The following is a 122,036-nucleotide window of genomic DNA, read 5'->3' as shown; positions in this document are numbered from 1 at the left end:
AAACTCTGAGGTATCCGTATGTGACAAGGGTTAGGATATGAGGATAACATCCAATTATATTCCGATGAAGTATGGGTATTCTTTTATTAAGGATAATTTAGTTCATGTAATAAAACAAGATGGATAAATCGCAGAAAAGTGTTCTCGCTTTTTTTTCGTAAAAAGATTACGTCGTCGGCTACGGCAAGTGCAGAGGACGATGCACAGATCCTCGGACATGTTTCATCTGGAATTGAGTCTAGCGGAGCGATAACTTCTACAACTGACTAACAACATAACTGACAACTAAACCACTATATCCTGATATCGTTTCCTGTGACATGAAAGACGACGTGGAAAAAAAACTAATCTGTAATAGAGTGTGATCATTCCTAGGCTTATCAGTAATACCAGTTTCTATCTAGGTCCACATATTAATTTTATTTTCAATAAAAGAACAAAGTTCCTATGTCCCCTGTATTGCACATATTTTATGTAACCAAGGAACAAGGGCAATAACAAATAAAAAATAATGTTTTTCCTTTTCCTTTTATTTTTAATGGAGAAATAAAAGCTTTAGAGAAAATGCAATAATATTTCCGTTATAATTTATATTTCAAAAGGTCAAAGCTTAGGACTTATTTTCGAAATTGTCATTGCTGATGATATAAAAATCTGGCAAGAATTGTACACATGAGAGTGCAAACAAGACCGGATGGACGGACACCAGGAATGTTGATGATGTCCCCTGCGACGCGTTAATGGAATCACTTCAGTTTCTGTATTCCGAAGTGCCGCTGTGATGGGGCCGTTTTTGGAGAAATACTAGGAAAGGGGATCACTTCAATTCCTTTATACAGAAGTGCCGCTGTGATGGGGCCGTTTATGAGATGTCAAAAATAAGATTGGTGGGAAACCTTTACATCAAATAAATAAATTATGAATTGCATTCAATTTCGAGAATTTCGAGAAAACATTAAAATTTTGTTTGAAAATAATTATATGAATTGGTGGGTATTTTGAAATTAAACAAAAATCTAACCAGTGTCGGATTCTAGGGGAGTACATGTGCTTATAGGAACAATGTCTGAAAAAAAAATCTGCATAAAATAGTCTAAATAAAAATTCGCCTCGCTCCGCTCGCCGAAGGCATCCACATCATTTCAACCCTGGCTACGCCACTGATAAATACTGCTTAATCTTTTGAAAAGTGCAAATTTATAAGACTAATAGGGAAAAATCATTGGTATTACACCTATACTTCACTCCTTCTGGTCAAATGTAGATTTTGGAATTAGTTGGAACTATATAAAGCAAACATACAAACCCTGAAAGTGACACATTATAATTCATTTCAATAATATTTTGACTTTTTACATTTTTAATGTTTAGACCCAACAACACAAATGGATGTTATATGTAATATTTAAATCCTTATACCTTGATAAAGCTATAGAAACGTGCATCTGGCGTAAATAAAAAAAATCAATCCTGGTATCGATGATGAGTTTATTGATTATAAACAATAAGGATTTAGTAAGCAAATTGAAAAGAACCTTTTGCTTGAGTGGTCATTTTTGAACATTATTTCAATAGTGTTATATTTATTTTACTATGCAATTCATTTTGAAATCAGCTGATAATTATTTTTTTCATTTTCTTTAGAAATTATCGTTTTATATGTACTAATAATCTTTTTTAATTGGTGCAGAAATGCATAATAAAATAAAATTGTTAATATCTTAGATTTGTATTATTACTGGCATAATAGATGTATTTAAAAAAAAAGGAAGATTGAAAAAAAGCTACAATCCCCTTCCTGTTTCATGAATGTAACCTACCGAATTAGACTATTTACCGAATTCGTAATAACATGAACAACACAACTGGTGCCACATGTGGAGGAGGATCTGCTTACCTTTCCCGAGATCACCCCCAGTTTTTTGGTGGGGTTCGTGTTGCTCAGTCTTAAGTTTTCTATGTTGTTTATGGTGTACTATTATTTGTTTTTCTGTCTTTTTCATTTTTAGCAATAATATTGATTTATGAGTTTGACTGTTCCTCTAGTATCTTTCGCTCTGCTTTTAATGATTGATTTATTGGTGCCCAGGTCCTCTTTCTGCACTAAAGTGCTATTTTGGTTTTAATTGGTTGAGGAAGCAAGAGTGCCCACAGAGAACCATTAACATGTGGTAGGAAAACTAAAAATCCTAATCAATTAAGATTGGAGTCTAGTGCACCCATTTCATGCAGGATTTGAACTCACAACCTCAGTGTTGACAGCTAGTGATACAGTAGTTTGACTACTTAGACCACTCAGTCACTGAGGCCCCAGTAAAAGCTAAACAAAAGTATACTAAAATGGTAACTTTTAGTGTACAAACATGATTCACACTCTTCATATATAATACAATACTTTATGCTTTGAAAACCAAAATAATCTAAGGTACAGAGAATGACATGCAAAAAAGATATACAAATGATACATAGTATGATACAGGTAAAGTGATATTTTACTTATGGTTTTAAATATATTGGTTGGTTGTACCACATTGTATATACTAAGTCACCTTAACCCATTATTCATTCTCTAAACAAAAAGAGAAATTACTCACAGGAAGAGATTTTAAAATACATATATGTATGATGGTCGGGATTAGGATCCATCATTTCTGTATTCTTTAATATTATTAATCGTATTATTTTAGCAATTTGTGATTCGTTAAGACTTGATCACATGTTCATTTGTATTTACTCAGGCTGCACGCTAATTATGCTATATTTAGCGTTTCGTAGGTCAGAAACAGCATATTGCACAGAGCATACAGCATGTTACTAAAAATACATTTAAAAAAAACCCAATTATCGTCACATGTTCTTCTCGGCCAATCAAAACGACTTCCTGTCTAGACTGTTGCAGTAGTTGCAGACGATCGTGGCGGAACAGATGGCTGAAGGTAGATTCGCGTCCCTGGGACAAGACGATAGGGATATTATAATGGAAAATATTGAAACAAAAAACACAAAAAGGCAGAACACCACAGCAGTTAAACTATTCAGGGAATATTTGACCGAGAAAAGTAAGCCGATAGAATTCGAACAGTACACTATAGAGCAAATGGACGATTCATTGGCATCGTTTTATTTGGAAATGAGAAACAAAGAGGGTAAACATTATAAAAAAACAACAATGCAAGCCTATAGACAAGGTCTAAACAGACACTTACAGAAATGTAGGGACATAGACATTTGCAATGAAGAAATATTCAAAAAGTCCTGTAAATCCTTCAAGGGTATGACAAAGGAACTCAAGCGCCTTGGGCTAGCTGCTATAGAACATCACCCTTCCATAGAAGAGAGTGATATTGAGAAGATGTACTCATATTTTTGTAAAAATCTGGAGGATGCACAGCTTTTGCAGTATAAGGTAATTTTTATACCACATACATGTAAAATTAATAAAATTGAGAATGGGAATGTGTCAAAGAGACAACAACCCGACCAAATAAAAAACAACAGCAGAAGGTCACCAACAGGTCTTCAATGTATGACACATTTTTTTAATTCCATGCATAAAGCCTTATCAGTGTAAAAATAAACATATTGTGAATTTTAAAGGATGACTTCGCTACAAAGGAGGTTGTATACAAAAAAAAATCATACTATATATAGGTGTTCCATGCGTATATATGGACCTATCCATGTACATTTGTACATGCTTAATATTGCGCATGCATATTAATATTATAGACGAAAATTTTCACAATCATCTATAACAATCTATAATAAGAACAGCACGTCAATGTGACAATTAGATGTATAACAAAATTAAATACAACTATTATTCAATGTCAGTAAAATATTTATCTTCTGTTCATAGTGAAAATGGCTAATTATTTGCATATAATATTGAAAATTCTGTTTGTTTTTAGTATCTATCTAATTGTGTGCATACTGTCCACTTCAATTAAAATTTCTTCTGTTTTAGGTATTTGTTGACATCATGCTGCACTTTGGTCGTAGAGGGAGGGAAAACCTGTCAAGTCTTACAAGAAAGCATTTTGCAGTTAAGCGTGGTGCAGATGACAAATTGTATGTCTACAAAGTAATTGATGAGCAAACAAAAAACCACCAGTCAGACAGTGAATTATCCTCAGATGGACGAATGTATGAAATTACAGGTAACTGTTATCTATATATACATGTACATATTGACCTACCAAGTAACTACCCTTTAATTTTTTTTTGCATTGATTTAATATATACTTATAAGAAGTTATGTTATGCATATTAAAGATGCAATCTACATAAAACTATTGCATTTTTAAAAATTAAAATAAAACAAATGGACTGACCTACCTTTTTTATTAAGTTATCAGAACCACACTATTTATTGACCTGATTAAAACTCATACAAATATAAATCATTCATGTCATAATTAATAACCATTTATAGTGAGTAAAAAAATATCAACCAATATAGCTACATATCCCATATTTTTTTTTTATCAAGTGTTTTGAACCACAGTGGCAGACATTTTTATAATATTATTTTGCCATTTTTTCATATTACAATCAAACATTAATAGGAAAATGTGATATTTATAGTTGGTAAATACGTTGTACAATGTATATGTCAAATATCAATGAATATATGCATGGGATAATATACGAAAAACAAAATAGAAATTATTGTATAAACTCTATGATCATATAAAGAAAAAAACTTATTTGACTGCAGAAGACTTTTATCTGGAGTATTTTTATTTAAAAATGTTTAACATGCTTTTTCAGATGGTGAAAGATGTCCAGTGAAGTCTTTTGTGAAGTATATCAGGAGGTTGAATCCTAAATGTGTAAAATTATTTCAACAAGCAAGATCATACCCTAAAGAAGGAGTGTATTATGACAATATACCTCTAGGTCATAATAGACTTGGCCAATTCATGAATGAAATTAGCAAAATGGCAAATCTTTCTCACATATATACCAATCATTCCTGCCGAGCAACAACTGTTCATCTTCTTGACGAAGCGGATATTCCAAGCAGACATATAATGACAGTTACGGGACACAAGTCAGAAACATCTCTAAAAACTTACTCTGGAAAAACTTGTGAAAAAAAGAAACGGCATATGTCGGAAATTTTAAGCTCAAAAACATGTGGAAAGAAATCATGTATATCTAATATAGATTTTCTTTGCTTGTCTCAAAGTACAATTACAGTTGAAGCCAATGAAGGGGTGGAAAATATTCCTGTTGAATTGAGTGATGCAAATTTTGATTTAGAGCTTTTATCAAACTCACAGAATGAAACTGTAATGAATGACATTTTGCCTAATAACCAATTGGATGAAATTCTTACAGAAATTGGTAATGGTCCCTCAAATACAAATATAATGAAACCCAAGACATTGAAGACAAATCAAAATTTTTTAAACCTACCACAACCAGATATGAGAATGCCATTTCTTAATAACTGTAACAATGTAACTGTTAATATAAATTACAATGTTCACCCATATGTGAACAACCCTGCAAAGGTATAGCTTCATATACAAAATGTTTTTGTTGTAAATTTCTTGTTACTTTATCTGTTAATTGTTATATATTGTTTCAATTAAACAAGCAAACATCTATATATTGATTGTTGTGATTCTGTTATAACGTATGAACATTTGAAAATTTTACAGTAATAATGGTTTTGAAGACATGCAAAACAATATATTATTCATGCAATAGTTCTTGATTAATAATATAACAATTGTAGCCTTTGTTTGAGGTCGATACGAGGTTATATCGACCAAGAGAAGCATATCGACCTCGGACTTCGTCCTCAGTCGATATGCTTCTCTTGGGTCGATATAACCTCGTATCGACCTCATACAAAGGCTATAATTGTATAATATTTCAGGTCATTTTTCTGTATATGTATATTGTGCTCATTATTCTTGATTCTTTATATTTTGGGGCTAATTTTCTCTATTCATTATAATTTTTACCCTTCACTCTGCACTTTTTACCCATCCTTCTCTATGCTGTAAACCCGGTTGAAACCCTCATTTATCAGACTAAATTAAAATCAATGATTTAAAGCAGTTATGTTGTACCTTTTCCACAATTTAAACAGTGTTCCATTTTGTGTGTACGAGTCACAATGACATTGAGACAGCAAACTTCACGCTTGATTGTTAACCCTGCATCTCGCATTTTGTTACTTTCGTTGTAGCCGAGACAAAAATAGTTCGAAAGACATATAACAGTCAACATACAATATTCAAATATTTGACAGATGACTGTGACAAAATATGAGAGAAAGAGAGAGAGAGATGTAATACCTTTAAAATGTATGGAAGGAACTATCATAAAAACACTATTAAGTCTCTGCAAAATAATTTTTATAACTAGAATGTGGAAGTGCTAGATAGTTGCCTTTGAAAAAAAAAGGCCCCGGAAAACTTTCCACAGAAAACTAAAGACTGAGCAACAAGAACCTCACAAATTCAGGGATGAATTCGTGTGCTCTGAAAGTGTCTTGCTTTACTATTGTGGTAGTCATTGTACTGTTCATAACAAGTTACAGGTATGGTGGTCAGTCACATTTATTGATCTCCAAATCAAGAAAAAGAGTAACAAATGAAGGTCAACAGTAGTCATCTGTGACAGATACTCCATAACGGTCAATCAAATTCTGATAGAGTCTAATTCTTTCGAAAATGAATTCAATGTTACCATTAAAATACCTGGCTAATTGTAAGCAGCAATACTATTATGATAGTAATATTTATATAGTATCTCGTCTCTATGAGCTCAAACTTGAAAGTTTGGTAACCATTTTCTTTGGCATAAAAGGAGTAGGTTCAGTAAGACCCCTTTTTTGCCCCAAAATATAACAGTTTTACAAAATTGTTAAAATGTAAACTTTTTGTTATTTATTGGACAGTAGAATGCTTCTGCTACATAAATATGGGCTGTTTTGACAATACAATGCATACATATCCGGTACTAGCACCATTAAATCGTGCTAAATTACTGAAATCTTCACAATTCTAGCATTTTAGTTAAATTTTAGACGGTTTTCGTGTAAAACGAAAGTGGCCGCATTCGTGTTCATCCTTAATATTAAAATGTAAGTTGTATTTGATGATAATACATAACATATATAAAGGTTGAGGATGAACACGGATGCGGCCACTTCCATTTTTTCCAAAAACCATCTGAAAAGTGACATTTTTCGGCATATTTGGTAGATTTTTCATATTTGAGCTTGAATCGGATCGTTTTTAATGACTAAATCAGTTAAAATCTTTCCCATCAACTAATTAATTCAAATAAAATAGACACTTAAGTATTTAAAAAATGGTCAAAATATTTCGTCAGATGAACCTGAAATTTGAGGCCAAAATCGGTCCTTACCGGACCTACTCCTTTTACAGATTCACCCTTTTTTCAAAAAAATATTTGATATGGAATTTGAAGATTTAAAATAAATTATAACAAGAGGAAATCATTCTTAAATCTTAATAAATTGTATATGTACGTTATGTTCATCTAGTAGGTTAAGTTCTTTTAAGGTTAACGTGTATATATGTGTTTGTGTTTGCTTTAACATCGACATACAAATGTATATCAGAGCGCATGCTGAATGGATTTTAATGAACTTATTTTTGCTGTCCTTCTAGAAACATTTTTATTCAACTGATTGAGATTTTAAAAAAAAATAACCTAGGAAGATTTGGAAGGGGAATTTCTTCTTTATTTCTGTATTCTTTAATTTTTTTCATGCTTTTTTTCTCTGTTCGATTTTTCCTCGCTCTATTTTTCACTATTCTTTATATGTTTGCAGTTGTTTTTCTCTATTCGTCTATTTCTACCCTTTCTTTAAAATTTTCTCATTATTTTGCATATTATTTTCTTTTCTATCAACCCCATCATTACTTCATTGAGGACTAAAAGGCTATTTGTACACAGTCTATTTATCACTGTAGGTAAATAAACTCATCAAAGATACCAGGATTGAAATTATGTATTTACGCCAGACAAAAGACAAAAGACTCATCAGTGACGCTCGAATATAAAAAAAATAAATGACCAAATAAAGAACTAAGTTGAAGAGCATAGGACAAACAATTCCTAAAAATTGTGCTACTTGCAGCTGCGGTAATCTAAAACTAATTATTCTCCTCGGCCATTATATTTAGTTTGGAAGTAATACATGTTATTTATATCAAACACTTCCAGGAAACACAAATAATTTGGTTTTTAACACAAAAATAAAGTTATAGTAAAATTTAAATTAATTAATTGACAGCCACTTTGAATACTGTATTCTTTTCTGTATTCAAACAAATTTGTAAAACGAGGTCTTCTTTGTAAAATGCTAGTCTTGTATGATTTTTAATTTTAGTTTCTTGTGTATATTTCGGAGTTTAGTGTGACGTCCATTACCACTGAACTTGTATACATTTTTGATTAGGGGCCAGCTGAAGGACGCCTCCGGGTGCAGAAGTTTCTCGCTGCATTGAAGACCCATTTGTGGCCTTCGGCTGTTGTCTGCTCTTTGGTCGGGTTGTTGTCTCTTTGGCACACTGATTCCCCGTTGCCATTGGACTTCGGCTGTTGTCTGCTATTTGGTCGGGTTGTGTCTCTTTGGCACATTCCCCATTGCCATTCTCAATTTTATATTTGCTACAGGAACCATAAAATTGAGAATGGAAATAAGTAATGTGTCAAAGAGACAACAACCCAACCAAATAGTAGACAACAGCAGAAGGCCACCAACGGGCCTTCATTACAGTGAGTAAATCTCGCACCCGGAGAGATCAAGATGTATACGTAGTTAAGGCACTTTTCATCTACAGACCTACGAGTTATTTAATTGTTCGAACCATCAAATAAAATTACATCGACTCATCATGCCATTGGCCATTGTTGTGTGTTTTAAGTTTTAACCAATCATAACTTTTAGGTGTACGTTTTTGAAAATATTACCCAGAATGTTTCAGATTCTGAAATGGCAAATTGTAATTTTGTCTTTAATGTTTGCATATTTGAAGTACACAGTTTTGTGACACAGGCTCACAAAATAAGCAAAACACATTATCATATAAGACATTATATATCTACTTTTAATATTTACTGCTCAAATTGGTATTCCATATATATTTCACATGCAAATGAAGGTGTTCCATATAATTACCATATACCGATTTCATTTTGATTGGTAGAACAGAAGAGTGAACTTTTCTCAACAACTTAACCGGGTAAACACAAATTTCAGATACAAAAGTTTGTGAATTTAGGAGTTCAGGTATGTTTTAATCATTCTTATTAACCATGCTTGCTAGGGAAAACTTGGAGTTGTCACAAAAGTTCAAGATACGGAAAAAATCATTTACATTTAGAGTACTGAACTGTTGCCCTTTATTCTCTATTATGGAAACCCTATTCATACCCTCACATAAAAATGGTCAACTACTATCTGAAACTTCTTTTTATGTATACAATAAATAGAATATGTATTACGTGTTCTTAATATTTGCGATTTCGAAAACATAAGCATTTGCACGAAAAACACGAACAATGTGTATGAATGGTGTTTTGATTTTTATTGATATTTGCTCTTTTGGAAGATATTTGAACATTTTTTAAGTATATACACGTGCTAAAGAGGTGCATAGCGTTTCCGGCTTACTCCTCCTGACTCATAGACCTATGTGCTCATGCTACAATGCTCAACTTTGTGTATTATACTTTGTATATGCGGGGCCAACTCAGACACTATAATATCCCAAAGAAAGTCCTACATTGACTTTGTTATAATACAAGCACTTCAGAGTGGAGTGTGGGGGCATCAATTTGCCTAGTTTATCTTGTGCAGCTAGCATTTAGATACACTTTACATGTTCTAGGGGTTTAGATTTTTAAAATTTAACCATTTTTTTGGTAAACATTTACAGGAGCTTGTTCTTAATCATGAAATACGGCATGTACACTGCCGACACTCGGCTAACCGCGTAATCTATATTGAGTATGCGGCTATATCGGCGGTTGGTCTGTTAATCGGGTTAGCTAAAGTCTGTTAATCATGTGTTATCGAGAAAATCATTGCAAGTTCAGTATGTTTCATTGTATAAATTTTTTAAAATATTTTTATCATAAAAAATATTCATGTCTGACAAAACAATTCAATGTACTGAATCCAGTGGTGTAATAATTTTTTTTCTAGCTTCGATAAACGTTCTATAAAATGAAAAGGCGGGTTACTCATCAATAAATTTATACACATTTTACACACACAAAATGTACACAAAATGGCTCATTGTTCGAATTTACTTGCATGCAATATTTAGAACATCGAAAAAAGACAGGCATTATGTTTGTTAACCATAATAATATCATTGTGTGAAAAATATTCACGAAAATCTGTATTTTGGTGACATTAATCAATTTTTATTGAAAACCTGGTCTGTTAATGGGTCGGATGTATAAAACTCGGTCTGTTAATTGGTCTGTTAAGAGTTATGAATGGCAATAAAAGTATAATTTTATTGCTACTATATGAGGTGTTGTCGGATCATGGATATGCTCAAGACGAGAGGCTAAAATATACGGAAACAACGCATGAACAATGAAACATAAAATATACAGAAACAACACATGAACAATGAAACATAAAATATACGGAAACAACACATGAACAATGAATAATTTAGACAATAGAAATTGAAAATTGATTAAAATGGTTTCAAAAAGTGTAATATTAATAAAAGTAATATTAATTTCATCAAAGAATGGTCGCATTTATCTTGTGGATTCTGTTCAAAAGTTATCTACATTGGTAACAAGTATATAAATCAGAGATAAACGTCGTAATGTAACTAAACATCAGTAAGTAAAATATATTGGGATGCTAGAATATAAAGAAAAGAGAAAGAATAATGAGTAAGATAAAAAAATGTAGAGAAAAGTGGCATAACGATTTAAAGAATACAGAAATAAACAACACCCCCACGAGAGATGTATGAAGACGCAGAATATATAAATATAGATAAGGACAGTAGAGAGTGGTGCATTGCTACAAAAGAGAGAAATAATAATAATTATTAAGAATACAGACATGAAACACCCCTGGGTGTTGGAACAGTAACGGATTGCGATGTACTCAAATTGGAGACAAATGCCTCTGCACTTATGTAGAAAGGAACTAAACGGAATAAAATGAATTAAATAAAGGCAACAGTAGTATACCGCTGTTCAAAACTCATAAATCTATGGACAATGGACAAAAAACAAACGGGGTAACAAACTAAAACTGAGGGAAACGCATTAGATATTAGAGGAGAACAACGACACAACATTAAAATGTAATACACACAGCAGCGGACTAAGCATAAAACAAAATCCGATGAGAATAACCAATATAACATCAAAACCAAATACAAGAATTTGGGATAGAAAAGTACCGTGACACGTGTTATAGTAATGTGAATTCACACTCAAATATAGGAGAAAACAAACGACACAACGGAAACACAACGTAAAAATGCTACACACACAGAAACGAACTATGATATAACAATGACCCTTTTCCTGACTTGGTACAGGACATTTTTAAAGAAAAAAATGGTGGGTTGAACTTGGTTTTGTGGCATGCCGAACCTCGCACTTTGATGGCATTGTTAAATATAACATTAAAATGGCAACATAATAATACAGGACTACAATACAAATAAATTAGGCAAAGAAACACATGAATAATAGATAACAAAAGGCATCAGGTTTAAAATTCATTACGTCAAAAACGCGCCTCGTCCAAACAAGAATTAGCAGTGATGCCAAGATATAAAGGTTGGAAAGTCAAAAAAAAGGGTGGGGTACAAAGTTGTACAGCTCTGAGGATCAAAAGTTGAAAAAGGTTGTGCCAAATACGGCTAGGGTTTTCTGCTTGTGATAAGAACATCCTTATTATATAGAACAATTTATGCTATTGCAAACAGTAAATTTTATCAAATGAATATAAACGATTTACATGATAAAACTGACGTCTTAACTAATTACAGAAAACAAAACACGAATACATAATACATTGAAGACCAACATAGAAAATAGACATTGAAGACCAACACAGAAAATAGACACTGAAGACCAACACAGAAAATAGACAAACTTAAGATAACCAAATGTAGCTACATTCGCTTCTTTCCATTTACTTCTTTAGAATGATTTGTAAACAACATATGATCAAGTAATAGAAGAAAAGATACAATTGGATGATGCTGACGAATTAGGGTTTAACGTTCAGTGACAAATATCATTTGCATATGAGAACGACAACACGTTATATGTATATATTGAACAATTGCTCCAACTTATTGTGTACTTTACATATATTCGTATATTGTATTGTTATACCACTGTCCCAGGTTAGGGGGAGGGTTGGGATCCCGCTAACATGTTTAACCTCAAACACATTATTTATGTATGTGCCTGTCCCAAGTCAGGAGCCGGTAATTCAGTGGTTGTCGTTTGTTTATGTGTTACATATTTGTTTTTCGTTCAGTTTTTTTTTATATAAATAAGGCCGTTAGTTTTCTCGTTTGAATTGTTTTACATTGTCATATCGGGACCTTTTATAGCTGACTATGCGGTATGGGGTTTGCTCATTGTTGAAGGCCGTACGGTGACCTATAGTTGTTAATGTCTGTGTCATTTTGGTCTCTTGTGGACAATTGTCTCATGGGCAATCATACCACATATTTTTTATATGTATATCTATTTTTCTTTTTTCTTTTTCGGTTGCTTGTTTGTTACCTATTTCAACCACAATTGCATTAAAATGCATTTATATTTAGTATTTTAAAAAAAAAATCACATATTATAGATTTTTTATCTACATATTCTTTAAAAACTTAAATAGTTCTTATTAATCTTTTTTTTTTTATCATTATTTGTATTGTATTGTGAAAATTATTGATGTTGTAATGTTTATGCCCTTTGGAGCCCATAACAGGAAATAAAAAAATATCTTCTGTACCCAGTGCTGTATCAGAAAGACACCTTCAGTCGGATTTTAGAACGTGCTACTTTAATTTGAACAGACACAAGTATTAAGGCTGATTGAAAACGTTAATAATAAATGCATGCATATTCTAGCGGCCAATCTATATCACGCTATACTGAAGTGACAAACCCTTCAATAAAATGCAAAAAAAGTCAAAATAAAAATGCTCTTACTAGAAGGATACTGTTGCACCGTATTGTCATTTTATTGACTCAAGAACATCTCATTCTTAACCTTTTCAATGGGAAAATATAAAGGTAGCAAAACTATTGCCGTGGCTAAATATCTCTTAACTGACACAATTTTAATTGTCCAACCCATTAACAGACTTTATTCCCATAATTTTCACTAAAATGTGGTATTATTCACGTTATATTACATTTATGAAATATTTACTAATTTCAATCTATTTTTTAGAACCTAAGTACTTGTTTGTGTCTTTTAAATGATATCTAAAATTGTTTGTTTCGCCTTTTATTAAAAAAATTGCTGTGTGTATAAGCATAAATACTGCATACCCGCGCGACGCCTTTTAGTTTTGCTGAAAACTGCGCAGACTTTGAATTGTTTTTACAGGTGGAAAATGTTCTATGATAGATATCATTTTGTCAGACACTTTTCTTTTTTTCATTTGGTTCTTATAATATGCCAAAAATCTGTATATTTAACAGAGTTTGACATTAAATTGTGCGTTTTACTCTTAACAGACGTATAACCAACCCGATTAACAGACCAACCGCCCATATAGCCGCATACTCAATATAGATTAACCGACCAATCTCTCGGTTAGCCGAGTGTCGGCCGTGATGTAATAGTCAAAGTTATGACTGAGTGCGGAAATATGAAGATAGATAAATAAAATAACTACTAGTATTTCCCCCATTTTAAGTATTTTATTCATTTTCACCTGTTTTTAGGGAGGTCAACAATACATTGTAACACTGTCAGCAGCAGTCCCATGCGAGACACAGGGTTCCGAAGAACACTTGATGACAGTTTTTGTCGAGCCTGCGACATTTTTGTCGCGCATGAGAGACATATAACGATACTTGATTCCGTCGCCGGCGTCAGCGGCGTCAACATTTAGATTAAGTCAGTGCTTTGAGTTTTTGTCGAGCCTACGACTTCTGTCGCAGAAAGCTCGACATAGGGGTGATCCGGCGGTGGTGTCAGACCGAAAAAGCAAAATTATCGAACAAAAAGCAAAACGGACAAAAAGCAAAATTATCGGAAAAAAAGCAAAAGCGGACAAAAAGCACCGTATTATGCGTTTAAAAGTTTTGTATTTTAGAAGGGTGAAGACCTGGATGCATCATACTATTATATAGATGCATCATGTTATTAAGTTTTCGTCTGTCATATGTCCATTTTCCATTACCTCATTTTCATGGTCGGTGACTACTCTCTTATCATGAGTAATTGGATAACTATTTATTATGTGTGTATCTTGCAAAGTCCTCGTGCCTGTCAGACAGTTTTCTTCTGACCTCGACCTCATTTCGTGAATCTGTGAACAAGGTTAGATTTTCGTGGTCAAGTCCATATATCAGATAATATAAGGTCTACTATTTTTGGTGCATGGAATGATTGTAAGTTGTACATATCCAACTGGCAGGTGTCATATGACATCATTTTCATGGTTCAGTAGTTATAGTTATTTTTTGTGTTTTTGGTTTGTTTTTCTTAAACTATAAACAATAAATTATTTTATTTGGTGTATGGAAATAATTGTAAGGTTTTCATGTCCAAATGGCAAGGCGTCATCTGACCTCGACCTCATTTTCATGATCCAGTGGTAAAAGATACGTTTTTATCGTGCCTGCGACTTTTGTCGCAGAAAGCTCAACATATGGATAGTGATCCGGCGGCGGCGGTTATGGCGGCGGCAGCGTTAGCTAACTTCTTAAAAGCTTTATATTTTAGGAGGTGGAAAACCTGGACACTTCATACTTTGTATATGGATGCCTCATGTTTCGAAGTTTCCATCAGTCACATGTCCAATGTCCTTGATCTCATTTTCATGGTTCAGTGAATACTTGAAAACAAGTTACGATTCTTTGTAATGTTAAATTCTCTCTTAATATAAGTAAATGCTACGAAGTTTTCGTCGGTCACATGACAAATGCCTTGATCCCATTTTCATGGTTGAGTGAAAAAAGGCCAACTATAATTGTTGTATGGAAGTATTGTACGCTGAACATATCTGCTTGGCATGTTTCAACTGACCTTGACCCAATTTTCATGGTGCATTGGTCAATGTTTAGTTTTTGTCGAGCCTACGACTTTTGTCGCAGAAAGCTCGACATAGGGATAGTGATCCGGCGGCTATGGCGGCGGCGTTAGCTAACTTCTTAAAAGCTTTATATTTTAGAAGGTGGAAGACCTGGATGCTTCATATTTTGTATATGGATGCCTCATGTTACGAAGTTTTTCAGTCAAATGTCCAATGTCCTTGACCTCATTTTCATAGTTCAGTTAATACTTAAGATTCTTTGTAATGTTAAATTCTCTCTTATTATAAGTACTAGGATAACTATATTTGATGTGTGCGTACCTTGCAAGGTCCTCATGCCCATCAGACAGTTTTCACTTGACCTCGACCTCATTTCATGGATAAGTGAACAAGGTTTAGTTTTGGTGGTCAAGTCCATATCTCAGATACTATAAGCAATAAGTCTACTATATTTGGTGTATGGAATGATTGTAAGGTGTACATGTCTAGCTGACAGTTGTCATCTGACCTTGACCTCATTTTCATGGTTCAGTGGTTATAGTTAAGTTTTTGTGTTTTGGCCTATTTTTTTATACTGCACGCCATAGGTCTACAATATTTGGTGTATTGAATGATTGTAAGGTGTGCATGTTTGCCTGGCATGGTTTATCTGATCTTGACATCTTTTCATGGTTGATTGGTCAATGTTTTGTTTTCTTAGAAACTATAACCAATAGTATCTTTAGTGTATTGAATAAGGTAAGGTGTAAATGTATTTCTCGTTTGATTTATATGACCTTGACCTCATTTTCTTGGATCATGTTAAGTGTATGTGATAGTTGTCGTAAAGCTTTATATTTAGGACTATCAATACAATACCAATGGTTAGTAAAGAAGGCGAGACATTTAAACTATAAGCAGTAGGTCAACTTATATTTGGTGTATTGAATGATTGTAGGTTGGATATGTCTATCTGTCATATATCATCTGACCTTGACCTGATTTTCATGGTTTATTGGTCAATGTTAAATTTTCATGGTATTTTCATCTGTATGGAATGGTTGTAAGGTGTACATGCATTTCCGGTTTGGTTTATCTGACCTGTGCATCATTTTCTTGGATCATGTTAAGTTAATGTGATATTTGTAGTAAAGCTTTATATTTTGGACTATTAACATAAAATCAATGGTCAGTGAAGCAGGCGAGACATTGCAGCGTGTGCACTCCTGTTTTAGACAGCAATAACGTCGCCAAACCTTCATGGAATTTTACCAAATTAAGACAGAAGCTTGTTTCTGACCAAATTACAGTATCCAGAGCAACATTTTTCTAAGTATGTTTTTTTCTTCTTCAATTTTTCGTATTTTAATGAAAAATTAATTGATAAAAATAAGAAGATGTTGTATAATTGTCAATGAGATAACTATGTAGACAGCTCTCTCACAAGCAAAAAATCATAACTGTAAACTATACAGTCACATGGAAAAAAGTATTGCAACACCTTGATTTTTTAAAACTTGAAAAATCAGCCTCTTTTTTTGGATGAAATATAATAAGATATGTGTATAATATTATTGAAACATAGTTTATGGTAACATTGGCATTGAAACGAACAAAATATGTTTGAAAAAAAAATGATTTATATAACCACAATTTTAATTACAAAATGAAGTGTTTTTTGTACAAAAAAATGCATTTTACAACTTTTACTGTAGTCGAACTTTACAATGTCAGACATTTCAAAATTAATCTTCAGATGACTGTTCACATCATGGTTGATCGTTATACGCCAAAGAATTAGTACTTTGTGCGTAGCCTCCATTCAAACGGATAACCGCAACTAAACGTCTTCTGATTCCTGCCATAAATCGACTAATTTGTTGCTAAGGTAGCAGTAACCATTTCTGATGAAGGGCATTGTTTATTTCATGATGTGTTTGAACTTGGGTGTCCTTTCGCGCACTTTCCGCCCAATAGTGTCCCAAATATGCTCGATATGGTTCAAATCCGGGCTACGATCGGGCCAAGGAAGATAAACCGAATTCCATTTGAACATTGGATCTTCCTCCACGATGCTAATTTCAAACTTTGGCGAGCTCTGCACTACATTGGATACGGAAAATTGTGTGTCTGTTCGTTAGCAAAGGTCTCCGAAATGGTCTTATCGCACGATAACCAGTAGCGATGAGTTGATCTCTAACAGTTTTTGTTATAAGGCTCCTCCTGTATGGCCACCACTCTCTTTTTAGGACTGTCTTGTATGTAATGGGTTTCCTTCTGACCAACCTTCATTATGCTTGATTTTCCCTAGCAAATGGTATAGGGGGTCTATATTATCTCGGAAGGTCTTTAACAGCGTTTATTGCTTGATTTTTATTCTCAAAACGACTTATAGTGGAATGGTGATGACCAACAATACGTGCAGTTGTTACAGCGACACCCCTGCTTCTCTTATGCTGATAATCTGCCATCTTGCTGCAGTTAAGAGTTGTCAAGGACCCATTACAAGGTGTCAATCACATAACTTTAAAAACTTGGTTATTTAAAGTGTTGAAAACAATGAGGATAAAAACATCTGTTTTGCTGTTTACGGGTACAGTAGCTGCATGTGCAGATAAAAACTTATCGAGTCGATATTTATTGATTAAACTCAGGTGATAGTTAAATAATGTTTAACTAGTTCTATTTTACCAAACTATATCACAAAAAAATAAAGAGTGTTTTTTTAATTTCAATTTCAATTTGGTGTTGCAATACTTTTTTTCATGTGTATATAAGGACATACCTACATTATAGGCACAGGGACACATTGTACTGTATCATCACAGCCATACAGATGGGTTGTTTTCTAGAAGTTGGTAACATATGAGGCAATGAAAGATTATTATTATATGAATTGAACACCTACTGTTAACACTGATATATGAAGCTATACAGATTCTTTTGGAGTTAAAACTTAGATACAGTTTTCGACATCCATTACTTTGATAAACCATCATTGAATTTTACGAGACGAAATGTCGACATTTCTTTTGCAGCTAGCATTTAAATACATTCTACATATTTTAGGTATAAAGTTTTTTTCAACGTCAGTAAACGTTTACAGAAGCTTATTCTTAGTCATGGACATTACCATCATGTAGAGTATCTAGTGTCCCGAATTGAATTTTGAAAAAAAAGGACATATTTTTCGTTTTTTTTTAGTGGGTGTCAACCATACACCGTTACACTGACAGCAGCAGTCGCATGCGAGATACAGGCTCCGAAGAATCTTTGCGACTATTTTTATCGAGCCTGTGGCATTTAAGTCGAGAAAGCGAAATATAACTTTCCTAGATTCCGTCGTCGTCGACGGAGGCGTCATCATTTAGGTTTTGTCTGTGGTTAAATTTAAAAAAAAACAACATAAATAACTTTGTCAAACCTTCATAACATTTTATCAACTTTGACAGAAGCTTTCTTATGATTAAGAGATATTGTCTGAAGCAAACTTTGAAAATATATTTTTCTGATAGATGATTTTTGTGTGTGTAGTAAACATATACAGTCTGAAATTGAAACGTTTGATTCCGTCATACGTTACCAACATATATGAAAATAACCCATCTGTAATTTTAATATTTTTCTGATAGATGAACTTTTACTTTTTTAGTAAACATAAACAGTCTGTGATTCGAACTTTTTTTGACATGACAAATTTGCAAACCTTCATTGCTTGCTATGAAAGTTGAACGGAGGCTAATCTTCAAGTGCACGAAATGGCATTTACAGTTTTTTAATTTTTTTTTTGTATTTTACTGATAAATGGACTCGCTCTTTAAGTAAAAATTTTGCCTTTACATTGACAGCAGCAATCGCAGGCGAGACACAGAAAGTTTGTTGTACAAATCATTATTGCTAAAATAAGGTTTTTATCATTTTTTTATCTGCTTTTATAAAACGTATTTGGTAATTTTGTGTTGCTACCGGCTATCCCAGTTGTCCTAGCAGTATACCCCGCCTCACCGGTTGGACCTATTATAACTTATTTGTATTGGATGTTTTCTATATAAAAATGAATATCAGGAGTTGTTTTTTACGTGTATTTTGATACAATTATAATTATTATTTTATTATTGTTTATAGAATGAATTCGCCTTGTTGTGATGGATGTTTTCGAATTGATAAAAACGCAATTTCTATTAGATTTTGTATGGACTGCGAAGAATCTCTCTGCCATGAGTGTGTTACTGCGCATAAAACTATAAAAGTTTTGACATCACATCAGTTGGTTAGTTTAAATGAATTATCGACAGGGAAGGTGAAATACTTGGCAGCTAAACAGTATTGTAATACACATTCCGAATATACCCTTGATTTCTTCTGCTCTTACCATGATGCAATGTGTTGCCATAGTTGCATTCCAGTCAACCATCGTGCTTGTGATAAGATCCTTCCTCTAAAGGAAGCCTCAAAAGATGTGAAAATGTCTGCACTGATAGCGGATATATTCGAGGGTTTAAAACATGTTAGTAAAACAGCTATTGACACAATACAAAATAGAGAAGAAAATATCCAGAGCATTAACGACCAAGCCAGTTCAATAACTGGATCAATTTCCGTATTTAAGGAGACCATCCTAAATAAAGTAAACGAAATGGAAAAATCGGCGATAAATAGCTTATCTAATCTTAAAAACAAAACTATTTCAAAGATGTCGGATGAAAAAGATAAGGCAACAATAATTAAGTCGGCAATTGATGAATACAACAACCAATTACAATTTATGATAAAGAATGGTTCGGATAATCAGACTTTTGTTTTCGTTCAAGAGTTGAGGTTCAAGCTATTGAATCAGGATCAAACTTTGGACGAAGTCATATCCAAACTGGATGAATCAAGTCTACACTTTACAGAAACAAAAATCCTTGGTGAAAAAGAACTTGGTTCATTCAAAGTGTCGTCTGGTCCTTGTAATGTTAAACATACACAAATAAAACAATTTGGAGCACAAATAAAGTCACCGATTACAAGGACCCCAAAAAAGTTTACACGTAAAAGGAAATTAGAAATTGAAAAGAACGAATCTCGCAAGGATGGAATAATGATTACGGGTGTTGTAGCAGATGAAAACGAATTATATGCTTGTTTCCATAATAGCAAAAAGATCTGTAGATTTAGCTCTGCTGATAAATGTACGGGTAGTGTTGATTTAGGAGAGAAACCATGGGATATTGCAATCCATTCCAAATCAGGTAAAATAGTCGCAACACTTCGCAGTGGCTCATTACAAATACTGGAAAACATGGAAGCGACAACAAAGTTTGATATACTCAGTGATAAACTTTACGGTGTTGCGTGGATTAATGATGATTTAGTCGTCGGAGGAAAAGCTGAGATATATTTCCTTGATTCAAATATGGAACACGTTAAAACCTTACAAATAGGCGCAAATGTAATATACTACATACACGCAAAAGATGAAAAAGTTTATCTCTCAGATTATGAATCAGATAAGGTGTACTGTATTGATAAAGAAGGTAATAGTATCTTCACGTACAGTTCACCGACATTAAACAAGCCTGATGGAATTGCAACGGACGGGAACGGAAATGTATACGTTGTGGGGCGCAAGTCAAACAATGTGCATCGCTTGTCACCTCAAGGAACTGAATGCGAAATAGTTTTATCAGCCGAAGATGGTATTAAAGATCCTATAGCTATATGTTTTAGTCCGGATTACAAGAGTCTGTATTTATCCAACGAATCTGGAAAGTCAATTTGGATCTTTGACTGTGACTATTAAACATTACAAGAACTTATAAAAGGCTATCTTGCCATGTGCAATTGCTATAAAAAAAATCAATTATGTATAGCCCAATTGCTTTCCATGTTACATTCCTAAATCTTCTAAATAAAGTTGCATTCATGTAAAAATTAAACATGTGCATTATATTGGTTTGTTAAAAAAAAAAATAACATACCTTTAATCATATTACAGCACACTGCATGGTTCTCGGAATTTAGTATAACAAAACAGGTACTTTGATCTGAGCAACAAGCAACTTATGCCCTATTTCAATTTTTTATATTTTTGTTACTATTAAATCGTTAAGCATTCATTTGATATTACAATTATCCACATATGTTACTTGCTTACAAAGTTACAGCTAAGTGGGTAACGACGAATGATCCGCGATATTATCTTGAACATTAAATAAAGGCAACAGTAGTATACCGCTGTTCAAAAGTCATAAATCGATTTAGGGACAAACAAATCCGGGTTACAAGCCGTAAAACCGAGGAAACATCAACTATAAGAGGAAAAGAACGAAATAACAGAACACAGAAGTGCAACAAAAAACAAACAACAATGCAACATACATAGGAACGAACTATAAGATAACAACTGCCATATTCCTGACTTGGTACAGAATATTTTAAGAGAAAAGGGTGGGTAAGACCTGGTTTTGTGGCTAGCCAAACCTCCGCGCTTTATAGCAATGTAAAATATACCTCTAAAATGACAACATTACATGACTGTAATATAGTACAAATACATGCAAAAAGAAAAAGACTGATGCAAAAAGAAAAAGACTGATAAATACATACATCAATAAATATTTGACTTTGCGTAAAAATCTGTCCTATACAGAGGCAGTTGCCGTTTACGACCACAACAGCTATTTAATTATCCTGCATTATTAATACGATTCACCGAATAACAAATAAAATTCAATTGATCAAGAGGAATTCCGTTCATATATTCCAAAGAATTTCGGTAAGAATTAGAACAGAGCACTCGTTTACTTCATTAAATTACATTCTCCTCGATGATAGTTATGATACAAATGTATAATTGAGTATTTTTTTTTGTCAAGTACAGTGTAGTGTTCTAATTAGGTATTAGTACTATAAAAAGTAAAAAAAAAAAAAAGATACCAAACTTCGAAGGAAATTCAAAACGGAATAAAATAGGGAAAATCAAAAACTCAAACGCATCAAACGAACGGATAGCAACCATCATAGTCCTGACTTCTTACTGTCATTTCATTGTGTAGAAAAAGGTGGATTAAACTAGGTTTTATAGCTAGCGTACTGATGCTCACTGTTGTGACAAAAAATGTGCAAGAAAAATATTTACAGATGCAAGTTAAAAAAAGCATGATAGTGCTATAAAGGGATATTATGCTGCACTAAATTCCATCTTCTTGAAAGCATCTAATGAGATATTATATATATATATTGAAAGAAGGAATGCCCGTATGTTGATGTTCTGGCTAATGATACAATAAGTCCTGGTATGTGTTCTCCAGCTACCATTGATATATTATGCAGTTCTAGCGTTGCCGGGTATATTACTACAAGCAATGTTAAAACTCTGTACATCATCTCATCTTTACAGCTTGTCCTCCTCTCGGTTAGTGGCTGTCACTGTAGAGTTACACTGGTGGTTTGTTGGAAGTCGTTCATTACAAACTAGGTTGAATTTCTTTGCATTTTCTAGTTTTACGTATTTTAAAGTTGTTAAACGGGTCCCAAAGCATGCAAACTCAATAATGGTCTAACAAGATTTTGTAGCATACAGTTTTTGTTTCTTGAGGACAGTCGTGCAGGCTCCTTTGAATGACACTCTAGTTTAATTTGACATTTTAGCTATTAGTATGCTTTCTATTTGTGTGCAAAAGTTTATGGATAGTAAGACCTAGATATTTTGCTGAATCCACCAATTAGTCAAATTATGTCCATGACTATAATAGCTTGTGAGATGTTGTTTACGTTTTTTGATTACGCATAGAAGTTGACTTTTGCTAGGAACAAGGTATTAAATAAAACTGGAAATCAACATCAATTCTAGAAAACCTCCATTTCTTCGTACCTCTTAATTTCATTGTGTTAGTTCAATTATTTTTTAATTTGATGTAATTACCTTTTTTTTCTGTTTAGTTGGTTTTTTTCATATTCAACCTATTAATTATGTTTTACATACATATTGTGCATTATAACTTACCTTAGGAAATAAATTGCAAAACTTGATAGTATGGCTAAACCTTTTCATGATTTGTAAACATGAAAACTTAGAAACTAAGCTTACTCCATGCATGCATGGACGAAGGTAACTAACGTTAACTTAGTCCATGCATGCATGGACTAAAACGACTTAGTCCATGCATGCATGCACTAAGGCAACTAACCCTAACTTAGTCCATGCTTGCATGGACTAACACAACAGACTTAGTCCATGCATGCATGGACGAAGGCAACCAAGGCTAACTTAGTCCATGCTTGCATGGACGAAGGCAACTAAAATTAACTTTTTTAAAGTTTAAAAAATTTATAAATGCAAAATATTTCAAAAAAATCAAATTTTTCAAAAATTTAAAAAAAATAATTGAATATTTAAAAAAAAATTTTTTTTTAAATTTAATTCTTATAAAATAAACGAAAAAAACATGAAAAATTTACAAAATCATTTTTTTCCAAAATGCTGAAAAAAGTTTAAATTCCATTTTTTTTAATCAAAATTAAACAAAAAGAAGAAAAAAATGGTTAATTATCACTGTGTATTATCACCACCGGATATAGGTACCCTTGCATATAGGTATAAATGCCACATGAGAATATTCACCTCTGCCAAAAGATTAGAATGTGTTCACATTTTATTTAAATGATAAAAACTCTTCCCTGAACAGATCAGTTGGAGCTGAAAATTTGTTTAACATAACCTGGACAGTAGCTGCAATTAGTTCCTGAAAGTTCCTAATCATTTAGTAGTGGTAAGTGTTATTTTAGTTTATTGTTATTATATCTGTAATAAACATGTTTAATCAGTTTAATTGAGGTCTGGAGCTGGCATGTCAGTTAACTGCTAGTAGTCTGTTGTTATTTATGTATTATTGTCATTTTATTAATTTCTTTTGTTACATCTTTTGACATCGGACTCGGACTTCTCTTGAACTTAATTTTAATGTGGGTATTGTTATTCTTTTACTTTTCTACATTGGCTAGAGGTATAGGGAGAGGGTTGAGATCTCATAAACATGTTTAACCCCGCCGCAATTTTGCGCCTGTCCCAAGTCAGGAGCCTCTGGCCTTTGTTAGTCTTGTATGATTTTAAATTTTAGTTTCTTGTGTATAATTCAGAGTTTAGTATGACATCCATTATCACTGTACAATTATGCATATTTTAGGGGCCAGTTGAAGGACACCTACAGGTGCGGGAATTCTCGCTACATTGAAGACCCATTGGTTGCCTTCGGCTGTTGTTTTCTCTATGGTCGGGTGGTTGTCGCTTTGACATATTCACCATTTCCTTTCTCAATTTTATTTGTTGCACTATGATTTTTGCCTTTGTCTCAATAGCAGCTAACTTTTTGTATATATTGTACATGTACATGCAAGTCGTCAAAACATCAACCCAAAAATGTAAGATCTGTAAGTTTGCTTTCGCAATTTTTTTGTTCTTCCCATGCCGGAATTCTAACCCATGTTACTGAGATATTGTGACACCAAATCTGTACAATTTTTAAACACCAGAGAAGAGCAGATGATTTAAACACTTTTGTGTAATCCAGCATTATATAAGATGTTTTTGTGTCTAATGTTATAGTGCAGTTTGAGCACTCAAAAACATGTTCATTATGTCAACTGGTTGTGTTTGGTTGCTGTCTGCCATATTAAATGGATTTCCTTTTTTTTTTGTTTTTTTGCTTAAATTTGTCTATTAGCTTTCTCTTTTGAAATTAAAAGAAAACAGTTCACAAATTAGGTGTGCTGGGCTTATTTTAATTAACCTTCATCAGAAACATACAAACACAAATTTGACAGCAAATGATGTAGATACCATTATCTTGGGACTTAATAAGCCCATGTATAACAATCTTTAAATTAAGGCTTTTGCTTATTGTTGAAGACTTCAGGTGACCTGTACTTGTTTACATCAGTGCCATATCATAATGGGCTAGTAGTTGTCTCAATTGCAATCATTCCATGTATCCTTGCTTTTGTATCATTTAAAGACTTCAATTCTTAAATCATTTAAGTTAACACATTTTAATTTCAAAACATTCAACAGATATTTCCAAATAACAAATTTTGTAAACAACAGATATAATTGGTAACTGGTAATTATTTTACAGTCAATATGTTTTTATATTTATCAAGAGGCATCATAATCATGTTCATTAAATTCTTTCCTTGTCAGACTGTTACTGATCTCAAAACCAGTGAAAATTGCAAGTAGCTTTTAGTTTCTAGTAGTACTATTTTGATAAGATGTGTAATTTTTCGTCATTTCTTTTGATGTTCTGTCATAATCAGTCAGACTATTTCACCAAGATGTTTTCAAGTTCTCCTAGTACTTCAAAGTGCTCTTTTTTCAATAATAATCTGAAATACACAAAATCAACAGGTTAGTAACTTCATAATGTACAAACTTTAACATATCAGATTAATATGATTAAGAAAATGATGTGCAGCGATGCCTTGTTATTTGACTGACCAGTTGGTGCATGTTTGGACACAATATTCAAGCTTGATAGACTGTCTGTATTTGGATTTTGATCAAAATTATGAGAAAAAAAATCCCCCCTCCCCCAATTTTTTTCAACCCCCTTTCAGTAATTACCCCAAAACTTAATCCCATCCTTTTCCTTTGTGGTATGGTACTTTGCAGTACAATTTTAAAGAAATCCATACACTTAAACACAAAATATTGTCTGGAAATTAGAAAAATGCTTGTTTTTGACCCCCTATTTCCTGAACGTTTGAGGCAATTACCCCTTTAAACAATTCCAGTCTACCCTTTGTGATATGGAACCTTGAAGAACAATTTCAGAGAGATTAGTACACTGGCACACAAGTTAATGTCTGGAAACTACAAAAATGCTTCTTTTTTGCCCCTAATTTCTAAACTGTTGGTACCATCACCCCAAAAATCAACCCAACCTTCCTTTTTGGTATTAAACCTTGTGTAAAATTTCATGGATATCCATTCGCTTAAACTATATAATTATCCGGAAACCATATGTGTCGACATACATCGCTAACAACAACATCATACCATAATATGACTCAATTTTATTCTTCGAACTTATAAAGATCAGGACGCTGTTTTTTACTTTTTAATTGTTTAACATTTTACAATGGGGGGCTTTTATTTATAGCTTATTACAATATACATGGTAATTATTTTTGCTAAAGGCTGAAAGCAAACCACTGAACTGTCATTGTTCATAAAGATAGTTTTCATGGGCAATCTTAGCACATCTCTTCATTTTTACATGATGATCATTTTGAAAATCAGTCATTGTTATTTGTGGAAACCCTTCTTGGAATTTAGTGAAACTTGAATATATAAGCATTACCATTTTTATGATAAAAAAATTCAAAATATTTTCATTTCCTGTATCTACATGATCTAATTAATAAAGGATTTTAGTATTTTTGCAGTTAACATTAATCTGTGGCTTCTTTCTAGGGTTTAATATAAAACAAAGAGTGCACACGCTGAAATGTCGCCTTCTTTTGTAGTCCTTAAAATAAAGCTTTATTACAATTGAAACATAACCTTAACATTAACCTAAAAAACTAAAAATTGACCACTAAACCATGAAAATGAGGCCAAGGACAGGCAAGGTGAGATGAACCATACAAGGCACACATCTATACAGCTAATAATTCTTCCATACAACTAATATATTTCCATACACCTAATATAGTTATTATAGCAGTAGACTTATTGCATATATTATTAGATAAAAAGACAAAAACTCAAAAACTTAACTTTGACCACTGACCATGAAAATGAGGTCAAGGGCAGATGACAAATACCAGCTAGAAATGTACACCTAACAATCATTCTGTTATTATTTCCATACACCAAATATATTAGACCTATTGCAAATAGTATATGAAAAACAGAAAAAAACCCACAAAAACTCAACTATAATCACTGAACCATGGAAATGAGGTCAAGGTCAGATGACACCTGCCAGTTGGACATGTACACCTTATAGTCCTCCATACACCAAATATACTAGACATATTGCTTTTAGTATCTGAGATATGGACTTGACGGTCACCAAAACTTAACATGTTCACTGATCCATGAAAGGAGGTCGAGGTCAAGTGAAAACTGTATGACAGCCATGAGGACCTTGCAAGGTACTCACATACCAAATATAGTTATCCTATTACTTATAATAAGAGAGAATTTCACTTTACAAACCAGATGCTCCGCAGGGCACAGCTTTATAGGACCACAGAGGTCGAACCCTGAACAGTTGGGGCAAGTATGGACACAACATTTAAGCTTGATACAGCTCTGAATTTGGATTGTGATTAAATAGTTGACACAAGATAGGTTTCTGACACAGAATGAATGTGGTCTAAGAACTTACACTTAATAAACTGTTATCACAGAGATATGTATCCCCTTTTTGTAATTTTGATTATGCAATGTTGAAATTAAATAGCAATATTTTAACATGTAAGTTATTCAAATATTCATGTAATTTTGATAATGCAATGTTGAAATTAAATAGCAATATTTTAACATGTAAGTTATGCAAATATTCAAAGTCTATGAACAATGACTGAAGGTACATGGCTAAACAATCTCCATGGAATGAGATGTGCCAATGATAAATATAATACAACTGCATACCAATTACCATTGACTCATAATAAGTAGTTCCCTTTAAACGAACCTCAACACAAACATTAACTTTTAAACTATGTAAAAGTTTCAAAGTCAATGAACCATGATCAGGGGTGGGGCTATATAATCTCCATGAAAACAACACTTTCAAATGACAATAAATTTGCATACCAAATATCATTGACTTAACATTAGCAGTTCATCTTAAACTGATATTATCACAAACTAATACATGTAAACTAAGCAAAAGTTTCAAAGTCAATAGACCATGACTGAGGGGGCAGGGCCAAATATTCTCCATGGAAATGAGATGTGCTAATGTTTATAAAACTGAACACCAATTAACATTGGCCTACCACTAATGGTTCCCCTTGAACTGACCTTATCACAAACTAATACATATTAACTTAGCAAAATTATCAAAGTCTATAGACCATGACTAAGGAGGGGGAGTCAAAAAATCTCCATGAAAATGAGATATGCCAATGCTTATACAACTGCATACCAAATATCATTGACCTACCACTAGTGGTTCACCATAAATTGACCTAATCACAAACTAATACATTGTTGATGCTGCCGCCGCGGGGAACACCATACCTATGTCTCATTTTTTTACTCCGTCAAGGCGAGAAAAAAACTTATAAATTTTAAATTGGACATTTACCTATTATGGTCAAATATCCAAAATATAAATACATGGTTAGATTCAGCATATCATCATGATCATAGAACCCCAAGAATTCAATTTTTGATGAAATCAAATAATGTGCAATTTTAGTCCCTTTAGACCTCAAGCATGTCAATGTGGATCAATTTGATAACCAGGCCCAAATATTAAAATTCTAAATACACGGTTAGATTCAGCATATTAAAGAACCCCATTTTTGTTGAAATCAAACAAAGTTTAATTTGAACCCCGATTTGGACCAAGTCCATAATCAAAAATCTAAGTACATGTTTAGATTCAGCATCAAAGAAGTCCAAGAATTCAACTTTTGTTAAAATCAAACAAAGTTTAATTTTGGACCCTTTGTACCTTAATGTAGACCAATTTGAAAACAGGACCAAAAATTAAAAATCTAAGGGTGCTATAAACAGTTTCGTATAAAAAACTAGGGGTAATTCCCCCGACTAAAAATAGACTTGGAGGGAAGTCCCTTTTTATCAACATAATTGGTAAAAAAGTATCATGTTTTTTATATTTAATTGTAAAATTAAGTTAATTAGCTTCAATTAAAACAGGTTGAATGATTAAAATAATTTTTAAAAATTAGATTAAATACACATGTTTTAAGGGGAGACAAACTGTAAACATCCTGTTTTTTTGGCAGTGAAAAGTGCAAAACTTATTTGCACCCACTGTATCTCTTTTCGAAGCAGGCGAACGTAGCCTGAAGCATAAATTTTTAGAAAGACTAAAAACCTATGAAATTCATACTGTTTTGAATATGAAAAATGTGCATGTATCATGTCTGCATGGGTGTGCACTTGGCCTGATTTCATGTTTTTTATGCATAGATTAGGCAATGTTTTCCCATTGTCTCTGGATAAAACTTTTTGGTACTATGAAAGTACAATTTATTTTTATTTCATTATAAACTAGAGAAAATTCTGATTCTAATGATATAGTTTTATACAAGTATCTTCATTAACATTAACACCACTAAGGGTCAATTATAGATGGTCCCTCAAAATATGACGTCATAGAAAAAAACTGTTGATTGCACCCTAAATACATGGTTAGATTTGACATATATACAAGAACCCAAATAATTCATTTTTTGATGAAATCAAACAAAGTTTAATTTTGGACCCTTTGGACCCTCATTCCTTAACTGTTTGGGACCAAAACTCCCAAAATCAATAACAACCTTCCTTTTGTGGTCATAAACTTTGTGTTAAAATTTCATAGATTTCTATTCACTTATACTATTAAAGTTATTGTGCAAAAACCAAGAAAAATGCTTATTTGGGCCATTTTTGGCCCCTAACTCCTAATCTGTTGGGACAAAAACTCCCAAAATCAATTTGAAACTTCCTTTTCTAGTCTTTAACCTTGTGTTTAAATTTAATAGGTTTCTATTTACTTATACTAGTTATAGTGTGAAAACCAAATGTCTTCGGATGACAACGACGACGCCAACCTCATACCAATATACGACCAAAATTTTGAATTTTTGCAGTCGTATAAAAATCTTAACTTTTTTTTCAAGTAGACACTCAACCATGAAAATTAGGTCAAGGACATTAGACATGTGACTGAGAGAAACTTGGTAACCTGAGGCATTTTGGTATATATTCAAAGTATGAAGCATCCAGGTCTTCATCCTTCTAAAATATAGAGCTTTTAAGAATTCAGCTAACTCCGCTGCTGGCCCCCAGAACATTATATATATGTCGAGCTTTCTGCAACAAAAGTTGCAGACTCGACAATAAGATGATGTGGTATAATAGTCTATTTTCACATTATCAACTTTTGACTCGGATTCTATGTTTTTTCAACAGGTTTTAATACCTTCTCTGTGGTAAGATATCTTGGTACTCTGTCACTACAAACACCCGAAAGAAGTAAATTCAAAAATATAAATGGTGCAATTTTGGGGGAAGGTTTACTGTTTTCTGATGATTTAGTCATGTATAGAAAACATAATGGCATATGCATTAAACAGTTAACTTCCCTCAAATTTGTTCGGATTAAAGTGGGTACATGTAAATAGGAAATTTGTCTATTGCCAATGACACAATATCCACCTTGAATGACATGGACATCAAATAACTGATACCATGGATACTGTGTCATACTTTCACAGATTTCTATGAAACTTTGCAGATGCTTTTATGATTGCATTTTTAGTTGTGCTAATGTTGATGGTATGTTTTAATATACATGTACTGCCCACTTTAAACAAATTTTATTGTTTCACATACAGTTATTACCATCTTACCCAATACATTTGATGCATACTCGAGGTACATGTATTAATACAAATATAAACATTACTTTAAATTTATGTTTACCTTCATTTGATATCCTTAATCTTCAGTCAAACTTTCCGACTCCTCAACCATTTTTTTGTCAACAGAGGAAATTTACCTCCTTTATCTACAATAAAATTCTAATTAAAACTAGACCTTACAAAAAACTCTGTGGCTAATTTATTAAATAATTAGGAGTTGACTGACAATTTCAACCATTCATGATACTTATTTGATGATCTTTTCTTGTTGATCATTTTTGCGACTTAAACTAAAATTTCTCTCCATCTATATGTTATTTGTTTAGATGACATCAAGTGATGGCTATAATCATTCATTTATAGGTCTAGGTTAGCTTTTAAGGGCATAAGATACAGTTACAGAGGAGGTAATGACGTTGCTAATGCAAAATGTTATTTTCGCGACATCAAACTTTAGCATACCAGAGAAAAATGCATTTTTCGACTGATTTTTATCATTCAAACTGAATTTATTTGAAAACGAGTTCATGGAACCCCATTTTTCAAAACAGCAATTTGTTTGACTTTCAATTTGCAGGGAGATTATGTGACCCAAATTTGATAAAACTTTAAATAAAGGATTTTTTTTAATTTTGATAAACATAAAGCCAAAAATGACATATTTTTCCTCAATTCATGAACATTTGATAAATACGAGTTATTTCGGAATAAAAAATGCATAATTTTTTACGATACTTATAAAATACAGAAATTACCGATTATTTAAAATCATAAGAAACCTCAAATTAAAAAAAAATATGCATATGTTTTTTATAACTAAATGGTTAGTTTTCATTAAACAACTTATGTACATATACTTTTTTCTGATGAAAATTCTTTAATTTGTCCACATTTAGAAGAAGAGTACTTATTTTTAATTGCTTGCTGCCAGCAAGCAATTTGCCGACATATTTTCAGTATGCATAGTGACCCGAGCGTAACCCTCCTCGTAAAAATCTGGTGACCACAATACGCATGGATCTGTCATTGAAATAAACAAATATCTGATTATACATGTTAAACACGTGCTCAATACCCATGCTTTTTGTGATTTGTTTACTATAAGGTGACAATTGGTTAAACTCGGCTTCAAATCACGGCATTTAATGAGCAGCCATATTTGTTCAATCATAACAAACAGAGAGAGAAAAAAAATGGTGATTAATATATGATATATTTGCGAAAATAATGATAAAATCCTGCACATAGGACTAAGTTTATGAATGTATATACATCCATTGGTTCAAGAATTGGACAAACATTATTTTTCACCACTCACTCGTTTCATATGACTTTAACAAACTAGTGTCGCTCACCTTGGTCTATGTGAATATTAAACAAAGGACACAGATGGATTCATGACAAAATTGTGTTTTGGTGATAGTGATGTGTTTGTAGATCTTACTTTACTAAACATTCTTGCTGCTTACAATTATCTGTATCTGTAATGAACTACGTTCAGTTAGTTTCAGTGGAAAATTATAGTTAAAATTTACAAATTTTAAGAAAAATGGTTACAAATTATTAATTGACTATAAAGGGCAATAACTCCTTAGGAGGTCAATTGACCATTTTGGTCATATTGACTTAATTGTAAATCTTACTCAGCTGAACAATATTGCTGTTTTACAGTTTATCTCTATAATAATATTCAAGATAATAACCAAAAACAGCAAAATTTCCTTAAAATTACCAATTCAAGGGCAGCAACCTAACAACTGGTTGTCCGATTCATCTTAAAAAATTCTGGGCAGATAGATCTTGACCTGAATAATAATTAAACCCCATGTCAGATTTGCTCTAAATGCTTTGGTTTTTGAGTTATAAGCCAAAAACTGCATTTTACCCCTATGTTCTATTTTTTGCCGTAGCAGCCATCTTAATTGGTTTGCCCGGTCACAAAACACAATTTTTAAACTAGATAGCCTAATAATGATTCTGGCTGTGTTTGGTAAAATTTGGCCCAGTAGTTTCAGAGGAGAAGATTTTTGTAAAAGTTAACTAAGATTTACGAAAAATTGTTAAAAATTGACTATAAAGGGCAATAACTCCTAAAGGGGTCAACTGACCATTTTGGTCCTGTTGACTTATTTGTAAATCTTATTTTGCTGAACATTTTTGCTGTTTACAGTTTATCTCTATCCATAATAATATTCAAGATAATATCCAAAAACAGCAAAATTTCCTTAAAATTAGCAATTCAGGGGCAGCAACCCAACAACAGGTTGTCCCATTCATCTTTAAATTTCAGGGCAGATAGATCTTGACCTGATAAATAATTTTACAACTTGTCAGATTTGCTCTAAATGCTTTGGTTTTTGAGTTATAAGCCAAAAACTGCATTTTACCCCTATGTTCTATTTTTAGCCATGGCGGCCATCTTGGTTGGTTGGCCGGGTCAAAAAACACAAATTTTAAACTAGATACTTAAATGATGATTGTGGCCAAGTTTGGTTTAATTTGGCCCAGTAGTTTCAGAGAAGAAGATTTTTGTAAAAGATCATGGAGATTTACGAAAAATGGTTAAAAATTGACTATAAAGGGCAATAACTCCTAAAGGGGTCAACTGACCATCTTGGTCGTGTTGACTTATTTGTAAATCTTACTTTGTTGAACATTATTGTTGTTTACAGTTTATCTCCATCTATAATAATATTCAAGATAATAACCAAAAACAGTAAAATTTCCTTAAAATTACCAATTTAGGGGCAGCAACCCAACAATGGGTTGTCTGATTCATCTGAAAATTTCAGGGCAGATAGAACTTGACCTGATTAACAATTTAACCCCATGTCAGATTTGCTCTAAATGCTTTGGTTTTTGAGTTATAAGCCAAAAACTGCATTTTACCCCTATGTTCTATTTTTAGCCATGGCGGCCATCTTGGTTGGTTGGCCGGGTAAAAAAACACAAATTTTAAACTAGATACATCAATGATGATTGTGGCCAAGTTTGGTTTAATTTGGCCCAGTAGTTTCAGAGGAGAAGATTTTTGTAAAAGTTAACGACGACTGACGACGGACGCCAAGTGATGAGAAAAGCTCACTTGGCCTTTTAGGCCAGGTGAGCTAAAAACAATTTGTGTTTATCTTTTATAACAAAAAAATTATGTCTTTTCTTCGAAAAAAGAAAATACGGCCACATATCTGAATTTTGAGCAAATATACAAAATTTCGACCTCATTTTTCTCAAAATGTAGCACATGAAGGTATATTTTTTATTACATATTTGATTTAATCAGGTAAAAAATAGCCTATGCAAATTTTCACGAACTTGTAAATACAGGATCAAAACTGTACGGTATGCCCTTAAGAGAAATTCAGCCCATTGTGTAAGGACAAGGATAAAATATTGATTATTAGAACATGCTTTCAGTAACTGCTAACAATCTCAGATTTGTATTTCATGTGTTTTTGTTTTAGGATTTTTTATTGTGCTTTGACTTTGTATTGATCTTAGAATTAAGCCCTTTTCAAATGGTTTACTAGTATATAGTTTGCTAGTTGGAATGTTGCACCACTGTCATAGGTTAAAGGAGGGTTTCGTGCCAGCAACCATTTTTAATGTTTTACAAACTTCATGTGTCTGTCTCAATTCAGGAGCTTGTAATTCAGTAGTTTGTTGCTGTATATCATAACAGTTTATCGTTCAATGTTTTGTTAATAAATCAGGCCCTAAGTTGTTCATTGGTAATTTCAAGTCCTTGACGTTGTATAGCTCATTGTTGAAGGATGTACAGTTACCTATGGTTGTTAATTTTTGTCTCACTGGTCTCTCATGGAGAGTTGTTTCATTTACAATCATACCACATCTTCTTATTTTTACAAAACATTTAAATAAGTATACTTCACCTTAGAAGCTGCAAACAAACTGGTACAGTCCAAGTTCCTTTTCTCTTTGTTTCTTCAACATCATTTGTATGAATGTATCTGCAACATCTACAAGGAAAAATTGTTTCTGTAAAAATGATAAACGTACTTCAATCTTATACTTAATAAAAAAAAATGGGGTCACCGTTCACAACCTGCCTTCGAAAGAAGCATACATTTTTGTAAAGGTACCTTTTTTCTGTTGAACTAATAGCAGAAATAGAGGTACATGTAATACCGAAATAAGAGAACTTAATTACAGAAATCGCTCAAATTTTACAATAGTTTAGTTTAAGAACAGCTTAATTGAAAATAATAATAAAAAAAAAGGTCACGGATGAGTTCCAAAAATGGCATTTTTATACCAAAGGGAGATAATTTTGAGCAATTTTAATGATATCTACATTTTAAAATTCATCTGAGGCCATCAAAAAATGATTTTTTAAAATTATTTTTGTACCATATGATAAAGTAACAACTCTTGCACGTTAAAGACACCAAGGTAGATTTCGAAAAAGAGTAGGCTAATGCCGCTACAAGGCAGCACTCGCACCCGCAAAGTGGAAAGGGATTGATATAAGTTGTAAAACTTGTTTCCCAATCCACTATAAATAAATATGTTTAAACTAAAGTAACAACTACTTAAGGTAACAAATAAAAGAAGTAGGGAGGTTCCGATTTTGGCCTCAAATTTCAAATTCATCTAACGAAAGATTTTGGACACTTTTTAAACTCTTAACTGTCTATTTCAATTGATTCAATTAGTTAATGTGAAAGATTTTGACTGACTTAGTCATTAAAAACGCTCAGATTCAAGCTTTCGTATGAAAAATCTATTGAATTTGCCAAAAAATGTCACTTTTCTGATGGTTTTTGTCAAAAAATGAAAGTGGCCGCATCTGTGTTCATCAACCTTTACATGTATATATATATTATGTATTATCATTAAATACAATTAAAGAACCTCAGTGAGCACACTCACATACCCCACGTCCCCACATTGTCATTGGAGAAATTAAATTAGTGTAAGAAAAAAAAATTGTATAAGAAAAATTAATTTCCTGCCAATATGCACATCTAAATAGTATGTCCTTATTATCTACAAAATTTCATGAAATTCTGTTGTGTGGTTTGAGAGTAGATGAGATGACAAACTGTTGCAGTAGTACATTAAAGTAAATAAGTTCAAAGGGGCGTAACTCCTAGAAAATAAATTGAATCGCAATTTCCCGTCGAATATGCACAACTACATAGTATGTCCTTATTATCTGAAAAGGTTTCATGAAATTCTGTTGTGTGGTTTGAGAGGAGTTGCGATGACAAACTGTTGCAGTAGTACATTAAAGTAAATAAGTTCAAAGGGGCGTAACTCCTAGAAAATAAATTGAATCGCAATTTCCCGTCGATATGCACAACTACATAGTATGTCCTTATTATCTGAAAAGGTTTCGTGAAATTCTGTTGTGTGGTTTGAGAGGAGTTACGATGACAAACTGTTGCAGTAGTACATTAAAGTAAATAAGTTCAAAGGGGCGTAACTCCTAGAAAAAAAATTGAATCGCAATTTCCCGTCGATATGCACAACTACATAGTATGTCCTTATTATCTGAAAAGGTTTCGTGAAATTCTGTTGTGTGGTTTGAGAGGAGTTACGATGACAAACTGTTGCAGTAGTACATTAAAGTAAATAAGTTCAAAGGGGCGTAACTCCTAGAAAAAAAATTGAATCGCAATTTCCCGTCAATATGCACAACTACATAGTATGTCCTTATTATCTGAAAAGGTTTCATGAAATTCTGATGCATGGTTTGAAAGGAGTTGTGATGACAAAAAACAGGACTGATGGACAGACGAACAGGTCAAAAACATTATACCCTCCGCAACTCGTTGCATGGGGTATAATTAACATTTCAATATTATAAATGAACTCGAATAATTACAATATCATAATGTAAGGGGAAAATTTACACTTTCATTTAAGACAGAAACCGTCTAAAATTTACCAAAAAATCTAAAATTTTGAAGATTTCAGTAATTTAGCATAACTTAATGATGCTACATGTAGTACCTGATATATGCATTGTATTGTCAAAAACATCCTATATTTATTTAGCAGAAGCATGCTACTTTCCAATAAATAGCTTAAGGATTACATTTTCCCAATTTTGTAAAACTGCTATATTTTGTGGCCAAAAAGGGGTCTTACTGAATCTACTCCTTTGTAATGAAAAAATAAATGTTTATTTTTCTCTTAAATTTTTATACATGTACCCTCGAGCCTCCTTATTGTAACTTATAGTAGTTTCTGGTTTTATCATTGTTGCAGGCCATACAGTGACCTAAAGTTGTCAATTTCTAATGTAATTGTGTCTATTGTCTAGAGACAAGATTTGTCTCATTGGCAATCATACAGTATACCATATTTTCTTTTTAATTTGTTGACTTAATATTCTGAATATTTCAACACCTATTCACATATTTTTAAACTAGAAATCAATGGTGGATCTAGAAATTTTCATAAGAGGGGGCCCTTTTACTGCCTAAGAGGGGGTCCCTACTTGAGTCTTTCCCTATACAATCAACTAAATTTTTCTAACAAAAGGTGTTGTCAGACCGGGCCACCTGATTCTGCCTATCTAGAAACATAATAGTGAGTTGTCTCATTGGCAATCATACAGTGTACCACATTTTCTTTTTAATTTGTTGACTTAATATATTTCTTAATATTTTCAACACCTATTCACATATTTTTAAACTAGAAAACAATGGCGGATCTAGAAATTTTCATAAGAGGGGGCCCATAGACTGCCCAAGAGGGGGTCCCCACTTCAGTCTTTCCCCCTTACATTATGATATTGTAAAGTCAATTGTAAAATACTGGTATAGATTTGAAAATCTTACAACTGAATTCATATGTTGAAATCATAATCTTTCAGTCAGTTTAATTGAAGTCTGGAGCTGGCATGTCAGTTAACTGCTAGTAGTCTGTTGTTATTTATGTATTATTGTCATTTTGTTTATTTTCTTTGGTTACATCTTCTGACATCAGACTCGGACTTCTCTTGAACTGAATTTTAATGTGCGTATTGTTATGCGTTTATTTTTCTACATTGGTTAGAGGTATAGGGGGAGGGTTGAGATCTCACAAACATGTTTAACGCCGCCGCATTTTTGCGCCTGTCCCAAGTCAGGAGCCTCTGGCCTTTGTTAGTCTTGTATTATTTTTATATTAGTTTCTTGTGTACAATTTGGAAATTAGTATGGCGTTCATTATCACTGACCTAGTATATATTTGTTTAGGGGCCAGCTGAAGGACGCCTCCGGGTGCGGGAATTTCTCGCTACATTGAAGACCTGTTGGTGACCTTCTGCTGTTGTTTTTTATTTGGTCGGGTTGTTGTCTCTTTGACACATTCCCCATTTCCATTCTCAATTTTATCAGTCTATTGAAAGATGCTTATAAATGCAGCCAAGAGCTTCACAAATCTAACATAACTTCTTCTGCCAGTTCTCATTTGCTAGTAGAAAAAGTTTTTGAAATTAAACAAGAACTAAAACATTTCGGACAATATAAATTTTTGAACATATCTAGCAAATTAATTCACACTAAATATATATTAGCAATTGGTATGCAAAATAAAGCTTCTGATAGAAAACTGTATAATAATGTGAAATTTAAGCTACAGTCATGCTTCAATGATTCCCTATATATAAACAGTGGCGGATCCATAAATTTTCATAAGTGGGGCCCACTGACTGACCTAAGAGGGGGCCGCTCCAGTCACGCTTCAGTGATTTCCTATATAAGCAACCAAATTTTTCCCAAAAAAGGGGGGGGGGGGAAGGCCCCCTCCTAAATGATAAATCCGCCTCTGATAAACCAATTTTTTCCCACGAAAAGGGGGGGGGGGGTGGCCAAGGATCCGACTATGCATTGGGAACATGTGTACATGTATTAAATTTTTAAATCACTTATTTGAGTAGCAAATTCGAGGTTTTGTCACAAATTGGAATTTTGTATTTTTTTCAAAATTTTAAACACATAGGTTTAAATAATATCTTTTGATTAGTAAAATTGAAAAAAACAAACTTTTTCTTTCTTTTAAGTAGCAAGGTTTATGCCTTTGATGCTATCATTTAGCTTAAAATTCTATTTTTGTTGAAAAAAATGCTATAATAATGGCTTTACATAATGAACTGATACTTTCTTAGAAGATTTTTCCCAGCAGTGGGAGTATTTTTCCTGTGAAGTTCAAGGTTTCATCTTTCAGATTATGTAATTAAATTCTACTGTTCGTGATAAAAATTTCACTGTTCGGGGGTGTTGAAATTAGAGGGGGTTATTACAAGAATGATACTTAAAGAAGTGATTTTTGGGAAGGAAATTGAGGTCTGATACTTAAACAAGTGATTTTTATGTCATTATCCTAGATTCAGTACAAGGTCATCACCTGAAATGACCTGGTCATCCTAGACAACACAGATGTTGGTTCTGATAAGTTTAGAAACATAATTAGTCCCTGGCTCATTAGTATTCTATATTTAAAGCTACAATAAAATTAAATCACTTCTTCTAGTGATTAATTTGTACTACTTAAATAGGTGATTATTAAAGAAAGACAACTCTGACTTCCAACCTTTATGGAAATAATGTTACTTGAATCAGTGATTTATAAAATCACTTATTTAAGTAAGTACCCTGACTGATTACAATGCTATTTTTTGCAATATATTTCATTAATTCAGATAGTTTATAAGACCCTGAATTTTCTCTATTTGTGAGAGTTTTGTCCACTTCAAAAGCAGCCTTGAAAATTTCATGCGGACCACCAGACCGTTCACCAATATCACTGAGACGCTCATAATATTTATACATAAGTTGATAACATTTAATGCGAATGGGTAAAGTGCCTAATTCACACCGCACTGCTAGATTGGAAGACTTTCCATGAACCACAAGTATGTTTTTAAATATGGAGTTTTGTGTTTTGTCTAATTTACTTTTGTCTATAAATGCTTCAAAATTTGGTTTGAATTCTGATAACCATACTTCTGATCCATAAGTTAAAATAGGAGTTATCATTGAATTAAAAAGCTGGAGCCAAGTCTTAACAGACAAATGTTTTAGCTTTATCTAAGAGGCTTGACACTGCTTGTATAAATTTTCCAGAGCTATGAAAATCAACTCCTAAGTATTTATAACAATCAACAATTTCAATTGCATTAGAACTGTAATAAAAGTAAACGTTTTTTTAATTTACTTTTAGTTTTAGAGAAAATTATAATTTTTGTTTTCTTAAGGTTCAAGTCCAGTTTCCATTCAGTACTATGTTTTTGTAAAGAATCAAGAGAGTTCTGGAGACCATCTGCATATTCCGATATCAATAATAAATCATCAGCATACAATAAATGGTTCACTTTTTGACCATTTAAATTTACTGCACTAGTTAAGTTTGTATCTAAGTATTTTTCTATGTCATCAACAAATAAATTACTGTAAATTCAGAAATTATTGCGTGCATTTATTATTGCGATTTTGTCATTTTAGACTTAAATGCGATTTTAATTATAATGATTTTGAGAAAAATCCTGTTTAATTCATATCAATGTTTTTAAAATGCGAGTTAAAATTATTGCGTTTACAAGTCTGTCGCATTTTTCGCAATAATCAAAACCTCGCAATAATTTCTGAATTTACAGAAAATAAAGTTGGACTTAAACTGTCACCTTGTTTGACACCCTGATTATCAAGAAAAGGCTTGGTAAACATATTTTGATATTTACATGAATATAAAAATATTAAGGTATTAGAGTACATGTCATGCAGTATATTATAAAATTTGCCTTGTATTTCTTTATTTTGTAATTTTAAGAACATAGCTGATCTCCAGACACTGTCAAAAGCCTTTTTAAAATCTACAAAACACACATATAGTTTCTTTTTACATTTAAACAAATATTTGTTTATTATTGTTTTTAAAATAAAGACATGATCTACAGTTCTGTAATTTTTTTCTAAAACCACCTTGATTTGAAAATAATAAATTATGTGTTTCAAGAAAATCACCAAGTCGTTTTTGTAAAATGGATGTAAAGACTTTACCAAGACAGCTTGTTATGCTTATACCTCTATAGTTCCCACAATCAGATGGGTCACCAGATTTATAAATTGATGTCAATAGAGAAATGTTCCAAATTTTGGGGAATTTTTCTGAGTTAAGTATCTTATTAAAAAGTTTGGTCAAAAGTAAAACTAGAGTGTTTGACCACACCTTTAGAAATTCATTAATTATCAAATCAGGACCTCCAGATTTTCCCTTTTTTAACTTCTTAATACTGTCTTTGATTTCTTTACGTGTAATAGGGACATTAAGGGATGTATTAGAAAAGTTGTGATTTTTGTTCTTTATATTTTGATTTGTATCAGTTGTATCATTATTACTTGAAGCAAGCAAATTTCTATAGTGAATCTCCCATTCTTTGGCAGAAATAGCAGGCTCACAATTATTATTCTTTTTTTTGTAATTATTAATGCTTCCCCAAAATATTTTGGTGTTCTTTGGGTTTATCTCATTTATTTGTTTTATTAAGGAATGAATATATATCCTCGCCCCCCCCCCCCCCCCATAAAAATCAAATGGATAGCTTCGTTAAAGGAAACTGGTTTTTTTTGCAGCCATAATCGCGAACATTTCAACAAACTTCCCCATATTAATTCAAATAATTTACATTCTTAAAGGGAAATTCCGCGATTTTTTACTTATGATCTAATTATGTTCATCTTAACATAAAAAACACATTTGCAAAGTTTTAAATTTATATTCCTTCTAATAACGGAGAAAATCAAGTATTTGTAACTTTTTTGGTTGAATTCTCGAGTGGGTCGTGACGTATTAGCCCGATTTATTGAATTCTGGGAAAAAATAAAATCTGTTTAACTCTTATAGCTTATCGACAATATACGTAATTAAAAGCGCACAGCTGACGAATGGTCGAAGTTATTAACCACAATATAAGAATGAACGAGAATGAATATGCATATACCGTTTTGTATTGATTGAATTAAACTCCTATAAAATTATCTCTAGTAAATGTTTTTGAATAAATTTAATTAATTATTGTTGAGATTTTTTTCATAAAATATTTATTGAACATTTTTACTGATATTGAACTGAAAATATTTCAGTTCTATTTACCGTTATTGTTTTGATAATCATTTCAATGCAACTAATGTGTGTCAGAGTGTGTATATTATTTTGTAAAGGTCACTGTATATTTCTCGGCTTGAGGTCAATTCGTTTACCTTGTAGCTATTTAGCCGCAGGTGTGAGTTCAAGCGTACACAGGTATAAATGTTGTTATTTGGAAAGGATAAACAGAAAGGATTGGAAAGAGTATGCTGTCACGATGTTAATACACTAAGATTTAATACACGATGAGAATAAAGATACAATAATTAAATTGTGTAAATTAATTGAAAATAAAATTCAGATTCGTAATTCCGAAAGTGTATAAAAATAAAAGGAAACAATTTTTGATTACTTTCTTAGCGGCAATTGGCGTAAAGATTCAAATATGAAGCAAAAAATAGTAGTTTTAATCTTTTATAAAAACTAAATGCAATATTACCCAATTTGATATACCATTGTACATCTGTTTGATATCATTGACTTTACCGAAATTTCTTAACTTGTATTCAAATCTGGCTGTGTTCAAGGATTTGCTGTGTTTAAATGCTAATAAAACTATTGCAATTTTAAAGTTTTTAATTGACAAAAAAATACAACATACAACATACATGATTTTTTTTTAGTTTCTTTTTAACATTTTATTCTTACATAATTAAATTCATTTGACAATCATTTACACGAACTTTTTGTGAAAAGAATATCAATTATCTAAGCTAAGGCATTATTTCTTTTGAGGATTTTTGAGGATTTTTTTTTTGTAATTCTATGATAATATTTGTGCAATGTTGAACATGATAGCCGTCATTAATCCAAATAAGTAATACAGTATAGTTGTAATAAAAGTTATATTTTAGTCATGCATAACTGATATTGACGAATTTATAATAGTTCGTCCATACATCGTTGTTCTTGAAACAATCATTATTAGTATACATGTAAGTTTCCTGACGTATAAGAGCCATTAAGGATGAGCTCCAGAGAAATCAGACTAGTGGCGTTTCGTTCGTTTGTTTGTTGGGAAAGGAGAGGAAATGCAACCGCTTGTACAGATAAACGACAGAATTACCATACAAGCATTTATAGTCAACACAATCAGAAAGAGTTCCCATCGTTAGACGGGGAATATGAAGGCTTCCAAGAATGAACAAGTGACATGTCTAACTCTGAACAGTTAGAAAACAGACTATCGACATCGACCGCTTGTTCTTAATATTTGAAACTGTATGCATATATATACGTATACGTTTATGATATATATAGTGATGAGTTCTTGCGTCTGACAAAAACTAAATTCCTTCATGGTTATATCTTGCCATACGTTTATATTGGTTTGTAAGGTGATTACTCACAATCGTTATTTGAAAATCCTGTTTGTGAGATGTAGATTCATTTCAATACAGAAATTTCGTCTATATGTTTCACAAGTGTATAACACGGAGAAGCTCTGAAGGTCCATTACTCCCATTCTGTTTGGGTGTGAACCATCGATGTTTACAGCAATATCACAGAATAAGATGATGATGGTAGAAAGAACTATGGGCGTCATGTGGCAAATATTACATGCATATCGGACAATGAGTTGTCAATCTGTATGAAAAGATTTCCAATACAACCATATTATTGAGAAGGAATGTTTACATGCTATACTCTCGTACTAGTATTACAGGGTTCTTGTGGCGTTCACCTTAGACACACATCTTTTTAACGATGTTTAAAAAAAAGACAGAACCAATTTAATGTCATATTTCCCTATTTTTTAAATATAACTAAAAGTCTTTTATCTGACAAGAATACCCCTATTTAGCGAACAAGTAATTTATTCTTTTTTCTGTTATTGAATACCAAGAAAGAAAATAAATCCCGAAATTAATTTGAAACTTTGATACTCAAAAGTTTCCCAGCAAAATATTCACATTCCCTGGGGATAATTAGTGTTCGTCCAGTGGCATATATAACAATTGTGATGACGAATTACTTCCTTTGTTCGAGAACAATCTTATTGAAATATAAATCTGTGATTTTACTAGGTCCACAGCTTCAATGAACCAAAGCAAAAGTTATACATCGACCTGTATTTAAATCAAATTGGTTCTCTTCTTCTTCTGGTATACAATAGTCTATCGACATTCGATGATTACATACTGTTGGCATACGTGGACTAGTCTATTTACAACACTTTTACCCCTATTTGTTCAAAATATATGTTTTTTTCTTATGTTCAATGTATACATGTATATATTTTAAATTGCGCTATAGTTCCGTAACTTTCTATCCAGTCGTATGAACGAATCGTCGGTAAGTGCGTACATTTTTTTAAATCAATATTTCTGGTCTGTTCCAATCTGTCCTTCACTATTGACAATGACTATATATTACATTTTCCCAAATTCACCCTTGGAAAAAATATTTAAATAGATTTTAATTTCATCAAATCTTATTTTTTGGGTATTATTTATATGTTTATGAATTATATTCTTTACACCAGAAATGTTATTTATAAACAAGCGTATGAGTTTAGTAATGACAAGTAAGACAGAGTTGTATATTATTCATCTGATAGTTCAAAATGGAAAGTTATAAGTTATCAGCCGTGTACACTGATCAATACCTGCAGAAGTGAAACGATGCATGAACTTGCAAGCCCGACAGGAAATCGCTTGAATACCTGGACGTGTCACCTCACACCCCTCACAATACCTTTGGAAGTAATACCTTTAGCCATGCTGGTGATCAGATGAGGGAAGATCAAAATATATTTGTTTATTACTTTAAAGAATTATGAACAAATTAGATTTTCGAAAACAATTTTCACGGAACACTTATTTATGATTTCAACTTTGACTTTTCACCTAATTCCAATATCAACAGTTTAAAAACAACAGACCATGATATAATTTAAAAAAAGTAAGAATATTTTTCGTATCAAGTTAGTTAGTCGGATAAAACAACCGTACGATTAACAAGATATCGACACGCAATTACGACTACATCGGTTACTGTAGTTTTGTTTCTTTGTGGTTTATAGACATATCGTTTTTATTAATCGGGAAAGAAGACAAAATGGCGGATCGCAGAGAATTGATACTCTAAATTTAAAATCGATGGTGATCGCTTACCTAGCGGAATAAAACTTTAATATCTATGAATTTGAGCATTTTTATACAGAATGAACATAATATCAATTTTTGATTTTTTTGCGAAGTTTCCCTTTAACATGACGGCTAAATATATATATATCAGACCCCCCCCCTTTTTTTTTCAAAACGGGTATTTTAATGCGTGTTTCCTTAATGGCAGTTTTGAAAGAGACATAATAGTAAGTGACTTTTCACCGAGAAAATTTAAGTATTATGCATTTTACGTATCAAATCTTATCAACACATCTTCATCTTCATCCTCAAGTTTCGTTTGCTCTGTCTTTACGGTCTCCTTTCGTACAGAAAAGTTAGGGCATATTACTACACGAATATTTATTATTAAAGTCGCAACATCCCTAGAAAGATCAATAAAATACAAATGTGTATTGATATCATGGTTTGTTCTACAAAGAACGATGAAATGTCTTGTCATTCTAAATCAAATTAAAACTCGACAGCGGACTATTTTTATGTGCATTTAGAACTTTGTTGACAGATTGCGATTCGTGCTCGCGTCGTCTGTCAAAGATAAATTTTTCATACTAGAAGTGCTCAAGGAGATTGAAAATTATTCACAGGAAAACCAGTTTGTTTTGAGGCAAACAAAATCAACATTCAATTAAATAAAAAAGAGAGTTAAGGAATTTACGTGGTAAGAACAAGCGAAAAAAGGATCTGAAAAAGCATTTATGAGGGGGAGGACAGGGGGTAGTCCAAATAATTATGACGTCTTGAAAGGCTATTATAATTTTTTTCTTTGACGCCTTACATCGTCGATGTAATTATTTGGACTAGACAGGGGGGTACTCCTTTTCCTTCTCTCACCCATTTTCTCCTTTCTCCTACCCCTCTTCTCCTTATTTTTTTTTTTTTTTAATTTACCGGAAAAAAAAAGATATTTTATTTCTTCATATTTTATTTTTTTCTCCAACTTCTCCTTTTTCCCAACCTTCCTCTCTTTTCACCTACCCCCTTTCTCCCACCCCTTTCTCCTACCTCCTTTCTCCCTGTCTCCCTTATCCCTGTCCTCCCCCTCATTTATATCTGATACTGATCATAACTCATGAATAAAAATGGTATCTGGTCGCAGTTGGGCTGCTGTGTCAGGATTTGACTGTCAAAGTGATACAAAACTCTAGAATTCTTCTTTTCCGTCTGGCAAGGCCAAGGCTTCATAATTAGTTGGAATAGTGTAACAGTAAATTTGGTCCGGTTGTAAAATTTGTTCTCCAGACTTTTTTTCCTAGTTAATTAAGTCCATGTCCATGATTTTACTAGGAATTAAAGTCCCAGGACAAATGTTTCTAGGAAAATCAGTCCATAGCTAGTAATTTATGTTTGTAACTTGTTTTCCTAGGAAAATATGTCACAAGACTTGTTTTTCTAATAGTTTTTTTGTATCATAAAATATATTTAAAATAGAAGATTTTTTTTTTATAGATAATTTAACGATTGGAAAATAGAAGAATTTTTTTTCCAATAAAAATGAAGAATATTTCCTTAATAACCTAATTATTAAAAACATAAATATTCAGTTTCCTTTGCTTATAACATTTTTTATAATAAAAGACATGGACATTTTTAGTCCAAATAATTATGACGTCTTGATAGGCTATTATATTTTTTATCTTTGACGCCTTACTTCGTCAAATTATGACGTCTTGTAAGTTGAACGGCTTTTATATTTTTTTTCTTTGACGCCTTACTTAGTTCGTCGAAGTAAGGCTTCAAAGAAAAAAAATATAATAGCCTTTCAAGCTGTCATAATTATTTGGACTAGGACATTTTTACCTAGGAATTCAATACTAATGACATGGACATGATTTTCTAGGAAAATATGACATGGACATGATTTCCTAGGAAAATTAGTCTGGAGACAAATTTTATTTACAGCTAATTTCCTATAAATGCATGTAATGCAAAACTTTGGTTGGCTTGCCTTCTTTGTTTGTATAATTGTTTATACAAGCTTTGCTAATATGATTGACATGATGGTCATCTTTATATAATATATATAGGCATAGTTTAACCTGTATATTTAATATTTGAATTTAATTGGATATTATCCTAATGAGTGTACAATTTAAATACAAAGCAAGCAAGCTAACTTAAGTCTTGCTCTACATGCTTTAGGAAATTAGCTGTAACAGATTGATACACAACTCTTTCGTTTTGTCTATAACAATGTTAAAACATATTACATTCATATTCACTTTTAAAAATTAAAGGCATAGACATTTAAACCTAGGACTTCTAATGACATGGACATGACTTTGTGGGAAAATTAAAAGTCTGGGGACATAAATTTTATCAAAAATTTAACTATATGTGACTCTTAAACATTACTAAAACATAAGATTTAAATTTGCAAATGCAAGTAATTGAATCTTTTATAGGATTTTATAGGACATGATTACCTAGGAAAATTTGTCTGGGGACATATATAACTAATATCGGACTAAATATATACTAGTAAATTCTGTAACCATGGACTTTTTATACTATATAGTAATATTTGTCCGCCCTGACATATTTTACCAGGACAAATTTATCACTCACACTTGTACTTGTTCGCCCTGGATCAATTTGCTCTGATTTTTTTTTGTACTCCAGTTGCATAATGTTAATTATTTGAACATTACATGTTAAAGTTTGTTGAAAAATTTGCTGAATTTTTGTATTGCCACAACCAATTTGTTATTTCCCCTATTTGCTTAGTCACTGTCATGATAGTAGAACACTGGAGTACAATGTATTAATTTATATTCATTGCTTTTTTTTAACAAAATATAACTTGTATTAAATTCCTGTTTTCGTGATTTACAGTTCATACATCCATGACATCATTGTTTTTATTAATTCCAAGCTGACTACTAGCTTATAAATCAAAACAAAAAGGTTTTTTAATTATTATTGATCCATCAAAAGACAATTATCACAAAAATCAGTGACAATAATTTACATTTGTTTAAATAAACCAATTTTTCAAGACGTTTCGGCCGAAACGTCTTGAAAAATTGATTTATTTAAACAATTATATAAAGTATGTTCCCTATTGGAATTTTGAAAACAAGGAATAATTTACATGTTATTGAACAATTAACTTTCCTAAAAACTTTTAAATATTTATGTTTTTTTTATAAATTTTAAGCTATACAATTCTTACTTGCATCTCTGAAATGTGCTTCTATGTGGTTTTGTTAGCAATTTCTGTACAGGTCTGCTAAAGGCTCAAATTGACATTTCACCCAATTTCACCATTTTCCCTCCAAAATTTGGGTTTTAAGGCAAAAATTTTATTTTTCCTTATTGGTGACCCTTGTATTTGCCAGGGACGCATACATGTATATATAAGTCCTTGTATTTGCTTAATATTTGAAGCTGTATTTCAGCTTTGTACATTACATGCAGATTTGGACCAGGTCACACCTGAGGTGTCACAGACAGTTTTTATTTGATATCCCATAAAAATATGTCAGCACCTCTATTTTCCCTATCATTTCATTGAAAATGGTCCCTTTAACATGCTTGTACCTATTTAAAGTAAAATTTTGAGCTTAAATGGTCTGGAACCCCTATTTTTTTTCGACAAATTTGAGGTACTCTTTGTAAAGATTAAAATAATACGGCATTCTGATAGAGACTTTGAATAAGTCTGAGCCATCTTAACTGTGTAAAATCAAAAGTAGCAGCACGAAATAAAGTTAAAATGAATATGAGTCCCCTGTATTATATTTTAAACTCCGTTTTTTTGATGATCAAGTAATTCCTAAATGAATACTGGAAAATAGCTGTAAAATGCTCTCCGAACATAAAATTTGCATCAAATAATAAAAAAGCTTCATTTTAATCAACATAGAAATATGTTTCGAATTTGATGATTTATTGGGTATATATGATATTGCCTTCACTCAGTTATAAACTAGAAAAAAGTAATGTTTAGCTCACCTAGCCCAAAGGGCCTACTGAGCTTTTCCCATCACTTTGCTTCCGGCGTTGTTACCTTTACAAAAATCTTCTAGAACTCTGAAACTACTGGGCCAAATTAAACCAAACTTGGCCACAATCATCATTGTGGTATCTTGTTAAAAAAATATGTCAGATGACCCGGCCAACCAGCCAAGATGGCCGCCATGGCTAAAAATAGAACATAGGGGTAAAATACAGTTTTTGGCTTATAACTCAAAAACCAAAGCATTTAGAGCATATATCTGACAAGGGTATAATTGGTATAATTGTTTAACAGGTGAAGATCTATCTGACCTGAAATTTTCAGATGAATCAGACAACCCATTGTTGGGTTGCTGCCCCTGATTTAGTAATTTTAAGGAAATTTTGCTGTTTTTGGTTTTTATCTTTAATATTATTATAGATAGAGATAAACTGTAAACAGCAATAATGTTTAGCAAAGAAAGATTTACAAATAAGTCAACATGACCGAAATGGTCAACAAGGTCAATTAATCCCCTATGGAGTTATTGTCCTTTATAGTCATTTTTTAACAATTTTCATAAAATTTGTAAATTTTTACTAACATTTTCCACTAAAAATACTGGGTCAAGTTCATTATATATAGAGATAATTTTAAGCAGCAAGAATGTTCAGTAAAGTAAGATGTACAAACACATCACCATCACCAAAACACAATTTTGTCATGAATCCATCTGCTTCCTTTGTTTAATATTCACATACATGTAGACCAAGGTGAGCGACACAGGTTCTTTAGAGCCTCTAGTTTAAAGTCTAGAATACCTTTTTATACAACCATAAAATTTTTGCAATCATATAATTATATTGGTATCACATTGCTTTGTGGTCAGCTGAGCATCGTTCGAAGACGGATGGTTTCCAGATAATAAATTTAGTATAAGTTAATCATGTTAATAGAAATGAATAGAATTTTAACACAATGTTTAAAACAACAAAAGGAAGCTTGGGATTGATATTGGGGGTTATGGTCCCTAAGGTTTAGGATAAGGGGACCAAAACAAGCATTTATCTAGTTTCAGGACAATAAGTTGTGTATAAGTATTTCAATTCCTCTGAAATTGTACCACAATGTTAAATATTATAAGAAGAAGGTTGGAATTTATTTTTAGGGTTATGGGGCAAACAGTCAAGAATGATGGGCCAAACACAAGCATTTTTGTAGTTTTAAGTTAATGACTTGTGTAAAAGTGTATGATCTTTCTAAAATTATACCCCAATGCTCTATACTACTATGGGATGGTTAGGATTGGCTAAGGATATAGATAAAACCATTTATGAATAAGGGGCAAAAAAGATGAAAAACAATTATTTTTCTGGTTAAAGGATAGTCAAGACAATTTGAAAGCTGTGTAAGGGAGGTAATCCAAAAGTTATATTTGAATTATTTCACACAACTTTCAAGGTGGTACCTAACACTACAGGGAGCTAACTCTGTAAAGTCAGCTAAACGTTTTAATTACGTTGTGTTGTTAAAGGGATATTAAGCTTTTCAATGATCAAAATGAGTGTTTGTCAAACTGCTATATAACCAGTGTAATTTTTCTGATAAAACGGTTGGTTCAAAAAAATTTAAATTTTTATATTTTTGTCAAAGAGTCAAAGTAAATACTTTGTCAAAATTTTAAGAAAATTAAACGAGCCAAATTAATTTTAGTTTAAGTGTTGGGTACCACCTTAAAGATGTACGTGATTTTGAAATTTACCAACATTTTGTTTATATAGATTAGACCGTTGGTTTTCCTGTTTGAATGGTTTTACACTAGTAATTTTGGGGCCCTTTATAGCTTGTTGTTCGGTGTGAGCCAAGGCTCCTTGTTGAAGGCCGTACTTTAACCTATAATGGTTTAATTTTTAAATTGTTATTTGGATGGAGAGTTGTCTCATTGGCACTCACACCACATCTTCCTATATCTATATATATATAACTTCAGTATTAATAAAATCCATTGGAAATTTGCCAATAACTTAAGTTTAATTAAAAAAAATGCCAATAGTTTTAGCATAAGTAAATATAAATCTTTGAAGTTTGAAACCACAAAAAGGAAGGTTTGGATTGATTTGGGGGTTAATTTATGGTCCCTTTGGTGTAGGAAAAAGGGGTATAAAAGGGGCCCAAATAATCAATTTTCTATTGTCCAGACAATAATTTGTAGAACAGTTTATAGAATTGCCTAAAGTTTCCACACCACAAAACTCCAAAGGATAGTAAGGGTTGGAATATTGGAGTTATGACTCAATCTGTTTATGAATTAGGAGCAACAAAAGGGGAAAAAACAAGGGTTTCCTGGTTAATGGACAATTACTTTAGATTTGTTTCTTTTTGTTGGTGCCTTTTTTTGCTAGTTCTTTTATGAATTTTTATGCTCTACCTAAATTATCAAGTGGGTGAAATAAAAGGAAGTCAATAGGTATAATTTGTATTGCCTGATATAAATATTTTTTCAATATATTACAAAATACAATATATCATAAATAATTAAATACACAAATGAAAATACATAAACATAGATATATAACCAAATTTTTTGGCAAACATCCGCCACTATGAATTTATAAACGGAAAAAAAAAATTTAACAAGGGAGGGAGGGTGGGTAATTTCAACGTAATATCAAATTCAAAAATGTAAAGAAAACACTTTGCAATAGTATAAATAAACAATTAACAACAAAGGAAAAGTTTATATCCAATAAAAAGAGCGAAATAATATAGTGAGTAAATTTAATGCAAGAGTTTATACTAATGAAAATCTAGTTTGAACCAGTGTGATTACTGAGGTGTAAAATATAAATTTCACTGTTTTGCTAATTAAATAATTTAAATCTTAAATTAAACCAATTATCAAGTGGGTGAAATAAAAGGAAGTCAATAGGTATAATTTGTATTGCCTGATATAAATATTTTTTCAATATATTACAAAATACAATATATCATAAATAATTAAATACACAAATGAAAATACATAAACATAGACATATAACCAAATTTTTTGGCAAACATCCGCCAAGCCTGCAAGGCCGCCAAAAAAAATTAAAGATAAAATAATAACTATCAAAACAGTTATAATGATGATAAAAACCAGACATACTATCATCACTCTTTTTCTCACTTCAAATAAGCTCCATCCTTTCAAAATGTGTATAGATAATGAAAGGACAAAACAGCAAACCAACTCAAAATATATGTAGATCTTGAGTAGTTAGAGGAAAACCAGCATCATATTCAGGATGCAAGTTCTCTGAAAAGAGAAAAAAGAATAATTACAGTAAACAATATACATGTATGAAGTAAATAAAAAACACAATTGTAACACATTACAACTTATATACTCTGATGCTTAATAATATTGATTATCTTTTTTCTGAAAAGTTCTGTACCAGCAAAATTTAAATGAAGCCCATCTCTCGGAGCAAATAAGGAAGCATCTGGAATATTGTCGAGTAAGAAACTCCTATACAAATTACAATATAATAAATTATTTCTTTTACACAATCTTTTTAACTCAGTATTAACTTTATTAACTTTAGCTCCAGTTTTCATGTGATCAACTGGTCTAGGAAGAATAGAAGTAAAGATCAACTTAGCAAATGTCATCTTTTTTAACTTGTGAATTAAATCTCCGAAATATGATATAATAGTATCTACGGATTGAGACGAAGAAATATTATTAGTACCAACATGAACTATAACGAAATCTAATGAAATTAAATCTACTTTCCCAGATGAAATTAACTCAGTAAGACGACCAATAGTGGCACCAGGAAAGGCCTGAGTTGTACACCCATCTATTCCACTAACATATTTAGGTATAGACGCTGACACAATGGTCGCCCTTTTTTCAAAGAAATTCCCTGTAAAAATTTATAATAAAACATCTGAAATATGTGCCGACGGTCATCTTTTCTGCTACTGAAATCTTATCATCTAATGAAAATTTTAAATATCTTTTATAAGCATCGCTTTTCCAATCTCCGTACAATTGAATTAATTCAGTAGGTACTTCGGCTGCAAAAGCCCAGCTAGCCCCCCCTCGCCTAAAACTATGTGTAGAATATGAACAAGCATCTAAACCAATCTCAGTAATTAACTGTCTCAATATTGTCTGAAATTGTCTATACGTGACAGGTACACATAATTTCAACGTAATATCAAATTCAAAAATGTAAAGAAAACACTTTGCAATAGTATAAATAAACAATTAACAACAAAGGAAAAGTTTATATCCAATAAAAAGAGCGAAATAATATAGTGAGTAAATTTAATGCAAGAGTTTATACTAATGAAAATCTAGTTTGAACCAGTGTGATTACTGAGGTGTAAAATATAAATTTCACTGTTTTGCTAATTAAATAATTTAAATCTTAAATTAAACCCAATAGTAGAGAAGCATTATGTTTTCTAGTCTGTGCGTCCTTTCGTCTGTTTGTTTGTCTGTCCATCCATTCTTCCCACTTCAGGTTAATGTTTTTGGTCAAGATAGTTTTTGATGAAGCTGAAGTCCAATCAACTTGAAACTTAGTACAAATGTTCCTTATGATTTGATCTTTCTTATTTTAAAACCAAATTAAAGACTTTTGACCCCATTTTTATGGTTCACTGAACATAGAAATTAAAAGTGTTCCCTCAGTTTCAGGTTAAATTTTTTTTAGTCAAGGTAGTTTTTGATGAAGTTAAAGTCCAATCAATTTGAAACTTAGTACACATTTATCATTAAAAAAGCTGATTGTGTTGTTTCATATTGATTAAAATTTATTTACCTAATTTATAATTTCAGCTTTTCCATGCATTGTAAGATTTCTAGAATATAGAACATGTAGTTCCTGATAAAAAAAAAACACCAAAAGATTGCTACGATAAAACTGTTGAGTAACTATTTGTAATACAGAATGCATCAAGATGGTGGTATGCTACATATATTATAGGCACTGGCTACGGTTACATGGAAATGTAACAATAATAAAAATATTATTGTTACATTGGAGACTAAATGCCGGAATGCATGGTTGGATGAGGACCTGATTAATTACGAATGTAACAATAACTATTGAGGCTACGGTTACATAGCGTTATTGTTACATGAAAAACAGCAATGTACGATGGGGACTTGTAATATGTACTAAATAATAAAAGTTTAAGACATTTATTTTATATTTACAAATTCAAATTCAAATTCAAATTCAAATTCAAATATTTATTGCCATGTAAACTTTAAACATTAAGTTTGTGACATACAAAATAATAAACAATATAACTATATTTCGCATATATATATATACACAATCATTCATTTACAGTAAATATTCCAGTGTCCCCTGTCCTCAGTTCTAATGACCTTTTGATGTAGGACCCCAATTTATTTACTTGTGATGGTGTTGATGGATTGAGTATAAAAATCAACTTTTCTTCATCAGATAAATCTTTAACAGAAAAATTAAAATCCAAATTGTTAAAAAAGTTATTTCTTAGTTCCATATTTAATTTACAATCTAATATAAAATGTTTTTCGTTTTCTAATGTTTTACATTTAAGGCATAATCTCGGCTCTCTAGGAATATTAGTATGTCTGCCTTTTTCTATATTTAAATTATGGTCACTAATTCTTAGTTTTGTTATTAATTTTCTATATGTAAAGTTTGATGTTCTTAAATAGTCTTCAAAACGTAAATTTTGTTTAAGATTCTTATATAAATAAAGTTTACTTTTTTCATCAATGTTTTGCATCTTATCATGTATCAAATTTTCAAAGTAGTTTTTAGAGCTTGTTTTTATATAAACTTTAAATGAATTATTTATTTTTTTGTCTGAACTAGTATTTTGTTGAATTTGTGCTATATCTAAATTAAGTTCACTTAAAATATTTTTTACATAATACATACAATGTCTTCATTTTTTTTAATTTACAATGACAGTTTATAAATATCCAGTAAGTGGTTTTTGGAGCATGTTTAAGTCAGACACATCATTTTGACGAATCCACTCCAAGCAGCCATCACACACCAGTAATAAGGGGGCAGGACCTTTTTCGGGATGCGGGATCGGGTGTTTTTTTAAGCTCGGGATATCGAGATTGATCTTTCGGGATGTCGGGATTTTTTTTTTTTTTAATTCGGGACCTCGGGACTTCATGTTTTTAAGCCCGGGATTTCGGGATCAGGACCCCTCCTACCCTCCGCTGTGAACGTCTGTATCGCATACCGTGCAATTCAATTCTGCGATATTTTTTTTAGAAGATAAGGAAATCTTTAATGTTACAAATGGAAGTTTTTAACGACCTTGACTGGCTATACAGCCCTTGCACGGTCGGTCTTTAATGTTTGCCATGCTTTCGGTGAGAAATACTATTTTACTCTCGCAATGTTGATATTCTCATCCGATCTTTTGGTTGAAAGCATGTGGTGTAGTTTCATGTTGTCTTTCAATATGATTGCATTGCCGTCCATTACGGATGTTAGGTTTACCTCAGATTTCAGTATCCAACTTAGCAATTAACAAACTTTGCTTCAGTTGATGTATCAATTTTTTAGAGTTGCTTTTGTATAGAGCTATAGCTATAGAGCTGTATGAAATTTGTGTCTTGATATTGTTTCATTTTCGTTTCAAACGCATCCCAAGTTTTTCATCCAAAACTAAATTGGTAAAATAAATCTCTGCATCCATTGTTCAAAGTATATAATGACAGTAATAAGAGAAGGTGTGCACTGCTAATCTGAGGTATTTTTATTACCTTTAAGATTAATATGTAAAACTACTTAAACATCATTTGTATAATAATAATAATACTTATTAATTATCATTATTACAAGTATTAATTAGTACATATGAAAGAATTAAGCAACACAGCTAAAGAAGATTTAAATTTAATAAATTTAGCGTACATTGCTGTTTTTCATGTAACAATAACACAATGTAACCGTAGCCTCAATAATTATTGTTACATTCGTAATTAATCGGTTCCTTGCCCAACTTTGCATTCCGGCAATTAGTCTCCGATGTAACAATAATATTTTTATTATTGTTACATTTCCATGTAACCGTAGCCAGTGCCTATATAATATTGATACTATGACAGATGAGAAAAGAAACTGAAGACATAATGAAATGCTGAAGTCAGCAAAGGTATGATTATAACTGTTACTGATGTTTGAAGAAGTGTGTCATTATAGCATCGACAAATATTTCAATCAAACATGGTTCAGTACTTCAGACTAGTTTTAATTTAAAAGAATTAAATGGCTACTAACATCCATTGCTAATTACAGCTTATTTAATATTAACCTCCTGTTAAAAAAAGAGGGGTGAAATATACCATAGCAACATTCAAACTCGTAAATCGAAAATAAACTGACAACGCCATGGCTAAAAATGAAAAAGACAAACGGACAATTAACGAGGCCCGATCTAGAACGCGTTTTTGAATATTGCGCAACTCGGGCATTTTTCGGTAGTTGGTTTAACGGTTATAACATAACACATAAAATAAATATAAACAATACCTTTTCTGATTATTTTAGGAACTAAAATGATAAAATAAATCAATTTTTGATCGTAGTTTATATTTTATTTAAATTTATACTGTTATTATTGTTTACGACATAGTTTCGCGCCATTTACGGCAATGTAAACAATATCAGACGACATGCCTAGCAGAAAGAAGAACGGTCGGTTTTTGAAAAACTGTCAGGCAGAGACTTACAACAACAGATTAGACAACATATCTAGACCCGATTTATCCACAACTGATTTTGATACACCATCTACACTCGATTTTGATACTACTTTTACACCCGATTTTGATACTACTTTTACGCCCGATTTTGATACATCTTTTACACCAGGTTCTTTCCAACATGATCACACGTATCAATCCTCTGCATCGTTTGATGAGATCAATGAGTTCTATTTTTCTGGAAAATTAAAGCCAATAGGTTATACCAGACATGTGATTGACATTCAAACCTTTTTTGATAATATGAGATGTTCCAGATGTGACATTACATTGAAGTTAAAAGATGGAATTGGAATTTTGCCTGCTGGTTTATGTGGTCACCTGATTGTTCGTTGTTATAACTGTAATGACTTTGTACGTGTTGCCATGGGCAAAACCCACAATGCATCCCATGGGCCAAGGATATTTGATGTCAACACCAAACTTGCAACTGGTAAGTGCAAAAATAAAATCTGCACACCCTGTATATTTATACTTTATATTCACATGTAGCATGTTTACCTAGTACCAATTCCTGGACTGCAAATAATTATGATGTCTTGCGAGTGCTGCCTTGTAGTAGCATTAGCCTACTCTTTTTCGAAATCTACAAGGGTGTCTTTAACGTGCAAGAGGAATCCATGACAAGTCGCCCCACTCCTAATCGCCCCACTTTTTCACCAACTCGCCCCACTTTAAAAAAAAAACGCCCCAACCTGGATTACCAAATCGCCCCACTTTTTAAAAAATCGCCCCACTTGTGAAATGTGTTAAATCCCGTTAATATTACTCCTGAAAACTTGCCCCACTGAATGGAAAACGATAAAATCTAGATTAATATATTATTAATATATTATTAACCAGGATGAATTTAGTAAAGCCAACTCGCCCCACTTATGGAAAAAGATGTTATCCTGTTGTATATAAGTTAAATTCCGTGAATATTACTCCTGCGAACTCGCCCCTCTTATGGAAAACGATAATATCTAGATTAATATATTATTAACCAGGATGAATGTAGTAATGCCAACTCGCCCCACTTATGGAAAAAGATGTTATTCCGTGAATATTACTCCTGCCAACTCGCCCCACTTAAAAGAAAATGATAATAATCTAGATTTATATTATATTATTAACCAGGATGAATGTAGTAATGCCAACTCGCCCCACTTATGGAAAAAGATGTTATCCCGTTGTATATAAGTTAAATTCTGTGAATATTACTCCTGCCAACTCGCCCCACTTATGGAAAAAGATGTTATCCCGTTGTATATAAGTTAAATTCCGTGAATATTACTCCTGCCAACTCGCCCCACTTATGGAAAAAGATGTTATCCCGTTGTATATAAGTTAAATTCCGTGAATATTACTCCTGCCAACTCGCCCCACTTGTAGAAAAAGATGTTATCCCATTGTATATAAGTTAAATTCCATGAATATTACTCCTGCCAACTCGCCCCACTTATGGAAAAGGATGCTATCCCCTTGAAAACCTTATAGAAACTTCTTATATTATTCCCTTTTTTTAATATAGCAGTAAGAAGTGAGTATTAATATTTCCACTTATGAATAGTACAAGTATGAATAGAGTTAAAATAAATATTTAACATGATTAAACCAATTTCACATGTGGGACGATTTTTTAAAAAGTGGGGCGATTTGGTAATCCAGGTTGGGGCGGTTTTTTTTAAAGTGGGGCGAGTTGGTGAAAAAGTGGGGCGATTAGGTGTGGGGCGACTTGCCAGTGGGGCGACTTGTCCTGCTTCCGTGCAAGAGATATGACTCTCTCTTAACACGGGTCAGCCAATTTTCGTCCCCTTCCAACGGACTATCATCGTTACTTTAGTTTATTGCTTTTGGTTGGTTTTTTTCTGTCGGGCAAGAATGTAAAAAATACAAAATCAAATTTACAGAACCAAAATCTTACATCATCCAGTGAAAAGGTACTTTACACAGTAGAATAAAATGCTTATCAAACCCTGACAATTGGGGCAATATTGGACACAATATTCCAGCTTGATACTGTCTGAATTGGGATTGTGATTAAATTTGTTGACATAATTATGATATAGCTTTCAGGGCCTTTTGAAGCTACATGTAACTATGCTGAATGGGCTTTGGCTCACTGTTGAAGGCTGTACAGTGACCTTTAGTTGTAAAAACTGTCTTGTGAACAGTTGTCTCATTGGCAATCATACCACATCTTCTTTTTTATATTCTGTACATGTACATTTTAAATTTATTCTGTACTATGCACCAAATACTCAGACTATTGCCCTGATCTTTTTTATGGAACTCTGGTTGTGGCAAACCAACATTTTTTTCAATGTGGCCCCACATCAAGGATATGATATAGACCCAGAAAGAAGTCTGTAACATGTATAAATTTTGAGCAATAACTATTAAGAAGTCATATTTTTTATTGATTTAATAAAATCTACCAACCCAACACGCATCGTTTTATAAGTTGTATTTCGTCACATTTCATTATCTTATGACACAAAAAAAAATACATTGCATCCTGGACTCATCAAAATCTTTTGGGACTCACCATTTCTAAAAGTGATGAGTCCCAGGACTCACCATGAAAAATTCCTAGTGAGAACCCTGACTCTTATAACAAAACCTTTAACATCATGTGCCGCAATGTGGATATATCCAAAATCAGTGAAAATTTGGTGTCAGAATGAGGCCACACTTAGAAATATTTTGGTTTGCCAAAACCCTTAGTACCCAATCTATGCATCGAGAAAGTGGGTATATTTGTTGCTACAATGTAGGTAGGCTATTTCTTTTCTTTTTCTTTTGGCTATGAGAAATTTAAGTATCAATGTTTATAACTTCTTCATGTCTATCTGAATAAAAATAAATATTTTCACATTAGGACAATAAAAGATTTTTAAGTAGGTAGTATTTTCAAGGAAGGTACATGTAGCATTAGGGCAAACAAACCTATTCTTTTTTTAGGGTCTGATATAGTCTCCTTGTTCTATATATAGAAAACTGTTTAACCAGACTTTTTATATTTATATTATTTGTGTATTGAAATCATTAAATTACTTTTGTTTCTTTTAAAAAAAAATAGCAATTAATTTGACAGATCAGTTGTCCAGATATATACTGATCATTAAATTGCTAATTGTTAATGAAAAAAACACCACATAAAAATTAAATTGTCTATCAGCTCAAGGCAAGATTTTAAGTAAACATATAAATTAGTAAAAAGGGCTAAGTTAGCTTTTCTCATCACTTTGCGTCCATCATGGTTTTTACAAAAATCTTCTCCTCTGAAACTATACTAAGAAAAATTTAACCAAACTTGTCCACAGTCATCATGATCATTCCGTTTATCATTATGGTATCTTGTTAAAAAGATGTGTCCCATGACCCCCCCCCCCCCCCCATGAATCAAGATGGCAGCCATGGCTAAAAATACATAGTGTAAAATGCAGTTTTTTGGCTTATTTTTCTAATGAAATTGTTCATTACATGTAGGTCAAGTTCTATCTGCCCTTTAATTTTCAGACCATTCGGGCAACTTGTTGTAGGGCAGCTGCCCCGGAATTAGTAATTTTAGGAAAATTTTGCAGCCTTTGGTTATTATCTTTTGATGTCTCGAAATATCAATGTTATTTGTACAAGACTTACAACATGTAGAAGCAGATAGAAAGCGAGGCTGTGGCGAGAAAAAGTTTTTTTCCAGCCAAGTACAAATAAAATTTATATTTCGAAACAAGGTATGCTGTTTCACTATAAACTGCAACTCTTATAACTGATCTAATTGATGTATTTAGAGTAGAAACTATCATTTCTTACTTTTAAGCCAAAGGCGTAAAATTTTCGCCAACCTGTATATTTTATTGACGTCATCAATTAAACTGTACAGAAACCCATTGTCTACGTCATATACAAGGGGATATATACATGTACGATCACTGACTGTTTATCACAGATGAATTATAGTTGATGCAATTTGACTGCTCATATAGCACAGCTGCAGTATGTCACCTTATATTAGTACTGTTGTTCAAATTTTTAGTTTTAAAATATATATATGTTAGATATAGGAAGATGTGGTGTGAGTGCCAATGAGACAACTCTCCATCCAAATAACAATTTATAAAAGTAAACCATTATAGGTCAATGTACGGCCTTCAACTTGGAGCCAACGGTCTAATCTATATAAAAACGAGTAACGAGAAACATGTATAAATTACATAAACACATGATAACTACTGTACATCAGATTCCTATATGTACATAAATGTATTGACACATACAAATACTGCAATTTTTTAAATGAAAATTAATATTTCAGGTATGTACCACAGTGGAATAGGACCAATACAGCTTAATAATTTATTTACATCACTAAATTTGCCAAATGTCAGTGAAAGCCTGATAAGAAGACGTTGTGAAGAGGTTGGGCCTATTCTTGAAAATATAGCACAACAGTCCGTAGACAATGCTTTGTTTGAGGAGGGATTGCTAACAAAAACTTGTGAGTAAATCAATGATGACTCTTTAATGACAGATTTGTGTAAGCCTGATATTTTCTAGTATTGAATATCAATCTACAAAGGATTGAACCACTCTACACATGTCATGAATATTAATGTGAATGTGATTTGTTGTGTGAAAATTAGCACTATTTTGAATGAGCATGAAATGAAGTTTAAATCATAATTAACGCAACATAAGTTTTTATATGTCAGTCTTTAAAGAAAAATAGAACTTTATTCATATGATAAACAAGAGGCTAGCTAGATCTGGCTTTGTTCACATGTAATTTGTCTATTATTTGAGTTTGTTAACTTTCAAAAAACCTGCTATGAAACAATGAACACCAAACTAAGTCTTAATTATCCTTCTTTAGTACAAGGTTTGTGTTTTATTTTCTCTTTTGTAAAAAAAACATGGCTGCCATTGCTATAAATAAATCATAGGGGTGAAATGCAGATTTTGGCTTATAACTCTGAAACTAAAGCAATTAGTATATATTTGACATGGGGTCAAGATCTATATTCCCTTAAATTTTCAGGGGAATCAGACATTGCCTGACCTGTTGTAGGGTTGCTGTCCATATGTAGTGCTTTTATCTTTTAACTTGTCAATCATTTTTTCATTTCAGGTAATTTACAAGCCGATAATGACAGTGATGCAATTCATGCCATTGCTAGTGGGTCAGAAACTGCAACAAGCAGTAGTAGAATAGCTTCAACAGATAACACTAATCCTGTGTGTGGCCCTATTAGTGTAACTGGAATAACAGCATCAGCAGACGGAGCTTATCAGAGAAGGGGCTCAGGAAGGTGTTACAATAGTTTGTCTGGTAACTATATCTTTATTATTTACCTATCTTAAGATGGAAGTATTATGATCTGTTTACATGTCATACTAAAACTAAAAAAAAAACTTATTTTATTCTTAAAACTAAGAAATATTGAACAGATATATCATTCTTGGAAGCAGGGTTTCCGTTGGCAGCCTCCATTTTTACACATTTTGGAAAAGAAAAAAAAATGTTTGCAATGAAAGATTCATCGTTTGCAAAAGAATTTGGCTAAAGAAATTATAACAATTGGATTTTATCCATCTTGTTTACCTTTTACGGGTTTCTTGGACAAAATGAATACTTCATCAGACAATATTGATTTATTTGTCACTTAGGGGCCTTTAACAGTTGACTATACTGTATTGGCTTTGCTCATTGTTAAAGGCCGTACAGTGACCTATAATTGTTAATTTCTATGTCATCTTGGGCTCTTGTGGAGAGTTGTCTCATGTGCAATCATACCACATCTTCTTTTTTTTTTCTCTTTTGGTTTTTTTGTAAGTAAGGAAAATTGTATGTAAAATATGTTTATGTTTGTTGGCAAAACTAAATTGAAAAAGGCATAGAGGTAAAAAAGAATATTTTCCACCAGCAGAAAAACATATGTGTATAAAAATGAACAGGGTTATAAAAATGAAATAAATTTGAATAAAAATACATTAAAAATACTCCTGGTATCAACTATTTTTATGAAGGGTACAATAATGTGAATAATATATATGAGGAGCTAGATTCCTTTTGACATGAAAGTGGGTGTAACACGTAATTAATGAAATCCAGTAATTTAAAAAAAATATTCAATGGAAAACTTTTTTTGTAGGAACAGCTTCCATGATTGGGAAAAAAAACAGGAAAGGTTGTTGGCTATAGTGCTCGATATAAGAGATGCAGGAAATGTGATGTGGCAAAATTTAAAAAACGGCTACCAACAAAACATAAATGTCGTAAGAATTGGTGTGGCTCAGCCAAATCTATGGAACCAGACATGATTGTGGAAATACTAAAAGACGCCAAAAAGAAAGATACCCCGGTAATTACACTAATAGGAGATGACGATTGCACAGCATTCAATCGGGCAAGATGTGAAGTCGACTCATGTTTGGAAAAGGTCAGTGACATCAATCATGTAAAGAAGAACATATCAAATAGGCTCCACAAAATAAAAGGCAAATATAAAGAGCTGTCTGTAAAAACAATTACTGCTCTCATTAAAAGTTTTTCTTTCATGTTAGCCCAAAACAAAGGTGACTCAGACAGAATAAAGAACAGTTTACCATCTGTAGTGCTACACCAGTTTGGTAATCATGATGGATGTGGAGATTGGTGCCAAATGAAAAACAAACCCACAGCAAAGCACAGAAATCTACCATGGGGTGCAGATCTCAAAGATGAAAACTTGAAAAAAGATCTTTTAAAAGTGTTTACAGACCTTGACCCGGGAAAGATGAGCAAACTAGATTCCAGTAATCCTAATGAAAGCTTTAACAACACTGTTCGATCAAAGGCCCCAAAAGACAAGCATTACAGTGAGAGTGGAAGTTTAGCTCACAGATTGTCTGCTGCTGTTTGTCAAAAAAATGAAGGCTACAAATATGTTGCACAGGTACTTATAATTTATTTAAATAAAGTAATATAAAAACATTCATCAAATTATTTTTTTAAACAGAATATGGTTTATAAACTTGAAAAACTGTAAAACTGGTTCACTAATTAGGTTAAGTTGAAAGATAAACCATAATCACATGAAACTCATAGATATAAAAAAGAAGATATGGTATGATTGCCAATGAGACAACTCTCCATGAGACAAACTTGACACAGAAATTAACAATTATATATATAGGTGACTATATGGCCTTCAACAATGAGCCAAGCCCATACTGCATAGTCAGCTATAAAAGGCACGAAATGACAATGTAAAACAATTCAGAGCAAACTAACCGCCTTATTTTTATAAAAAAAATAGAACAAAAAACAAATTTGTAACACTAACACATAAACAAACGACAACCACAGAATTACAGGTTCCTTACTTGAGACAGGCACATACATAGAAAAAAATATATCAAAAAGAATAATATAAATGTTGTTTAGGATGGTAGCTTTGTGAAATGTTATCATACACAATGTAAGACACAGCTCCCAAGTTCTTGTGTGTTTTTTTAGGTCCATGAAGAGCTTGGTCTTAGTCCTGGAATTGCCACAACAGTAACAGCTGCAATAAGAGACAAGGATGTTAACAGGAAAAGGACTGTAGCAAAGACTAAGGAATTTAAGGTTTGATTTAAAAGCATTTCAGAATTTTCATTCGAACACAATCTTTATACATTAAATGACTTTTAAGGAGATTGATAAATTCTAAACATAGTTTTATGCAGCCTTTTGAAATTTCTTATTTTCATGATAAAAAAAATTAAAAATCCCTGTTTTGTGGGAGTTACATCCCTTTGATCATATGATAGAAAGTTTTTAAATGAAAAAAAATCCTCTAAATTGTTGGTTTTTTTTTAAATTTTATATAAAGTATTATCCTATTGTATCATTATAACTATGTGAATAAACATTAAATTTGTCATGCTTTAGAGTGTGTAGACTTTACTTTTACATGAAACAATGCAAAGGAATGTTTATTTCTTATATTTTACAGTTACAACGTTTAAAACTTAAAAGTCAGAGATCTTCAGAAACAAGAAGTCATGAAATCAGGGAAGGGGACACTTACTGCTCAAATGTCATTGGTATGTATAAATTTTATCTGTACGTTTTCAATAAGAATTTAAAAAAACAATAATTGTTCCTACAACATGTTATCAAAGCACTACCCATATATAAAATATATTTCAAAATATTTGATATAAAATTATAGTTATATTAATTTGGGATTTACTATTTTCTAACAAAGAAAGATAATTTTTGTTAGAGTTTTTTGACAACGTAGATGTTTGGGGAATATGATTGAACTTTCATGATGAACAACCTTTTAATATAATTTTGACAATGAAAGAACATGACTAATTTCCATTAATGAAGTTGCCCTGCTAACATTATTGGTAAATTATTTATAATACTGTTACTCTCTTTTGTGGTTTGTATTTCATATAACTTATATTATGTTTTTTTTTCAAATATCCAAATATACAATTTTCAAATATACAATTATCCAATATATAACAATATCAAAATAAGAAAGAAATTTGAAATCAAAATGTATTTTGAAGATTTAACAAAAAAAAAGTGTTTCCATTACTTTTTCATATGACAGTGGATTACAACACAAAAACCGAAACAGTGTTATTACATCCCTTCTTTCTAATTTTATACATTATATTGAATTTTTCCAGATAGGTCTTCTTACAAGATATAATTTGACCTCAATTGTATATTTTAGCTGATGCACAAGAACCTGATTTGACAGTTATTCCAGGACCATCAGAGGACAACTGTGAACATATTGAGAAAGTTGTAGTTTTTTATGATTTAGAGACCACAGGACTAAGTATGATATAAATATGAATTGGAAATAGGAAAGCATCAAGTTTATTTGTACAAGCTTTAGGAGTAAAGGAATATGCCAGACTTGCCAAACAATTTCACCTATCAGCCAAGTATTCACAAAAACTTGATATTTTCTGACAATATTATATACTTATTGACTGACAGGCTATAAGGACAAATCATTGAATGGATAAAGAGTGGAAGCATAGTTAAACTTGCTATTGTTTGAAAAAGCCAGTCAATAACTATTTTTTTATAAAGAAAACCATGGCATCAGAATGATGTATTATCAGACTATGATGTCACTTTTATCCAAAGACAAAAGTTCAGGAAATGGTTAAAAACTATTTGCTGGTTAAGTCTTTTTTACTATTAGGTAAATAGTCAAGAGAAAATTTTCTAAAAAAAAAGCTTGTGTTCGTTTATAGTTCTATTGTAAAAAAAAAGACACTGTCGTATAACAATGGTATTTTCTTCGGAAAAAAGTTCTAGACAATCAGGAATTCATTAGTTGAGCCAAATAATGTCCTTCCACCTTTTTAATCTGCAAGTGTTGCACATGTTATTACAAACTTGGTATATATAGTTTATTTCGGTAGGTCACATTCATGAAAAGGAAAGGGGATTGCAGGTACGAAGTAAGAAACATCCGATATCATCTGTGAAATGGTTTATCCATAATGGTCAACCAACTGTGATGATTGGGTAACCTGTATTATATTCAGGGGTGAATTCAGACATTTCTAAAGGGGGGGGGGGTTCAAACTAAATGTCTCCATTCAAGTGCATTGATCGTCTCAAAAAAAGGGGGGTTCCAACCACCGGAACCCTCCCCTTGGATCCACCACTGATATTTGAGAAATTGCCACAATACATTTTGTTGATATCAAATTAAAGTTGAGAAGCTACGGTAATCTATATATGTTTATCTACTTTTCATTGTCTTCTCTCACCTTGATTAGTAAATAAATAAAAATCATGTTGGAAGAAAAATTTAGTCATGTGTATATGTTTTAGGAACTAATTGTGGTATATTCTTCAGATTGAAACATGCAACAGAAAGTTCAATCATGACCATAAAGCAGGCAAGACATTTCAGTATGTACAATCTTGTAAAAATATGTCAAACTATGTCAAAGCATATTTTTTGTTTTGTTTTTTCAGATAAAGATATAAGGAGTAGATATTTTCCTGAAGATCTCATTTATGTCTCGAATGTGAAGGGAACAGAAGCTATCATGATGATTCTTTAAAGAAAAGATACAGAAACACAAGCTCCTGTAGACACTTATGAAAAAGAAGATGTTTTTGCAATGAATATGTGTGAATGTGATAAATTATGGCAAATCAACATGGTCAATTAACAACAATATGTTCTACAAATTTCTAAGATTTATAAGTTTCATAACATTTAGTTGAGGCAAACTAAAGTTAGATAACGGAAAACGAAAAAAATTGCAAATAAATATTGTTATTAAATACTCAGTTTTAGTTATTTTTATTTTGATATTAAAAAATATACTGTATTAGATAAAAACTAGTTATACATTTAAAAAATTAGTAACCCTCATGTCTCCCTGCATTAGAAGTTGCATAATTTAGCATTTACAGATGAAATATAATTGTGAGTAAAGTTCAACATGTGAAATAGTCTGACTGGATATGACAGAACATCAAAAGAAATGACGAAAAATTACACATCTTATCAAAATAGTACTACTAGAAACTAAAAGCTACTTGCAATTTTTACTGGTTTTGGGTTCAGTAACAGTCTGACAAGGAAAGAAGTTAATGAACATGATTATGATGCCTCTTGATAAATATAAAAACATATTGACTGTAAAATAATTACCAGTTACCAATTATATCTGTTGTTTACAAAATTTGTTATTTGGAAATATCTGTTGAATGTTTTGAAATTAAAATGTGTTAACTGAAATGATTAAAGAATTGAAGTCTTTAAACATGTTAAATGATACAAAAGCAAGGATACATTGAATGATTGCAATTGAGACAACTACTAGCCCTGCATAGTAGGGCACTGATGTAAACAAGTACAGGTCACCTGAAGTCTTCAACAATGAGCAAAAGCCTGAATTTAAAGATCGTTATACATGGGCTTATTAAGTCCCAAGATAATGGTATCTACATCCTTTGCTTTCAAATTTTTGTTAGTATGTTTCTGATGAAGGTTAATTAAAATAAGCCCAGCACACTTAATTTGTGAACTGTTTTTATTTAATTTCAAAAGGGAAAGCTAATAGACAAATTTAAGCAAATAACAAAAAAAAGGAAATCCATTTAATATGGCAGACAGCAACCAAACACAACCAGTGGACATAATGAACATGTTTTTGAATGCTCAAACTGCAATAATAACATTAGACACAAAAACATCTTATATAATGCTGGATTACACAAAAGTGTTTAAATCATCTGCTCTTCTCTGGTGTTTAAAAATTGTACAGATTTGGTGTCACAAAATCTCAGTAGCATGGATAAGAATCCCGGCATGGGAAGAACAAAAAATTTGTGAAAGCAAATTTACAGATCTTACATTGTTGGGTTGATGATTTGACGACTAAATGCATGTACATGTACAATATATACAAAAAGTTAGCTTCTATTGAGACAAAGGCAAAAATAATAGTGCAACAAAACATGTTTATTACAGATATAATAACAACAAACTAAAATAACACTTACCACTACTAAATGATTAGGAACTTTCAGGAACTAATTGCAGCTACTGTCCAGGTTATGTTAAACAAATCACCTCCAACTGACCGTCTCCAACTGATCTGTTCAGTGAAGAGTTTTTACCATTGAAATGAAATGTGAACACATTCCAATCTTTTGGCAGACGTGAATATTCTCATGTGGCATTTATACCTATATCCCAGGGTACCTATATCTGGTGGTGATAATTAACCATTTTTTTCTTTTTTTTGTTTAATTTTGAAAAAAAAAATGGAATTTTAACTTTTTTCAGCATTTTGGAGAAAAAAATAATTTTGTAAATTTTTCATGTTTTTTTCATTTATTTTTATAAGAATTAAATTTTAAAAGAAAATTTTTTTAAAATATTTTTTTTTTTTTTTAATTTTGAAAAATTTGATTTTTTTGAAATATTTTGCATTTATAAATTTTTTTAACTTTAAAAAAGTTAATTTTAGTTGCCTTCGTCCATGCAAGCATGGACTAAGTTAGCCTTGGTTGCCTTCGTCCATGCATGCATGGACTAAGTCTGTTGTGTTAGTCCATGCAAGCATGGACTAAGTTAGGGTTAGTTGCCTTAGTGCATGCATGCATGGACTAAGTCTGTTGTGTTAGTCCATGCATGCATGGACTAAGTTAACGTTAGTTACCTTCGTCCATGCATGCATGGAGTAAGCTTAGTTTCTAAGTTTTCATGTTTACAAATCATGAAAAGGTTAAGCCATACTATCAAGTTTTGCAATTTATTTCCTAAGGTAAGTTATAATGCACAATATGTATGTAAAACATAATTAATAGGTTGAATATGAAAAAAACCAACTAAACAGAAAAAAAAGATAATTACATCAAATTAAAAAATAATTGAACTAACACCATGAAATTAAGAGGTAAGAAGAAATGGAGGTTTTCTAGAATTGATGTTGATTTCCAGTTTTATTTAATACTTTGTTTAGGATGGAATTCAATTTAATCTTGTTTTATTTGAAGTATCCTTTGACTTTCAGAATTTACGATGATTGAATATCGCTACATATAACCTCATGCTATAAAATTTCAATTATGATCATAAACTCAACATTGGCTTGTTTATTAAAATGCTGCAATTAAATAACTCTAAATTGATATCACGAAGCGTTGCTCCATCTTGGATCAGGCTGCTACGATAAAAGAGGGTTAGATTGACAGTGGAGAGAGAAATGCATGTAGATAGGGAAGTGAATATTAAAAAGAAGATGTGGTATGATTGCCAATGAGACAATTGTCCACAACAGACCAAAATGACACAGACATTAACAACTATAGGTCACCGTACGGCCTTCAACAATGAGCAAAGCGGCTTAGCCCATACCGCATAGTCAGCTATAAAAGGGCCCGAAATGACAATGTAAAACAATTCAAACGAGAAAAAACGGACTTATTTATATAAAGACATGAACGAAAAACAAATATGTAACACATAAACAAACGACAACTACTGAATTACAGGCTCCTGACTTTGGACAGGCACATACATAAATAATGTGGCGAAATTCACACTATTTATAAAACTTATAATCATCAGTTGTGCTTTTCAAATTCACATACCCAGACTGGCGTTCCATAAACGAAATATTTAACATATAGTTGTATGTACGGTGTTCCATACAATAAACGAATCAAATGTAAACAAACGAGGTAAAACTGAAAGGAGAATTTACACCAAGCCTTCAAACCGAGTTATTTCACAAAGTCAAAGTACAGTAAAATATTTTTGAGGTATGCTTTTATTAGACTGATTTTAATCTGTTCACAAAGCACTATTGTATAAATGATCTCAATGACAATGTAGTATTGCCTAGTAATATACTTAACACGTATAGTCATGTATATAAATAAACTCATCATAGATACCAGGACTAAATTTAGTATAGTAATCTTCCATTTTAAAGTTTAAGGTTCATGTGGACCCCATGGCTAAAATGGCCGTATTTTCACCTTAAAATTTACTCTGAGTACAGACACACCTGTGCATCTAGAAAGGTTTTAAGGCATGGCATGCCCTAGATAAATAGAATTCAAATGCATTTTATGATTTAGAAAATTCATAACTTAACTGGATTTTGCCTTGCATATTTTTTCGTCCCTGCAGAAGAGAATAAAATTAACAAACAGTTGAGCTTCCCTTGATATGGTCCACTCAGGTACACAGTTAAATCACCAATTATTGTCAGGTATCTGTTGTCAATCTATTGTCCATGTCAATCAATACCGCTCACTTTAGTTATTACCTCATGGGAAGTTCTCAAACCTGTTTCCCAACTTAGTTTGTTTTGGCACCTTCTGGAGGAATGAAAAAAGTGCACTACAAAATCCTGGTAATTTTTATTTTTCTAAAACATAAAACCTTTTTGAAATTTATTTATCTAGGGCATGCTATGTCTGAAATGTTTACAGATGCGCAGGTTTGTCTGTACTGAGAGAACATTTTAAGGTGAAAAAACGGCCATTTTAGCCATAGGGTCCACATGAAGCTTAAGTTTGGTTATACTCATATTTTGAGATAATGATATAAGTCGCGTCCCAAATATATAATCACTTGATAGCATACACAACTAAACACCGAAGAGAATGACTTGTACATGTATATCTGAATATAGATTTCTTTGTTTCTTTAAAATTTGTTTTTTAAGTATACAGATTAGAATATAGGTTTTCAAAATCAATATTCTGAGCTAAATTATAATGTTCTAGAAGACCGTACTTTGTTGAAGACCGTACTCTAACCAAAATGGCTTACATAAATACAAATTGCGACTTGGATGAGAGAGTTGTCTCATTGGCACTCATACCACATCTTCTTATATCTATAGAAAGTCAATGATACGATAATACTCTACTTGGAGGACTGTATTTTAGTGGAAGAACAATCTGGGTCACTGTTTAGTGAAACTATTTCTGTATAAATACATGAAATATGAAAACAATGTTGCATAAAGTTATTTTCATTTTCAAACTATCTTGCTTTTATAGCTTATCCATTTATCATAAGCAAATGTGTCGCAGGCAAGATTAAGCGTTGTCATACAATAGCTCCCTTGTTCAGAATAAATGTACATAGAGTTAACTTAGTTTTTCCAGTGTCATCGGTCATCTACTAGAACTGCCACTCTAAGACATTATTGAAGAGACGTAGTAGTATTTAGAAGTTATAAAGAATCTATGGTTTCAACTCCTTCAGGCAAAGATGCATACCTAAGACGGAGTTTGCTATTTTTCTGTCCTTTTTTTTCACATAGCTTTTCATCTGGGTCGGTTGTTATGCATGTTTGGCTTTGAAATATTCCTCTTCGATCCTGATGAACATAAATCTAATAAGCATTTTGGACGATTGGAATTGATAAAGTTATTTTATTCATTTTATCACAGTTTGTATTGAAATGCAGAACGATTTCAAGTTGCATTATTGCAGTATTTTTGTGAACTGCTGTTTGTCTATTTGTTGTTTTGCTTATTTTTCAATGGTGGTGTCAGTTTCTGTTATGACCAATAGCTGATGGATGTGGCAGTTTATTTGAAATAAACGACATTCGGACTTAAATATGACGTAACAGGTTTCTATAGTTCGATTTCCACTTCATTTACATTATAACTTGAACTTGCTGAATGCTGGTAATGGCCTACCCTTTTCTTTCATAACGTATCCCTTTAATCTAGACAGCGTGAATTATTAACGTTTACCTCGAAATGCATAATCAGTTTAAATGATTTTCTGAATAAAGGAAATATGCTTGTTTTTTTTTTGGTTTTAGAAATGAGCTCACCATGTTGTGATGGATGTTTTCGAATTGATAAAAGCGCAGTTTCTATCCGATTTTGTATGGACTGCGAAGAATCTCTCTGCAATGATTGTGTTACTGCTCATAAAACTATTAAAAGTTTGACATCACATCAGTTGGTTTATTTGAATAATGCATCAGCAGGGAAAGTGAAAGATTTGGCAGCCAAGAGATACTGTAAGACACACACAGACTATACCCTTGAGTACTTCTGCACGTACCATGATACATTGTGTTGCCATGCATGCATTCCAGTCAATCATCGTGCGTGTGAAAAGATTCTCCCGCTAAATGAAGCATCAAAGGATGTAAAATCGTCAGCACTCTTTTCAGATATATCAGATGGTTTAAAGCTAGTAAGTACATCATCCAGTGCAATAATGCACAACAGACAAGAGAATATACAGAGGGTTAACGAACAAGCTGCTTCCATTACAGGATCGATTTCAGCATTTAAGGAAACCATCATTGATAAATTAGACGAAATGGAAAAATGTGCTATGAAAGGACTATCTGATCTCAAAATTGAAACAATATCAACGCTGTCAAACGAGAAAGATAGTGCTAAAGATATCAAGTCGGCAGTTAAGGAATACAGCGACCAATTACAATTTATGATAGAGAATGGTTCAGATAACCAGACATTTATTTTCCTCCAGGAGTTGAGGTTTCTGCTTTTAAATCAGGATCAAACTTTGAATGATGCAATATCCAAACTTGGTGAATTCAGTTTAAACTTTACAGAAACAAATATCATCGGAGAAAAAGAACTTGGTTCAATCAAAGTTCAATCTGACCCATGTGATGTTCAGCATAAACACTCAAAACAATTTGGAGCGCAAATAATGCTGCCGATTCGAAAGACTCCGAACAAAATTATTTATAATTCGAAATTAAAAATAGATTCTGAAATTATTGAATTGAGAATTACCGGGATTGTATCAGGTTACAAAGAGTTACATGTTTGCTGTAGCAGTAGCAATAAAGTATGTACATATAGTGAGGAAGGAAAATGTACAGGCAAAGTAATTTTGAAGGATAAACCATGGGATATTGCAGTTCATTCAAAATCTGGTAAAATAGTCGCAACACTTCGCAATGGGTCATTACAAATAATAGAAAACATGAAAGCGACAACAAAAGTTGACACACAATTTGATGCAAGTTATGGCGTTGCTTGGAATAATGATGATTTAGTAGTCGGAGGAACATCTGAGATATACTTCCTTAATTCAAACTTTGAACACGTTAAAACTTTAAAAATAGGTGATGACATTATATACTATATACATTCAAAGGATGGCAATATTTATCTTTCAGATTATGAATCTAATAAAGTGTACTGTATTGATGGGGAGGGTAATATACTCTTTAGTTATAGTTCACCGACATTAAAAGGTCCTGATGGAATTACAACGGACGGGAACGGAAATGTATACGTAGTAGGGCGCATGTCAAACAATGTGCATTGCTTGACTCCAAAAGGAGCTGGAAGTGAAATAGTATTAGCAGCTGACAATGGTATTAAAGATCCTATAGCTATATGTTTTAGTCAGGATTACAAGAATCTGTATATATCCAACGAGTCTGGAAAGTCAGTTTGGATCTTTGACTGTGACTACTAAACATCCCTAACACTCCTTAACGGTCATGGACAAATTCTTTGGACAATAGTGTGCATTGCATTTAATGTTGACTCTTTCATTTCTACAAACTGCATAAAGTTGGGCAATGATTTTAGGTTAAAAGCTATCTGTAGAGAATTTAGCAAGAAATTTGAAAGCTGAAAAAGTCTTATATAAAAATTTAAATGAAACAACTAGCAATTAATTACATTTAATTAAGTATAAACAAATAACAACGACAGACGATTCACCATCTACAAATTTGAAAAAAGTTAAATTGGAAATTATTAGCTTTTGAATAAACTCATCAAAGTACCAGTGTACGAGGGGTGTGCGCTTTTTCTTTAAAATACTCTTTGAGTGACGTTCGAACCAAGAAGGTTGAAAAGGCCAGCTTAATCCCCGTATAAACTTGGACGATATCATTGAAAATAATTTAAATATCAAAGACTGCACTTATAAACAAACAATATACTTAATAAATTAATCTACGTGTTATTAGGATATAACGTACATACGTCAGTGAACCACACATCTTTGCTCGGGTAATATAGTCGTAGAATAGACATTAAGGTATACATATTAAACACGGGAACACACCCGTGATATCGCGGGTCTGTGACTGAATTAAAGTATATAACCATGCGCAAGCCCTATTTTAGTATTAGTATTGTCATCTGATAAAGTCATGCCGATTATTAGATACACACAGTTTTCTCTGATTTCAAATCTTTGTGTTTGAACCCGTCGAACTGGAACTTATCAATTATTGGTAATATTAATTATTTTGAAAACAAAAGGTCATGGAATGGAGTATTTTTTTAATCAGCAGCATTGTCCTATATTATAAAGTTGAATTCTTTGATTCGCTGTTTTACGTCATGCCCGCTAACAAATTGAAAACTGTACCTATACGCCTTATTTTTAGTCCAGATTTTTAGTATTCGTATTGTTATCTTAGAAAGTCTTACTGATTAAAATACTACAATAGGTAACAATTTGACAATTTAGTAGTGTCAACCCTGTGATTATGACCCGTGCATATAGCATATTAATCCTGAATACACCGTTTGTTGGTGCGACTGTCAGATGCGGAACGTACAGATAAGGTAATAGGTAACAGGTGAATATACTATTGATATCGGTATCGGACTCGACCCGGAACTTCTCAATTATTGGCAATATTAATTACGTGGAAAACAAAAGTGCCTGGAGTGGTGTAATTTTTAATCTACACCTTTGTACTATATTAGTTATATATAAAGTTGAATTCTTTGATTCGTCGTTTTTACGTGATGACGGCTGACAAATTGGACCTCGTAATTTTAGTATTATAGATGTTAAAGGAATAAACCGCTAATTCATAGCCCAATACTTTCTATGTTTTTAATTCAGGACAGCAGTTTCAAGCATTCATATCTATGCTTTCTTGAGTGTAAATAAAAAAAAATTGTCTTTTCATGTCAAAACAATACCTTATCCTGACTTGTGCCAAAAAAATCAACATAGCTTTAGCTGCATATATAAGAGTACACTGGTTTCTGGAATATAAGTACAAGAAAACAGCAGGCAAAATAAAATGATAAAATATTTTAGCAAATTAACCTTTCAAATATGAACTAGCTCGCCAATCATTGTCATTCCTATAAGGGAGTATGTAGTCTTGAATTGTTTTTATTTCAACATTTTTTCAGCAAAATCAACGCAAGGAAATGTCGTCTAATTGTTCTGACGACACTTCCACATACAAAAAAAAAGTAAAATAACAAATCCAAGAGAAATTTAAAACAGAAAGTCCGTTAACAAATGACAACACTCCCAAACACATCAAACGAATGAAAAACAACTACTAGTAATGTACCATATTCCTGACTTGGTACAAGCATTTCTTTATTTAGGAAGTGGGGTTTTTAAACTGGTAATGGTTGATACAAAAGACAGCATAAAGTTTGTGTAAATATTTCTTCCTTGCAATTTAATGTTAAATTTTACTATTTTCAATAAATCTTGTAGTGAGTGACATCGTTCGGAAATTGACCTTAAATATAACTCTGAGTTGAAATTTGATGCATGAAGAAAGAAGCCAGTAGATCTACGCTCATGATAGTGTAGGGTACAGGATGCATGGATAGTAGTTTGAATATGAAGAAAACATGACTGCAATGTCGAACCATGCATAGATTTTCAGTGATTACTATATCACATAATGAATGGTCGCTTGTTATTGAAACACAGTAGAGATTCCTACTTGAAATATTCTTAAATGTCTGAGGTAATTGTAAGTCACATTTGAAATGCGTTTTAAAACATAATCTAATGAGAACCCAAGATTTGTTTTTTTTTAAAAAGGGGGCACACAATCTACACAACGTTAGGAGTTGGACTAATCAAAAGTTTATGCTTTTCCATATATGTAGCTCCATAAGGCCGGCCCGGGCCCCAAGTCCCATAAATCTGGCTTCGATAAGAACATTTTCACAACATGAATCCGTTTAATTTTGGCCTCATATACATATCAAATTGTCTTGTAACACAAACATTGTGTATTAGGTTAGCTTTAATCAATTATTATACAATATTATATTGAAATCTTATCTGAATTCTTAAGAACTTTAGTCGGTATTAAAATGGAATGGTTTTGTCATTATTTACTAGTCCTTCTTTTAACTGTGAATGGATTTTTAATTGATGAAAAATTTCAACTGAAGAACCGCCTTGGAAGAACTCTGGTTTTAGGTGGAGGTATTTATGATGACAATAATACGGAAATTTACGGAACAATTGTTCGTTTAGCAGTGAGTAAAAATTAAACCATTGTGGTGACGTCAGCCTATTCATTTACCGTGGATTCTTTTTCTAGAATCAACGCTTTCTAAATCTGTCGCTGAAATGGACTCACTAGATTATATTCTATTGTTTCCTTTGTGTGCCTAATTTCATTAAGTTTGAATTGACTAAATAACTGATTTCTGTTCACGAATGGAATTGTTTTAAAAACAATACCTTTAATTTTTGTGATTTCTATATGCCTTCACTGGGATTCGAACCCGTCCATGAATTCTGATACGTGTTACTAACATCAACATATCGACGAAACCTCTTGGCTATCAATCGGTTACGATCTAAAAGTCTTTTTTATATATATAAATGAATATATGATATACATCGGTACAACCGACACACAGGGCTTCTACCTTTATATATACATAATAGGCAAACGAATAGTATGAATTGGTAGCCACGAGGTTTCATGGTTAAGATAAATGAGTGTAAGGTACGGACTTGTATTTTTAGGTTCGAATCCCTGAATTATCTTTGTTGTCCCTATTCTTTACTTTTCCAGTTTTTGTTCTGGTTTAGTATGTTATTATCGATAATTTGTGTTATAAAAGCGAGTTTGGGCGTTTATTTTTGGATTATTGTTGACTATTCCACATGTTTGAAGCAAAAATAATTACATTCTCATGATATAATATGATTTCATCTGTTTTACTACATAATTTTACAACTGTTAATTCGTAAATTCCTATGCTAGAAAATCGTGATGTGCCTAAAAAAAGGCTATTTGTTAGAAATTTCGAAAACATACTTATTATGTGCACTATATATATGTTCTTTGTCGGGGTTGTATCCCCTCGATATATATACTCCATTTCCATTTTCAATTTTAATAGAAATAAGTTCAAATATAATATCTTATTTTGTAAAAACAGACAATATTAAGATGCCTGAAAGTATGAAGATCTTTAAGGAAAGACGTGTTGTGTTAAATTATATTTGTTTTTTTGTTTTAACCATTTAAGGTGGTACCTAACACTGCAGGGAGATAACTCTGTAAAATCAGCAAACGTTGTAGTTACGTTGTGTTGATAAGGAAATATTAAGCTTCTCAATGATCAAAATTGGTGTTTGTCAAACTGCTATATGACCAGTGTAATTTTTCTGATAAAATGGTTGGTTCAAATTTTTTGAATTTTTTATATATTTGTCAAAGGGTCAAAGTAAATACTTTGTCAAAATACTATGAAAATTAAACGAGCCAAATTAATTTTAGTGAAAGTGTTGGGTACCACCTTAATTGTGATATTTAATTTTTTGTAATGAATCGTTTGACATGATTACATGGTTATTTAAACTCACTTACAATATCGTCTAATTAAGAATAGACATTAACACAATAGTTTAAGTTATAGATACAATGGATAAGCGTTGATTCATGAAAAACAAACCATTCGCCCTCCGGGCTCATGGTTTCTTTTTCAAGAATCAACGCTTATCCATTGTATCTATATCACATAAACTACTTTTAAAATAATATGAAGTAATATTATATGGACATTTATTTGAATATTGTCTTATTTGTATTCTCTAGAATTTGTTGGCCATCGATATTGAAATTGAATAAGGTTATCAATACTTGTAACATTTCATATGAAAACAATCCCACGTTTTAGTCTTAATTTTATGTAAGGTGAATGCTCTTCGGTTTTTTCTGCATTAATACTTGCACCTAAAATCTTCCCCTGTTTCTGGTTTGGTTCGTGTTGCTAGTCGTGTTTCATATTCTGACATAGGACTCGGACTTCTCATGAACAGAATTTAAATGTGCGTATTGTTATGTGTTTACTTTTCTACATTGGCCAGAGGTATAGGGGGAGGGTTGAGATCTCATAAGTATGTTTAACCCCGCCGCATTTTGGCGCCTGTCCCAAGTCAGGAGCCTCTTGCCTTTGTTAGCCTTGTATTATTTTTAATTTTAGTTTCTTGTGTACAATTCGGAGTTTGGTATGGCGTTCATTATCACTGAACTAGTATATATATTTGTGTATGGGCCAGTTGAAGGACGCCTCCGGGTGCGGGAATTTCTCGCTGCATTGAAGACCTGTTGGTGACCTTCTGTTACAGTTGTTGTCTGTTCTATGGTCGGGTCGTTGTCTCTTTGACACATTCCCCATTTCCATTCTCAATTTTATTTAGTCTTCTATGATGGGTTTTGAAAAAAATGTATGTATTTTGGTCGATTTTGTTTTTAAATGACAATGTCAGTTTGTTGTTCTACTAATGAGTTTGAATTTCCCTTTGGTATTTTTAACTTTCGCCTGTCTCTTGTATTATTTGTTAAAGGGTTTTGATAGTTTTCCACTGACTATACGTTATGTGAGAAATCTTAGTTAAAGTTGGAGGTATTCAATCGAGCTTACACATTACAATGACAACCATTGTTCTACATGCTACTGATTTAGGACATTTGCATACAGAATTTTGCGGGGTTTAACATGTTTGTGATTGCTAATCTTTCTCTTTCCTAGGACAGTGGTGTCACGGCAAAACATAAGAATAGACTGTTAAAAGCATTCAGTTGCAATTGGCTTAAATCAAAAGATTGGTCAGTGGCACACAAACCACTAACACAAAATACCTTAATAATAGTACTCTTAGTTACTTAAAGTTATTAGTTCAAAGCCAATTTCAAGTACTAGTAAAAAACACCTCGAGTTACTTCTCTATGACTAAAGTATCAATCAGTACACATCCAACTGATTTAGTGTAAAGATGTCAAAAATAGTATGAGAAATGCATGACCTTGTGCGGAGACAAAAATATAAAATAGTATCGACAAGATGATTCGTCATGGGTTTGAATTAGCTGAACACACATCATCATTTAGTAATGTTTTATTTTTTTCAATAAGCAAAATAAATATTAGTACCGATAAAAACAATATTTAAAGATTCTAATGCTGTGTTAAATTCATAACCTTTAAGAAAAATCCAATTTAAAGGATCAATTAATTTATATGGATAAAAAAGAATACATTAAACGTATAACTATATTATTTTAAAAAGGCATCATATATTAGTCAAAACAAAAGAAGAATACGATAGGTGATAATAATGGTCCGTATCGTCAAGTACTTAACATCCCATTATCCCATAACATCAAGTGAGATATTATGAACAGAATATATAAAGCATAGAGAAAAATCACATAAGAAGAATATGCGCCCCTCCACACTCTCATACATATCCGGTTACGTTTAAACATTATTTGCGGTGTTTAGTTGTAGTTTTCCCTCACGATACATATAGTCAACAGTTCTTTTTTTTATAGGGAGGCGTAAACCATGCAAAACTAGGTATAGTTTTAGCTGCTTCTGGTGATTTTAATGCCACCTGTACATTTTATGTAAATGTCTTTCTGGATATGTACCATGCTCACTCAGTTTACTGTATCCCCATCAACGTCAATACTACATCTGCTAACTCTGATCCTCATGTTATAGAGAGGATTAAACAGCAGACAGGTATATTCTTCGCAGGAGGTGAACCTGAGAGTGTTATAGAATCGTAAGTTTATAAAATACATGAGGATTTGAATTGGAATGGGAGCGCGTCTTCGTTTATTTTTTATTTTGTTTTGTTTCCATTATTTATATTCCTTATATTTTAGTCTCCCTTTTTCTCTACATCATATATTCGCTGGTCCATTTTTCAATATTTTTCATCCTCCAATTATTCTATTCAGCAAACCCCATCACAACCTTTGTGTAAAGTAACACACAATATTTTTTTTTACTCCAAAGCCCAAATGGCTATTTTCATACTCAGATACTGCAAAAGAACCCCTTTTTTAGCTGGATATGATGATCTTTGAGACGGATGTAGAAATAGATAAGACATAAGGTTTCAGTTACATGTCGAATAATTTTGATTACTGTAAACAAGTCATTTAAACCCATCTTAAAAGTATTTACTACAGATGCGCGTTTTGTCTGCAAAAAACTCGTAGGTGACTCTCGTGAAAAAAAACCCCAGTTAAAAAGAAATCTTCATCATCAATCTCCTCATTACTGGACACGTCAATGAGACGTTAATCAACTTAGCTGATGGTTGGGGTACTGGGATTACTCAACGGCATTGGTTTTCTGATACACAAAACAAGTATTTTGGTGGTTTTATTCGAATGCATTTGTTTGTTATGTTTTTTTTTAATCGGTGAAAACCATGGTTGCAATAAAATATATAGAGAATGGAAATGTGCCAAAGAGACAACAACCCGACCAAAAAGCATTGCAACAAACCCTTTAATATAAAAGTGAGAAGATCTGCTGTAATTGGAAAAAGGCAAGCATCGTTCGGAGAAAATGAACAACGACAATAATAATTTGTTTGAGCAGAATAAGGTGTGCAGCAATCAATTCCAGTGTTATGCATTTTAAAAAAATTAAAGAAATGTACAGAGAATGAAATTGAAAACGGAAATGTGGAGTGTGTCAAAGAGACAACAACCCGAACAAAGAGCAGAAAACAGTACAGGCCATCATGGGTCTTCAACACAGCGAGACAATTCTGCCCCTGGAGCTTGGCTTTATCATGTTATTGTTTGCGCAACATATTGATGGATTGTAATACTTTCATTACTTTTCAGATTGTTTTATAAAAATCATGTTCCGTCACCAGCGCTTCTTGCTATAAAGGAGATGTTTGATGCTGGAATTCTCGTATCAGGAAGCAGTGCTGGTGCAGAATGTATGCCATCCGCTGTTATGGTGTGGGGTGGTAGTAAGTAGTTGTATACAGTACTTTAATGTTTACACCGCGTTATAATATAAGTGAGTTTAACTAGGGTTTACAGATTAGTTTTAATGGACAGGAAGTGCAGAAATGAAGGGCAAAATTGTAAAATTTGATGAAGAATAGAGAATGAATACCTAAGTGAGGAGCCCACCTCAAGATTCTATAACTACATTCACGTTGTTGGTTGACATAATTTTTGTAAATATACATATAGCGTTGCTCATTGTTGAAGGTCATACGGTGACCTGTTATAGTTGTTAGTTTCTGTGTTATTTGGTCACGTGTGGAGAGTTGTCTCATTGGCAATTACATGTGTATACCACATCTTCTTTTTTTATATAGATATATTCCCATTCTCTGTTGCAGCTGGATCTAGTTACAATGCACTACAGTTTGGTACGTATGATGGATCAGTAGTGAGTGATAGAGATTATCAGTTGTATGACAAAGAAGGTGGAGTGGGACTACTGGATGGTTTTATTATCGATGCACATTTTAGGTAATATCCAGGGCAGATTCAGGGGGAGATATATCTCTTTTTGCATAAAATAGAAAGAAAAAAATGTGCTTCGCTCTGCTCGGCAGTTAACATTCCATTTTTACGAATTATCATAATTGTCACAATTCGGACCCCTTTCAAAATTTCAAGATCTGTCCGCTGATATCTAGTTCTTTTAATACCTCAAAAGACGTCAAAACTACATTTTTAATTATATATATATAAGATCTCGATTGACACACGTTGCCAATTATATTTACCAGCTATATTATCTAACCTGCTTTAATTGTCATATCGAGCAACAATTAATCATTAATCACAATTATAAACTTTCCTAATGCAACTTCTCACGAAGTGCATTATTTTTTAAAGATATACTAGTTGGTCCTTATTTGTATTTTCAATAAGTAGAAGTCTTAATGAACATGGCTGCATGTTCCCCAAGGTTATGGTTGTCTTTCGGATATTGTTTAACATGTTATCCCCTATTCTTATGTTCATGTATTTACACTGTGTCATTTCAATTTTGTAATTTTGTTAATATGTCTATTGCTTGATTTAAGCCATTCCAATTGATATGATATAGTGTGTTTAGTGTTTTGATGTTTCACTATTGTTTTAGGTAACGTCGGCAGGTTGATACTTATAAAAACGTTTAAATCCACTGCCTTTGTTTGCACCTGTCTAAAGTCAAGAACCTGATGATCAGTAGTTGCCGTTTGTTGATGTGGTTCATAAGTGTTTGTCCTTTCTCGTTTTTGACATAGATTAGAGAGTTGGTATTCATGTTTAAATAGTTTTACACTAGTCATTTTTGGAGCGCTTTACAACTTGCTGTTCGGTGTGAGCCAATGTTCTTTGTTGAAGACAGTACTTTGACCTACAATGGTTAACTTTTGCAACTTTTTACTTGGACGGAGAGTTTTCTCATTGGCAATCATACTTCATCTTGAAGTTCTTATATCTATATAAGTTTAATAAGTTTACAAATGATAACCGCATTTTATCGCTATTTTGTGCATTTTCCTTTGATCTTTTTTTGTGATAATTTTCATATAATTCTACTCGCTTGAGATGGAAAATTATCGCTAGAAACTAAGCATGCACGTGTCGTTGCTAACAAAATTGACATGAAATTGACAACGTCGTCATAGGTAAAATAGCGATAAAAAGATTATCATTGTTCATCTCTACTCGATTGCCTTTCTCGCTTTCGCCGTCCCGGCTCAAGCGAGGAAAGCAATCTCGTTGAGATAATCACCGATAATCTATAAGTATCTATCTAGTATGCTCTTATTTACATATTATAGTGATCGAGGAAGAGAGGGACGGTTGATACGACTTTTATCGGACACTCGTCATTTACATCATGGTACTGATTGGGGGTTTGGTATTGACGAAGATACAGCCTTAGTAATTACCAATGTTGGGACTGAAAACGAAAAAGCTGAGGTAATATTTTAAGTCAGCGATATTTAGCTCCATCGAATTTACGTATCAAATAGGTCATCTATTCTTATGATTATAATACGATAAAAGTAGTACTGAAAATTTAGAAATTATTGCGTCCATTTATTATTGCGATTTTGTAATTTTGTTTAATTCATATCAAAGTTTAAAAATACGAGTCAGAATTATTGCGATTAAAAAATTATCGCATTTTTCGTAATAATAAAAACACCACAATAATTTCTAAACTTACAGTTTTGACTTTTTAAATTTCGTTCTAGGTTTGGTTAACTCGGTTTTAAGTTCCAAAAATTTGCGTTACTTCAGAAATAAGTTGAAATTAAGTGCAATAGGGGATAATAAAAAAAAATGAAACCGAGTTCTCAGTCGAAAACATTATGGACAGACACAAGCATTAAGACAAACATTTTACATGGAACACTAAACAGTTACCAGTTCTTATATATCTCGAACATTGATGATGACAATACACTCTCGAATAGGAATCAACTCTTTGGAATTTTAGGCTGTCAGTGCTGTTTTCGAAAACATTGACATGACCTCCAGCAATGAATTATAAAACATTCTGTGTAGGGTTTTAAAATTTCAATAAAGCTCATTTTTAATGTTTTCTTGATTTCAGGTAATTGGGTATAAAGGTGTATTTTTCGCGGATGTATCCCAGTCAAATATAACAGCAAAATATAATTCCTACAGCATTGGAAATGTTATGGTACACTACTTGACACATGGTGACAGCCTCTTTTTGAAAAATAAAACTATAATATTCTCGTCAACAAAATCACTCATGTCTGGATTTGAAAGAAACAGTCGTGCGAGGACATCAAAAGATATTTTCAACTCTAATATAACAATAAGCCACTCTAATGAGCCACTTCCGGTTCATTATCCAGAATTTGTAAAGGTTGCCAACAGTTTATTTGATTCAAAACTTGACAACGTTAGTTACGGTGACACATATGAACATAACCCTACATTCCGGGTGTTTATGTCACGATCTGGGGCAGGAGCTAAAGGATATACAGAAAGAGGCCAAGAATTTCAAACCAATGATATTACTTCGTATAAAAATTTACAAGTGAATATTACGTCGTTAGGATGAACAATGGCTTAAAACACTCATTGTCATTATTCTAATGTTTTTGTATTCTAAAATAAAGTATTATAGCATACTGAGTGTCATCTAAAAAAGTATTGGGAAGGAAGCTAATTGAAGAACTGAATTGACTGTCCTTGGTTGTCGTTTGCCAATGAGGGTTTTATTGTTTAAAGCATAAATCAGGACTTTAATTTTCCTTTCTGATTTGTTTCACATTTTGTCATGCCATTGCATTTGACATCTTACAATATTGCTTCGGTTTTGCTCAGTGTTAAAGGTCATACGATAACATATATACTAAGTGTTTACATCATTGTATGTGGTATCTGGTTGATATTTGTCTCATCGACAATCATAGGTGAAACTCGACATCTCTACATTGGTATAGTGAGAAAATCGTTCATGTGTCAATTTAATATTTTAATAGTTGAGAAGACTGAATAGCTATACATGATAATCGTTTGATTATTGAAGAACTACATTAATAGCAAATGGTTGGTGTTATAAATTCAAAAACATGTCCGGTCAGAATAGGGACATCAAATATGAAGCATCTAGTAGAGGGAGTTCTGAGCTCTTTTATTTTCTGGACAAATTTTACAAAATATAATTTGTTTTTGATTCTGAGAACCCCCCCCAGAAAATCAAATGGTTGCTGCCTTAACACACTAGACAAGCATACCAAACTCAAGCTAGCGAACAATAAGAAAACGCGCCAACATGATCATGCCTAAAAACCGAAGACTTGCAATGACACGACACGTCTATAAAAATCTGATGTCAAATAATCTGCAGTAAGAAGATGAAATGCGATTCCATTTTAACACAGACAAAGTTAATTATTTATTAGTGTATTTAATACAACTTTTTAAAAAAAACTGTGCATCTAAAATACTTTTTAACTAACCCTTTCTCTTTTTTCTCTGATTAGAGATGGGTTTATTGCTAGTGATAGAATTATATCTTCAAGCTTATATATATATATATGATTGAAAAGAAATCAATAAAAGCTGATAACCATTATATACACATTTCGTCAAAGAAGTACTACCTAGTCCATCTAATTATTCAAAAGTAAATAGTCACTGTAGTAATTTATTTATTTCAGTTCAATAAGAAGAGTGATCTGAGTAACAAACATATAGAACTAAAAACGATTTGACATAAAGACTTTGAATAATCTAAACAACAATTCATTTAGATCCAAGTCTATTTAAACTAACTCAAATCCGTAACAACTCGAAAGGCACTTGCCTAACGTTGCCTGGGCCATATACCAAGGTCCAAATACCCAGGTGGGTAAAGTTACGGAACTTTTTTTTAGGTTCAAGTTGGGGTCGGATGACCTTACCATCCCCTATATTTATTTCATAGCAAAATTACTACGGCAAAGCTTTTGTCCACACTAGGTAAACTCGATAGGCATTTGCCTAAGGTTGCCTGCACCCAAATACCTAGGTGGGCAAAGTTACGGAACTTTTTTTTTTAGGTCCAAAGTTTGGGTCGGGTAACCCTACCATCCCCCTTATTTAATTCATAGCAAAGTCCCTACGACAAAGCTTTTGTCCACACTAGGTACACTCGATAGCCACTTGCTTAAAGTTGCCTGGACCCAAAGACCCAGTTTGGTAAAGTTAGGGAACATTTTTTTAGGTCCAAAGTTGGGCTCGGGTGACCCTAGTACCATCCCCCTTATTTAATTCATAGCAAAGTCCCTACGGCAAAGCTTTGGTCCACACTATGAATTATGCTATGCTATGAATTGAATAAGGGGGATGGTAGGGTCACCCGACCCAAACTTTGGCCCTAAAAAGAAACGTTCCGGAACTTTACCCACCTGAGTATTAGGGTCCAGGCAACCTTAGGCAAGTGCCTATCGAGTGTACCTAGTGTGGACAAAAGCTTTACCGTAGGGACTTTGCTATGAATTAAATAAGGGGGATGGTAGGGTCATCCGAACCCAACTTTGGACCTCGAAAAAAAATGTTCCCTTACTTTACCTGCCAGGGTATTTGGGTTCAGACAACCTTAGGCAAGTGCCTATCGAGTGTACCTAGTTTGGACAAAATCTTTGTCGTAGGGACTTTGCTTTGCTATGAATTAAATAAGGGGGATGGTAGGGTCACCCGACCCAAACTTTGGCCCTAAAAAGAAACGTTCCGGCACTCTTTACCCACCTGGGTATTCGGGTCCAGGCAACCTTAGGCAAGTGCCTATCGAGTGTACCTAGTGTGGACAAAAGCTTTACCGTAGGGTCTTTGCTATGAATTAAATAAGGGGGATGCTACGGTCACCCGACCCCAACTTTGGACCTCAAACAAAAAAGTTCTGTAACTTTACCCACCTGGGTATATGGGTCCAGGCAAACTCATGCAAGTGCCTATCGAGTTTACCTAGTGAGTACAAAATCTTTGCCGTAGGGACTTTGCTATGAATTAAATAAGGGTGATGGTAGGGTCACCCGACCCCAACTTTGGACCTAAAAAAAAAAGTTCCGTAACTTTACCCACGTGGGTATTTGGGTCCAGGCAACCTTCGGCAAGTGCCTATCGAGTGTACCTAATGTGGACAAAAAGCTTTGCCGTAGGGACTTTGCTATGAATTAAATAAGGAGGGTGGTAGGGTCACCCGACTCCAACTTTGGACCTAAAAAAAAATCCGTTACTTTATTCACGTGGGTATTTGGGTCCAGGCAACCTTTGGCAAGTGCCTATCGAGTGTACCTAGTGTGGACAAAAGCTTTGCCGTAGGGACTTTGCTATGAATTAAATAAGGGGGATAGTAGGGTCACCCGACCCCAACTTTGGACCTAAAAAAAAATTCCGTAACTTTACCCACCTGGGTCTTAGGGTCCAGGCAACCTAGGGCAAGTACCTATCATTTGTACCAAGTGAGCAAAAAAACTTTGCACTCAGGAAAATTTTATGAAGGAAAGAAGGGTGTTGGTAGCTTATAGGGTCACCCTACCCCATCCGGGTCTTTACCGTAGGTAAATGTTTACGGATTATATAGACATAGGCTTGAATCTAAATATTTTTTTGTCAAATCGTTTTCGTTCTATTTGACGTGTGTAATTCTTACACTTATTGCTTTTCTTATCGAAATGTAATCAATAAATTACTAGAGTGACTATTTACTTTTGAATAATTACATGATCTAGCCAGTTATTAGGCGAAAAGTGAATATAATGGTTATCACTTTTCAATCGTATAATTTCTATAAACTTGAAGATCTAATTGTATCGCTACACTAGTTCAGTGTAACCTGTTGTTATCAATTGTTATTATTATTATTATACAAACATAAACCCATCCTGTATCAGAGAGAATGGAGAAAAGGTTCAGTTACATTTGTAAGATTTCCGTTGCTATTTTTTCTAAATAGGTGCAATTTGGGTACTCGGTTCAATTTGGGTACCCTTACGTTATATACGTTAGCTTTATACGTCAATGACCTCAACTCACCTATAAGCCCTGCCTACTTACAACGTCACGTCACAACCATGACAATTTTGGAGAAGACGTTACTAAGTTGAAAAACTTGTGTCTAATCCATTTGTCTCTTTTTGGAACAATAAAATATGTTTAAACTAACCATGACAACGTGTAGGAACAATGGTCAAACTTTTATGAATTTAAACCTGTTATGTCTTCAAATTGGTAATTTATATACCATGTTTATCAAATGTTATTACAGTTGGAAAGCAAGTCCTTGGAAACGTCCGTTGTCGTCAAGCTTTATCAGCAACAATAGCAGGGGGAATTAATTAGGTGGCGCTACAGTCGTCCGTAACGTCAAAAAGTCCGCCAAATCAATCGGCTAAAAGATTGACGTTTAAAGTATTTTTTGCAACTTGTCATGCTTTTATTACAATTAAATTTTAAAATTTGTAGGTTTTGTGACCAAATTAATTTCTTTACGACATACAAACATTACAAAAAATAGCTTGTATTGCTATTCCTTTATCCTGTCCGTTCTAAAAAATAATAGCCATCTTTTTTGTTTGTCAAAAAAATCGATTTTTCCTAATTTGACGTTTGCGTATCCAAATACAGAAAAGAACGGTTATAATCTTAAATGAAACCGGGAAACCTATTTCAAATTTATACACTGTTTTGAAGCCATCATTTTTTACTTTTATACATCAATTTTAGTGACCACCAGCCATGTCAATTTTTATCTGGTTTTAGCTACTTCAAAACAGTAAAGTTTAGCTTCTTTTCATTGTACCTGTTTCATAGTGCTCTAAAATACTGATTTTATTAAAGACATGAATGAAATTTTGATTAAAAGTTGTGGATTTTCACAATTCCATACGATACTTGTATTTTAAAGTAACTAAAACCCCTTTTGATCCTCTACACAAATTGACGGTGACATTGTTTTCTTTTTTCAACATACGTCATGTAACGTTTATAACATTTTTTTAAATTATTTAAATGTGACACTCATTTATTAAAAAGAGAGGAAATGATGCAAAATATATTAAAATCATGTCCAAACTTTCAAAATTTAAATATTGATAACAAATTAATTTGGATAATGAATAATGAGGATCCTAATGTACTATTTGCATTTTACAAATATATAGAAGATACTAAGAATTAAAGTACAACTTAATCTGCAATAACTAATTCATTATAACTCTTTAATATGAATTTGGATACCCTGTTAAGCCTGCACAGATCATAAGAAGAATTTCAAATTCTTTGGCACCGTCCCTTGATGATCTTTGCTGGCTGGACACAGAATCTATAATCTTAGAAATATGTTTTTAAAATATATTTTCAATAATTAAGGAGCTTGACTCATCTGCATTAAGTACAAGTAGGGACTCCCCTTTAAGCACCGACTCTTGGTGCTTTCTGCAGATAAGTCATATTAAATATCCTTTATTAAATAAACTTTGTTATTTGCAGTATACCTCATAGTCAAATGTGGGAGTGCTTAATTGCTTTGTTTTTTATTGGGTTCTTTTTGTATTTTTTTGTTGATATATTGACATTTCTCCGCACAAACTACTAATGCCTCATGTTTGTCTTCTCAAAGTGAAGATACACTTACCGGGTGCACTTGAGTCATTTTCAACATAGTATTCATTGAATAATAATACATTGCTACTATTTTGTTGAGTGTATTTTCTGTGTTATATTATTTTATTTTATTATTTTTATAACACTTGTTACATATCTTTACTGTGTGTGTATTGCATATGTTATTGTTTATAATAATATTATCTGTATCATATGCCCTCCTGGGGCCCTAATTTGGTAAATAAAAATATTCTATTCTATTCTTAGTCTATTCTATTCTATAACAAAATATGTGTCAGGGTCATGTGCATAGTAAAAATTTACACATTGGAAAAGTGAAACAACAAACAAAGATCTTCTTTATTGCGTTTAAAGCTAAACGTCTTGGAAAATTCTGACAGATCTGACAAATTATTGATAGCCTACTGTATGGATGGACAAAAGCACAAAAATAGCAATAGAAAATGCATTGCAAAGAAAATTCTGTAGGAAAGAAACATATGAAAAAAGAAAATGAAGGTCAGTTAATAAAATCTTTCTTATATTATTATCTCTTTACATAGTAAGCTATATTTCCATTCTCAATTTTATAGTAATAAGAGCAAAAACTAGCTTTTCAAGCCAAGTCAGCCAAACAAGAAGTTTATTCATAGAGATGTGTTCTTACAAAATTGAATTTATTCAAATGGCAAATTCTTGTCAAATTTAAGCATCTTTGATCATTATTGAAGTAAAATGCACAAAATTTGTCCCACCAGTTTCATTTCATTTCCTATTACTAGTATTCAGGTAAAGTATATATACAATACTTTGTTTATAAATATATGTAATTATTTAAAGAAGCTGATACAGCAACCTGTTCAAGAGAAGAAGCCCCATTTTTTCCAAAAAGTTTACTTTCATAATCTATAAAATACCCTGAAAAATAAGACAAAGGGCTACTGTGCAAGCTAATCTAATAGTTTAATTTTACAGTAATAATGATTTTGTGTCACTTTCACTTATAATTTAAAGCATATTTTTTTACAGAATTTCTGTCAATATTTTTGGTATAAAACTTATAAATCCCTTTTCTGTATGTTACTGTTCAACTATTAAAGAAACATAGGCTTGAGTTTAAAGGCTCTCTTAATTTGAAGAAATTTGTTGTGACTTTTGGTCACACTTTATAGAATATAAAATATATGATCAGTACTATTTTTTAATAATTATATCAATTTTCAGAAAGATTATTGAAATTGTAATTGTATAAACTATGTTTTATTGCATTAAATATATTAATCAGAAGTGTTAAAAAAAATTCTGCTAGGAATGATCCCTCATATAAAAATTACATGTAGTATATTTCATCCGCCAGATCTAATTTCTTTCAATATAGCTAGGTTTTTAATTTTACATGTAGGTGTCATTATCCACATTTCTGAATTGTTTTTTTTTACTGCAGTAATATTTTGTCTTTTAATATTTACATTTAGTCCTTCTCTGAAAAATAGGGGGAAGTATCTCTTCTTTATATTATCATAACATAGTTATAAATCGAGTTTCGTTTATTTTCTTTCTAATTTTTGTAAAGTAAACTCCTTTTTTAATTTTTATGCATTTTGCTGGGTTTTTATTTTTGACTGGTGATATTAAGGGGAGATAACCACTTGCACCAATCGGCATAAAAACCACCGCTTAATTCGGTTTGAAATCAATTTGACGTTTGCGTATCCAACATTCTATTGCCGAGATATTCATATCGAGTGTTTGTCTTAATGAGATGCTTTATTAAATTTAAATTCAGCCCATCATTTTTAGTTTCCTCGTAAATATATAGATTTTTCGTTCAGGAGACGTGACAAATTTCACCCGAACTCTTTAAGTTTGCAGATAAAATAAAGAATAAAGGACTTTGATTTGATGTGTGAGCTTTGACGAGAATAAACTATGGATACTCAAGATTACTTAGGCCAATAAGTTTTTATTACAACAATAGTATTCAGTGAGTTAGAATGAGGTTTGTCTCATTCGTTTTTTTACTGAATTTTCACGGTCACGTGACTCTATTGTTGCTGATAAACTTGGGGTCAAACCGTGACCTGCTTTCCAACTGATTAATTAAATTCATGTTCCCTTTCTAATTCCTTAAATTGTCAATGCTTACCGCCTATACTACGCTCATAAGGAAATACCCCAAAATGGTACCCCAAGGGGGAAATTCCAAACACTTTTTTTTAATAACATTTGTTTCATATTTTTATAATTTTTTTTTTTTTTTTTTTTTTATCGATTTCAGTATAAAAACTATATACGTATAGTGTCTTGAAATATGAAATTTATTTGTATTCGGCACGAAACGGGAAAATGCTCGGTAGAACCTCGCATTTTCCCGTTTCTAAGCCTCATACAAATAAATTTTATATTTCAAGAGTCTAAGACGCTATACGTATATTGTCTAATTAAGAATTAATTCATGGAAGCCATAGATTTGTTGGAAATTTACAAATGGCCTGGGCCGTGGTATTCGAATTTTATCCTGAGCGTTAGCGAGGGATAAAATTAACGAATATCACGGCCCAGGCCATGTGTAAATTTCCAATAAATCTATGGCTTCCATGAATTATTTCGATTCTAATAGGACAAATAAGTTCATTCAAATACTGAAGCGAGAGTGGGTATGCCGTGTGTGAAGCTGTTCTTTTTTACTCCTTGTTAGATAAAGCTCAAATATTCTCATAAATATTTAGCTTGCATTGATTATTTCGTTAATAACCGCTGGAAAAAATATGTTTAATTCTCAAACCCAATATTTCCGATTTTTAATTTACATATTTTCTCGTAAGCTACCATCAAATCCAAAATTGACATTTCGCAACGAAGGAGCTGCCATGTTGACTCGCTGAAATCAAATGCAATAGAATAGAAAACAAAACAAAACCTACCTCAGAATTACATTTTAATACAATATTATACGAACTTCGATGGTTACAAAAAAGGTTATATTTTTGTGACATTGACTAAATATTGTTTTTATACTGCAACTTAAATTAGTATATATTAATAGCTTTTAAAATCGTAACATAAATATCAAGCTTATTTTCATCCCTTAATGAACCCCTTATTGTAGAGAAAGTGTTCCATGATGAAATTGACATTGCACAATATAGCTGTGTTACTATATTTAGGAAATAAACAAAACTAGTTGCATTATATTAATTCTTTTTATTATGCATCCGAATAAGAATAAAAGTTCTTTTGTCTTTTGTTTTATTACAATTTCTAATATAATAAAATTGGCAAAGCGTTTGCAAAGTAGGTTCAAATACATGTGGATTTACGTGGGAGGTATATTGTAATATCCATTATTATGTTATAGTTATTGACCAAGCAAGTCGGTATATGGGATTTAATTTGCACAGCTCGAGTGACCCTGTTTAACCCGAACGACGAAGGAGTTCGGGTTAATGGGTCATCTCGTGCTGTGCAAATTAAAACATATACCGATTTGATTGGCCAATAACTGTTTTAACACATGACGTCAACAATTTTCCCGCATACATCCCATCCGCCCAACAAGACGTTGAAATGGATTTCATCATGAATTATCGGAGGATGATATGATCTTATCACAAGTATTAGAAACATTGGAGGATGAAATGGAACTGAGAAATGTAAATATAGAGGACTTTTTTGGAGAGTTTCCTAGTAATGTGATGGATGAGAATGCATCTGGAGATTTAATCAACACCTCAGCTGTTTCATTTGACCTAGGACTAGACTTAGATCTATGGTTGCAAGTTCCTTCGGAAAACGGAAAGATCCAAAATGTCAAGGTATGTCTTTTTTTAGAATTATCTGCCACGCGCAGACCCATTATTGCATGATTTGAGGTGTGGACCCATAGACGGATCCAAGGGATGGAGTCCCAGGTCCCTCTTTTGTGAAAAAAAATGGTTAATTATATATAGGGAATCACTGAAGCATGACCCGCGCCCCCTCCTTTTAGGTCAATCAGCCCTCCCCCTTAAATAAAAAGTTCTGGATCTGCTACTTAGACCCTTGATATAATCATTTCCGGAAACTTCCGACTAGTTTTATTGTTTAATTGTTCTCATCCGGAACATTCATGAAATATTTGCCACTGCCGGATTTTGCCTCTGCCATGTGTTAAATTATGTGATATTATCTTATTTTAGGATGAAGAACCTAAAGATCAGGAACAAGGAGTCGAATCAAGGTTTGCAGAAATGACAGACAATGAAAGTGATACACTTATTGAAGATGCTGAGAACAAAAACACAAAGAAAGCCACAAAATGGGCAGTTAATGTCTATGAAGAAAAGAACACTTGCAACTAGATTGTACCAAGCAGGAGTCAGTGAGCAGATGATAATGGATAGAACAGGTCACAGGAGTGAAAAGGCTGTTCGTACCTACAAAAGACCTGCGGATTATATGCTAAAAGATGTCTCTAACATTTTGAATCCATCTAATAAGCAGATAAAACTTGAGGATCCCAAACCATTAACCGATACTCGTGCAATCCTTCCTGAGCAAGTTAACATTGAAAATACGGAAAATGCATTTAATGTTTCAAAACCAGAAGGAAAATATCGGGGATTGCCCAGTAACAGCTCTTTTCAAAACTGCGTGTTCAATTTTGTAACGAAGATGTGAACCTCACAGATTTTGTTTTCAATTTTTAACACTGAATTGTTATTTTAAGTTGTTTTTAAGCCGTAAATAGAAATGTATGAAAAAGCGGTTTTTTTTAGTTTTCACTGTGGAAGGTTGTGACACTGATAACTTACATATCAAGACTATAATAGGAAGATGTCGATGATACTTTATTTTCATTTTTTTTTAATGACAATTTTTTTTATATTGATGGAAAAATAATTTTAGTATTAAATCAACCTGTGTTTTTTTTTATCTTATTTAGACTTGTATTGTGTTGATTGTAATACTACTACATTTGTTTTGTATGTTTTCTATTCTGATGTTTTATCAAGTGACTGATTTTTATGTCCGAGTATAGATACATGTATCCACTTGATATTTCTTACAAAATGGAGAAAAAACAAATATTTGAAGTAGCAATGGAATCAACAAACGCAAAGTACTGTACAATAAACATCTGTCAAGGACGTGAAGTTCACGTGACCTGTGCAATTATTGAAGTAGTTAATGCACACCTGACCCGTGCATTATCCAGATTATACCACAGTAAGATCAAAGGAATTTTGCCTCTGTCATGTGTTAAGTATATCTCTGAGTCTGCGCTGAGTATAGATATATCGAGAATTTTCACACAGTGTTGTTCACAAAGCGAAAGAAGCACGTCATATTAGAATTATAAGTACGTTTCGTGTTATTGCAAATCTGCGGTTTTTATGCATGATCAGTTTGGCGCGTTTTCCTTATTGTTCGCTGGCTTATTGTTTGCTAGCTTGATGCATCTTATTGCTGGTTGGCTTATTTTTCGCTAGCTTGAGTCTGGTGACAAACATGCACCTTTGAAGTCAAGGTATCCCAGAAAAGTCCTCTTCCATATATGAATGGAAAATTAAGAAAAGCCATATACCGAAAACACATGCTATTTTCTCAGTACAAAAAAAAAAATAAAAAAATCATAAATTGTTACTTGGGAAAAATTCAGACAGCAAAGAAATTTGGTAAATAAGTTAAAAAAGAAATCTATGAAAATATATATTTTTAGAACGCTGTAAGATCAAAAAGTGCTGATTTTTGGAATACTGTCAAATCTTTCTTTAAAAAAAAATGCAAATCCCAAGAGCAAAAGACTATTTTATTTGAAGAAAACAAAATTATCAATAATTCAAAAGATGTATCAGATATTTTGAATAAATTTTTTGCTACTGTTGCTGAGAAGATGAGAAATGATGTTATATATGATCCATTAAACAATCATAGCATAAATGCCATACATGAACAAAATCACTTGAAAACAGATGCAAATTTTAAATTTCAAAAGGTGACATCAGAAAAAGTGGAAAAAATCATCAATTAAGTTAATGTCAAAAAAGCAACTGGAGCAGATGGGATACCAGCAAAAATAGTTAAAAGAAGCCAATCAGTCGTTGCACCTCAGCTGACCAGTCTTATAAATTTGACCGTGGACACGGGCATATTTCCAGACAAACTTAAAGAAGCCCAAGTTGCACCCTTACATAAAAAGAGCGACACACCACTGAAATCAAATTACAGACTGAGTCACAGTAACAGACCAGTCAGTGTGTTACCTATTTTTTCAAAATTTTACGAAAAGATATTTGAAATACAGTTTTACGATTTCTTTGATTCCATTTTTAATCCTTATCGATGTGCTTTCCGTAGAGGACATGGATGTCAGACTACGTTGCTCAGATTACTGGAAGACTTTAAGACAAAAATTGATATATAGCTGCAGTTTACCAAAAGCTTTTGACTGCTTACCTCATGAAACTTTACAAGATAAATTACTAGCATATGGTGTTTCTCCACATTCAGTATCTTTATTAAAATCATATCTTTCTGATAGAAAACAACAAATTAAAGTAAACGGTGTTCTGAGTAGTTGGGCTGACATCCAAAAAGGGGTACTACAAGGTTCTATATTGGGGTCGCTTTTATTTAATATCTTCATAAATGATATTTTTTATTTTGTTAAACAAAGGACATTATATAATTATGCGGACGACAATACTCTGTCGTTAGTAGTCCGGATTATGACAATCTCATATCCATATTAGAATCTGAGTCTCCAAGTGCTTATTGATTGGTTTAAAGAAAATAAGATGCAGGCAAATCTTGATAAATTTCAAGTTATTGCTGTAGGGAAAAGAACCTTTGCAAAAAATCCATCTATACAATTCAGCAAAATATGTTATCATGTGAAGAAACAGTAAATTTACTTGGAATTAATATTGATTACTAACTAAAATTTGATGCACATATCAGTAACTTGTGTAGAAAGGCATCACAACAGCTGAATGTTCTCAAGAGAATTGGATCATTTTTAAACAGATTACAATTTTTCATACTTTTATTTTGAGTAATTTTAATTTTTGCCGTTTGGCTTGGCATTTTTGTACAGAGAAAAATTCTAAAAAACTTGAAAAAATACAAGAGGGAGCATTAAGATCAGGACAATGGCACTTGAGACTTTTAAATAATTTGGCTTCTGTATGTTTACAAAATTTACTCCAAATTAAACACACTAAATATTCTTTTAGATACAGTAATATTTTGGAAATACCCAAGGTAAGAACTACCTCATATGGAAAATTCTATTAGTTTTGCTGCGGCTTCTTTATGGAATAGCTTACCAGACCATTTCAGGACTGTTAACAGCTTCTCACATTTTAAGAGTCTTGCTCAGTCCTGGAGTGGAACAGAATGTTTTTGCTCTGATTGTAGATAATTTGTGTTACAATATTTATGCTTTTTGTACTGCATTGCAACTGAAATTTTGTTTTTTACATTTTAAAATTTGAAATATTTGAATTTTTTACTTTATAAATCCTAATTTTTTTTTAAAATAATTTTTAAACTGCAAATTAAAATTTTTTTTAGTGCTTCATATATAAGTTTTGGTATTTTGCAAGATAAGATTGAGAATGGAAATGGGGAATGTGTCAAAGAGACAACAACCCGACCAAATAAAAAACAACAGCAGAGGGTCACCAACAGGTCTTCAATGTAGCGAGAAATTCCCGCACCCGGAGGCGTCCTTCAGCTGGCCCCTAAACAAATATATACTAGTCCAGTGATAATGAACGCCATACTAATTTCCAAATTGTACACAAGAAACTAAAATTAAAATAATACAAGACTAACAAAGGCCAGAGGCTCCTGACTTGGGACAGGCGCAAAAATGCGGCGGGGTTAAACATGTTTGTGAGATCTCAACCCTCCCCCTATACCTCTAACCAATGTAGTAAAGTAAACGCATAACAATACGCACATTAAAATTTACATGTATATGCTATTGCTTAGAGTTAATTTTTTGTGCTGCTTTTTATTATTTATTGCATGCTGCATGCCTAGTTTTATTTGTTATTGCATAATTATGTTTTTATATTCGGTGAAATGCTCATTAGAGCTTATGTTTGTATTGTTTGTCAATATGCCGAATCCGAATAAAGTTTTACTTACTTACTTACTTACTTACTTACTTAAATACATTTAAAAATAGTTGTTTACCGCACATACAACCAGTAATAATGTTAACGTTGAAAGGCTACTAAACAAATTGAAGTTAGAACCAGCACCAATATTAAATCGAAAGTAAAGATAAGTTTTGTCTGCCAGATACTAAAAAGGTCATTTTTGGCAGTAATTGCTTCTTTATGACAGTTTTAAAATTAAGTTTCAGCAAAAATATGCAGGCTAGTCATACATAAATAAACTCATCATAGATACCAGGACTAAATTTTATATATACGCCAGACGCGCGTTTCGTCTACAAAAAACTCATCAGTGACGCTCGAATCCAAAAAAGTTATAAAAAAAAGCAAAATAAAGTACGAAGTTGAAGAGCATTCTTAGTATATATTTGCTTCGGGGCCAGGTGAAGGACGCCTCCGGTTGTGGGAATTTTGTCGCCTCCGGTTGCGGGAAGTTCTCGTTGCATTGCAGACCTGTTGGTGACCTGCTGTTGTCTGCTCTATGGTTGGGTTGTTGTCTCTTTGGCACATTCCCCATTTCCGTTCTCAATTTTATTAGACTACTAAAATACTTTAATATGGCATATAGTGGACAAATTCGGAAACGTCCACTTCCAAGTTATTGTAGATTAGATTCCTACGACGAAGAAAATACTTCTTCCTCAGAGGACATTTATACTGTACGTTCGTCTGTTGATTTGCCCAAAGATGTTGCAAGTTGGACGGTATCTGATCTAGGAAAACTAGGCATAATTTACGATCAAATTGCGAAGCCGACACCCAACGATGTTCTTCAAATAGTTACAGATACAACTGGCGATTATCATGTATGGATATCTAACTAGCGGCCAACAAGAACTTGAAGTTCTTATTTTTGAACAACTCGACTTTAATCTCACCATAGAAAAGGATAAATTAAAACGAAAACAGTACCTTGATGGAGAAATTATAAATGATCTTCAATTGAATGCAGACAGAACACAAAATGAACTGGAACATGGATCTAATCAGTCACCTAGTCAGTAAGTTAACATAAAAACACATGGTAAATGTAAGCAAGTTAACTGTCAGAGGGTGGAAAGACAAAACAAAAATCTACATGTACATTCTACGTTGATCTGTCAAACTTGACCAATACTCAGAAAGATACGCAACACCAAAGAATATACAAGCAAGTATAAGTAAAATGAAATATGACAGAAAAAATAAATAATAATAAAGCAATGTATAAAAGGGGGGGGGGGGTCCCATTGGATTTTTGATCGTCTGGCCTGAACCAATCCGGCTTCCGTGGCGGTACCAGGGAAATAATAATCCCCGCCGACTTGGCAAAAGGGGGACTGCACAGATTAGATAGAAAGTATTGAAAGCTCCCTCTTGAAGGAGAAATACATGCGTTTCTGCTAACATGCTGACAAAAATAGGGTAGGTCATGTAGGTAGGTTGGCAAAATCATTTTATTTTACAAACATTTTTTCTCTGGTTACTACTACAATGTACCAGGGAATCAGTCTGACTTTAACAGTGCTTGTCCCAAAATGGCATAAAAAGTGTTACGGTAGGCACTGTCAATGCTAAAAATTAGGGTTGGTAGGGTTAGCAGAACACCTGTATTATTGTTTTGGCCAAAGGGGGGGGGGGGGGGATGGGTTCTGAACACGGAAACATGTGAAATATAAATGACAAAAATTTGTGCAGGGAAAATAAAACTTGGGAAAAACAAAGCAAAAGATTTTTTTTTAAATATTAACATGATTAAGGGCCTACAATACAGTTACAGGACCCGGGAGGTAATGACGTTGCTAAGATAAATTGTTATTTTTGCGACATCAAACTGTGATCGATCCGCAACTTATCGTGAAAAGATGCAGTTTTCGACTGATTTTATCATTCAAACTGATTTAACTTGAAAATGAGTTTATGGACCCCTGAGACTTTTTTAAAATGACATATGGTTAAATTATGTACATGTACATGTATATGAAGATTACATGTATGTGTACCAAGTTTCATGAAAAAGTCAATAGGGAATTTTTAAATTTGATAAATATCTACATTCATTAACATTTGATAAATATGAGTTATTTGTAAAAATAAAATTGACATTTATCATGTTTATATAAAACAGAAATTACAAATAATTAAATAAAAACAGGGTGCATTTTATCTTTTAAAACAAAAGAGTTATGTATTTCTGTTGAAAAGAAAAATGCATCCACAAATCCAAATTTTGAGGAAATACTTGAAATTTCAACCTCAATGTACTCAAAAAGTGGCACGTACATGATGGTACATGTATATGTTTTATTACATATTTGATTTTATAAGGTTAAAAATAGTCTAAAAATATTGATGCAAATTTTCATTAAAATTTCATTATGGGATCAAACCTGTATTGTTCATTGTATGCCCTTAATGAAAAAAGTACTACGTAACAGTGGTCAGAGTTATTTATATATAACTCAGCAGTTCTGGGAGATCATGCAGTCTTTATAAATAGAAATGAAGTCCCTGTGGTCACCTTTTAGCGTCAGTTAGTTGCATCTGATTTGAAGAAGAAAAATATTATTCATAGTAATTTCATGGACTTTTTTTTAATACCATACATATACAATATCCTGGCTGACTTTGACTTACATGTACATTGTGTACACCGTTCACCCTACATGCACTATGCCTTTTTGAACTGGGTTCGACCGGAATAAGTTAATCTGGGTTAAATTTAGGTAGTGTGAACGCCTAAGCTAGGTTAGAACTAACCATCATTTGAGATGGAGTTAATCATGTTTATGTGGCGCACACCTTGGTGAACTACACCAGACTCAAGCTAGCGACCAATCCTAGCGACCAATCAAGCTAGCGACCAATTCTAGCGACCACTAAAGAATACCACGAGAATCAACTTGTCAAAGAATCATAATGTGGTATATGAGAAAACCACAAAACGACATAATGAAACAACGTTCAGTTAAAAATGAAATCTGGCTACCAATACGGTTTATAATGTTTTTTAACCTTTAAATAACTAGAGAGATCCATCATATCAAGTCAGAAGAGACACTACAACATCAATGTCGTCTGAAGCCTAATGTACTGACTAGTTTGGCTGCTAAATGTCAGCATCAATACAGATCAGTAAAGGGAGAACGTCCCAGAAAATCTTAAAAAGTCAAAATATCGTAATACAATAGAAACACAAAGGAGGTAGGGTATCTTTAATCAGCAAATTGAAAGCGAAAAATACACAAAAAGCAAAGGAACAGAACAATCATTTTTAGCGAACAATTTTTATTCCCCTACATAAACACATACTTTATTTTATTTTATATGTATTTATAGAATGGAAAGTGCGCTCCTCTACGTATTTTACTCTATCGAGAAGGACACTAGTTGGGAAAAAAAATTAAACTACATTTTGAGATCTTCTTTACGATTTCTCAGTTTTCCAAACTATTAACCGAGATCGTAAACAAAAATCAAGGATTGCAAATAAAAAATTAATAAAGGGCTGCGCTTTAGCACATGATACGCACGTTGCTCTTTTACCTTGTCTTTTATGCTTTAAATGAATTTATATGATCAACTAGAAATATATATACAAATCAAAAGGGATGTTACATTAATATATTCACCAAAGTTTCATAAAATCCCCCTTTTTTAAGTATAAAAATTCATTACTTAAGAAAACGTAAAATCTAAAATTTATAAAAATGGAAAGGGAGCTTATGTCAATAGATATAAATAATTTATCAAAGTTGCATAAATTTTTTGTGAAAGTGTTAGTTATTGTCCCATGTGTTGAAAATCCCCCTTTTCTTTTATGAATAAAGCCCCATAAATCCAAAACATAAAATCTGTAATTTATAAAAATTGAAAGGGAGCTTACATCAATAGATATAAACAATTCACCAAAGTTTCATGGACATTGGTGAAAGCCTTTTTGAGTTATTGTCCGAAGTGTTGAAAATCTCCATTTTTTTTATGAATAAAGCCCCATAAATCCAAAACTTAAAATCTGTAATTTATAAAAATTGAAAGGGAGCTTACATCAATAGATATAAACAATTCACCAAAGTTTCATGGACATTGGTGAAAGCCTTTTTGAGTTATTGTCCGAAGTGTTGAAAATCCCCATTTTTTTTATGAATAAAGCCCCATAAATCCAAAACTTAAAATCTGAAATTAAAAAATAACGAAAGGGAGCTTACGTCAATAGATATAAACAATTCACCAAAGTTTCATGGAAATTGGTGAAAGTGTTTTTGAGTTATTGTCCGAAGTGTGGACGACGGACGGACAGACGGACGGACGGACGGACAAAGGTATACCATAATACGTCCCGTCTAAAAGACGACGGGCGTATAAAAACGGATCGTACTTCCACCAATAACATAATAGTTATATACGAGTAATAAACGGATATGAAATGAGAATAATAAGTAACCGAATTGAATTATAGAGAGAAAAAAAAACAACAGTGTTTTTCTATGATGATTTGCTCGCACAATTGTTTTCAAAATTTAGAGAACCGTAAATAATTTTAAAAAGAACATATTTTAATAAATACGTGTACCTAGTTTCAATTTGATCTGACTACAACGTCGTCTTAGATTCAATCTAATACATTATAAATGGATAGACTACACGGACAAACAAACCTACAGACCAGAAACATTATGGTCTTTACTGTTGTAGGCGTAGCAATTTCACTAGCATATAATAACTATTTAATGTGAGTTGACTTAAACTCGTTCCTATGTACAATGTATAAGCTTTCAAATAAACGAAATAAGAAATATATTATGTTCGAAAGAATTACTATATACTGGCTTTCTATACATTCCGCATCCTCAAATGGTCCGAGTACACAGTTATCGCCCTTTGATTTATAGTCCTAAGTGTGGACAGTGTTTTACTGGCCATTTTTTTAATACCCCTTTCTAATGTATTTCTTCATGTTTTATGCCTCAAATAGCAAGTTGGGGGATTAAAACCCAATGTAAAAAAAATTGGGTCATGAATTTTAAAATAAAGTAGTGATTTGGTCCGGTTAATAAGAAAAGGTTAAAAAATAGCACATCGGAAGCTTTCAAAAGATTTCAGGACACCCTTAACATAAAATTGTCCATATTTGGAGTTAGAGTGAATGTATGTTTCTTTGATATTTGGATATTATTGAGAAAGTGTAGGTGGGTTTCAATTTCAAGAAGGTTTTAACCCCCAAAAAATCATTTCATTGGGCCCTGCTATGATTTATTACCTTTTATTTGAGCCATGTCCGGCGACAAATTTTGCCGTATGGAGCTTACAAGGCTTGCCGAAAGAATGTACGTTGGACACAAAAAAACATCATCGCCAGGTGTGGGAAAAAACTTTGCCGTAGGGAACTGTACAGAAAGACTGAAAATTGAGGCCATACCCATAACTGATTAGGTACCTCAGACCTTGGATGGCCAGTGAAGACTTCAGGTGCACTTTCCCACCCAGGGATTGATACGAGTTGAAGATATGGATAATAGCTTTCAATCTAACCACCTGCAGTCAAGAACTTTGCCGGAGGGGGATGGGAGTAAAGCGATTGCTGCCACCACCCGTCCTGGATCAAAATGAGAAATTGAGTATGTTGTTGTCAGCTTCCGGTGCACTTTCCCATCATGGCATTTTCATGAATAAAATGGTCTGGGATAAGCTTTCAGTCTCACTAGGTGTGGGAAAAACTTTGCCGTAGGGAACTGTGCAGAAAGACTGAAAATTGAGTCCATACCCATAACTGTATAGGTACCTCAAACTTTGGATGGCCAGTGAAGTCTTCAGGTGCACTTTCCCACCCAGGGATTGATACGAGTTGAAGATATGGATAATAGCTTTCAATCTAACCACTTGCGGTCAAGAACTTTTCCGGAGGGGGATGGGAGTAAAGCGACTGCTGCCACCACCCGTCCTGGACCAAAATGAGAAATTGAGTATGTTGTTGTCAGCTTTCGGTGCACTTTCCCACCCGGGCATTTTCACGAATAAAATGGTCTGGGATAAGCTTTCAGTCCCACTAGGTGTGAGAAAAAACTCTGCCGTAGGGAACTGTACAGAAAGATTGAAAATTGAGCCCATACCCATAACTGTATAGGTACCTCAGACTTTGGATGGCTAGTGAAGTCTTCAGGTGCACTTTCCCACCCAGGGATTGATACGAGTTGAAGATATGGATAATAGCTTTCAATCTAACCACCTACGATCAAGAACTTTGCCGTAGGGGGATGGGAGTAAAGCGACTGCTGCCATCACCCGTCCTGGACCAAAATGAGAAATTGAGTATGTTGTTGTCAGCTTCCGGTGCACTTTTCCACCCGGGCATTTTCACGAATAAAATGGTCTGGGATAAGCTTTCAGTCTCACTAGGTGTGGGAAAAAACTTTGCCGTAGGGAACTGTGCAGAAAGACTGAAAATTGAGTCCATACCCATAACTGTATAGGTACCTAAGACTTTGGATGGCCAGTGAAGTCTTCAGATCTGCTTTCCCACCCAGGGATTGATAAGAGTTGAAGATATGGATAATAGCTTTCAATCTAACCACCTGCGGTCAAGAACTTTGCCGTAGGGGGATGGGAGTAAAGCGACTGCTGCCACCACCCGTCCTGGACCAAAATGAGAAATTGAGTATGTTGTTGTAAGCTTCCGGTGCACTTCCCCCCCCCGGGCATTTTCACGAATAAAATGGTCTGGGATGAGCTTTCAGTCCCACTAGGTGTGGGAAAAAACTTTGCCGTAGGGAACTGTACAGAAAGACTGAAAATTGAGCCCATACCCATAACTGTATAGGTACCTCAGACTTTGAATGGCCAGTGAAGTCTTCAGGTGCACTTTCCCACCCAGGGATTGATACGAGTGGAAGATATGGATAATAGCTTTCAATCTAACCACCTGCAATCAAGAACTTTGCCGTAGGGGGATGGGAGTAAATCGACTGCTGCCACCACCCGTCCTGGATCAAAATGAGAAATTGAGTATGTTGTTGTCAGCTTCCGGTGCACTTTCCCATCATGGCATTTTCATGAATAAAATGGTCTGGGATAAGCTTTCAGTCTCACTAGGTGTGGGAAAAAACTTTGCCGTAGGGAACTGTGCAGAAAGACTGAAAATTGAGTCCATACCCATAACTGTATATGTACCTCAGACTTTGGATGGCCAGTGAAGTCTTCAGATGCGCTTTCCCACCCAGGGATTGATACGAGTTGAAGATATGGATAATAGCTTTCAATCTAACCACATGCGGTCAAGAACTTTGCCGTAGGGGGATTGGAGTAAAGCAACTGCTGCCACCACCCGTCCTGGACCATAATGAGAAATTGAGTATGTTGGGAAAGTGCACCAGAAGCTGACAACCCCATACCCAATTTCTCATTTTTGTCCATTACGGGTGGTGGCACCAGTGGCTTTACTGCCACCCCTACGTCAAAGTTCTTGACCGCAGGTGGTTAGATTGATAGCTATTATCCATATCTTCAACTCGTATAAATTCCAGGGTGAGAAAGTGCACCTGAAGACTTCAATGTCCATCCAAAGTCTGAGGTACCTATACAGTAATGGGTATGGGCTCATGTTTTCACTCTTTCTGTACAGTTCCCTACGGCAAAGTTTTTACCCACACCTAGTGGGATTGAAAGCTTGTCCCAGACCCTTTTATTCATATAAATGTGCGGGTGGGAAAGTGCACCAGAAGCTGACAACCCCATACCCAATTTCTCATTTTTGTCCATTACGGGTGGTGGCAGCAGTGGCTTTACTGCCAACCCCTACGGCAAAGTTCATGACCGCAGGTGGTTAGATTGATATCTTTCATCAATATCTTCAACTCGTATCAATTCCAGGGTAGGAAAGTGCACCTGAAGACTTCACTGTCCATCCAAAGTCTGAGGTACCTATACAGTAATGGGTATGGGCTCATGTTTTCACTCTTTCTGTACAGTTCCCTACGGCAAAGTTTTTACCCACACCTAGTGGGATTGAAAGCTTGTCCCAGACCCTTTTATTCATGAAAATGCCCGGGTGGGAAAGTGCACCAGAAGCTGACAACCCAATCCCAATTTCTCATGTTTGTCCATTACGGTTGGTGGCAGCAGTGGCTTTACAGCCAACCCCTACGGCAAAGTTCATGACCGCAGGTGGTTAGATTGATAGCTATTATCCATATCTTCAACTCGTATAAATTCCAGGGTGGGAAAGTGCACCTGAAGACTTCACTGTCCATCCAAAGTCGACTGAGGTACCTATACAGTAATGGGTATGGGCTCATGTTTTCACTCTGTCTGTACAGTTCCCTACGGCAAAGTTTTTACTCACACCTAGTGGGATTGAAAGCTTGTCCCAGACCCTTTTATTCATGAAAATGCCCGGGTGGGAAAGTGCACCAGAAATATTAACTTAATTTCTGAACCTTTGGCTGGTATAGCTATGAAAATACGGAAAGTCAAACAGAAAATAGCCCATTAAACATGTAAAAATAACATTGATGTTTTTATAAACCATCTTTGAAGGCTAAATTAGTAGTCAGCTGTCTGAAAATGAATTTTATTGCACAACAACTTTCATATATAAAAATTCCACAGGGGCAAAAATGCGAAACCAAACTCCTAACTGTGTATTGCTGTCTTCTGGTTCCCCAGAAATTCAAGAATAAAAGCAGGTACTAAGTCAACTCTACAACGGGGGAAATATGCCCTGTTTTTTTTCTTATTTTTTTTTCTGATTATTATTCAACACGGGTCTTTAGTGTTGTTCCTAAGTGAATACGCTTTCATTTGATACCAAAATGAACTAAATATTATACTTATTGACAAAGATTTAAAAATATGCATAGTAACTGTTTTGTTTGATATACTACTTTGTATAATCTCTTGATCGGGCCGATATTATCAGATTATTACATGACATTTTTCATATCGCATGTATTATCAGCCCTAGGTTCAATATCAGCCCAAGAGCCGCATGGCTCGAGGGCTGATATTGACCGAGGGCTGATAATACATGCGATATGAAAAATGACATGTTATGATCTTTTTATCATATGCTTCAACAGTACAGAAAAATAACAGATTCATATTTTGATCCTTTTACGTGGTTCCTGAAGTTCACGGCCGTCGGACCCAAAATTTGATACATTTAATATGAAATCGTTCTATCATATGCCTCAACAGAGAGAGAGAAAAAAACATTTTAATATGAACGAATCAACAAAAAAATAATTCAACAACATACATAATGATCATTGTTTGGAAAAGTCAACTTTTTAAAGAAACTTTCTAAATTATGTTTCAGAAAAACTTAAAAAATGCATTTATTGAATAATTATTTTTTTTATTTTACTTTTGTTTTTTTTTAATTTATACAATATACTTTCCAGTATTCAAATAATTGTTTTGTGCACTACTTTGTAATGTTTTTCACTGCAAACGTAGCATTGAGGTGTATTTTCCGGAATTGGCCGAGTATTACCGGAATGCCATGTGATAACGTTACGGAAAGGCATGTGATAACAATCGAAGCATGTGATAAACTTTTCATATCAGCCCGCTAAGCACCAATTCGAAAAATATGGAATTTACGTCAATTTAATGCTATTATCATACGGTAAAATTTATATGTTATTTAGTCTAAGTATATGATAACGTAATTTATTATAAAAATTAATGTAATACGGCTAGATTGTTTCCCTTTTCAGTTATCAATTATTTTCGACTGTTTTTTGTTATTTGCTTATCATATTATATTTTCATTTTATTCATTCTAATTGATATTCAATAATTGAACAAGACTGACATTCCAGCTCCTTTTTTATTTGACGTTTGTTATAATTTTGTAATGTTATTTACTTTTGCTTTACCATATTTTCAATACTTGAAATAATAATAATATTTCGATATATCTGTTAGAAGCAGAATTGTAAACTAAAAGTTTACAGACGTATAAAATAAAAAATTGCAAATATATCTTAATGTGTATTATATAATAATTTAATTATAAATGTATATGTTAAATGATTGAATAAAGGTAAAATAAAAACAAGTTGATACACAAAATCAACAAGCTATATTTGAAACTTAATCTGATTACATTTGAGAAGATAACCAAACTTGGCCATAATCATCATTGGGGTATCTAGTTTAAAAAATGTGTCCGGTGACCCGGTCAACCAACCAAGATGGCCGCCATGGCTAAAAATAGAACATAGGGGTAAAATGCAGTTTTTGGCTTATAACTCAAAAACCAAAGCATTTAGAGCAAATCTGACAGGAAGTGAAATTGTTCATCAGGTCAAGATCTATCAGCCCTGAAATTTTCAGATGAATCGGACATTCCGTTGTTGGGTTGCTGCCCCTGAAATGGTAATTTTAGGGAAATTTTGCTGTTTTTGGTTATTATCTTGAATATTATTATAGATAGAGATAAACTGTAAACAGCAATAATGTTCAGCAAAGTAAGATCTACAAATAAGTCAGCATGACCAAAATAGTCAATTGACCTCCTAAGGAGTTATTGCCCTTCATAGTCAATTTTTAACAATTTTCTTAAAATTTGAAGATATTCAATAACATTTTCCACAGAAAGTACTGTTATAGATAGAGATAATTGTAAGCAGCAAGAATGTTTAGTAAAGTAAGATCTACAAACACATCACCATCACCAAAACACAATTTTGTCATGAATCCATCTGTGTCAGATGACCACGTTAGGAGTTATTGCCCTTTATAGTCAATTTTTAACCATTTTTCGTAAATCTTAGTAATCTTTTAGAAAAATCTTCTCCTCAAATACTGGGCCAAATTTAACCAAACTTAGCCATAATCATCATTGGGGTATCTAGTTAAAAAAATGTGTCCGGTTACTCGGCTCACAAACCAAGATGGCCGCCAAGGCTAAAAATAGAACATGGGGGTCAAATGCAGTTTTTGGCTTATAACTCAAAAACCAAAGCATTAAGAGCAAATATGACAGGAAGTGAAATTGTTGATCAGATCACGATCTATCTGCCCTGGAATTTTCAGATGAATTGGTTAATCGGTTGTTAGGTTGCTGCCCCTGAATTGGTTATTTTGAGGAAATTTTGCTGTTTTTTTGATATTATCTTGAATATTATTATAGATAGAGATAAACTGTAAACAGCAATAATGTACAGCAAAGTAAGAACTAAAAATAAGTCAGTATGACCAAAATAGTCAATTGACCTCCTAAGGAGTTATTGCCCTTCATAGTCAATTTTTAACAATTTTCTTAAAATTTGAAGATATTCAATAACATTTTCCACAGAAAGTACTGTTATAAATAGAGATAATTGTAAGCAGCAAGAATGTTTAGTAAAGTAAGATCTACAAACACATCACCATCACCAAAACACAATTTTGTCATGAATCCATCTGTATCCATTGTTTAATATTCTCATAGACCAAGGTGAGCGACTCAGGCTCTTTAGAGCTTCTAGTTATTTGTTTTATCCTGCTTTCAGTATTATCTGAAGAGCCTTGGACTATATCCATTATTCTGTTTCGAGAACCACTCCCCTCAAAACTAAATGGTTTTGAGGAAATACTCGATATTTTTCTAGTTCCTTGTTCACTTAAACATTTTATTTATCTCACCGTAAGTTGACATTTGAACGGCTGTACTTCGATTTTTTTATTCTGTTTTACAATACTTAAGAATATGTTCCGAACCATATCAATATTTGGACTATATGCGTGCTGTCATGACCATATGCGTATACTCATATGGTCTGACCGTACGCGTGTGATTGGACCATATTAGTATTATACTCGTTTTATTATCAACGGGCTGGACCATATGAGGTATTTGGACCATAAAGGTTTTTCTTTTTAAAAATCTAATCTGGAAACAGTATATTTAGTTAAAACACAAGTCTAGATTTGAAATAAATGTATAATACCATGAAATATAAAGTCTTCAAAAATTGAAAAACTGATTTAGAATATTAGCCTCCAGCAAGCAAGCACGCTACTCATGTTTATTTGTTGGAATCCAAAACAAAATTAAAACAAAATTAATAGGTGTTTCCTTTGCAATGTTTCCTTTTCAAAGTATATTTAGTATGTATTTTTTCTATCAATAGCGATACCTCATGTATTAAATATTAGTAGAACGTTGTAGTATAATGTCATTTTGTGATTTTCAGACATATCTCGAAATGGTTCTGTTATGTGTTTATGCTCAGTGTTAACTTAAGTGGTCGATAGAATTGGTCGCTAGCTTGATTGGTCGCTAGAATTGGTCGCTAGCTTGATTGGTCGCTAGAATTGGTCGCTAGCTTGAGTCTGGTAAACCAGTTGTTGGCATGACACGGGTTATGTTCTTCTCATATATTTTATGATGGTATAATACTAAACCCCTAACGGGAGGGATTGTGCCTGATATTCATATAATGAAGACATAATCTTTCAATCAGTTTAATTGAGGTTTGAAGCTGGCATGTCAGTAACTGCTAGTAGTCTGTTGTTATTTTTTGTATTATTGTCATTTTGTTTATTTTCTTTTGTTACTTCTTCTGACATCGGACTCGAACTTCTCTTGAACTGAATTTCCGTGCATATTGTTATGCGTTTACTTTTCTACATTGGCTAGAGGTATAGGGGGAGGGTTGAGATCTAAAAAAAAACCATGTTTTACCCCGCCGTAGTTTTGCGCCTGTCCCAAGTCAGGAGCCTCTGGCCTTTGTTAGTCTTGTATGCTTTTTGGTGGACGAAGACTTAACAACACGAATGTGGCATGTGAATTTTCATCTACAAGAAGGTTCTTACACAGCTTAAGGATAAAAGTAAGGCTGATCAGACAAAATTCAATGATGCAGTACCACCATAAAGATGATAAATAGTATTTTTGTCACTAATTTATTGACATAATCTTGTTGTAACATATGTTATTTTTGTATTCAATTAAATCATTTAAAGCACAATGTACCATTCTTTTTTTTCCACAAAGACCAACAAACAGGTTGTGCATAATTCAAAATTGGAAATTTCAACAATCATCTAATATTCCTACACAAGAAAATAAACCTTGTTCTGCTAGCTACATGTTCATCTTTTCTACTGATTTAATAACTAGAATCATGCAAACATACTTAAAAAAAAGGCATGTAAGCTCATCATATAAATATGACACTTTTTTCTAGACAACCCAAATCGTGCAAAATACTTCGCTAAAAATTGTAACCTATAAAATTGTTGTCTCGCACTAAAAACCCCATGGGAACTTTCAAAAGTTGGCAAGTATGTAATAAGTCTTACTATTTTTATGCCTCATTTATGGGCATTATGTTTTCTGGTCTCTCCGTCCGTCCTGCTTCAGGTTAAAGTTTATGGTCGAGGTAGTTTTTGATGAAGTTTTTAAATCCAATAAACTTGAAACGTAGTACGCATGTGTTCCTTATGATATGATGGGAAATCTATGTACTTATGACACATTCTTGTTTGAAGAACAAAAATACGTTATAACGATAATGGAACAAATTAAAGCAGGCTGGGTTAGTGGGGCTGCTTTTATGGTAATTCAAGTTACCTTTTATTCACCTTCTTCCACCTAAGAGCTATCAGCTCTTTAATTAATTTTAGTTTCTTATGTATAATTTGGAGTTTAGTATGACGTCCATTATCACTGAACTAGTGTATATATTTGTTAAGGGGCCAGCTGAAGGACGCCTCCGGGTGCGGGAGTTTCTCGTTGCATTGAAGACCTATTGGTGACCTTCTGCTGTTGTCTGTTCTATGGTCGGGTTGTTGTCTCTTTGACACATTCCCCATTTCCATTCTCAATTTTATCTTTCAAAATATTTGACCGTCAAAGATTTTTGAAATCGTCCAAGACAACGTTGATATAATCGAACAATACAAATTTAATACACATGAGCGCTTAGAATACAGTTTTGCACATAATTAATGTTTCCAAGGAGCGTAACTCTTTCAATTAAAATGATTAATTATAAATGATTTTCGAATTTGTCTGAGACATTGTTGATATAAACCTATAATATAATTTAAATAATAATTTGCCAAAATTTGAAAAGTTAAATCACAAAAATACTGAACTCCGAGGAAAATTCAAAATGGAAAGTTCCAAGTCAAATGGCAAAATCAAATGACAAAACACATAAAACAAATGCACAACTGTCAAATTCCTGACTTGGCAGAGGCATTTTCAAATGTAGAAAATGGTGGTTTGAACCTGGTTTTATAGCGCTTAAAAGACCACACGGAAGAAATCACAGACTGACTAACAACATGACAACTTGTAAAACCTTAACCCTCCTCCACTAGGGCGGAGGCATAGAAATAAACAAGGTAAACCATTATATCTCAGCATCATGTCCCAATCGAATGACCATTTTCTTGAACAAGGAAATATAAAACTGCACATAACTAGTTGGAAAACAATGTCAAACGGTGTAAGCTACAGACACATCGAGTATTGCTCGGTAAATTCAACGAGTACTCGATTAGTAAATATTTGTCCAGTAGACATCCCTAATTAATAACGTATTTACGATCGACCGAGAACCCGTATCATTTACTGAGCTACAACATTTTTTCTTGCTTTGCGGGATAAACAATTTTGCTTTTATATCTCCATTTATAGTTCGTGATATAAAACCCTCGTGCCATGCTCCGATTAAAGATAAGATGTTTCTATGCAAAGAAACGAGTGTTTGATCATTTGAATTACCCTAACATATAGCCATTATTGATGATTAAACGAAGATTAACAAGATAATCTTTTTCAAAGAACTCAAATGAGTTTATACTAAACATTAGTCATTTCATTAAACATATCACTGTTGCGTGTGCCATGCTTGGTTTCATTCCATTCAGTGGTTCTCTAAAAGAAGACATTTGTATGTATTTCCCTTGGTCTCATGTTAAACTAAGTCTCCCGCTTGTAGCCATCTAAGATCATCTAAGATAATGAATCGGCTTCAATATAACAACACACTGGCGGATACTGGTGAGTCTTTTGTAGACGAAACGTGCGTCTGGCGCAAATACAAAATTGTAATCCTGGTATCTATGAGTATATCTAAACGTGCTAAAGGAAGACATGTGTATGTATTTCCGATAGGGCTCTATGTTACACTAAAACCCCTGCTGGCGGCCATCTTGAATGATAAATTGGCTTCAAAGTATAACACTTGGTCAGCACATCATAAGAATCATTCATGCCATGTTTGGTTTCATTCCAAATAGTGGTTCTTTAAAAGAATACATTTGTATGTATTTGCCATATAATTGTCCTATGTTAAACTACGTCCCGCTGCCGGCCATGTTTGATGATGGATCGGATTCAAAGTAACACTTGGTCAGCACCTCCTAAGGCACATTCATACAATGTTTGGTTTTATTCCATTCAGTGGTTCACTAGGAGAAGTTCAAAATGTAAAAAGTTAACAAAGACGAAGACGGACAACGGACGCCAAGTGATGAAAATAAATCACTTGGCCCTTCTAACCAGGTGGGCTAAAACACTGATTTCTTGCTTAAAAGGTTTGAATTATGAAATACCCTACAGTAAGATACCTTATCATCCCCCAAAAAAGAAAAAAACCCAGCGACAACAAAAACAACAACAGAAAGTTGAAAAAATAAATAAAAAATAAATAAAACAATGAGATGTAATTTGGTGAGAATGAATCCGAAGACTTGCAAGTTAAGCAAGTGTTAATTTTTTCGAACTTTCTTTATGGCTTCTTTATCATATCTAGAAGACGTTCCGTGTAGTCTTTGCCAGATGTTGTCGCACTATTTATCAGCTCTGTCACTTGTTTCAAATCCGGTGCAGTATTTTCATTTTTGTTTGTAGCTGCATCAAGTCCTAATTATATTGCTTTTTTAAGTCGTCAACAGCTTTTTTCAGAATGGTCTGGGTAGGTCAGCGGATGCTTTTTCTAATGTATTTCTGGCGGCATTTTGTGCAGCAGTTGTTAAATGTTTGCCAATATTTCCATCTTTTAATGAGATGGGGGAAATTGTACTCAATAATTTATTGCCCATGTTGTTTTCATTGCCATATTCATTTACAAATTGTCCAACTGCAGGTTGCAATATTTCGGCTAATATGCCACTACCTAAGTCGTCAACAGTTTGTTGTTCAGAATGGTCTGGTAGTAGGTCAGCGGATGCTTTTTCTAATATATTTCTGGCGGCATTTTGTGCAGCAGTTGTTAAATGTTTGCCGATATTTCCGTCTTTTAATGAGATGGGGGAAATTGTACTCAATAATTCATTGCCCGTGTTGTTTTCATTGCCATATTCATTTACAAATTGTCCAACTGCAGTTTGCAATTTTTTGGGCAATATGCCACTACGGAAGTCGTCAACAGTTTTTTGTTCAGAATGGTCTGGTAGTAGGTCAGCGGATGTTTTTTCTATTGTATTTCTGGCGACATTTTGTGCAGCAGTTGTTAAATGTTTGCCGATATTTCCGTCTTTTAATGAGATGGCGGAAATTGTACTCAATAATTCATTGCCCATGTTGTTTTCATTGCCATATTCATTTACAAATTGTCCAACTGCAGTTTGCAATTTTTTGGCTAATATGCCACTACCTGTAAACTGGAACGAATCCGTTAAAAGTTCGAACAAAAATTGTGCTGTTTGGTCTATGATTTGTTGTTTTATCATGCATAGGTCTTGATCACCAATTTTGTGAATACTGTTTGCTTCATTCGTTAGTGAATCTTCATAAATGTCATTAAAAGCAGCATTAACATGTTCACAATAGATAGAAAGTAACTCTTTCATATTAGATGATGCACATGATAATCCGTTTATAAAATCCAAAATCGGTTTACATTCTTTAAAGATTTCATTCGTCTCGGCTTTCATCTTCTCGGAAGATGATTTTATTACATCCTTTACACAACCTAACAAGACCTGCCTGAACTGCGTAATGTTATCCACACTTAGCAAGTTCTTAGTTATTTCCATATATTGTGGACATATTTGATCTTTTGGCTTTGTTTTGTAATGGAAGGAAATAAAATGGTTGATCTTCGAATGCATATTGCCTTCAGTAAAAGCCAAATTCGTTTCTTTTTTTATTCTTTCTTTGGCAATTTCCTCAAAGAAAGTCTTCATTTTCTCTTGGGCAACCTCTAAAAGATATTTTCCACCTCGTTTTGCTAGTTTAGTTCCAACATCTTTACCCACTTGTAAACATGTAGTCTGAAAGACTTGTTCAAACGATTTGCTGGTGACCGTTTGCCCCATAGTCTTAAGTTCGCTAAAAAGGGCTTTTGCACCTGCTTTCAACTGATCTTTTATAGCTGAAAAAGTTTCCTTAACCCCTTTGACACCTTTAATAGCATCTTTGATATGGTTATATCCAAAAGAGGCAATGGATGTAGCAATGCTGACGGCTTTTTTGATTAGCCATGACTTCATAAATGCTTGGTCTCTATTCCACACGGCAAATGCTCCGGTACAAATATCGTTGACACCTTCTGCTATTAAACCCCATCCAAGCTGTAACAAAAGTCCGGTTGTAGACGCAATAACTACAGCTCCACCGACGATTTGTAGAACACCAAGGGCCATTACTAACATTCCTTTCCAACAAAATGGCTTTCTCTCTTTCAACAGAATTAACTCTGTTAATCCCATTTCCCAGAACATATGTATTTCAGATTCGATTGTTTTACTAATGTTATTTTCACCAAGAAATATGGTAAATATATTGCTACCTTCTGCAGTCGCTTCCTTGTTTTCTGTTTGAAGTTGTAATAGCTCCTGTATGGTGGTCTTGATATTATCTTCTAAATATTCTAAAAATTGACAGCGAAAGTTAAATTGTGACGCAATTTCAGTCGCTTCATGTTCACTATTACTTTCATCTACCACATTCCGTGAAAGAGTAAGACATAAAACAAATTCCTCTTTAAATGATGTTACGCATTCCTGTGACTTTGTTAAGTCATCAATAGCATCTTTCATATAACCCTTATCCCGTTTTAGCAATGAGACGTATGCTCTATTATAATATGCTATCGCTGCCCATTTTCTGTCTAGAACTATTGCACTTGTTAAAAGCTTTTTTGCTTCAGTATAGCTGTTTATAAATAACTGCTCGTTAGCAAACTTGATGATATATGAGATATTAGAGCATGGCGATACTCTTTTGAAAAGATTTTCTGAAGCCTTTTCTAAATCAACCGCAAGTAATCTTCGTAAATCATCTGGTCGAGGGCGATTTTCTCCTTTCTTACAATTCATCTGCAGCCACATACCCCAGTATTCATGCATCGAGTCAAGCATGATTTTCTCATCAACGGCTTTGAAGTTGAACTTTTTCTTAATCTCATGAAGAAAAGAACAGTAGTATGCAAAGAGTTTTTCTTTAACTCGTATTTCTTCAAAATCATATTTTTCAATATCTACAATACGTTTCTCTTCTATTGCATCTCGTAAATTTTTTAAAGATTTAATATCTTTAAACTCGTGTCTGGAAAAATATAAAGGCAAGTCGGACCTATTAAGAACTATTTGTGCGCTGCCTGGTTGACCTTTCCTTGCACTTCTTCCAAAAACTTGATTTTCGATTCTAGTATTTTGTGGTAAAAACGTGACAAGAACAAATAATCCTCCAGCTTTTTCAACCGATTCATCTATATCAATATCTGTTCCGCGACCAGCAATATTAGTTGCTACAATAATCTGACCTGGTTTCAATATTCTGTCAATTTCGTCACTATTTTCATCATTTCTTGTATATAGAAATACGGAAGCATTAACATTTTCAGTCAATCTACTTTTTAATTTGTCTGCAGTATTGATATCTTCGCATATAACTAACACTGCCCTTTGGTGTTTATTTGAATTTTTCGAGACCTTTTCACTTACAATATCTTGTATTGCAGAACTCCATTCATCTTCTGTACTAAATATTCTACCAGGTTCTTCTTCAAATACCTTTGGCCGATAAGTTGGAATCTCTTTGTAGTCAAGTCTGAATTGTCTCATGAGAAATGATTTCTCCCTTTCGGTACCGAGTGTTCCAGAAACACCAAATATCTTCCCAGAGTAACGATTAAAAAATTCCTGATTTGACATAAAATTTGTAACTAGACTTATATGACTTATTTTTTTCTCATGTTTAATCTCTAAAAACTGATGCAAACAGTCTCCCCATTTGGTATCAAGTTGAACAACCCCGGTAGAGTCAAAATCTACAGGAACTATACCATTATGTGTTACAAGATATTCTCTTCCTTTTATCATAGTATTTGCTGTAAATGCATTTTCTATCCAAGATATCAGACGATTTTCTACGAACTGCTTTAGATAAGATGGAATATAATGTTTGTTTGGTTCGCATTCATCAAATGAAATATAATGACTAATTTCATCCTTTACGAATTTGTGTATTTCAATTTCGTCTTGATACGGATGGAGAATACACAGTAAGCCCTCGCCAACAATTAAAACATGCACAATTTCCACATCTGCTGTGTTTGAATTAAGTGTTCGGGATTCAGCTTTCAGGATACCACCAGCAATTCTATATGATTGAAATATTATTGGAAGAACTGTTTCAACAAATTTTAAACACTCTAAAAGTTTATCAGTGGTAAAAATACGTTTATATTTCTCCATATTTCCTTGCAACACAGCATTCGTAAAGCCAGTTTCTAAAATATTTTTTTCCTCAAAAAGTTTTAACCACATAATTTCAGGAGGAAAGTCTTTTGTCTCACAAAGTTCATTTAAATTGATAAATGACGACAAAACTACTTGCAAAGAATCTAAAATTCCTAGGAAAAAGCGATCGGATTTATCAGAGACAATCCTCGGATGCTTCATTATGTGTTTCCATATCATAAAAAGAATAGGTTCTATATGATGCATTCCTGGTACTGCATGCGATAGATATGTAAAATGAACACCTTGATCAAGAAGCATACAATCTACTTCATCAACAATGACAACCTCACACTGCCTTTCACCGCGAACATTTTCCATTTGAAACGTTTGTCTAAGTAAATCAGAAGCGAATGAACCTACTGTCCCGTAAACAATACGTTTCGAATAACATTCAAGTCGATCTTCAGCTTTCTGTGGAATTAAATTACAACTGACTGAAAAGTTAAGTAATTTGTAAAATTCTTTCCACTCGTCGTAATCCCTTTGGGCCAAAATAGGGGAGCTTGATACGATATCGACATCAAATTTGGATAAGGCAAGATAAGCAGAAAACATTGCAATAATACACGTTTTCCCTTCTCCAGTATTTACTTGTAAAAGAATTCCATTCTGTATAGCTGTTATCAACAAGTATAAAGATACTATCTGGGTATTCCTTGGCCAATACCTTTTAGTCATTTGAACAGCTAAACATATTTCAAAAATACATTCCGTAAGTTCATTTAGATTTCTTGTTGCTAGTGTTAACCTACCCTTAATGGTTCTACAATGCTGGCAACTACGATTACATGTAACGTTATACTTTCCCATAACCTTTTGAAAAATGTATGTATTTGATGAACGGTATTTAAATTCATTTATATATTTCGTGATTTTTTTCTCAATGACCATTAGCACGTTATCAATTCGTTTAACCTCGGCCTGTTTGAAATTGGATTTACTTATCATCTCCTGTAGAATATACATGTACCCGTCTTTCTTTTTATATGACCTACGAAGGGGAAGTTTCTTCTTTGGATGTGTATACTCTGAAAACTGAAAAGGCATATTTGAATTGTTGTGATGTAAAGTCGGCTGTATTTTTATAGTTTGTGATTTTTGCATTAAGTTAGTTGCTCCCTGTTTCCTTTTCCAATTTTCCTTGCGTCTCTGTATTTCGTCTTGTTTTCTTTGTTCTTCTAGTCGTCGTTCTTCTCGTCGCCTTTCTTCTTGTCTGCGTGCTTCTTGTATCTTTTCTTCCCGCCGGCGTTCTTCTTGTCTCTTTTCTTCACGGCGGCGTTCTTCTTGTCGACGTTCTTCTTGTCGACGTTCTTCTTGTCGACGTTCTTCTTGTCGGCGTTCTTCTTGTCGGCGTTCTTCTTTTCGTTGTTCCTCTTGTCGGCGTTCTTGTCGGAGTTCTTCTTGTCGAAGTTCTTCTTGTCGGCGTTCTTCTTGTCTGAGCTCTTCGAGTCGCATTTGTTCTTGGCGTATCCATTCTTGTCTTCGTCTTTCTTCTTCTTGTCTGCTTCTTTCTTCTTGTCTTCTTTTCTCTTCTCTTTGTTCCCTTTGTATTTCTTGATTCTGTCGTTTTATCAAGCAAGGCGAACAAATATATTTGTTGTTACTAATTCTAATCCATATTTCGTTGTTTGCCCATCTGCAAAATCTTCGTCCCCAATCATCACCTATGTAATCTAGCCATCTGACTTTCCTCGGCACAGCTGTATAGCAATCTACACAAGATTGACTGTTACCCATTCAAACGGTCAAATATTCTTGATATGATGTAATAATCTGTCGAACTGAGCTTGTTCATACCTGCAAAAAACAAAAATGATAACATGATTTAGAGCTGTCGATTGATATTGAGTTTTTCGATTGTATACCCCAGCTTATATTTGATTGGTACTCTGCGATGAAGGTCTTCTAATCCTGTGGCGGCGACATAGACTATGTAGACAAGGGGACGGAGACCTTTTATTCGTGTACCTTATAGTAGAATGTTTACGTCTATCATATATTTATCAATTACGGACTTTTAACGAGGTCAATACGTTATATATGGACCTGTTCATATCATATTGACCGAAAACGAAATTCACCATTATTTCATATCGGTTAAGAATTAGCTTCTCTTAGTGGATAAAAAGGGGCCATGCACGTGACATTTGTTATTCTTCAGTAATTGAATTTCGTAGGTCTTTAACAAAACAAAACGGACAAGAAAATCTGTCGTAATATGACTTTACATGTTAATGACCGGTGGGCGTGATTTCTCTGTTTATGACCGACAATCATACCGCGATCTTACTATGGTCCCAGCAATAACGTCAGCATCGTGTTCCATATAAATACTGTATCATTCCTTCTATCTCTCATTAATACGTACAGTGTCTCGGAAACAATACAGTCAAGAACCAATATCTACGTAAGGGTAAGGATAGAGGTAGAGGCAGATGGAGATCTGATGGTAACGAATCATGATCCTAAAATATCGGATACCTACCAATCAAACCTGAGTACAACTTATTGCTGGTCCATCAAGATCAAATAACGATTCTCAAGTGAACGATTGTAGGGATGACACAAATGTGTGAAGTATGATTGAGCTGTTAGAAATAAAGGACAAGCTAGATATCCAAATCACATATAGACAAACAAACGCTGAAAAGCTTTTAAAAGCTTATATTACCGCAGTTTCACTAGGCCACGATCGCACTACGATCTTTAAAAAAAAGGAAAAATTGACGATCCTAGTAAGGTCGTAGTACGGTCGTGGTGATGTTTTCATGATCGGGTGAGCGTTGCCAACTTTGAACATGTTCAAAACAATTGTGGTGCGGTCGTGGTGAAATCAGGTCGTAGTAGAAGCGTAGTGAAGGCGCAGTAAGGTCGTAATAAGATCGCAAAGGTCGCTTTACCATCAAAGCAAAAGCGTAGCGGGGAGACGGATATAAACGTAGATAACTTATAATATCTTCTGGATCATAGTTTGTTACTATTAGATCTGCCTCTTCAGCTACACTACCCTCACCCTTACGTAGATTTTGGTTGCATGACTGGGTTTTTTTCCGATAAAGTCTGCGTATCAATGATAAAATAGAAGGACTGCTACAGTATTTATATGGAACACGATGTTGACGTTATTGCTGGTAGCGTAGTAAGATCGCAATATGGACGTGGTTCAATCGTAATTTTGTCACAATAAAAGCGTGCTGTAATCGCAGTAGAAGCGTGGTAAGATTGTTTTGCAATCGAATTATTCGTGGTATGTTCGTAGTGAGGACGTGATAAGCATAGAAAGATCGTGGTCATCGTAGCGAGGTCGCAGAATAAGCGTGATGAGAACGTGGTGTAATCGTAGCGGGATCGTTGTAGAAGCGTAATGAGGGCATAGTAGCAACGTGATTGAAACGAACATTTACATTAAATTTTATACTGCAAGCTAACAACGATCTGAATTTATTCTAGATCACGGTGAGCGTGGTGCAATCGTGGTCTAGTGGGACTTTGGCTTATGACAATGAATAATGAGCATACACATGATTATGCGAAGACAGGTCGTAAAAACATCCCGGAGAGGATGGCATGGGTGTGCTTAAATCTTACTATGGTCTTGAACAGCGTGGTATAAACGTGGTATTGTCATAGTGGCAGCTAGTTTTGGTCGTGGTAATAACGCGATGGTCGTAGTTACGTCGCTGTGACATCGTAGTGCAGTATCCCCGATGGGTATCGCGCTTTCACTACGATGGCACAGCGACCATGGTGGTCTTACCACGATATTAATGCGCTCTCACTACGCTTCCACGATTGTTTTAAACATGGTAATAGTTGGCCATGCTCGTTACGATCATGAAGACCTCGCCAAGACCGTTCAACGACCTAAAAGCGATCTGCATGATCGCACTACGATCGTCAAAATGTTTTTTTTTCAAAGATCGTAGTGCGATCGTGGCCTAGTGGGACTGCGGTATTAACAATGCGTTTAATCCCTATTATTCTTTCAAATTGGGTATACGGAATTTAGTTTCCCCATTCCCCATCTCTATCACATTTCAATTGTACTAGTATATTTGTGTCATTGAATTGTTTTGAGGTATGAATACATATCTGATTTGATTGAAAAAGGTTATTAATTTCTTAATCAACCAATATCCGTTTATAACACATCGCTAATAAAGAAGTCTTGCACTTAATCTTACTAAAACAAATATGAATTATTCTGCTTTAAATGCATGTTATTTAGAATTTTATAGTTATTGTCTAGCACTTGGTGCAGTTGGCAAAGTAGTCAGTTATTCGTGGCTATTTTGACTGATATAAACTCAATGCATGGCCAAGAGGCAGTAAACAACTTCTTTTTTGTTTGACTGTAATCTCATTACATAAAAATAGAACAAGCTTAACACTATATTGTGAAAAAAAAGCGGAATTAAAGCTAGGTTCACACTGCCTATCAGATCAACTCGATCAAGCCCGATCAAGACAAATTACGTGATCTGGAGACTGGTCTGAGTAAATCGACAAAGATGTTTGGGATAGTCTACACTACTCTTCATCGATCTGACCATCTACCCGAGAATTTTGACATGTCAATAACAATCGAAAAAGGACCGAGAAGCAAGTCACTCGAGAAGAGATCGAGAATTCGTCGAGTAGCGGTCGAATTGATCGGGAAAGATAGTGTATCGGAATACAACAACATTTCCGTTGTATTCCGACCAATCTCTATCTCTACACGATCCTTTCCCGAAACGGTATT

General features: G+C 33.2%; 4 protein-coding genes, 3 long non-coding RNA genes and 1 pseudogene across 10 annotated transcripts; 7 read left to right on the top strand and 1 right to left on the bottom strand.

The window, feature by feature from the left end:
• Positions 1-2,877: 2,877 nt before the first annotated feature.
• Positions 2,878-5,620, top strand: LOC139528044 (uncharacterized). Its single transcript, XM_071323827.1, has 3 exons — positions 2,878-3,406; positions 3,968-4,160; positions 4,774-5,620. Exons 1-3 carry the CDS (start codon positions 2,927-2,929, stop codon positions 5,526-5,528), a joined length of 1,428 nt encoding a protein of 475 aa, XP_071179928.1. The 5' UTR covers positions 2,878-2,926; the 3' UTR covers positions 5,529-5,620.
• Positions 5,621-9,188: 3,568 nt separating this feature from the next.
• LOC139528045 (cyanophycinase-like) lies at positions 9,189-84,484 on the top strand. Of its 4 annotated transcripts, none has more exons than XM_071323831.1 (6): positions 9,208-9,289; positions 79,881-80,116; positions 81,198-81,331; positions 81,713-81,845; positions 83,156-83,297; positions 83,938-84,484. In XM_071323831.1, the coding sequence occupies exons 2-6, from the start codon at positions 79,974-79,976 to the stop codon at positions 84,415-84,417; spliced, it is 1,032 nt and encodes a 343-aa protein (XP_071179932.1). In that variant the 5' UTR covers positions 9,208-9,289; positions 79,881-79,973; the 3' UTR covers positions 84,418-84,484. The 4 variants fall into 4 exon arrangements, with proteins under 4 accessions (XP_071179929.1, XP_071179932.1, XP_071179931.1 ...); XM_071323829.1 differs by lacking the exon at positions 9,208-9,289 and adding an exon at positions 76,233-76,564; XM_071323830.1 differs by lacking the exons at positions 9,208-9,289; positions 81,198-81,331 and adding an exon at positions 76,228-76,564 and having other exon boundaries at positions 79,881-80,073.
• LOC139528043 (uncharacterized) lies at positions 25,268-45,436 on the bottom strand. Its single transcript, XR_011665507.1, has 4 exons — positions 45,313-45,436; positions 34,745-34,831; positions 30,916-31,000; positions 25,268-25,622 (listed from the first exon to the last, which is right to left on the bottom strand). It is a non-coding gene; the product is annotated as an uncharacterized lncRNA (long non-coding RNA).
• Positions 45,642-53,946, top strand: LOC139526169 (uncharacterized). Its single transcript, XR_011665156.1, has 2 exons — positions 45,642-45,740; positions 53,851-53,946. It is a non-coding gene; the product is annotated as an uncharacterized lncRNA (long non-coding RNA).
• On the top strand, positions 56,122-67,550 carry LOC139528042 (uncharacterized). Its single transcript, XR_011665506.1, has 2 exons — positions 56,122-56,192; positions 66,776-67,550. It is a non-coding gene; the product is annotated as an uncharacterized lncRNA (long non-coding RNA).
• On the top strand, positions 56,511-66,039 carry LOC139528041 (uncharacterized; annotated as a pseudogene).
• LOC139528046 (E3 ubiquitin-protein ligase TRIM56-like) lies at positions 69,981-73,949 on the top strand. Its single transcript, XM_071323833.1, has 2 exons — positions 69,981-70,084; positions 72,118-73,949. Exon 2 carries the CDS (start codon positions 72,120-72,122, stop codon positions 73,767-73,769), a length of 1,650 nt encoding a protein of 549 aa, XP_071179934.1. The 5' UTR covers positions 69,981-70,084; positions 72,118-72,119; the 3' UTR covers positions 73,770-73,949.
• Positions 84,485-93,020: 8,536 nt separating the features above from the next.
• LOC139526168 (uncharacterized) lies at positions 93,021-94,360 on the top strand. Its single transcript, XM_071321295.1, has 2 exons — positions 93,021-93,262; positions 93,626-94,360. Exons 1-2 carry the CDS (start codon positions 93,047-93,049, stop codon positions 93,785-93,787), a joined length of 378 nt encoding a protein of 125 aa, XP_071177396.1. The 5' UTR covers positions 93,021-93,046; the 3' UTR covers positions 93,788-94,360.
• Positions 94,361-122,036: the final 27,676 nt, after the last annotated feature.

The sequence above is a fragment of the Mytilus edulis genome, chromosome 6 (genome assembly GCF_963676685.1).
Source record: "Mytilus edulis chromosome 6, xbMytEdul2.2, whole genome shotgun sequence".
NCBI lineage: Eukaryota > Metazoa > Mollusca > Bivalvia > Mytilida > Mytilidae > Mytilus > Mytilus edulis.
Note: the sequence above shows the minus strand (reverse complement) of the source record. Positions and strands in the feature narration are given on the sequence as shown.

Coding starts and splice junctions, on each gene's coding strand:
- LOC139528044 (XM_071323827.1), top strand. CDS start 2,927: ATGGCTGAAGGTAGATTCGCGTCCCTGGGACAAGACGATAGGGATATT. Junction 3,407..3,967: donor CACAGCTTTTGCAGTATAAG/GTAATTTTTATA, acceptor CTTCTGTTTTAG/GTATTTGTTGACATCATGCT. Junction 4,161..4,773: donor ACGAATGTATGAAATTACAG/GTAACTGTTATC, acceptor ATGCTTTTTCAG/ATGGTGAAAGATGTCCAGTG.
- LOC139528045 (XM_071323828.1), top strand. CDS start 19,381: ATGAATTCGCCTTGTTGTGATGGATGTTTTCGAATTGATAAAAACGCA.
- LOC139526168 (XM_071321295.1), top strand. CDS start 93,047: ATGATCTTATCACAAGTATTAGAAACATTGGAGGATGAAATGGAACTG. Junction 93,263..93,625: donor GAAAGATCCAAAATGTCAAG/GTATGTCTTTTT, acceptor ATCTTATTTTAG/GATGAAGAACCTAAAGATCA.
- LOC139528046 (XM_071323833.1), top strand. CDS start 72,120: ATGAGCTCACCATGTTGTGATGGATGTTTTCGAATTGATAAAAGCGCA.